General features: G+C 44.6%; 1 protein-coding gene and 1 pseudogene across 4 annotated transcripts; both read right to left on the minus strand.

The window, feature by feature from the left end:
• Positions 1–24,823: 24,823 nt before the first annotated feature.
• FGF1 (fibroblast growth factor 1) lies at positions 24,824–111,261 on the minus strand. Of its 4 annotated transcripts, none has more exons than XM_038530481.1 (4): positions 110,995–111,261; positions 45,196–45,398; positions 32,388–32,491; positions 24,824–28,178 (listed from the first exon to the last, which is right to left on the minus strand). In XM_038530481.1, exons 2-4 carry the CDS (start codon positions 45,362–45,364, stop codon positions 27,984–27,986), a joined length of 468 nt encoding a protein of 155 aa, XP_038386409.1. In that variant the 5' UTR covers positions 45,365–45,398; positions 110,995–111,261; the 3' UTR covers positions 24,824–27,983. The 4 variants fall into 4 exon arrangements, with proteins under 4 accessions (XP_038386409.1, XP_038386408.1, XP_038386410.1 ...); XM_038530480.1 differs by lacking the exon at positions 110,995–111,261 and adding an exon at positions 110,731–110,872; XM_038530482.1 differs by lacking the exon at positions 110,995–111,261 and adding an exon at positions 72,165–72,620.
• LOC119870561 lies at positions 55,797–55,917 on the minus strand (annotated as a pseudogene).
• Positions 111,262–124,684: the final 13,423 nt, after the last annotated feature.

The raw sequence follows: 124,684 nt of genomic DNA on the forward strand, positions 1-124,684 counted from the left end.
CTTTTGAGTCTGGCTGCTTTTGCTTTTTTGGTGTGAAGCAGAGGCCCACATCTTTCCCTCTGGGATGATCTAGTATAATCTCCCTAAACCAAAAATGCTTACTCTTATTCCCTTTGGCATAAGGAAGAGGGAAGGGGAAATAGGAGATAGGGTAAGAGATGGGATGCTCAGACTTTTATTTATTTATTTTTTTAAGATTTTATTTATTTATTTGAGAGAAAGAGCACAAGCAGAGGGAGTGGCAAAGGGAGAAGCAGTCTCCCTGACCAGCAGGAAGCCCAACTCGGCTCCATCCCAGGACTCTGGGATCATGACCTGAACCGAAGGCAGACGCTTAACCGACTGAGCCACCCAGGCACCTCCAAGATGTTCAGACCTTTAAAAAAACAGTTTCAGGCTTTGCAATGAGAAGGGGAGACACGTTAAGTCCCTTCTAAGTACCAGAAGCAAAAATTCCAGAAAAAAGTTAGTGTTCCCCTTAAACACTCCCTATAGGCCAATCAAGGAAAATTTATTTATTTATTTATTTTTAATTTTTTTTTTTAATTTATTTATGATAGTCACACAGAGAGAAAGAGAGGCAGAGACACAGGCAGAGGGAGAAGCAGGCTCCATGCACCAGGAGCCCGATGTGGGATTCGATCCCGGGTCTCCAGGATCGCGCCCTGGGCCAAAGGCAGGCGCCAAACCGCTGCGCCACCCAGGGATCTCAATCAAGGAAAATTTAGATCTATACATAAACTTCTAGAAAAGGAATGTTGCGCATCATATAATGTTTCTCCTCAATCATTTATCTTTTACTAATATAGAGACTGTCCTTCATCTTCATCCCTCAGAGAGAGCCAATGATATTTGAAAAGTGCTATTTTATGAGGTTTTGAGTCCCCAGGCAAATGAAATTCCTGCTGATTCCACAAATTTTCTGAGTTGGCATGCTGATCAGGCTCTCTTAGAGTTTTGGCTAGCAAAAATCAGGAGAAGGAACACATTATGATGACTTCCAGCCTAAGACTGAGTTTACTATATATATATATATATATATATATATATATATATATGTACACACTATGTAAAATCCCATGATCTTCAAGTGCCTTTTTATTGATATTACAGCAAGAATAATCTTCCTCAATATATGTGTTCTAGTTCTTACTGTGTGAATTTTTGTGGGTATAAGCACACATACATTGTAGTTATAACAGTTACGTGATTAAGGCATTAGTCTATTGAGAGGGTAACATTCACAATTTAGAGTCCGCTTTCCTGTGTTGTTTGGGAGACTCGCTGTAGACTCCTCAAGGGGCTGGAACAAGTTACCTGAAGCATAGCCACTCATGGAGACTCAGGGATTTTAGTTCCCATTACCAGGTAACTGTAGTAAAGCAGGCATGTTGCTTAAATGGAAAGCCAGAACTGAATGGAATGTTTATGAGAAAAAAGAACTGATTTGTTAGAGGAGTTTGACCTTGAATATAGCAAGATATTTGGATCAACCAGTTTTCAGGGGCCAAAGAATCACAATGGTGTTGGAAGGACCATATGGTAGAAAGCCAAGGAGGAGTCAACCTTAGGATGGAGGGAAGGGATCAAGACCTTGCTTTTAAGAGGGGTAGTTTGAAAGAATAAAAAGAACATCAGATACGGAGGTAAATCACCAAGTCTGGGTTCTGCTTCTGCTACTCTATAATTTTGTGGCTTTGGGCCCTTCACCTACAGTCTCTGGGACTTACTTTCCTCATTTATAAAAAAAAAATGTTAAAGAGGTTGGTTGTTAGATTATGCCTAGATTTTAAGTTTTAACACTGTGAGGACTTAAGCATTCTGTGTTTTTTTGTTAGCTTGTTTGTTTTATTATTTTCTTTATAAAATTGTTAGTCTGAGACCTTATAAGTAGAAACAAAGAAAGGGGATTTTTGTCTATACTTTAGCTACAGGCAGAAATTCAGGGGGCAAGAATCAGAGACTGCTCAACATTCTGTCCTTTTAGATTTTTCTGTCATTCTTTAGAAGATTTTGTATTTTTATTTAAGCACATGATGCCTTGGCTAAAGGAAGCTATAAAAGTCCTGATATCCCAAGACATAAACAGACTCCACATAAATCTTGTGATTTTCTTAATTTTATAAGCAACAAGTTAGGTCCTATAAATACTTACACTGAGCATAAATATTGAAAGCTCTTGGAGTTTGCAGTGGATTGTTTGACCAACCTCTCTAAGTTTTGAGGAACCATTTTCCTGGGAGCAGCTCCCTATCCCCCTGCCCTCCACACACATCCTCACACTTACCCACGTAGCCTGAGGGTGAGCAGGCATCTCTGCTCAATGTGCTCACCCTCTGGCCGCCTTGTCTTTGCTGGAAATCTGTTCATTTTGAGAGTGAGAAAGCATCATGGGAATCATTTGGGAGTAATTTTTGCTTCAGAGCTCAGGATTTTCATGAGTGAATAAGGAGGTGGAATACATTTGGAACTGAGAAGGGGAGAGCCAATGACGTTCCAGGCGTTTGCTGATTATCTACTTGGGAATGTCCAGCGGGCAGTTGAACATACTGATCTGCAGCTCCCAAAAGAAGTCGGACATGGGTTGGAAATCGTCAGGAAGCAGGCTGTCCATGAAAGTAAGAGCAGCTGTAGTCACCTGAGGAGAGTGGAAGAGGCCAAGAATAAAACCCCTAGGCAAAAGAAGAGGAGAAAATGCAAACCAAAAGAGATTGTGAAAGACTGTCAGGGCTGTGGGCCAGGCCTGTATCACTGTCCTTCACTCTCTGAGGAGACAGCCTCTGCTCATGAGGGGCCTTCTGTCTCTTCTACAAATCACCAGTCTTCATTATATTGTGTCTAAAGTGTCAGCATTTTCAGGATATGCGAGTGTTCTGGCTTGCCCAGCAGTCTGTCCACGCACGGGGTAATTCATAACTACGTGAGGTAAACTATCTGCCCTTGCTTTGCCTGCCACATTTCACATCCCTTTTGTTCTGCTGAGATTGACAGAAGTACCCATTAGACCTTTTGTACAGGATCAGAGTGGCTGGACAGCAATGCCACAGCCTGGTAACTTCTTCCAGGCCAAAGAAAATAAGTAAATGTGAGAATCCATGTTTTGGCCTCTTGATTTCTTATTTCTTATTGAAAAAAATGGGATCTGTAACTTTCCTTTGTAACCAACGAAGGAAGGGATGGTTCTGGTGGGCAAACGAGAATGTCAGAGTCAGGTAAAACCTAGGTTTGAATCTTGCCTTTGAGCTTCATGAGATCACTCAGGGGACCACTCTCCCTCCTTAGGTCTTACCAGATTCTCACCTGGAGTGAGGGGAAGTTGAATGCCTTGCTCCAGCAGAGTCTGGCATCTTTCTCCCATTTCCATGGTCCCAGAGACAGACTCAAATACAGAAATACTGCTTTGATTGGGTGAATATTTTTATGTTTCAGCTCACCAGTCACAGAAAATAAATGGATATGGTTTCAGTTTGAACTGCATCCCCCAGGTTTATTTATGTATTTAAAACATAAGTTTGGTTTTGCCACTGAGTTAAAAAGAAAAAAGGGGGAGGATAAGCGAGCTCAATTCAAAATTCACAAAATGTGCAGCTCTTGGTATATAGTCTGGGTTAATTCCCTAGCTATTTATTTTTAGCCGTATCCTTCAGAGAGAAATAGGTAACATCTTACTCTTTACTAGAAAGGTCTATGAAAGACAGATTACTTCTTATTCCTACTCTGTTTTCTTCTGCGTGAAGGTGAATGTTCCTAAATTTAGTAAAGTAGAAGTAGATTTTCTTTTCCTCATCATGTTGTTCCTGTTTTGTTCATGATTTGGCACAACTCTTGTGGTCATATGGGGGAGTTATTTTACAGGCAAAGTGTTACTGTTTCTTTTTCTGCTTGAGTGTGAAGGACAGAACCTCAGTAGTAATTCCTGAGACTCCTGCCCTGGACAGAAGAACAATGATGAGGTTAATGAAGTGTCAGAAGATGGCAAAATCCGCTCCATTGTTATGCTCTCCAACTTTTTAATTAGGAGTCCTGATGAATGGCTTGCTTGTAAAATGTTCTTTTCACTGGGTGACACCTCTGCCCAGGCAGGAAAGGTGAGGAAGTACACGATGAGATAAAGCAGGGTAGTCTGTCTCTGTCTGCTTTATTCCATGTTTGTCCAGCTCTCATCCAGGGCCCGTAGCTGTCATAAATCATGTCCCAGGGGCTTCCAGAGGTTTCCAAAGGCCAGAGCTGCCAGGGTAGCATGAATTACCATGGAAACATGAGATAGCTGGGAGCTGTCTGTTACCATGTTCTTCCTGCAGACTGTTGGTTTAGATCCAGAGTTTCCCACAGCTTTTTTTGTGTGTGCCTTCTAGATGGAGCCTTAAGATCTGGGTTCTTGTGGGATTGTCTACTTCCAGGTACTCATAGTCATGAAACCAGGTTTTCTGGAGCTGTCATTATTGAACAACCTAGGGGACTCATGAGAGAACCCAAATTTCACCAAGTTTATACCTCAGAGGAAGTACTCTTAAATGTTTTCCTCATTGTGTTGTGATGTGTGTTCTGATCATTTCCAGGACCCTGTGGACATTATTACTGGGACACAGCCACCTTTCTTTTCCCCAAGTGAAAAGAGTTTTGTTCAGGAAAGTTATCCAGATTAGAAAGACAGTGAGATTATGTGGATGGATGAGGTGCAGGGAAAAGAATCCCTTCTAGGAATAGAAATATGGACCCTTCATTATAATTTTACAAAATATGTTTTCCAGACTATGATCTTTGGACATTTTGAGAGAAGGGGAAATACAGGGGTGCTCAGGAAAGGCTAATTCACTGTTCTCTCCAGTCCCCACTGCTATTTGTCTATTCTAGATACCTCATATAAATAGAATCATACAACATTTGACCTTTTGTGTCTGGCTTATTTCACTTAGCATAATGTTTTCAAGGTTCATCTATTTTGTAGCATGTGTCAGTACTTCCTTTTTTATGGCTGTGCAGTATTCCCTTGTATTTAGGTAGCACATTTTGTTGATGCATTCGTCTGTTGATGGACACTGGGTTGCTTCCACCTTTTGGCCATTGTGAATAATACTGCTGTGAACCTGGGTCACCAGTTTCTGAGTCCTTGCTGCCTGTTCTTTTGCCACTCGCACTTTTTAATGTAAACTGGTGGGATGACATTAATTCTTATCTTTAAGAATCGAGTGTTTGGGGGGATGCCTGGGTGGCTGTGGGAATTCTTGTCTTTAAGAATCGAGTGTTTTTGGGGATGCCTAGGTGGCTTAGTTGTAGAGTGTCTGCCTTTGGCTCAGGTCATGATCTTGGAATCCTAGAATTGAGTCCCACATCAGGCTCCCTGCATGGAGCCCGCTTCTCCCTTTGCCTGTGTCTCTGCCTCTCTCTCTGTGTCTCTCATTAATAAATAAAATCTTAAAAAAAAAAAAAAAAGAATCGAGTGTTTTGTCTGAATCAAGCTGTTTTTGTTCTTTGCATTTAGCATTCTTAAAGTATTTGTGGAATTCCACTCATTTTTTTATTCATTAGTCTCCTTCCTGTTCTGGGAGGAGAAGGAGGAGGAAGGCAGTCACAGTTTGGATGTGGGCAAAGTGGACTCCAGGTAATGGGCAGGGACCCATCACTGGAGCAAGCCTCTGTGCAAAGATTTCTCAAGTTGTGGTGTAATGGCTTATCTGGTTTGAAGTGGTCTTTTTTTTTTTTTCCCCCTTCAGATTGTATTTATTTATTTGAGAGAGAGCACAAGTGGGGGTGGGAAGCAGAGGGAGAGGGAGAAGCAGACTCCCTGCTTAGCAGGGAGCCCATCACAGGGCTCCATCCCAGGACCCCGAGATCATGATGTGAGCCAAAGGCAGATGCTTAATGGACTGTGTCACCCAGGTGCCCCTAAAGTGGTCTTTGATAAGTGTTTCATGTAATGGACTTTATCTGGCCTTCTGCGGCATTTTACTGTGGAGTTTGCCGTGTCATTAGGAGAGGACTGAAGGTTGGGGACAAAAGTACCTAGTGAGAAGTAACTTTCTCACTCTGAAGGATCTGCTTTTATTTGTAAGTCATGTCTGAACCTACGCAGTCTCAGATAGCTCAGCTAATTCCTTACCCATTTACAATAGTTGGCAATAGGACTTGTCTGAACTACAAGTGTGGAAAATAGATTATGATTACCTTCAAGCATGTTCCTTTGGGATCAAAAGCTTAATAGACTTTCCTTAATTAAGAGATAGCTATAACTTATTTTTAAGTAGTTTCACTTGTATAAATAAAGTCTTTTTTTAAAAAAAATTTATTTATTCATGAGAGAGAGAGAGAGAGAGAGAGAGGGAGGGAGGCAGAGACACAGGGAGCCCAACGCGAGACTCAATCCCAGAACTCCAGGATCATGCCCTGAACCAAAGGCAGAAGCCCCACTGCTGAGCCACCCAGGCATCCCAATAAAGTCCTTAAAAAAAAAATCTCGCAACATCCTTGATTTGGGTTTCATTCTCTTCATTTTAGAGAGGAGTGGTAGAGACTTAATAAGTCACTTGAGCAAATTACACAGTGGGCTTTCAATCCAGGCAGCTTGACTCCACATCCACTGCTCTGACTCTGCTTCAGTGAAGGAAAAGACACACAAATTGTGCCCTTAAACACAATTCTAGGGACACCTGGGTGGCTTAGTTGATTAAGCATCTGCCTTCAGCAGGGTCATGATCCCGGCATCCTGGGATTGAGCCCTGTGTCAGGCTCTGGCTTAGTGGGGAGTCTGCTTCTCCCTTTCCTCCTCTGTGCTATCTTTCACTATCTCTCTCTCTAATAAATAAAATCTTTAAAAAAATAAAATAAACACAATTTTAGCCATTTGCCTTAGCAAAATAGCATCATCTGCCACACATATCTAGATTTTACATTTTATTGTCATTATAATTTTGCTTATAATTTCTTTATAAGTAAATCATATATATTTCCTTATAAATTTGTTTTGGTTTAATAGTTATGTAAGAACGATAAGCATAAGAGTTTATACCTTGTTTTATATATTTGTGCATATTTAAGTAATATTATAATAAAAATGGCTTATGTCAACACTGGCAACCCACAGTATTGAGTCATTAACACCCTCAGCACATTAACACTGTTTACTTTAAATAAAATCCCTTAATAGCCCAAGAGACTGGACATATTTGATGGACCGGGAGTGAAGAAGTTATGAGAAAGCTCAAAACAGAAGGTGTGTTCAGAAATAGTTCTGCAGCTGGTTGCAAGTACTGAGGGGGAAGGAGGGGTCGAGATCTATTTTCTCTCTGGACTTTGAAGACCAGACTATACTCTCTCTTAGCCACTACTGTTGTGTTGAAAAGTCTTCTGCCAGTATAAATGCCACTTTGTAGGCAATCCTTCTTTACTCCAACTGTTTTGAAGATATTCTCCATGGTTTTCTTCACCTTTACAACTGTTCGTCTAGATGTGGCTATAGTTTTGTTTCTACTGTGTAGCACATCCATGTGCTTCCTGAAACTTAGGATTCATGTCTTTCATCAACTTTGGAAAATTCTCAGTAAAAATCCCTTCAAATACTATCTGTCCATATTTTCACTTGTCTCTCATGCTATAATTCCTCCTCTCATTCTCTTCTCCCTGACCTCTTGTTGATTTCACCATGTTACATTCTGGTTAGTTTCTTCAGATTTATTTTTCTTTACGCATATTCTCTCCCATATGTCCAATAAAATATTTAGCTCATTTATTAGGATTTTTTTTTGAGAGAGAGAGAGAGAGGGTGGACATGCGTGTATATGCAAGCCAGGGACGGGGTGGTGGGGAGGGGCAGAGGAAGAAGGAGAGACAGAATCTTAAACTCCATGCCCAGCACAGAGCCTGATGTGGGGGCTTCATCTCAAGACTCTGAGATCATGACCTGAGCCAGAATCAGGAGTTGGTTGCTTAATTGACTGAGCCACCCAGGTGCCCCTCATTAGGATTTATTTTAATGGAAGAGAGGGTTACAATTCATCATTTATATTTTAAAATAATTTTATTGAGATATCTGCACCCCATTGTTTATAGCAGCAATGTCCACAATAGCTAAACCTGTGGGAGGAGTCTCAGTGTCCATCAAAAGATGAATGGATAAAGAAGATGTGGTCTACATATACAATGGAATATTCCTCAGCCATTAGAAATGATGAATACCCACCATTTGCTTCAACATGGATGGGACTGGAGGGTATTATGCAGAGTGAAGTCAGTCAATTGGAGAAGGACAAACATTATATAGTTTCATTCATTCGAGGAATATAAAAAATAGTGAAAGGGAATAAAGGGGAAAGGAGAGAAAATGAATGGGAAATATCAGTGAGGGTGACAGCACATGAGAGACTCCTAACTCTGGGAAATGAACAAGGGGAGTAATGGAAAGGGAGGTGGGCAGGAGGTTGGGGTGACTGGGTGATGGCCACTGAGGGGGACACTTGGCAGGATGAGCACTGGGTATTACACTATATGTTGGCAAATCAAACTCCAATAAAAAATATACAAAAAAAGAGGTATCATTTATGTACAATAAAGCACACCCATTTGGGGCACCTGGGTGGCTCAGTGGTTGAGTGTCTGCCTTCTGCTCAGATCGAGATCCTAGGGTCTTGGGATTGAGTTTTACATCAGACTCCAAGTGGGGAGCCTACTTCTCCCTCTGCCTATGTCTCTGTCTCTCTCTGTGTGTCTCTTATGAATTAATAATAAAATAGAAAAAATAAAGCACACCTATTTAAACTATATAATTGGATGGGTTCTGATGAATGTATATGCCTGTGAAACCCCCAACACAATAAAAATACAGAATATTTCCATCACCCCTAAGAGTTTCTTTATGCCCCTTTGGGAACTTTTCAGCAATTACTTCTTCAAGTATTTTTTCTGGCTTTTCTCCCTTCCCTTTCCTTTGGAATTCCAGTTATATGTGTACTGAACATTTGGATATTGTTCCCTCATGTATCTGAGATTCTCCTCAATTTTCTTAATCTTTATTCTTTCTGTTTCTTGGCACTTCTGTTGCTCTATCTTCAAGTTCACTGATTCTTTCTTCTGCCATCCTCAATAGATAATTGAACCCATTTAATGAACTTAAAATTTTAGTTTTTGTGCTTTTCAGATCTAGAATTTCCTTTTTTTTTAGTTTGTTTTTCTTTTGAGAATTCCTAGCTGTCCATTCAATGATACTGTATTTTCCTTTACTTCTTTGAACATATTTATAATAATTGCTTTAAAGTCTGCTAAATTCAACATCTGGAGGCATTCAGAGTCAATTTCTACTGGCTGCCTTTTCCCCTGAATACAGAGCACACTTTAACATTTCTTTGTATGTCTAGTAATTTCTGGTTGAAAATTGAGCCTTGTGGATGATACGTTATGGCAACTCTAGATTCTCTTGTATTCTTCCAAGGTGCATTTTTTTTTCCTAATAGGCAATTAACTTGTCTGGACTCCAGTATAACTTTTGTCACCCTTGGGGTATGCAGCATTGAATATCTCTGTTCTTATGGCTTCTCATTGCTACTTTTTTCACCTGGTCCTTTGGGAGTTTCCACTTCTTGTAATGTAGTGGCTAGTCAAGGATTTCAACAGAGATGGAGGTCACTCTCTTTTGATTTTCTTGCTTTTAGGGATTCCCATCTCTAATTTCTAGCTTTTTGGCTGGTTTGGAGCTCTGTCTCTGACCTTTCAAGTCCGTAAGATTCAACTTTCTGGCACCTGACTTGTGCATGTTCGGGAAGTTAACTCGGTTTCTTAAAAAAATAAAAGGCATCAAACTCACAAATAGGTCCACACACAGCTTTCTTATTCAAGAGCAGATTGCTTTTTGATTTCTGCCCACTTTTTCCTTAGGCCCCTGTGCACCTCTTCCCATGCATGCGTAGTTTAGCTCTTGGCTCGGGGTTTGGGCAGAGTTTTTACTCAGAGTTTTATACTCCTTCTGTGGTTTTTCTGCTGCCAGTACTTTTCCTGTAGATTTCTAGCTATGTTTGCAGCCTTGAACTCTGATCTTTGGCACCTTAGCTGGTAAGGCTGTGGTTTTCCACTGCTGGTTTTTTTTTTTTCTTTTCTTTTCTTTTCTTTCTTTTTTTTCTTTTTTCTTTTCTTTTTCTTTTTTCTTTTCTTTCTTTTTTTTTTTTTTTTTTTTTTTTTTACAACTAGAGCTGTAAGGGTTGGGCATCACCCTCAGAAAGAGGGTGTCCAGAAAGACACAAACTCTCAATCCTGATCCCTTCCTATGGTGATTTTTTTGAGATTAAACTCTCTTGCTTCTGCCTGTTTTTGGACTCTCTCCAGTTCAAAATATTTTTTACATAGTTTTCCTCTAAAAAATATATCTTTAATCTTATTTCTATTTTTGTTATCTATGGGAGGGCTTCATGTCTACTTCACTACTTTGACATTTCTGGAAGCAGTCCACCCACTAGGTTTTAATTTCTGTTGTTTGTTTGAAATTTTATTTCATTCTTGAGTTATACCCACCTGATGTTCATGGTGATCTTTTTATTTCTCACGCTGCAAGTCCCTTTTGTTTTTTTTTAATTTTTAATTTTTAATTTTTAATTTTTAATTTTTAATTTATGATAGTCACACAGAGAGAGATTGAGAGGCAGAGACACAGGCAGAGGGAGAAGCAGGCTCCATGCACCGGGAGCCCGACGTAGGATTCGATCCCGGGTCTCCAGGATTGCGCCCTGGGCCAAAGGCTGGCGCCAAACTGCTGCGCCATCCAGGGATCCCCTGCAAGTCCCTTTTGAAAAAAAAATGTATTTGATCACTTTGAATGTACTTCTTGATGGTCTGTATGCAGTTAGTATCCAATGAGTCCAGTGTCTGGAGTGCTTGAGTGTTTCACAGAACCATTTTTGTCTATTGACTCCCTCTTGTTCAACTTTTTATAAGTTGTTTTGTTTTGTTTTAGAGAGAGAGAGAGCATGTGTGGGGAGGGAAGGGGCAGAGTGAGAGGGAGAGGGAGAGAGAGAATCTTAAGCAGGCTGCATGCTCAGTGCAGAGCCTGATGCAGGGCTTGACATCATTGTCTTGAGATCACGACTTGAACCAAAACCAAGAGTCAGATTCTTAACCAACTGAGCCACCCAGTCACCCAGTAATTCTTGCATTGTTTGCTTATACTTGATGTCTAAAGAATATCATGGACCACTGTCTAAAATTAATTTCTAAGGCTATGGGTTCCTAGATGAGGCAGGTAGTATAAGTTTCTACCTGAGGACAGGCTCATGATTATAGATTTTTAGAGAGAGATCTACCTGAGGACAGGCTCATGATTATAGATTTTTAGAGAGAGATCTTCCTTTCTCATGATATAGACCTGGGGACAGCCATATTCCCTAGGCCAGTGGATAGACTTTTCCCTGATTCATCCCATTGCTGACAGCACAATTCTTTGAAACTTCTGGTTAGCAGTAGTCTCAGTTATAGCTTCTGCTTACTTCCAGCTCAAGACTTCTCCTTTGTCACCCCACCCCACCAGGAGCTTTTAAAACTTCATCTACTTGATTGCCATGAGAAATGAGACAAACTTCCAATACTGCCAGTTCTCACTTGCTGCTCTTTTTATTTTCTAATTGATTTCACTTATTACTCTATAAAGTTTTGAATAGAAAAATTTTTTAAAGAATGCAATTAACTCCCATACACCCACCTCCTATATTTACTCATTGTTAACATTTTGCCTTTTTGCTTTTTTGTGCGTATGTTTGTTGAACCATTGTAAATTATATATATCATGATATTTTACCCTTGAATCTCCAAAAATGAGTTTTTTTTTTACAAGATTGTAGTATTATTATAATACCTAACAAATTGTATTAATCAGGGTTCTCCAGAGAAATAGAATATATATGTTTGTGGGTTTTTTGGGTTTTTTTTTTTTTTTTTTTTTTTTGTTTTTGCCTGTTTTTGTTTTTACTGGAGGTTCAGGTGGCACATGATAGTTCATAAAATGGCTTCAGAAGTAGGGACTAGTGGAGAGACAAAAAAAAAAACTGGGGTGGGAAAGAAAAACAACCAGGAGGAGGTAAGAGCAGGCTGGTTCCTTCTCAGCCCGATTTAGGGGAGGGAGGTAGTGCCTCTGAACAATAGGATGGATCCCTTCCTTCAACCCTTGGTAAAGGAAAGAGAAAAAGGCAAAAAGATGTTGCTTTGGCCCTCCTAAGTCTCAAGGGAAAGGGGAAAGCCGGTGTTCTGATGTCATGAATTATGGTAAGGGAGAGGAGGTGCTGGGTTGGGTACAGGGCAGTTGGAAAAACTGGCAGATAACCAGATGGTAACTCTGGGGGTCCTTTATGTTAGAATCACTCCAGTATGGTGGTGGTGGTGGGTATATGTGTGTATATCACACACACACACACACGAATTATCAAAGAAATTTTGCCAGGAAATTCTCTAGAACCAAAAGTCATGTATTTCTAGACTGAAAGGACTCACCACTAACCTACCACAATGTATAAAAAGATCCACATTGCTGTGTGAAAAACACATTATTCTAATACTTCAAATACTGAAACCAAAGAAGATAATGAAAACTGCAGAGAGGAAAAGAGGTAACATTCGATGATCAGGAATCAAAATGGCATTACACTTCCTCACATCAGCATTGTGAACTTAGAGGATAACACAGAATGCCTTTTGTGTTTCTGAGGGAGGATAATTTACAACTGAGACTTCCATATCCAGCTAGACTGTCAAATGAAGACACAGAAACACCTTCTAAAAAGTAACTTTCCATTTACCATTTGTGGAAAAAGCTACTAGAGGAAATATTAAATAGCCAGGGGTTAAATCAAGAAGATTGCATGGGATCCTGGAATTGCAAATCTAAAACAGAAGAGAGGCATGAGGAATCCTAGGGAAATAGTGGTGGGAAGCCACATGTTCATGGTACTGCCAAAGGCCTTCATAGATCTGAGGGCTTCAGGAGGGATTTCTCAATGAAAATAAAAATAATTAAAAATGTGGTTGATTGTATTGAGAGGATTTTTAGAGTTTGTCTGAAAGTTCAAGGCTAAATTAGTGATGAGTAAGCTGAAAATGGAGAAATGAAAGTCAGATACTTGTATGAAAAATGACATGAAATCATCCCCTGGTTATATGTAACTAATAGTTACAACATTTTACTAATGTCAACATTGAATGTTGAGCTAACCAGTATATGACTCTTTAGGGAGGATAAGAAGGGTCCTAGGGTGGGATAGAGGGTAGGTAGATAGCTGGCTGGTGTATAATGTAAAAAGCCAAATCTTATCTTCCATAGAACGAAACTAATAGGTACTGTTTAATAGGTACTGTTTAGGAAAACAAAGTCAAGTATCAGGAGAAATATCTGGAAGAGATAAAAGTCATTGCTTCTAAAGAGCAGGAACCAGGAGTGCAATGGAAAAGAGTACTACTATTGTAAACTTGGTAATACTGTATTTTTTAAACTGTGTATTGGCGTTAGTTTGATTTTAAAATTTTAAATTAAATATAAAAATTTATTAATTTCAGAATTTTCAATACTCTTTGTAGTTAGGTAATTGTGACACCTGTAAAGATAGATCATAACATCACTGTATTGGTAAAGATCTAAGTATTCCTCACCTTCTTCAAGGGCAGAGTATTACACCTTCTAAATTTGCACCATCTCATATGGTAGCCGTTAGGCATATATAACTATTTTAATTAAAATTAAATAAAATTCAAACTTCACTATTTTAGTTGTACTAGTCACATTTCCAAATACTTAGTAGCCACATGTGGCTAGTGACTGTTGTTTTGGACAGCACTGTCCTAAAGCATTCTCAGATTCATCTCTTCTTCCCAGCTCATTGCCAGTCCTTTTGAGGCAGTACGCAGTAGTGATTAAAGGGATGGGCTCTGGAGTCACAATACATGTGAGCTCCAGCTTGGGCTTCATCACCTCCTAGCTATGTACCTTTGGGCACATCACATAACTTCTCAGCACTGTGGTTTCCCCTCTGTATAATGAGGGTAGTAATAGGACTGACACCTCCCGAGAGTTGTAAGGATAGACTGTGATAATGCATCTACATGAGATGCTTAACATCATGTCTGGCCCATGGTAAGCACTCAGAAAAGGTTACCTATAGCTAGTGTCATCATCATCATCATCATCATCATGCCCTGTCACATTCCTCTTTAGCTACTTCTATACTTGCATGCAGCCTTGTTGGACAGTTTCCATACAAACCGGCAGCTTCCCTTCAGGAACATGCCTCTCATTTTTTCTCTGCCCGAGGACTTCCTTGGGTGTTAAAGAAATTTGCTCAGTCTGGAGGCACAGCAGCTCTAAAGTTCTGGGATTTACACCTCTGAGAGAAGTGCTGGAGAAGGGTGGCATCATTGGAAAAGTATCTCACTTCCATGATTGGGGCAGTTCTGAGCTGTCTTCTTCATAGCCTCGCAGAGACCCCAGTGGGACTGAGCCTCACTTGTCCACAGCAGTGACCTATTCACTGATGCATCATTAACCCTTCTTCTATCCCTGTCCTATTTTCCCCTCCCTCACTTGTGCTTTTTGGGATCTCCTTCCAGCCTGTGCCCAAGTCATGGTCTCAGGGTCTGTTTTGGGGGAACCAACATTAAAAGAATCATCACCATCACCACTGTCATCAGTTCAGGTTCTCATCCCAAAACCATACTCTTTTATTTTCAAAGATTTATTTATTTATTAGAGAAAGAGAGAGAGCACAAGCACATGCATGGTGGGGAGGGGCAGCGGGAGAGGGAGAGTGAGAATCTCAAGCAGATCAGTGCAGGGCTCTATTCCACAACCCTGAGATCATGACCTGAGCTGAAACCAGGAGTCGGACGCATAACCGACTCAGCCACCCAGCAGCCTTCAAGACCACACACTCTTACAGTAGCTTTCTGATGGGTTTTCCCCCAACAGCCAGAACTATATCAGTTTAATATAAATGTGGAGTTATGGCCTACCTATAGAATGTCTCCATTGGTTTCTTCTTGCCCAAAGATAGAGTTTAAGCTTAGTCCTGAGATAAGGAACCTTCACAAATTCCCCAAAGCTCATCTTACCAGCTTCACCTCTGGCTGGTTATGCTGCTTACCATCCTCTAAACACAACATTCTCCTCTTTCTGTGTCCTAATGTGTGCTGTCTCCTCCGACGGGAATAGTTATAGTAGCAGTCATAATTAAACACTTACCCTGTACCAAGCAGTGTTCTCTGCAGTCTGCAACCGATTAGCTCATTTCGTCCTCACCATAACCTTATTAGGGAGGTTTTAACATTCTCCCTGTGTTAGAGATGCAGAAACCACATACTGAATGGAGTTGGGTCGTTCCCAGCTTGTGCCCTCTACCTATACCTGGAAGGAAAATGACATCACACACATACACACACACACAGAGTTAACTTAGAAGAAATCATCTTTACCAATTCAGGAGAGAGAGAGAGTGTGGGAGAGGGAAGGAGGAGAAAGATAACAGTAAACAGTGTGAATGATCTCTGTGCTTCCAGAGTGAGGGGAGGCAGGGGTCTGTTGTTATCCTGCTTTTCCTGGCCTCTTGTACTGGGAGCACTTGGCTGGCTGAGTGTGATTACAAGGTTTAATTATTCTCAATGTTCATATGATATAGGCCCCCCCAAATGCATGCCATTTACTCACCGAGATATGGTATGTCCATCTCTCTGAGGGCTTTTCAGGGTTGACTTTGACCATGGGTGACTGACTATTCTTTATAAGTGGGCCCTCTCATTCCTAATCCATGAGTGAGGTGAGACTCCATGGTCCTGCTTTCCACACCCCTCTCCCCTCCCCCTCTATTTCCCCATAGTCCTGATCCCCCCCCCCCCCCCCCCCCCCCCCCCGCCCCACTTCCCTACCTGGTAGGCACTTGCTCATCTGTGACACAGGTCAGACATCACCTCCTCTGGCAAGCTTTCCCTGGGAAGAATTTTTCCTCCCATGTGTGCTCCTGTGGCACCCTGAACAGATTTCTTTCAGTGCTCTCTTAGGTTGCATTCTGATGGTTTGTTTATAAGCCATAACCCCAGCTAAGTGTTGGAGTCTTCCATAGAGCCCTTTTTTCTCCTCTTCCCCCGTGTCTGTTTCAATAACCTCCTCTACAGCAGAGACTCAGGAACTGTCTTCTTTGTTCGGTTGTCAGGAAGGCAGGTCTCCATGTCTTCCAGGAAAAGGAATGAAGTCAATTCAGAATTCTTATTATAAAGAATCAGGCATGTTTCTTACAGAATCGGGAGCCCCCAGAATAACCTGTTCTATTCACTTTCTGTCCTTTGGTTTCTTTGTTTTTCCCACAAGGTCACTGTTTGGCTTCAGGGCTTTAAGAAGCCACTTTATACAGGGCACTGTGGTCTGTTGAGTATTCCTCATTAGAACTGTGTAAATATGTTTGTCTTCTCTATTTTCATCCCCAGATTAAGACATCTCCACCAGCCGGCCAAATCTTCCCCCAAACCCTGAAACTGGCACCATCTCTGAAGAGTTTCCAAGTTGCCTTTCTGTTTTTTTTTTGTTGTTGTTGTTGTTTTTTGTTTTAATTTTATTTTTTTATCTTATGATAGATGTGGTTTTTGGTTATGTGATTCTTTTTAAACCACTTCATTTGTTTTTGGACTGATTAATAGCATAGCTCCCCAAACTTGGACAGAAATGTCAAATTCAGAGCCTCTGGAAGCACAGCAGTAAGAAGCTAATTAGTTCATGTTTTCCATATGAATGAGACTCAAATACACAATCACTGCTTCCTTGTTCTATCTCTCACCCTTGACTGTGCTGGCAAACCTTGCTCTTCCTTTTTGATATAAGGAGATTGGTTGGAACTAAAAGCATTTCCCTATACTCCACCTGCTGGATAGAATGAATAAAAGCCTGGGGGAAAGATCTAAATATTTAGCAAATGTAACCTCAGCCCCCAGAGTTTCAAGTCTGGAATATATTTCACAGTCCCAAGCCAGAAACATGCATGTTGATGCTGCTTATTTGTGTCCTTTGGCAGAGGGTCCAGGGAAGTGTTACAATTCAGTTGTGTGGGGGGAGGGGAGGGGAGAGAAAGAGGGAGAGAGAATGATGATGTATATATAGCTTCAGCTTGGTTATCTACAGATGTTGGAGAACGGAATCCAGCTCACTTCCCTTTTCCATCACTGGCCTCCACTTTGCCAGCTAGCCTCAGTTCATGACCTGCTCCCTATCCCTTGGTCACCACATTTGAGCCTCATTGACATTGTGTTCCTCCTGCCACAGGGCCTTAGCATATGCTGCTGCCTCTATCTGGAATATTTTCCACAGCACACACACCACTCCTTTACTTTGTTAGCTCTTACTTTTCCTTCAGATATTAGCTCACTTCCTTGGGGAAGCCCTTAAGGAAGTTAAATCCCCTTGTTATATATTCTGAGGACCTTGGATACTTCTCATTGTAAACACTTGTCACCCTTGCAGTTTTACATTTCTCTGTGTTATCCTTTGTATAAATTGCTTCCTAGAGTATGGTACACATATGGCACAAATGTTATGTGGTGTTTTTTTTTTTTAATTTTAAAGTTATATGTTTATTTTAATGCATATTAGAAAAACATGTATATACTAATAGCTTATCCTTTTGTGAACATTTTAGCCTACATTGGGCCTTAAGTAAATAAAGCTGTAAATCCACCATCTATAAGCCAGAGGAAGTAGAAGTACCAAGATCAGTCAATGGGCATATAGGTAAAAATTTTGGCAGCAATATGCAAATCCCTGAAATTTGTGAAATATGTTGATATCTTTCTCCTCACTAGAATGTAAGCTCCAGAAGAGAGCTCTTCTTTGCACCATTGTCCCTATCAGGCTTGGTGCATATCTGGGCCTTGATAAATAGTTGTTGAAAGACTTGACAAGTGATTAAATGAATAATATAATGACTCAACAGGTGCTCCTCCTAAGTGACATCAGGCTAGCTGTAGGTTAGATAATACGAAAGAAGGTTGAGATAAATAAAATAAGATTTTATTTATTTATGAGAGAGAGAAAGAGAGAGAGAGAATGAGATATGGGGAGGAAGAGGGAGAAGCAGGGAGTTTCTGAGCAGAGAGCTTGACATGGAGCTTTCCCAGGACCCCAGGATCATGACCTGAGCCCAAGGCGGACACTTAACCAACTGAGCCACCTAGGTGCCCTAAAGGTTGAGATTTTTCTTGAGGATCCTCCATATGGATTGCGCACAATGGACATAGATTGGAACTTTGTAGACTTAGAACGTTCAGCTTCAGATGCCCAAGGACTTTGTCAAGTCACAGGGCTATAGGGGACCTTGGCAGGTATTCTACTTAGAATAGTGCCTCTAATATCCTGGGCAAATGTTACAGGCTAGGTTCCCGAAGAAGCAGACTGTGAGGTGAAGATTAGCCTACTGGAAGTTTATTAGGGATTTGGGGATCAACACCTGTGGGAGGAAAGGGAGCAGGATAGAGCAGAAGAAGTGAGGCAGTCTCAGTAGAGGCCTCAGCCAATGTTATATGAAGTTCTGAAGCTGAAATGATCCTTTAGAGCTATCTGGAGCTGAAGCAAAGGAGCAGGGAAGTTATGCCCCTATGCAGACTGCCTCAGAGGGACATGCCCTTTGGCAAGGCAGCTCTCTTCATCTAGGCCATCCCAGAAGGGTGCTGATGGCTTCATCTCTGGAGGGGGGCATGGGTGATGTTCAGAGTCTACACAGGTGTCCATCCAGTTTCTGTATGAACATCTCCAGGAGTGGCAGGTATCAGCTGCCAAATGTGGTTGTGCTTCAACCATGGTTGGAATGGCTGTAGTTGTTATAAGGTTGGGTTTTTTTTCTTTCTTTATGCTGAGCCCAAACCCCTTCCTTGCCAAGTTCCAAATACCTATACTCATTTTGGCTACCAGTGCAAGAAAACCAAAATAACTCTTCAACTATCTGAAGAGAACCAAGAGGGGATCCCTGGATGGCTCAGCGGTTTAGGGCCTGCCTTTGGCCCAGGGCGCGTTCCTGGAGTCCTGGGATCGAGTCCGTCAGGCTTCCGGCATGGAGCCTGCTTCTCCCTCTGCCTGTGTCTCTGCCTCTCTCTCTCTCTCTCTCTATGTCTATCATAAATAAATAAATAAATCTTTAAAAAAAATGAAGAGAACCAAGACATCTCATTTTTAGTCTCTTAACCAAAAACACATAGTTTCTTCGGTTCTGTTTTTGTACATGTTTTTCTGGCCCCTTACTATGCCTCTGTTATCTTCTGCATAACTTTTTTTCTTTAATTTGTAAAATTTCATTTAAGATGTGCCATATGAAAGTAAGCTTGGAGTTGATCTAGACTTTTATCTTTTTTAAAGATTTTATTTATTTGAAAGAGAGCGACAGAGACAGAGAGCATAGGGGGAGGAACAGAGGAAGGACAAGCAGACTCCATGCTCCATGTAGAGCCCATCATGGGGCTCAATCTCACCACCCTGAGATCATGACCCGAGCCAAAATCAAAAGAGTCTGATGCTCAACTGACTGAGCTACCCAGGTTCCCCTCTTTTTAAATTTTTAAATTATTTTTTAAAAAATATTTTATTTATTTATTTGAGAGAGAGTGAGGGAGCGAGAGAACCCAAGTGAAGTGAGGAGGCAGAGGGAGAAGCAGACTCCCCATTAAACAGGGAGCCTGATGTGGAGCTCTATCCCAGGACCCTAAGATCATGACCAGAGATGAATAAAGTTAGACATTTAACTGACTGAGCCACCTAGGCACCCCCACTTACATCTTTTTCAAATGAATTGATAGAAAGCAAGATCTTTCTAAATGTGGGCTCATGAAAACAGTTACTGGGAACCTGAATGGAGAATGTAAAAGATCATTTTTAGCCCTATCTTATTATAATATGTATAATTATTATAAAATAATTACAAACATTTATTCAATCCTTTTTGTATACCAATTATTGTGTTAAAAGTACTTGCTTGCCTCCTTCTCATTTGATCCTGTCACCAAGCCTGTGAAGTTGATACTATATGGATCCTGATTTTATGGAGGAAGGCTTGGAGGACAGCTTGCTCTAAATTACAAAGTTAGTAAATGGAGGAGCCAGGATTCCAACTCTGCTGGTTTGACTCCAGAGCTAGCTTCTTCTCTATGTGTATATTACACTGATTAAGGTTGTTTTAAAAAAGCAAATAACTGGGACACCTTAGTGGCTGAGTTGGTTAAGCTCTGCCTTTAGCTTGGGTTGTGATCCCGGGGTCCTGGGTTCAAAGCCCACATCAGGCTCTCTGCTTGGCGGGGAGTCTGCTTCTCCCTCTCACTCTGCCCCTCCCACTCACCTGTGCTCTGTCTTTCAAATAAATAAAGAAAATCTAAAATAAAATAAGATAAAATAGCAAATGACTTTATTTCACTGAAAAAATAAAATAAAATAGCAAATAATACTCTAAAGAAAGTACCTTGAATGTACATGATGGTCTTAGGAGAAGCTCAGAGGGCTTCGAAAGCAGTGGTTTTTAAAGGGAGTAAACCAAAAAAGTTGATGCCTTCATCTAGGGACTGTCTCCATTCACTATGACAATAAGCTTTTTAAAGGCAAGGACCACATTTATTCATCTCTAATGCTTTGTCTAGTAGAGTATCTAAATCATGATATTGTCACTTGTCAATTTATTGCCTATCTGCTCCAAATCCTTTTTCTTTGCCTCCTTTTGCATTCAGCTGAAAACATTTCTCCTTTGCCCGCTGATGCAGCTTAGGATTGTCAGCAGAGGGCACTGGAGGGACACTTCAAGGGGAAGGGGCTTGTCTTTGGGGTTCTTGTACTTTTCTTCTTGCTCCCATGGCACGATGGCGGGTGGGCAGCTTCCTGCGTGAGACTTGCTGGTGCACAACCTCCAGCGAGTCACACTGACTCCAAGGCAGGCTGTTTCCAGAGAGGTTCTCTAGCCCCGAAATGCCAAAGTCCTTGGGCCACGGCCATCTCTTTGCCAGTGAAGTCTCAATCTCATCTGTGAGTGAAGGCCCTCTCTCAAGTTTCTTCCTTCCTTAATTACTTCCCTGAACCTTGGGATAGAAGCTGCTCCCTACATCTGCTATTCCAGTATTGCTTAGAGATCTCTTTACCCTCTTAGTAGTTAATCCCTTTTTATTAGTTAATAATTCTTTCCATTAAAATCTCCCTGTTCAAATTATTGGTGTGGTCTCAGTTTCCTAATCGGACCCTCAAGAACACAAGGCTAAATACTCCAACAATGACCACTGAATGAATGAATGAGGGAGGGAGTTGAAGGGAAATGGCTCATTTTCAGCTTATTCTTACTGTTGATTCTTGAGGACTCAATGGTATGGGGTAGCCCTCTGCCCTGTCAAACTCTTACCAAATGTTCAAGTTGTTTGAGAGTTACCTTAGTTCCAAGCAGTCTATAAAACCCACCTCTCTTCTTCTCTTCAGTTGAATATTCTATGACAGATTCCAGTAGCACCATGAATAAGGAAATAAGTTTCTCTCTCATACTTCCCCTCTGCACACCTGCCCTGGATTTACAATTTTATCCTGTATTATCAGAAATAATCCGGCCAGTCCTAAAATCTGCACCATTTCCCAGGTCAGACTCGGGGCTCCTAATGCAGATGTTGTATTTTGAGAAAGTCATAGATCTCAATGTTCGTATCTCCAGGAAACTACTGAACTCTCTACACAGTTGACACCGCAGACTACAAACAGTCCTGTTTTTACAATCCAAACAAAACAAGTTAGCATATTAAGATATCCCTGTAACTTACTTTGGAGAAGAAAGTTCTGGGCCAGGGCATATTCATAAAATAATCTGTCCTCTTGCTCTTATGTATTTTGGGATAAGACTGAAAAAAATAATTTATCTGAAGGCAGAAAAATATGAAATACAAAAATCACAGTGATGTGCGTCTCTGTGACGACTTGCACAAATTGCCTGTCTACACCTCCATCCCCAAACACTGCCACCAAGTGAACCAAATCCTGAAATTGAACACACTTCCAAACAAGGAGTGCCCAACCCTTCATTAAGGCTGACAGAGGAGCACATCAAGGACATGGTGAGGTTTTGCTTGTTTATGTAATAAAATAGACACCAATATTTAGCTACTAAATGTGTAAATGTAGCCTGTGTGACAGTGGGTAGCTCAGAGGGAAGGAAGCAATTAGGAAATACCTCCTTCCCACATCACACACATTCTCAGACCCATCAGAAGACCCCAAAACTAGGTCCTACAATACATGTGTTTTATAAAGCAAACCCACCCTCCAGCTTCAGGCTGTGCTTGACCTGGTTTCTCTTTTTAATTTTATAACTAGGATGGAAAGCTAACAGTGTAGTATGTCATGGTCAATATGTCAACCACAGAGTGGGTACAGTGTTACAGAAAGATCCCAATAGTCATTTAGTACATTTCCTTGTAACTTGAGAGAATGTCAGATGAATCACTGGGGGGGTCCCAAGTATCCTATGTCAGATCCCCACATCTCAGGCTCTGAATTCTCTGACTGGGTTTTAGAGTAAATTTTATGTATAATAGCAAGGGAGTTTCTTTCTGTGGGTAGAGGGCAGGTTTAAGGAGTGGAGTAGGAAGAAGGGAGTGCGCTAATTTTCATGAGCCATTACTTGAATTTTAACAGTTGCCCAACAAATGCCTAGTGATTTTGAAATGGAGAAGTTACAAGTTCCACTGCTAGGTCAGGCTTGAGTGTTTATATGTTGCACTACTGCTTCTACAGATAATTTTTGTTAATCTGTGCAAGGGCAGTTGAAGACACATCTTTGTTGACATGTCACTATTATCATACTCCTTCATATAATGGTGACCCAAGGGTTCTTAGGGCTAGGATTTCCCTCCCCTCCCCACCCCATGGCAGCTGGGACATCACTCAGATAAATATGGAAGGCAGCAACTTCAGTTAGAATTTTCTGTTTTGCTGTCAAGTTCACCCATAAGAGGCCAATTCTCAGCCAGCCCTCTCAAACATTTAGGTCATTGAGTTACTTTTTTTAGTTGTTCAACAAAGATGAAAATTTTCAAGTCCCTATATAAGATGCATTCTAGTAGCAATGGTGTTTATCTTGTCACTGAGTTATGGATGGTAAACTCTTCTGTTAGGTAGGTAAGAGAATAATTGTAAGAAAGTGATGGGGGCTGGGAAGGATGCTCAGAAATTCTGGGTGTCTAGCCTTTTCTTGGCTCAGTTTCCTTTTCATGTCTTGTTTAGAAATGGTTATGAATTAAGAATGTGGGGACAGAGGAGTAAGAGGAAGGAATGAAGTGAAGACTGTGCAAGTTAGGGAAGGAATGCCCGCAAGCCCCACAGTGATGAGAATTCCAAAGGAGGGGAGGGGGCCCAAGTCCTCAGGGCTCTGCCAGCAGAAATCTGCTAAAAGCATTGGAGGCATTGCAGGCAGCAGTGGGTGCCTGTGGGATCTGCATCGGTACATTCATTTTGTATGATTAGTAGCAAACCAACTAAAAGAATCCACCAAGCCCTCAGAACAGATGGTTCCTGGGTAACAGGATGTCCCCTTGTCTTTGAACAAACAGTGTCTTTGAAAACACTAAAGTCATAATACAGGATCCTAATTGGGTCTCGTCATCTTCGGGAAGAACACCAGTTCTTTGAGCCAGTGTTTTTTAAAAAAACTGTGGTTGTAACCCATTAATGTTGTGACCCAATTTAATGGATCTTTGACCAGCATTTTTTAGTGGAAAGTAATGGAAAAAATGCATCTCATATGTATAGTTTCCTGACATTTGTGTATACAAAAGGGTGTATGTGCTAGGTTGTGATGGGAAATGTTCTTACTGTGAATCAAGCTCTAAAAAGTAGGAAAATATTGAGTTTAGGTGACTTTAAAAGGAAAAGGACCAATGATTGTGGCAGGTAATTGATTGAGTGGACAAACACTGCCTAACCATTATTAATAGGTACATGTGCTTGTGGACTGTATGTGTGTGAGCGCCTGTGTAAGGGTGTGTGTATAAATGTGAGTGTTTGTGTGTGTGATCTGATTCTGCTGTGAGGTCTAGGCAACAGTATGCTTTCTCCTAAGAATAAGAAGCCTAAGATTGAGGGGCACCGGGGTGGCAGTCGGTTAAGCATCTGACTTCAGCTCAGGTCATGATCTTGGGGTCCTAGGATCGAGCCCCCTTGTCGGGCTCCCTGCTCAGCAGGGATTCTGCTTGTTTCGCTCCTTCTCCCTCTGCCCTTCCCCCTGTTCGTGTTCTGTCTCTCTCTCAAAGAAATAAATAAAATAATAAAAAAAGAAGTCCTAAGATTGATAAGTTTATTTAAGGATATATTGCTTAGTATGATAATGATTTCAGAAAATCTTTTTTTTTTTTTATTCCAGAAAATCTGATGGGCAAACCTGTTATCCTTCATTAAAGCACTTGAGATGCAAGAGATGTGCCTTTTGCCATTGACTTAAAGTTGTAAGTCTTTAATTTTTTTTCCCAGTCACAGTATGTTTGCCTAAGCACAAGCTGGTCAACTGTACAATAGTAGCATAAATTTTCATAATTTATACTATGGAGAAAAAGTGTCAATTGAGTTAGTTATGGTACTTGGCTCTATCAGGGGGCAAATCCCCTGAATATAGTTCTCTGATGGATACCTAGAAAAACACTAATATTGCCTTAGGTTTCCAAACAAAATGAAAAATGTTTCTACCTTTGCTCTTCCTGTCAGCCTGTAAGGTCTCTTATCTGGTGACAAGTTATGTCTAGAAGGCAAAGCAAGTCTAGCTGACAGGTACCAGGGGAAGAACTTCTGTAGGAAGATGAGACCTGTGATGTTCTGAAACTCAGAGACACATTATCACCTTTTAGTGGAACATTTATTAATACTTGTCAGGTGCCGAGAGAGAGAGAGAGAGAGAGAGAGAGAGAGAGAGATGTAAAATGACAAATGTCTTCTTCATCAGAGGTCAGCTTCGCAGCCTGTGGGCTCAGTGGGTTTAAGCAGTATGTTCCATGAGGCTGAGGAGTTGGGCTCCGTCACCTCTGACGCAAAGCAAGGACCTTGATCTTCAGTAATGCTTGATGCTCTAGTCAGTTTTTGATAAGTACATACTGTTGGCTAGAGGAGGCTCTGATTGTCATCCCTTCCAAACTCCATCCCTTCCAAACAGATCACCACCACCTCCATCTCCACATTGAAAACAGTCAAAAGCATAAATGCGCCTGGTGCTTTGTACAGAATGTCAGGCAATTCTTAACAGTTGGCCCAAAAATGAATCCAAATGAGAGGCGTGTGACAAGCAGATGGCTACATGGCTTACTCAGGGAAGAGAGAACGCAACAGGAATGCTCTATGTTTAGGGAACTAGAGCATGTTCAGAATGGAGGGGCATCTGCCAACTACTCCCTTCGTATGAGATCCAACAGACTCTTTTCCCAATCTGAAAGTGGTCCCCCTGAAGCTGACATGGTTCCAAGGTAGAAAATATTAGGTTTCCGTTGCCATGTCCTCTGACACTTTGATCGGGGTTTATCTTACACTGGGTATCACTAATTCTTCCAGAACCTGGGTTTCTGGGACTTGCTGTTCATTTAGCAGCAACCTACAGTCTCCGTATTTATTTGACTGAAATAAATGAATCCACAGCTTTTTTCATCATAAATATAATGCCCTGGGAGAGAATACAGCAGCAAACCAGACAGACAAGGTTTCCAGGGGCCCCAGTACCCAGGACAGTGCCCAGCACACAGTAGGCACTGAATAAATATTCACCGAATGAATGAAGGCATGAATAATGACTGGGCAGAGGTTGTGGAGGCCACAATAGCGTTTCTTCTAACTGCGTTGAGTCTCTGAAACCACCGACTTCCGTCTCATCTGTTAGCAACATTTAATTTTTTCTTGGCCAGTGTTATATTTGAATTTGATTCATACACTAAAAATTATGGACCATTATAAATATCTTAGATTTCCTCTCTGGGTACCCTTTTCTGGCCAAATCTTCAGAGTAAAGAGATGTTAAACTGCACGGCACTATCCCCAACTTGCCTGTAAGGATTTACTAAAATAAAATAGAATTATCTTATCCAACCTACAAAAACAAAAAGTTCTGAAATCGTTTTTCTGTACAAATGTAGAATGATATTATTAACCATAGTATTAACTTGGTTCAGTTCCTCAATTATACTGTTGCCTTGAACTTTCACAAATTTTTTCTTCCATCATAAACATGACAATTCAGTTAGTAAGGAATTATTTTTCCATTAGCAATGTCAGTTCCTTATAACATGAGCTAATATTCTCAACAGTTTTTATCCACAGTTATCATATCTTTGCTTAAGAGTCCCTACTTTCAAAGGAAAATCTGTAATAGCACAATGGAAAATGAAGTACAATCTTTGTATAGGTAAATGTAGTGTAAGTAGTGGATAATTGAAGAGCTTATACATCATATCCTATTATTATTCTCAGTGGCTGAATGCTAATCAGTTAACTGCCTTTAAGCTACATATTTTTCAATGCAATTAAAACATACAGTCTCACCATAGATGTAAATGGCTTATTAAAGGCCTTTATATGGCAATAGTATCATAGGTCAGAGATGAATGGTGTTTCTCATTTGCTAGCCACTTGGGTCAAGTTTACTTTAAGCAGGAAGCATATTTATACAAGTAATCGTAACACAAATGGCCTCTTGAGAAAAGCTGTTTGTGAGGGTTTAACATTTTTGAAGTATGCTTTTGTATATCTTCTGAATGGGTATTTTAGAGGCACTGCGCCAAAGTGCCTTAAAACCATGTTCCTTCACCTCAGCGTCATTGCTGCTGATGCTCCCTGGATGCTCATGAAGACGAATGGTGTGTACATTTTTAAGGGTGAGGTGAGAGAGGATCAGGGGCTTGAGCCACCTTCCTTGGAACAGCATTCTTTAGGACTTTGCTACTTAAAGCATGGAGAGGGGAGGGCACCAGCCCCTCAGCCTCCCTCCCCCCAGCATGTAGAAATACACAAATTGCACCCTAGACCCACCAAACTGGCATCTACACTCGAACCCAATCTGCTTGTGATTTGTAAGCACCACTTGGGACTCTAGAGCCTCTGTTTTCTGGGGACCTGCCACAAGTTGTGTCCCTTTCTCTTTCCTCCTCACTTCTGGGATCTACCTCTTTCGAAGAAAGCATCCCCTCAGCCCATGTTTCCTTTCTTTCTCAGCACTCCCACACCCCAGACTCAAATGAATTTACCAGCATCTGATGTTTTTGCTTTTATCAAGAGAACACTTCCCATGCTGTCCATCTGACATCTTCCTGAAGCTTCCTGCTGCCGAATAATTTTGGGAAATTCAAGACATGGTAAGGACTTCCAAAGCTAGGCATTTACTCTGCTTTCCTGAGGCTAGGATTCCCATCCTTTGTTTATTCTGCATGGAAAGCCCATCCTTCTAAGCTGACCACCAGAACCCAATCTCCCCTTGCCATTTTAGTCTCTTCTGTTCTTGGAGAGGGGGTGGATTTCTTCATCCCAGTTTCTACTCATGGAACACAACCTTCCCCTAACCTAGCCGTAAGCTTCTCTGCTAATATACGTGGGGGTATTGAAAGGACGAGAGGGCATCATGCCAGATGTTTGGGGGAAATCAGAGTTTACTCAGTAGAAGGAATTGTATGCAGTTACTAATGACCCACGTGGCAGCCCCCTGAACACATTTCATTTGGCCACACCTTTGCATTGAGAGGCTGAGCCTACAGCAGGTGCCTGTAGGCAACTGGACATCCACACACCCAGACTGACCAGCCAGTTGGCCCCTAGAAGCAACTTGATCCCTCTGTTCCAAACTGTGCTGGGGTAAAGGGCTCTGCAGAAGAGTGAACTGGGCATTTAGAAGCGCGTTGCTTACATATTCAGGCTCTGTGGGCCAGGGGTTAGTGCAGCCATTGGTCAAGGGAATAATCTGGGGTCAACTGGGTGAGGACCGCTCAGCCTCCTCTGGAGTGGTCGGCACCCAGAAGAGATTTCTTTAATCAGAGGACACTGGCAGGGGGAGAAACAAAATTGCTTTTTGACCATAGTGAGTCCGAGGACCGCGTTTGCAGCTTCCATTCTTCTTGAGACCAACAAACCAATTTTTTTCTGCATGCTTCTTGGATGTGTAGGTGTTGTAATGGTTTTCCTCCAGCCTTTCCAGGAACAAACATTCCTCATTCGGTGTCTGCTAAAAAGATAAGACCAAAACAGAGTAGACTTCTTAGTGATTGGTTTTCAATGAGGTTTCTCTGTTTACTAGCCATGCACCCTTGGGTGAGTTTACTGAGGCTCTTTGTGCTTTAGTTTCTTTCTTTTTTTTTTCTTTTTTTTTCAGGAAAATTGAGATGATACTGGAACCTATCTCAGAGAGCAATGGTTAATGGTAATGATTTAGAATAGGATGGGTCTGCACATAATGAGCCTTCAAAATTCATTTGCTGTTTTTGTCAGCATCCCTTCCATGCTGTCTTCAGGATCCTGGAATTTCCCACTGGGGAAATCCTGAATGACCATAAGCATGTTAAGAGCAGGGCTGGGCCTTTTGTCTCTGTAAAGGCCTGGCACAGGGACATGCCCCCGAAAAAAAGCCAAAATAGGTAAAACCAGACTGTGATGTGGTGGGGATTTTTAAGTTTGGACTTGAAGAATAAATGAAAGCCTACTAATGTTATTTTCTGTCCTGGTGATTTTCACTAACAATATCAGGATTTTTACCTGATTTAGCATTGTTGGGATCATAAACACTTGCACAAAACATGTCCTAAGCATGAAACATATCCTGGAATTTAAAGTTTTTGAAAAGTGAAAATAGCTTTATTCTTTACTATGTATAAAAAACTACTTACAGAAAGATTTGTACTTTTTAAAAAATCACAACTTTACTTTATAAAAAAAGAAAGAAAAAATTAAAAAACCACCCCAAATCCACCCACCCAGATATAGGGAACTGTCAACAGTCAATGAACATACTCTCTCACATCTTTATGTATGTACAAATGGAGAGACATAGATATGTCCATATGGATATAGGCTGATGAGGTTATCAAAATGGCATGCTATATCTGCTTTTAAAAAATGGGAAATAAACCTATGAAAACATTCAATATCAAAAGAAAATGCAAATCAAAAACAATTTAACATGTTGGCTGTGATATTTGCAAAGAATAAAAAAATTTGCAATACTTAGTATTGTGAGAACATAGGAAATAGGGACTTTCATGCACTGTTGGTGAGATAAATTGGTGGCAATTTTCTGAGGGTAGTTTGGCAATATGTATTATTTTTGACCCAGCAGTGTCATTTGTAGGAATTGAGCCTTAGGAAGTAGTTGAGCAAGTGTAAAACAGTATTTTCAAAGATGATCTTTGAAGTGCTGGATATAATGGAAACACATTGGAAGCAACCTCAATCTTCATGGAAAGGTGATTGGTTAAGTGGATAGGGTACACCCAGACAGTGGAATCCAGTGCGGTTGCAAATTTATTAAGCTGGAGAGATCACTACAACATCGTAAATAGTGCAGTTACTTTAAAAATATCTACCCACAATTACTGTTTTACCTGGAGTTCATCGATTAGAAAGTGGGAAGAACCCCAGGCATTTGAACTTTCTATGCATCAAGATTTTAGAATACATTTATTATATTTAATTTAATATATTATTACATATAAAACCCTTATGCTGTATATTGACTTTGCTCCAGTTCCAAATCCTGTGATCTCAATATTTCTTCCCCCACAGTGGTAGATGATGCCCTTTCTGGTGGTTTCCAGTCTTATTGCTTGTTATTCTTTATCCATGGGCATGTTTGTGATTTTGACTGTAAGCCTCCCTTAGGGAAGAGGTGGAAACTTGTTGGCCTTGTGTCTACTCTCCCAAACACAGAGTCTTGCACATGACAGGTGCTCTGCAGAGAGATGATGAGTTTAACTTGACTCTTGAGAACATGGAAAGCAGTCAGTAAAGTTCCTTCTGATTAGGAAGAAGCCATGTAACTGGAAGTTTCCTGCTTCTTATTCACCTGTTGTCTAGTGCAATGACCACTCAGTGAGACACTATGGATCTTTTTAGAATAAGATGGGACATCAGTGTACTATTTAATTGGGTGACTCTGCTGTCTCTAAAGGAACTTATCCAGATGTTAGTTTTTGATGCACATTGTTGAGTGTGGGAGGAGGTAGGCAGTGTTGGACCTGTGTGGGTTGCCCACTCCCCTGTAGGGAGGGTACCCCATGACGCCCCTCAGTGGGCGTCAGGCCTGCGTTCTGTGATGAAGCTGAGGACAGCCATGTCCCTCACCTGATGTCTCTGTTACACTAGAGCAGTTGACACACACAGAACAGCTGAGTCACAGGCTGAGTCAGCAGGCTGAATTGGAGGAGTGCCGTCTGTCCCTCAACGAGGATTTGTCAGTAGTTGTTATGCACTTGGTACAGAGCCAGGGGCCTGGAGATCAACTGTTGATTCATGACTCTTTTAAAAATTTTTCTCTTTTTTTATCTTTAGCACACTTTTTCCCCAACTGTATGGGTCACATATGGCTACTATAGGAAATTTGGATCATACAGGCATTCACATATTATAAAATCAGCCCCTTACCATCCCTAGAGATAAATATATTAAATATGTTTTGATATATAGCCTTTCAAACTTATTTTTTAAAATAATATGTCCTTTCCACAGATATAAAATTTGTATCTGGGGAGATTAATCCCTAAAACTGGTTAAGAGTGTGAGCTGAGCTCTGGGATATTTTAGAACTTGTCATTAGTGGAGAAATATATAGATTATTAGGCATAATATATTAAGATTACCCTCTGAATATTTCAGGTGAAGTACGGTGATGGCCAAGACTACAGTGGGAGCCTAGAGGAAATTGGATTTGAGGGTTCTCCCTCAATATTTTTAGGCAAATAAAAGAAGATTGCATTACATATCAAAACTGATTTAAAAGAAGGAAAACCCATAAACCGTAAACATAAAGTAGGAAATAATGAGGATAAAGGATTTATACACTTATTATTTGTCTTATAGCTCTCATTGTTGGAGCATCTCCCATGTGTCAGAAACATTGGTGGATGGGTTCTGTGCATTGTCTCTCTGATCCCTTGTAACTCTTGTATGTGGTAGTCACTATCCATTACTATCCTTATTTTAAACAAGGCTCAGAGGAGGCAAGTAACTTGCCAAAGTTGCAGTGAATTGAGATTCAGTTTTGAGTCAGATTCAGTGATTGATTGGTTGATTGATTTTTATTACCAACTGGAAGAACCACCTTAAAAAAATCTACTTCCTATGTAGCAGTCACTGCCTAGCTCCAACTCCTTTGAAGTTGTCCCATTTGATCCACATTTCAGGGAACAGCCATAGGAGACTGCTCATTACTGACACTCATCTCCTGACCCCTAGCAGGTGACATGAAAAATCAAAATTGTGTTCACATCCTGAGGCCTGACTGAAGTTACAGCTTCAAGAGACAGTCTTCTGTGCTCATTGCCCCTTGGCAATTTGATGTAAGTCAAAGGGAGCTTGAGACCAAAGTCCCCTCCTGGCTGCCTTTTTTGTAGACATCTTCATAAAAGGAAAGAAAGGCATTTGGCCAAGCTTCAATGATCATTTTGATAGGATATAAAGAAAGGATCATTGAAATTCAGAAATAATTTCAGAACTTGGGTCCATTGGCTTTAGTTCTCTTTCCATTTTAATCTTTTACTAGAGATACAACGAGGGGCAAAATCACATTGTCGGTCTCTCTTTTCTCAGGAAGATCAATATATGCTGAGTCAAACCTGTGTAAAGCATTAACCAGGGGAGGGATGGAGCAGAATATGTGGAGGGTTTTTAGCTACTGAATAAACTCACACTGTGCTTCTCAAGGACAGGGATGTAGCTCGTTCATCTTCACCTTCCCTACAGCACTTAGACACAGGAGGCCCATGATAATGGTCATTGGATGACATGGGACATGCTAGACCTAGGCTCTATAATTTTTGCCAAAAGCATAGAGAACACAATAATGTCATGTGGTGGTGCTCATGGTGCTCATGAGCTCATGGTGCTCATGGTGGTGCTCTTTTCATTTCAAAAGAAATATTTTTGGAATGAATGAATGAAGTGGGAATAGGTATCCTGCAATGATTGACTGATGAGTTACTAAAATCTCAATCAATGTCTCCTCTGTGTCTAGGTGATAGTTCGAGTATTTTGAGAGACTATCACAAGAAACTCTTTCATGCCTGAACCTAAAATAAGGCAAGGTGGAGGGTGGGAATCCTGCTGGAAAAAATAACAAACAGAGACTAATTGTTGCTTTATAGTTTGCATTACTCAACGTAACACGATTTCTGGAAACCTCAAACTTTGGCCATGTCTGGAAGCATGTTGGCCTCATACTTACTGAGCCGTACAGAAGCCCATCGGTGTCCATGGCCAAGTACTGGCCAGTCTCGGTGCTCTTTATATACACCTCCCCCACGCTTTCCGCGCTGAGCTGCAGCTGAACTGAAACAAAAATAACACGGGCAAAAGTAAATAAACACTGAACGTTTGTCGATAGGGCCTGGCGGCCAGGACAGTCAGCCATGGAAAATTCTGCTCATTCGTTTGTCCGTGCCCTCAAGGATGAGCCTCAAATTAATCAAAACATAGAAATACAGTTCCTTTTTCTTTGCCCTCCAAAGAAAGCTGTCCTTTGGGAATTAGGTTCCTGAGAGGAGGAGAGATGCTGGTGGGTGTGCTCACCATCCCCCTGCGTGTTGCAGGATGACCCCTTGTGCTCTTCCTCTGTCTCTGTCCCCTCCTGGCCGATGGAGGTCACCACATTTGCCTTCCTTGGGGCTGGAGCATGGGCAGCTGGCCAGCCTGGGTGTGTTTGATTTAATTATCAACCTGCTTGGGCCAGGGTATGGGGGGGTGGAGTATTCAGGGCCCCTGCCTGTGAGGCGTGGGAGCTTCTCAAGGGGCAGATGGTTATTTTTAAAAATCTGATAGCTTTCTTTTTCCCAGACAGAGAGGTTCCCAGGAAGTTGGGTTGGTTGGTGCCTCTGTAACTCAGGGAACTCTCCCACAATGAAGTTCGGTCAGCTGCCAGCCTCCGCGGCAGCCCAGCTGGCATAGAGGCAGTGGGGAACCCCAGCTTCTAATTGGGAAGACAAAGCAGTTGCCCGGAGATGCAGGGATGGGAACACTGGTTCTCACCCTGGGGTGATTCCGTTCACCGGGAGACATCGGACCGTGTCTGGAGGCATTTTGGGTTGTGCTGGCTGCAGCAAGGGTAGTGGTCCTGGCATTTGGTACGCAGAGGCCAGGGATGCTGTGCCACATTCTTCAGTGCTCAGGGCGACCCCACAACAAGGAACTATTCAGCTCAGAAGGTCAGTAGTGTTGAAGTTGGGAAATTCTGAGATTGAGAGCAAGGATTTAAGTTCCTCTGAGTTGAACTCCCCCTTTACACTGATTAATACCCCTAAGGAGCCTTGCTCACTGCTGGACCACTAGCTGGATTATGACACCCACTCAATGATTCTGCATTTGTTCATTCTCCCCCTGGTGGCTCTGGAGAGAGGTCCTTTGATGGCTCACAGTTGAGAAGCAAAATTTAACTCTGGACTCTCTGGACAATTTCTTTGCTCACCAGACTGTCACAGCCATTGTTATTACTAGGGGTAGAAACTCTAAGTGAGGACTAGTGAGCACCCCATTCTCTGGGAGGACGAGCTGACCTCCTGAAGGGTTAGCCTAGTCAGAGGCCGAGGGACAGCATGGGCTGGAAGGAACGCCAGGCTTCGGTTGGCAGCTGGAGACCTTTCATCGCCTTTTCCTTGTTTTCATGTTTTATTTCTTTGAATAAGAAATACATTCACAGATTTTGAACTCGGAAACCATAGAAGAGGAGATGTGAAGAGTTTCTCTTCTGTTGCCTCTGTCTCCCAGCCGCCCATGTGTAATAGCAGGGGTACAGTGGTAAACAGGATAGATGAGACCCCTGTCCTTCCTCCCAGGGCACATTCTCCAGGGATCAGGAGAGACCGAGACGAACACATAAACCCCTCCTACATATATTTTGCGTATCTCCTTCTAGAGAGACTTTATGCACATCTGGGCAAATCCATTTTATCCTTCCTGCCTTTTTTTTTTTTTTTTTTTACATAAATGGTATGATACACACACAACTGTGTACCTTGTTTTGTTTTGTTTGCTTACTTAACAACTAACTGGAGATCTTGCCAGTTCAGTACTGAAGGAGTTAACCTCATTCTTTCTGTCAGCTGCACCATGTTCTCCTACGTGGCTATACCATCATCTTAACCGCTTCCTTATTAATATGGACATATTTTCTTATTTCCCTCTGTTTTCCTTATCTTCTGATTCATCCTAAGAGTGATACATCGTTACTCACCCTTACCAAAGATGCACGTCTCTTATTCTTGGGAGTGTTTGCTACAGAGACTCAGGTCTCCTCTAGCTCCCTGTGGTCACAGGCGTTTATCTAATTCACAGGAAGGAAAGCAGAAGCCACTGACCTCCTTTCCCACGGGTCTTCTTGACTTGGGTTAGTCCGAGAGGGGAGTCATGAGACAACAAGCCAGGAGGCCTCCCTCATGATCTGGGCCTCCCCGCTAGCCTCACACCACACGACTTGCTCGCTCATCACGCACCCTGCCCCACCCATTTAACATCCCCTACACGTCTAGCTCTTTCCCACCTCAGGATTCTTGCATGCGCTTCACGCTTTGTCTGTGCATTCTTCCCCCTGATACGATCAAAGGCATCCTTCTCCTCCTCCAGGCGCCAGCCTAAATGCCCCCTCCTCAGAGAGGCCTTCCCCACCCCAGTCCCCTACTGCTGTCCATACACACCGTGCCCCTGCCAATGCCACCTTAGATCGCATATCGTCATCTTTCTCAGGCCTTGGTTTCCTTTGTGGCAGTTTATACGGCACACAGTTGTTTTTGTCACTTTGGCTTTTGCTTGTTGATTTCTGCCTCCTTGGGAGAAGGTACACTTGGGAGACACAGCAGGGACCTTCTCTGTCCTGTCGCCCATGGGTCTACAGCACCTCACACAGTGCTTAACCCTCCAGTTCAGCCAAGATATATTTGTTGAATGGATGATGCTAGGCTAACATTTGCAGAGAGGATTCCGCTGTCCATCATCAGTAAGCTGTGTACTTTGAATTACCTTTCCGGTAATGCTTTGTGGGGTGAAGTAAGAAGGACCAAGTTGAGAGCTTTACAGGATCTCCCACCAGCCAGTGGGGTGACCTCGGAGAGGCTCCTTAACCTCGAGCCCACAGACTCTTTCTCAGTAACATGGGAAGGCTTTGGATTCAGTCTCTATTGTTTTCCCCAGCTCTGACAGTCTATGAAGCAAGTCAATACCTTCCATAGCAATGCTGCACAACAGAATCTTGTTTGGCTGTAAAAAGGAATGGAGTCCTATTATGTGCTACAGCATGGATGAGCCTTGAAAACATGTTAAGCGAAAGAAACCAGTCACAAAGGACCACATATTTTATGGTTCTATTGAAATGAAATGTCCAGAATGGACAGACCCAGAGAGGCAGGACATGGATTTGTGGTAGCCAGGGGCTGAGGAGGACGGTGGGGAGAGCAAAGGGGAATTATGGTTGAGAGGTACAGGGTTTCTTTAGCAGTTGATGAATGTTCTTAAATTGATTGTGGAGATAGTCACAACTCTGTGAATATAAAAACCGTTGACTTGTACACCATAAGTGGGTCAATTCTATGGTACGTGAATAAAATCTCAATAATTTTTTTTCTTTTTTTAGTGCTCTGTATTTTCATTGGATTTGATGGTTTTCAGAGAAGCTTTACATATATTTTTCTGCCAGCTTCTCAGCATAATCCTGCATGTTTAAGAGAGACCGAGGGAAGGGGCTGTGTATCGATCACCTCAATGTGGCAGGCATTGTGCTAGATTCTATCATGGGATAAACAGTATCAATTTCATGTGTGGGTTCCAGAATCAAACTGCATGAATTCAAATTCTGGTTTGGCTATGCATTAGCTGTGTGATCACTGGGCAAGGTACGTAGCTCTGTTGGCTTCTGTGTGATGATAGTATCTGCTTCATGCATTTGTTTTGAGGATTAAATGATCTAGTGCATGGAGAGGGCCCAGGACCATTTCTGTCATTTCCACTGAGCTGCAGTGACTTCACTGCTTTTCCCAGCATTCCCTGGGGGAAGGTGACAGAGGCTTTGTCCTATAGGTGAGAAGACTGAAGCTTGCCAACAGCCTGTTTTACCCAAGATCATACTTAGGATCAGGAGTAACATCTTGAGGGATCCCTGGGTGGCTCAACAGTTTAGAGCCTGCCTTTGGCCCAGGGCATGATCCTGGAGTCCTGGGATTGAGTCCTGCATTGGGCTCCCTGCATGGAGCCTGCTTCTCTCTCTGCCTCTCTCTCTGTGTCTCTCATGAATAAATAAATAAACCTAAAAAAAAGAAGAAAGAAAGAAAGAAAGAAAGAAAGAAAGAAAGAAAGAAAGAAAGAAAGAAAGAAAGAAAGAAAACATCTTGACGAGAGTCCAGCTCTGAGTATTGCAAGTATCCTGTTTTTTCTTCTCTTTCATACAACACCTTGGGCTCCAGTCATGGGAAAGATGGATCCAAATCCAGCCAGATTCTCTTTTCTTGCACCTTCTTCTGTTCAAGGTCAGATACAAGATGGCGGATGGTCATCCAGGATCCCATTTGTAGCTACAGAATGGAGTGATGTTAGTTGCCTGGGACATTTTTCCAACTACCCACCCATTATGTAGGTATTTATTCAAATATGTTATAGGAACTGCGGAAATCCCAAAGGACAGGTCCTTGTGTGTACTCAAGGAAGATTTTTTTTAAATAGACTTTATATTTTAGAGCAGTTTAAGGTTCACAGCAAAAATGAAGGGAAGGTGCAGTGATTTCCCATATATTCCCTGCTGCCATACGTGTGCAATCCCTCCCTATCAACACCCTGTCACAGTGGTACATTTGTCACAGCTGATGAACCTACACTGACACATCATTATCGGCAAGGAGGGTTTTTTAGAGAGCTTTTCATTTCCTAGTTCTCTTCTGTGTCTTACACAGTCTCCATTCGTCTTTCTGGGGGGAGGGGGTGTAGGTAGAGTCCCCTTTGCAGTCTGCGGCCTCCCATCTTGGCCGGGGAGGGCCTCACCGAGGTAAACACAAGCCAGAGCGGCTGGGCCGGACTCGGCCCTGGGCCGTGGGGCCCAGCACCAGGGCTGTCGCACTGGTGAGAGTTCGTCTCAAGAGTTTCCTCTGTAAATATTATTTCTCCAGGATGTCCAAGTTTCATAGCTCATTTTCACTGGATTTCTTTCTGGCTGGGTTTCCTAAACATATATCCTCTGCGAGCGGGCCTGGCAGGAAGGAGTAACACCCAGCCGGGGCGCTCGTGGAACCGCCGAGGTGTCCCGCTCCCCGGAGTCACTTCACCCCCCACCCCGGTCCCCGAAGCTGCAGGCTCGGCAGCTGCTGCCCAGGAGGGGCGAGGAGGGGCGGGGGGGGGGGGGGGGGGGCTCGACCGGGGGGGGGGGGGGGGGGGGGGGGGGGGGGAGGCGCGGAGGTCTAGACCCACGCTACTGAAACCCAGCGCTGTCAAGCTAAAGGCCAACACAAGGGCAACAGCTACAACAGAAACTCTCTTTCTCTCTCCTATGTCTGCATTAGGTATTAGGACATAGAGTGGCTACACGTATTTATTAGAGAGATAGAAGATATATATATATTCTTTTTCAAAGAAAAGCAGAAAATAATGTATCATTAAAAAAAAAGCAAATTGCAAAGAATACTGATAGCAAATCTTTGATGAAATTCTGTAAAAAACACAGAACTGCATAGGTCATGCATATAGAGGGAGTAAAATGAGAAACTGTGCAGTAGAGTCAGACCAAACTCATACCAGTTGCTGCTCTGGGGAGGATGAGGAGGAGGGCAGTGGGAGGAACTTGCCCTTTGTCCCAGCTCTTCATTTCTTTAAAAACACAATTCTGAGGCAAGCCCGGCCACCAGTTGACTCTGGGTCCGTCTAGGTGATGGGGCTGCTGGTGACTGTGACCTCTCCTTTTCGGGGCAATAGTTGATGTATAAGGCTCTGCTCTTAGTCAACAGGCAATCAGAGCCGGCCAAGGCTCCTGTTTCTTGCTCCTGACCGCTCCTGTGATGCTCCACAACCCAGGTCAGGCTTGATCCAGGCACTGTGTAGACCCGAACACGGGTATCCAGGAAGGTGTTCTTCTTGACAGATGACAGGGAGCCAGGAAAGCTGATGAGGCAGGACAGGGCTGAGAGGGCCCTAGGGCCACAGATTCTCTGCTCAGTTCCTTCCAGCACCTTCTACCAGGTTAACTAACACCTGAGCAAAAGGGAAGGAACAGCATTTCTTTATCTCATGCAGGGAATTTAGGACTTGCTATCTGTGACAGGAAGGTCCTGAAGATGAAAGGGCAAGTGCTTTTTGAAAAATGAGACAAGTCATTTAGTCCATGGAGTACTTACTGTTCCACAGTTCTGAAATGGGAATAGGCACTTTTGACTTAGCAGAAGAAATGGAAGCAATTTTTCTTTAAAAAATTTTTTAAGGGACGCCTGGGTGGCTCAGCCATTTGGCTCATGCCTTCAGTCCAGGGCATGATCCTGGAGTCCTGGGATCGAGTCCCACATCAGCCTCCCTGCATGGAGCCTGCTTCTCCCTCTGCCTATGTCTCTGCCTCTCTCTCTCTCTCTCTCTTTCTCTGTGTGTGTCTCTTAGGAATAAATAAATAAAATCTTTAAATAAAAAAGTTCTTTTTAATTGCTATTTTATTTCTTTATTTTTAAATTTCTTTGTTTGGTCACCAGATTTTGGTTTGTTTGTTTGTTTTATTAATTTTTATTTATGATAGTCACACAGAGAGAGAGAGAGAGAGAGGCAGAGACATAGGCAGAGGCAGAAGCAGGCTCCATGCACCGGGAGCCCGATGTGGGACTCTATCCCGGGTCTCCAGGATCACGCCCTGGGCCAAAGGCAGGCGCCAAACCGCTGCGCCACCCAGGGATCCCAGGTCACCAGTTCTTATAGCCTCCACGGCCTGCATAGGCACAGAGGCTCTGCTTCTGCCTGGGGCTCCTGCCTTCTCTCCCCTCAGTCACCCTCTTCTCCTCCCCTCACCAGCAGATTTTTAAAAGCTCCTCTAGATACACCTATGTTTCCGAGAGAAATTCAGATTTATAAAGCCTTATCAAAAAAAGGTGCTATAAGAAGATTGTAAGTGTTTGCTTGGTGGGTTTGTGACCATCATGTCCCCAGTAGAATCCAGAGTCCTGCTTCTTGACTAGGAAATGCGTAAGGGTGTGCTGGTTTAGGAGTGGCCCATTGATCAAAAATAAATGTCAAAATAATGAAACGTAATTTCCACCTTTGTGGGTCGTGCTTTTCCCTGCCCTGTGCTTCTAGTTTGGATCCCTTCACGGATCTTTTTACTTGGAGGAACCTGCATAAAGGTGAACCCAGAGCTTTTGGGTGGATATAGCAGCCCCTACCTAGGCAGTCTACCTTTTTTTCCTGGAGAATTCTGTCTGTATCTTTGGTTTTCTCTTCTCCACAGTGCCTTCATTAGCTCTTAGCAGCACCTTATTCACAGTAAGATACATGATTCTTACTTTCCAAGGATAGAAAGAAGGAAAAGGTCTTATGAGCCTGCCACTGCCAAGCTGAAGGGAGCTTTGGAGCGCCGCACCGTGGTTCCAAGCCCCCAGCCATCATAGCATCGTCCTCTCCTGCCCTAGAAATTTTTAAAGATAAGATTACAACTGGTGCATTCAGGGGACAGATGAGTGCAGAGGGAGGTTCTGCTTCTGTAGCACGTCCATGGCCTTTAAACCTGCTTCCCACCTCTGCTCTCCAAAGAGAGGCCAAAAGAGATTACGTGCCTAGTTTATTCTGGGTTGGAGACTTCCTGTCCTTTGCCGTGTTTACCCAAAGTGAGGTCAGCCTCATTCAGAACTCGGTGAGGTTGTTTTATGTCAGTGGCATTTATAATTAAAACGTAGCCACAAGTTGGGCTCCATAAAACATTAGAGAAAGATGGAGAAGAAAAAAAATGAGTTTATGGAAAAAAATTCCAGTGGTTTGGAATACATATATATATGAAAAAGACTTTTCTTAGAATGTGTAAAGGTGTCTGCTTCTGCTTTAGGGTCTGAAAAAAAGATGCCTGGAAAATTTTAATGTAGTCCATGGCCTGTGTGATATTATGAAAAAGAAGTCTATCTAGAAGAATCTCTTCTGTATAACCAGATAAGGAGTGAGGGGAGAAAGGGCAGAGAGTCCTCTGGCATCACAACCCACCGATGTGGGAGCACCCTGCAGAAGGGAGCAGTCTGCTGCCGACCTGCCTGGCTCTCTGGCTTCTGCCAACAGGGCCCAGTTCTGCCCACCTTGGTGATCTGGAAAGCCGTCTTGACTTTCAGCCCATGCTGGTGGGGAGCAAAGCGCCTTTACCATGAGATGCCGAGCCATAGCACACTAGACACTGGAAGTCTGGACTGCCCCAAAACAAGGAGGCGGGAGGGATTTCACTGAAGAGGAGTCTGCTCCTTATAAAGAGTGCAAAGTACCATTCCTTTGACCAGTGAACTCCCTTTAGTGCCTTTAGGATGTGGTTTGATTTATAAATATTTGATTGGCACACACTTTGCTCAGGAACATTTCCATTTGTGCGGTGAGCAGTGCCAGGAATCCTGCTCCCCACATAGCCTCTTGTGTGCTTGGGCAGGCAAGGGGGTGTGGCCACCGAGGAGGCTGCAGATTTGGGATGCTGTGAACTTGTTCTTCTCCAGTTACTATTCAGGTATTCATCCTATTGAGGAACAAATCATGTCCCCTTTTGCCTGAGAGGAAATTCCAGCAGGAAGAGCAGAATCAAACGTGGAGCCCCTCCTTATTTTGCCCACAACAGCTCTCTCCAGCAGAGAAGTTAGACAGGCCAGGGCTGGCTGGGCCAGGGCCTGGGCACATTTCTCCTACATTCCAGGACTTGAGAGCTTCAAACCTAGACAGTCCCGGCGACACCGAGATGAAGAGTAACACTAAATCCAGTGAGCAAGGCTAACATTCATTTAACTTATCAGACCGCAGAGATCACGTGGTTATAGGAAGAAAGTCAAGTCAGTCTAGGAGTGATGGTGATGATAAATAACATTATTTGAGCACCCACTATGTGCCTGGTAGTGTATATGACATTTTTAAGGTCCCTATTTTTCTTTGGCATGGGAACTGTTTTTAAAATGAAGAAACTGAGGCCTGTGAAGTCACTTCCCCAGGTGTTCGATAGGTATCTACAATATATTGTTGACTTTGAATTTATCTGCCACCAATATAATTCATTCACTCATCAAATTAATATTTATTGGGCATTATACCAAGTACCAGTCAATGTACTAGACACAAAATTGCATTGTTGAGCTATAAGAGTCAAAGTCCCCATCCTCAGGGAGCCTAGTGGGGGAGAAAACCATTAAGTAACCACATGGATAAGTTTAATTATAACTGCAAGGAGATATGGATGGTACAAGAGGAACTCCTCAAATCTGTATCCAAAATGGAACGGGTCATCTTTCCCTTTGCCTGTTCCTCTTCCAGGAGCCTCCCTCTCAAGGTGATGCCACCATCTACCCATGCCCCAAAGGGAAGCCACAGGAGTCACCATGAATATTCTTGCAACTTAACATCCATTGCCTTGGCTCGTGGTCTGCAGCTCTTACCCTGATGTTGCCTGGCTTTCCTAGAATGGCGTTGTAACAGATGGCCACAGTCTGTATCGATGATTGCCTACAGCCATGATTTGGGGAGTTATGAAGAGCAAACCAAAAACATCTTCCCTACTGGTGAGAGATTCTTACCAGTGGGGCCGTTTTACACAGGTCTACGTTGCAATCCATACAAGCTGCATACAAGCACCTGTCATAGATTCATACCACTCCAAAAAAGGCCTTGTGTTAAGTACTTAGAAACTTACTCTCCTGGAATTAGGAAGACGATAAGTTTTGAAAACATCCTAGTTTTGCCCATGGCAGATCCGCAGGTTGTAGACAAAGAGAAGCTGTGAAGAGTTATTTTTTGCCTTGTAGAGCTGGAAGGCATGCAGTTCTATTTTGTATAATTTATGTAGATTTATTTCAATATTTGATTGGGTTTTAGAAATATTCTTCCTGGCATTAGTCTTAAGAGTATGGCTCTGTACCTGTGACTACAATCTCAAGTCATGCTCAAACTAATGATCTAGGAATAGAAACCGTCCTCTCACCAGACTGTGCTAATCAGCCAGGGTCATCCACTCTCCACCCTGTGCGCCTTCCAGATGGACTCGGATTCAGAATAACCCTTGAAATGAAGAGTGTATGTGGCAGTACCGCTACTGGGCAGCAGAGGGCGACAGAACTACACTCAGTGGGTCCATCCATGCCCGGGAGTCCTCCTGCCTGCAGGATCTTTTAAGACTTTTCAGCCTGTCAGACACACAGGACAGTGTTATTATTCCCATTCTCCAGGTGAGAAAGCTGAATATCAATATTTTCCCCAAGATTAGACTGTTGGGAACACTGGAGACATCTAGAGTGCTAGACAGGAGGGGTGACTGGAAGGGTCCTTAGGCTGAGGAACTTGACACTTATTTTGCAGAACATTTTATGCAAAATGGGGAGAATGGTCATTGTTCAGTGCTGTTCCAGTTAGAAAGTGACAGTGCAGGAATATGAACTCAAGCTTTCTGACTCTAAATCTAGGGCCTCCCTTAGTCTGCAGAGAGTATGTGGATTATCCTGTTTTTCTGGTATTGACAAATACAGAGATGGATTTCTGCTCACTCATCCCACCTTACTCTGATTTCTGTCCTCCTTGGGCCTTGTTCTTAGTTCTAGAGTAAATAAATAAGCCAACACAACTCTGAATGTTGCCAGAGAGGCCCTGAATCAAAATGTGAATCTAGACCCTTGACCTTCCTGGGAGATAATGTTATAGAAAAGATGAAGTGAAGGTCCTCAAATACTATACTGTATTTCAACAGGCTGGGTTGAATATATGGAAGTCCGGATATGATGATGATGAAGATATGATGACAACAGCAATATTGTACTGATCTGTTGTTACCCTGAGCCAGGCACTGTGCTGGGGACTTTCTTCTTCAATTATCTCGTTTAATCCTCCTAAGAAACCAGTGAGGCAAATGAGTATTAGTCTTATCTTACAAGTGAGAAAAGTGAGGCCAGGAAGATTACATAATTAGCCCAGGTTCACTTGGCAAATAGTCGATCCAGCATTACTTGGATGTAGACCTCCTCACACCCACTCTAATGGCCTTCTTGTGCTGAGTTCCAAGGGTTCTTGACATCTTAGGTCAGGCGGCTGAATTCACAGCACTTGCAGAAGTTGTCCCAATGTTACATACCCAGAATGCAATCGATAATGTTAATGATGGGATGACAACAATGAAATCACATGCCATTTGTACAGAAATTCCAGTACTTGGAAGTCCTAATTGTAGTGTCTTGTTTTCCCAGAATTCAAGATTTCTCAGAAAAGCCAGTCTAACCCTGAGGAACGCATCATCATGGTTCTTTCCCTTGAGATTCTGAGCATCAGAGAGCATTCCCATTGGTTCAGAAAATGGGTGAGACTTATAAGAAACATTTAAAATTCCAAAGGAATTAAAGCTTCTTTGCCTTGTGGTGTGGGGGCAGATTACATGAATTGTGTAGCTTGCCTCACACAATGGACTACAATCTAAGTCCATTTATTTGCAGTAAATGTTACTTAGATATATTTGTTTAATGTACTAAATGGAGTCTTTTTTGCCTCACTCTGGTACCTAGTTTTCATCATCAAGTATAAGGCATTCTCTAGGCCGATTGGAAGATAAGCCATCAAAACAAAACCCCCTGAAAACGTAACCCTGCAGCTGCAAGCCCCAACATCAGCCTTCCTCCTCCGTTTCTCAAGGGTATGCCTGGTGAGTGGGAAGGAAGAGACAATGCCTTCTAATCCATAAATGGTGGCTTCTCCACCCCATGGCCTTTGCATCTAAGAGTAGAATGAGCACCACTGAGGTGGTCATTTGTGCTTCCAGTCTGCAACCTTTGGTGCATATTACATGAATAATTAAGACTGTTTGGTATATAAACCATCAAGGTCAGTAGTTTGCATTCCATTTAAAGCCTGTTCTATAGAACCTCACTTACTATCTCTGCTATTATTATCTATCTCCTGGTTTCCCGTATGCATTTCTTCTTTTGATTCACAGTGTGCTTTACCCTTAGATCACTAACCCTTTAAGCAAGAACCAGTTCTGACTTTTGGCTTCTCTATAACAGCTAATGCTTCAGTGGTGCTCAGGGAATCCCTGATAATGTCACGATAGGACCCAGACCCCTAATATCAAATGTACACACCACTGTGAGAAGTACTAAAGCAGAAGGAAGAGATTTTTGTTCCTAGATAGTCAAGAAGATTCTTTTCTCTAAAGTCATACCTCCATTTATCAACACCATCTGAGAGCTGAGCTGGCAGGAAAGCCTGGAAGAGATAGTCAGCATTTGGCTCTCATTGCTCCCGCCCTCCCGCTTCTATAAGGTCTGGAGAATGACTTTACCCCTCCCAGTCACCACAACCACATCTGCATGATAGGCCAAGCGAAAGCTGCATAATTTATGATGTGTAAGACTATGATTATGAACTAGGATTTCACAAATCAAGCCCAGTGGAAACATAACCTGGAGAGTCCGTTAACATGAAACTGAGCCCATGTCTTTGTGTAGGGTTCACTGCCCCTGCCCCATGTGGCTCTTCCTGTCAGAGAGCAGGCGGGGCCCTCACCAGCCTTGGGAGCCAGGACTTTCTTCACTAGTTACAGAAACCCAGAACAGTTGAACGCTGGCGGCCATATCAGATCTCAAAGCAGTTGTGTTAGGTCAACAGATAGTCCTTTTAAAACCTTGAAATAGGACCCCTTTAGGTAGACTGTAGCTCTCACAGTGTGTTATTATCCAAACCTAGACCCTGTGCACATTTATATCACCCTGCCTCTGAGTGTGTCATGCAGAAAAAGGGTACCCATAGGTACACATCCTCCCTTCTTGCATCCTTGACTAAGGAAGACAGCAGGAAGGCAGGAGGCCACAAGAGAGATGGGTGCTTACTGTGCTGGTCGCTCCTGTCCCTTGTCCCATCCACTGTGCCATCTGGAAGGATCCTCAGGAAGTGGCCCCCGTTGCTACAGTAGAGGAGTTTGGGCTTCATGTAATTCCCCGGAGGCAGATTAAACTTCTCCGTCAGGGCAGTGAAGGTTGTGATTTCCCCTTCAGCCATGGCTCTGCAGCTGCTGGTTATGGTGCTTTCAAGGCTGGAAGAAATTAAACAACCTTGTAGAATGTCCCACTGGCAAAGGTGCCGCGTACCCTTTCAAGAAGGGAAGGAGAGCCTCAGCGCTCAGGGTTCTGAGTCGGGGAGTAACCACAGACTGCCCAGGTGATGGCCACAGGAAACAGGCCTGGGTGGTGGGCAGCGGTTAAGGAAGAAAGGTCTCTGGCATGGGAGGGATTTTCAGGACGTTTCTCACTTCCCAATTGGACACAGCTTTGGTCCAGGCTGTGCATTTTTTAGAATTTCAAATTTAATCACTTGGGCAAGGGAAAAAAAAATAATGTCTTGGTCCCTCCTTCTGATCCACACATATCCTCAAATTAAACACTGAAGTTGCACTAAAATAACACCTGGGCACTGGCTGAAACCCACAAAAGCCGAGAGGCCGGCACTGAGGTTTTGCTCTCCATCCTCCCACAGTTTTGGCTGGGGGACTGCCGGCCCCATGTACGCAGATAGCTCCGAGAACCTGAGTGTTTGGGACCCCTAGGAAAAGGGATGGAGGTCTTTCAGACCACCCACAATAGGGACAGCCTCGGGTTAATGTGTAAAGGCTTTGCTGGTGGGAGCAGAACCAGAGTGGGGAACAAGCACTTGGCCCATGTTATGTGGGGATCTAAAGGGCAGACACTCTACCAAAGGAGGTTTTATGAGACCAATCGTTATGAAGCATCTACCAGTTATGCTTCCCCAGCTCCCCCTACGTCCTCATATCACACAGAGAATGTGGGTCTGTCCCTTGTACAGAGGCCATCTTCATCCTACGTATCTTCTAGAGAGACATAGTTATTCTGACACAGATGCCACCAGATTATACATTATGATCCTCTAATATTGTATATACACACTCTGTAGAAATTTATATTATCAGTGTAAAAATGCATCAGTGACACAAGGCTCAGTTTTAAAATGCTAAACTAATGAATGTTAGACTTCTAAAACATCTTCTTGTCTCACCACTTAGGAGAACAAAGCACTGGTGACTACAGGGCTACGCAAGGAAGAGGAGAAGAGGAGCTAGGAAACTGCTGTGGGAGCTTCCTTACCAGAGTGAGTAAGTGCTGACTGTACATAATGATCATCAAGTGGCCTTACAATAATCATGATCATCATCACTGACATATTCTGGGTACAGGTTAGCTCATGTAACCTTCTTTATTACTCTTTGAGGCAGACATTCATAGTATCTCCATTTTTTCTAAAATGACACAGAAGCTTATAGATGTTTGATGGCCTCTCCAAGGTCAACAGCTTCTACTTGGTGGTGCTGAGCCTCAAAAGGAGTGTGTTGAAACAGAGCCATCACTTGCCCTCAGTGAAGTGACTTCAATGAAACTGCAGTATCATTGCTGCAATTGGGATTTTTACCTCTTGTCTGGCACATACATCTGCCCCCATGAGCTTTTTATTCATTAAGTTATTAATCTGTGACCCAGATGTTGGCTGTCACCACCAACTTTTGTCCTCATGTCAACCTTGAAGCAGGACTCCAGGTAAGTCCTCATTCCCCAGGAGACCCCCACATCACCAGACTTTAGGGAGCACTGTGAACTTCAGAGCAGGCCCACCAGCCTCCTGCATGCCCTGTACTAACCATCCATCTCTGCCTCACTCCATTCATCTATCCATCCTTCCATTGATTCATACATCTGTCCATACATCCCTCCATCTGTCCATCCATCCATCCATCCATCCATCCATCCATCAATTCATCCACCTAACTGTCCCCAGGGCAGCCTCATAAAGCTGCTTTCATGGAAAACACTTCCATCATAAATCAAGGCAACAATCTGAATAATTTGTCCTAGTGACTTTGGCAGTAGGGTTCATGCTGGAAGCCTCTATTTGTTTCTTTTGCTCCAGGCATTTTAATGTCTGTGTCCATGTCTTCAGTCTACAGTCCCAGGGACAAATCACAGTCCCTTGTTTCAGCTTTGCTTTGCAGTCTCTCCAACGACCCCCAAGGAGAATTTTGCATATGGTACATAAATTATATTTAGAGTCAGGCCATCCCAAATATCCCCTTCACATATGTTGAAACTCTGTCCAGCTCTTTTCAGATAATAGAGTAACAGATTGAAAATGTTTTTTACATCCACACTTTAACTTGTGGGGCACATTTTCCAAATCCACACTCTTCCAAACCCTTCTCATTAATCCACAAGTCTCTATATCTGTGGGCCCACCTCTCCCTCTCACGGTTTCTCTTTCTACCTTTTTGCTCAGCCCTTTTTCACCCACCCTCTCAATCTTTCTCTCATTCTACTTCCTCACTCCACTCACTTCTGGATCCCCTTCTGATATAAAGCAGTTTAATTCTTCCAAACTTGGACATCTTCACCCATCACCTCTCCATTAACATGCAACAGTGATCAGATTCCCGTGCCTTGAAGTACAGCTAAGAGATAATAAATATTTTTTGTTTTTCTTCCCCCCAAGGAAAAAAAAAACCTTTGCTAAGTTGTATACTTAATTTGGTACAGGAGATAATAACTAGAGACTGGTGGTTGCCATTTAACTGTACAGATAGTCATTTGTATTGTCAGCCTTTGGTGGACAGGATTCTGTTTGTTGTTGTCCGTGGATTTCCTCAAGGGGAAGTCTCTGTGTGCCCCTGACCATGTGGGTGGCAAAGATGGCTTCCCTTCTAGATCCAGCACCAGTGAGGGTTCTCCGTTGTGTTGTTTTCTAAGTGTTGGGTATGGATTTGGCACTATGCATTTGCACCGTTGCTTCTGTCCCCTTAATACGAAGAGGAAACAGATACTCCTGAGGCTCCTGGGGTTGGAGGCAGCAGCTCTGGCTAAGGATGTCCTAATGCTCACATTCTCATGTATGTATAAGTCAATGTATAAGCCACGCAGCCTGGGCTTCATCATTACGGAGATCTCCCCAGCTGAACAACCTTGGCCAGAGGCCAGCAGGTCCTCAGGTATCCCTCTCCTCCCCATCACATACACCCTGCAGTTATAAAGCTACGACTCTGTTCTCTGCCTGTTCCCCCCAGTAAGAGGGACAATGATGGGGGGCACACTGACTTCAATTGCTCCCATCATCCTGCAGTTCACAGGGTGAAAAGCTGGAAAGTTAAGGGAGAACATAGTGACTCCTGAAAATCAGCCTGAGTCAACATGAAGCTGATAGGCTGTGGCAGTGGGATTTATGAATCAGCTGAAACATACAGAAAATGAAATCCCTTTTTGTTGCTGAAGGAAACCCCAGAGGCACAAAAAGCCCTTATGTTTTTGGCTTTATTTACACTTACCTATATTCTAAGCAGTAGATAGTGCTAAGTTCCTTGCCTATTCAGTATTTGTTTAAAGATGAGAGTAAGGAACCATTAAGCAACAGCTTTCATGGGCCCTTGGGGATTTTCACAAATTGCTCTAATAAATGAATCCATTAACTACATGAAATCAGGCATTAAGTGTAATAGAAATTTATAATTCTGCTTCTTGTTATGATTTTTTTGTTGGCTGTCAGGGGTGGAGGTTATCTGTGTATATTTGTTGGGAGCTGGAAAATATCAAGCCCAGTAGACTTCATGTCATCACTGTGTGCTAAGCCCAGCCTTTTGAGATTTGGGGCACTGGTGAGATTTAGGGAAAGGCAGAAGATTTTTTGACTTCTCAGTGACACCAAAGTGAGGGCAACATGAAGCTTTTTGGAATATCTGTGCTAAGGCTGGCATATTTTGTCATCTGTAGCTGCTCAAAGAGAACTTGAACTCTGACACATGAACAGGATGATAAATATACAGTCTTGCCCTGCAACACAACAGTCACTTTTCAATCTGAGATAGTGAGGAACACCATGCAGCCCCAGCTATGCACAAGTTGACTTTGGGAACCTAGGCAAGTCATTCACTCCTTCTGAGATGTTTCCTCCAATCATCCCCATCCTGTCTACCCTCACAGAGTTGTCTGAAGGGTTAATGGGCACAGTATTTGTAACACTTGGAAAGTACAAAAATGTGACCCGACCTATAAGAGATATGAATAACTGGTTATCTTGAGCTAGTTGAAGCCTGGTGTGGTCTAGGTCAATGGCCATTGAATGCTAGATTTGAAATAATTTTCCAGTTGATATGCAGATAGAGTTTTTCATTCCCTCTCATGTTTGGGAGAAATTAGTTTAGCTCCTTCCCCATCACTTAGGCCACAAACATAGCAGGGAGGGTGAAGGAGGTAAAGGTAAGGTATGGTTATGTAAGAGAGAAGCCGGGTTACCATTTCAGACTCAGTTCTCAGCTTATGGACAGTTGTTGAAGTGACATTTATGAAGTCCACTATTTAGGAGACGTTTGTGCTCAGTTTGGTCCTGGTAGTCAAGCGAGCAGGAAAAATGTTAGGTTCTAAGAATCAAGGAAAAGCAAACACTGATGTATTTTTTTAAACTCCTGTCACTGCTTTAGTAATGCAGGATACCCATGAAAGAGAATATTTTACAAAATGTATAATGCCACCAAAAGTAGATGTATAGGCATCTGATAAAGCTGATTATTGGGTATATGTCCTCCAACTAAGTGTATGTATAATAGCTCTCACCTTTGGTTCCAAATAGGCTGTAAGTTTCTATCAATGGCATCATCCAAAAGCATTAACTCTTAGAGATAGTAATTAACCTTAGATTCTGTTGAGTTAAATATTAAATGCATATAAATGTTAAGAGTAACTACTGAAAGAAAGGAAATAGAATGCAGTGATTTCAACCAGCAACTGTTAGGGATAAGGGAAACAAGGTTAAAACAAAACAAAACAAAACAAAAAACTACTTATCCAAAGGAATCCAGAAAAAGAATAGAAAATTTAAAACAGTGCTCAAAATTAGGTGGCAGAAATAAATCCAAATATATTTATAATCATGATAAAATGTAAATGGGCTAAATGTACTAGCTACTGGATTTTTAAAAATTCTACCTACACTCTGATTACAAGAGACATATTTAAAACATAAGGACACAGAAAGGTTAAAAGCAAAAAGATGAAAAATAGATACCAGTGTTAATAAGAAGTAAAAATTGATGTGGCTATGTAATATCAGAGAAATTAGGTCTAGGGCAAAAAGAATGATCAACAGTAAAAGAGATCACTGCATAATGATAAGTGGAATAATTCAACAGAAAGATATAAAAACTTTAAACTTATGTATACTTAATGACATAGCCTCAGAACATATGAAACAAAAATTAACAAAAATGTGAAGAAAGCTTGGCAAATCCACCATGGTTTGGTGGGAGACTTGAGTACCTTTCTGTCACAAATGTTAAAGCAAACACACAGAAAATATTAATAAGGGTGTAGATTGAAATGCACAATTCACAAGCTTATTTGGGTGAGCAACCAAGGGAACCCTGCCCCCTTTAAGTAGAAGAATCCATTCTGTTCAGAATGTTCTGTGGGTAGAGCAGAAGTCACTCCTACTCATCCCCTGGTGACAAAGCCTACTCAACTGTACCTTTTTAATGTCTCTTAAAATCATCCTCTCTTCTCCATCTACACTGTGGTTGCTCCCTACAGATGCAACACCTTGTCTCACCTGGGCTGCTAAGGCAGGCAGACGGGGTCTGCCTTCTACAGCATTGCAACCTTCCAACCCACTTTGGACTCTGCTGCTAGGGGCATGTGTCTGATCATCATTCTCCTGCTGAGAATCTTTGTCTGTGTCAGTGGGTTTTCTGCTGCCATGAGGATAAAACCCAGACTCCACCATGACCCGTGAGGCATTCATCATTGGGTCCCTGCCTAACTCTGTTGCCTTGTCTCTTATTGGCTTGTTCTTCTTGCAATCACCCCCACACCCTCACACTCACTCAGAAGTTTTTCTTGCTCTCTCTCTCCCTCCACCTTCCACCGTGGCCTGGCTAGGTCATACTCATCCTTCAAAAATTCATCTAATATATTTCCTCCTCCAGAAAGCCGATAAAAGTGCACCCCCCAGCCCTAGCCTCCCTCCTCTTCCTCCACACCACATACACCAATGTTAGCTCCCTGTATGTTCTTACAGTAGCTCTTCATTTACCCTATGAAAGCCCTGGCTGTAATTGCCACAAATATTTCCCACTGACCATTCAGTGTCTTCCAGTGCTTGGGTGCAGACTAAGGCCTTATCTCTACCATTTCATAATATGTATAAGTGTATCGCACCCCTAGAACTAATATAATGTTGTACGTCATCTATATTTCAGTGACAAAAAAGAAATAAAACTAACCATTTGCTTTAAAGTAAAAGTTCTTAAAAAAAAAAAAAGATTTTATTTATTTATTCATGAGAGACACAGACAGACAGAGGACATAGTCAGAGGGAAAAGCAGGCTCCCTGTAAGGAGCCCAATGTGGGACTTGATCCCAGGACCCCAGGATCATGACCTGAGCCAAAGGCAGACGCTCAACCACTGAGCCACCCAGACATCCCTAAAATAAAAGTTCTAAGTCCTTAATAGGGCCTATAGTGCTCTGAGGACCAGCCTTGGCTTCCTCCCCTGCCTTACCACCCACCATGCTTTTTCCCCAAACTGGCCTTCCATTCCCCTGAAACCACCGCACTCCTGTTCACCGTAGGATCTTTGCCTGCACTGTTCCCTCTCTCTAGAGCACTGTTCCTCCCTTTCCCTCTCCCCCACTTGTCTGGTTAACTCCGACGTTTTAGTTCAAGTCTTAGTTCAAAGCCTTCATGGAAGGCTTTGCTGACTTTCTTTAACTGTGTCAGTTGCCTCCAGTTCTCGTAGGACCATTTAACATTTCCTCAGAGCTCTCACTTCATTTTTTAATCACACATTCATTCTTGTGATTATTTAATTAACGTCTCCTTTTATGACTGGACCGCCAGCTCCACAAGAGTACAAACCAATCTGTCTTGCTCACCATGGTATCCCCAGTACCTGGCAAAATGCCGGTATCTAATGGGCCCTTGATAAATATTTGTCGAACAAGGGAAGGAATATAATTTAACTAAGGTTACCTGATTGTCTCTTTCACTAGTCTCTGAAGCTCTGGAATAAAAGCTATGCCTTTTTTTCTAGGCCCTGCATTTAGCACATGCCTGCATGTAATTTCGTTCTCCTCGTATTTGTTGATTGAATGCCAGGCCAATCCCTCCTTTAGGAGCCTCTAGTGGAAACATGTTATCAGAAGGCCTAATTAGAAGGTGGGATCCTGCCGGTATTAACAGAGAGGCTAAACCAAGAGCCTAAATGTATTTTTATGAGTGCAAATTAGGCTGGAATATCCTACCCTTGGTTGAAAGCAGACCCAGACATTTTCCCCAACTTGTAGAAGACACTTTCTTACTTCTTCAAAGGCCATATTTGAGGATTTAAGGATCTCAAAAAAGGGTCAGATCTTTTAGTCTCAAGTTTGACCTATTTATCTCTCTGAGACAAAAGTTTGTGGGGTTTAAAAAAGAATCCAAGGTTTTATTATTTCTGCCAAGAAGTGCCAGTTTGGCAGGAACCCAAGTCATACCCTCCAGTGAAGGAAGGTTTGCTTGAAGAAAAGGAGACAGAGTGTTCTTCTGTCTTTTCTCCCTTTCTCCACCCTCAGTGATCTGTACCAGGTCTGGGGTAGGAATGCAAGCTGGGCTGACTGGTGGGGCTAGCATGTTGGTGTGCTGCTCTCAGGCCTGTTTTGTTCCATGAGCTGAAATCTCATCTTCCAAAGTTGGCAGCAAATTGTGGATGTGGCCGTGGGGTGGACTCGACCGTGTGTGCAGGAGATGGTTCCTACAGATTTGTAAAAGCCAATTTTTAAATACTCAGGAATTTTGGAAGCTGGTTAGTAAAGCTTGAAATCAACCCTTGTATGAGAGTGTTTACACCACAGAACTTAGAAAATAGTATAAATCTGGGCTGTTTTCTCTCATTTCTTTTTTCTTTTGTTTTCTCTCTTCTTCCTCCCTCCCTCCCTTCCTTCCTTCCTTCCTTCCTTCCTTCCTTCCTTCCTTCCTTCCTTCCTTCCTTCCTTCCTTCCTTCCTTCTCTCTGACAGCTGATTTACCAACATACTACTAGAGTCCAATTTAGTCCTGGCTGGATACTCACAAGCAAAGTACTCACTCAGTCTCACAGAGCCTCAGTTTCCCCATCTGCAGGATGGGGCCCCCTTAGCTACTGCACAGAATTGCTGTGTTCAGTGATCACTCATATAAACTGCTAAGCCCGGGATCCCTGGGTGGCGCAGCAGTTTAGCGCCTGCCTTTGGCCCAGGGCGCGATCCTGGAGACCCGGGATTGAGTCCCACGTCGGGCTCCCAGTGCATGGAGCCTGCTTCTCCCTCTGCCTATGTCTCTACCTCTCTCTCTCTTTCTCTCTCTCTGTGTGTGACTATCATAAATAAATAAATAAATAAATAAATTAATTAATTAATTAAAAAAAGTAAAATAAACTGCTAAGCCCAACGTTTGAAAACTTGTGTTTTAAAGAGTGTTCACAGATGTTAGCTTGATTATTGTTCTCTGTGTATCTTGTTTCATTTTGCCAACCACTTGTGCTATTGATTTAGGATTGAACAAACTTATTTTAACATTTACTAATACTTTAGCAATATTTGAAAAAATATAATTTTCTAAGTGATTGGTTAAGGCTTGCCCTTGCCACTGATGTGCTGTGATGCCCTCCTCTCATTTCCTTGAGCATGGAATATCATGTACTCGTGACCATTCTCAGTGTATTCCATGGGTTTGTGTGTGACTTTCCAGGATGACAGAGAGCCTGTGGGTTCAATGTCTTTCTCTCCTGTTCTTTCATTTAGAATCCTTCTAATCCTCAAGAATCCGCAGGTCACTGAAAATAAACCATCCCTTGGCTTCCAGGATCAAATATTATTTGAGGGAGATGAAGGTATCATCCTCAAGACTCCAATCACTTCTACTCAGCACCTGCCACAGGCAGACTGTTCTGGAAATTTAAAAAAGAAAATAAAGAGAAAGAAACAGAAATGGAAAAAAAAAAAAAGACCTGAAATCCCTACTCCACATTCTGAAATGCAAAAAAACTCTGAGAAATAGACATTCTTTCATAACTCAAGTTGTGGCAAAACCTGACCCAAACCATCCTGAGACAATTTAAAGTCCTTATTTGTCACCCTTTGTGTATATTTGTGTAATCTGGTACAGAATCACCAGTGTGTTTGATTATGGGGGACTGCCCAGACCCCAGTGAAGTTGCCCCATAATATACAACACATGTACCAAACAACCTTTCTAAAATCCCTCAGAGAGATCTAGCCCTCAACCTTTTCAGATAAGGGCTTCCGGGCCTGCAGTAGAAATCATAGCATCTGTCTTTAAGGAGGTTATAATCTAGCTATACTAGATCAATACAGCTGAGCTTCCAGTAAGAGGGGCATAGATGCCTGGACCACATGTAGCTGGCAAGAAGTGGGGGCCTGGGAATCCAGTCCAGCTGTATCACCCAGCAGCTCTGTCCCAGTCTTAGACCCCACACTCCTTCATGAGGAGTAGGACACAGAAGCAGAGACACATACATTCCCAGGGACCTCCTGCAGTATCCATTACTTGTTCCCTGCATTCTGGAGATTTAATTCTCTGCAGTGGGGCTTATCCATCCCCCAAAGGCTGACCCCCCTAGAGCGTTATTCAGTTGGACGTCAGGAATTATTCTAATGCTTAGAGAAAACATCCTCCAAGAGGAAAAGCAGAGCCCTCCATGGCGCAGCGTCATGGAGAGCAAGCCCCAGTTCTGCTTGAATATTAATGGTGTACCCCAGTACAGAGCATCCTGCAGGCTCTCGGCCATGCTGAGGACCCACACACATCTTACGTGGAAGTATCTTTTCTACAGACTGATGCTTTAGAGCCCTGGGCTTCCAGCCAAATGCAAAGTGATTCTGCAGGGGCTTTGGCAGCCCTCGGCCCATCCTCTAGCCTTCCCTTGTGGATGTGCCTCCAAAACTCTTCTGAAAATGTTGTGCAAGTTACAATCTCCAGAACCAGCCCTCAAGGACATTCTTTTCTCAGAGACAGCAGACCTCCCAACTCATAGGAAGATGGTCGGCTTGCTAGGTGTTTCTTGTTCTTCCCTCATGACCTACAAAATTTGGCTTTCCAAGCTCAGTCTTTTGAAATATGTGTTATCTCTTTGGAAATGCTGAGGGCTTGCCCTACCGTATGTTTCCCAATAGGCTGTTCTGGACATACTCATAAATAATCAGATAAGTCCATCAATAATAAAATATTGCAAGACCTTTTCTTAAACATTTACTATGTACCAGGTACTGTCCTAAGTGCTTTACATACAGTATTTTAAGTAATCCTCAGAGAAGTTCTTTAAGGTTGGCATTGCTTTTCCTTTTCCTCCCTCCCTCTGTCCCTCCCTCGTTTTCTCCTTCCTTCTTTCTGTCTTTCTTTTTTTCTTTCTCTCTTTTTGTAGGCTGGGAGATAAATGAATAGAGTAATATTCCCCATGTAATCATCTACCCTAGCCTGGTCATGTCCCAGAGTTTAATACTAAGCAGGGGGGCTGCCCTGAACTGAACTCAAGGCATTGCCTTTTAATCCCCAGTCTGCAGCTAAGGACACCAAGGCTTGGAGAGTTTAAATAGTTTTAATAGTTTGTCTAAGGTCACACAGATAAATCAATGTTAGAGCCGAGATCTGAACGTAGGGTTTTCTGACTGCAGAGTCCATAATTTTAACTGCCATGGAAATACGGGAAAAAGACAAAAGGCCCTTTGGATGAATGATCCTTAGCTTCTCTCTTCTGTTTACTCCCCCCCCCCACCCTCCCTGCCCCTATAACTCATGTAGCTCCATCGACAGATACTTGTGTCTGTTGAATGAAGTCTTTTGCAAGTTCCTCCCTTGACACAGAACAGTCCCCCTTTCTCAGCTATAAATACTCCCACCAGCACTTTTCTGATTGTCACTGTGATGCTTCCCCAAGATGACCCAGGGACAGTCAAATCCCTCCTGACCCTTTGTCACAGTAGAATCAATTGCCATTCCTTTCAAAGGGCTAGGGTGAGGCCAGAGTCCACTGGGGGAACTCAGTGGATGGTCCTACTTCAGACTGGGCTGGGAAAGGCCAGGAAAAAGGGAAATTCTCATAGACCTGGGTTTGGGTTTCTGCTATGTCATTCACTGATTGCATGACTGGGCAAGTCATTAACCTTTCTGATCCTCAGCTGCCTCATCTGTAAAACAACGCTGTTAAGCATACTGCTCTCATCCTGGTGCCATGAAGAAGGAATAGAGCAAGGGAAGCCTCACATGTAATTAGTGCCTAGGAAATAGAAGGTGTTGTTATGTTTGTTAATAAGAGCCGATGGTTTAATGCATTGGTTATTCACATTTCACAAAGCATTTTATACGAATAAGCAACATCTCTGGATGCCTGTTGTGTAGATGCTACACAAAGTACTTTATAATCATTTTGTATTTTTTGTTCATCCTGTTATGTGGGATAGATGAACCCTTTCTCTTTTGCTCTGGCCAAGAGAGGTGTGACACAGAGAGGCTGAACAGCTTATCAAAGCAAATCTGTGGCTTAGCCAAGAGCAAAACCCTGAGCCCCAAGACGTCAGTGTATTATGTCAGCCCCTCTGTCCAGCAGCCTTACTGCCAAGGGTCCCATGCTCATTCAAAGCACTGAAGAGGAAAAAGGACAAAACTCACATTTCTGCCAGACAGATGATATCCAGGCATCTCTGGAAGAATGGTTAGCAATCCTGGCATAAGATTTTGTGTTTAAGGTGCTTGGATACAAAGGAGGAATGTAAACCCCATGGAACTCGTTTAATATGTCAGAGTCTATTCTGGATCTTGAAAGTGGGCCATGGAGGCCCTGGCTGTGCCCCAGGAGAGCTACATTCCTGCAGAGGCTTCTAGCACTATGCAGAGGAAGCAGGTAGGGGAGCAGGGCCCAGGATTTGCAGAGGGACCCAGTGGGTATCTCAGACAAAGGGCAGGAAGAAAAATATTAGGCCGTCCTAGCACCAGCCTGCCAGGGCTTAGTTTTCACAGGGTCTACAGTGGGACAGTATAAACCTTGTTTCTTTTTGCATGATTTCTTTTTAAGGACTTGGCTATTTTTAGAGGTCCCTTTCACTTGCCAGTTCTCTTTGATCCCACACAAAAAGTCCAAAAGGGACCATTCTCTCCCCTTTGCACACTTTGCCCTGTTTCAGCATGCCCAGTGGCTCTCGTGGTCCTGTGACCGTATCGTTGGCATTCCACACACAGGCCTATACACAACCCAGCTGTTGACAGGAACCTGGGCCGGGGCGGGGGGGGGGGCGGTTATGGGAAGAGATGAAGGAAGGAGAATATCTCCGAAGGCCCCAGGCAAGGCCTGGTGTTTGATAAAGGATGAAAGAGCTTGGAAGTGTGTTGAAATCTTATATGCAAGAAGGTAAACTGTGAGATAAATCTGCCCCTGGTGTCTGGCATCTCCAGGAAGGCGCACAGTGTGCATTGCAAGCATTGGTGGGTACCAGTCACCTTGACAGTTTGCTAATTTGGCAACTGTGGCCTCTCAGGGGGAGTTTGCATTCAAGTTGGCAGGTAGTTCAAAGCATGGTTTGCTTTCATTCCTTCAGCTCCTCATGGTTTCTCTCCTTATTTATTTCTTTTTTCTGACTGACCTTTCAAAGCCATTTATATACCCTGTACTGTCCACGACTCCTCTCTCATGCTTTAGAGATTAAAGTGATACTACGTCGGGTGGGTTGTTTGAGAAATGGAGAATTTCTACATTACTGGCCTTTGAAAGTAGATTAGGCAACAGGAGGTAAGAAGTAACATCAGAGGGACTTCTCCTTACTTCGCTGGGCTGCCATCTTTCGCATATAATTTCTGCTGGCTTTCAAAGGTTCTGCATTCCTTGGCTCCTTCTTGGTGTTGTCGGGTTCAAGGGGCTCCCCCGGAATTCCATAAATCTAGACATTGAGATGGGCCTATGAAGGTGGAGCAGACAGAAGGTGTAGCATTTTCCAGTGTTTTCTAGTATCGTATTCTTGACCCTCTAGTGGTGGGAAGACCTTTTCGATGAATGTGTTTGTGCAGAAAAGAATAAATGGTGTTGCTTTTCCAAACTGTCATTGACAGGAGTAAGTCATTAGGTTGTAAAGTTTCACACTCCGTAGTGAGAGTTTGATTGATTTGATGTGCAAATATTCTTCACATGGCATTTTTAGCAGTGTAAGTATTATGTGAAGCAGAACATCTGCCTCCCTGAGTCTAATTGTGTTGGGCCCACTCTAGCTAGGAGAGCTCTCCTCACTTCTCTGTCTATACTTCTATAATGCCTATGATAATTTATGATTTTTTAAAAGTTTATTTATTTATGTATTTATTTATTTATTCGTGACAGAGAGAGAGACAGACATAGGCAGAGGGAGAAGCAGGCTCCCCACAGGGAGCCCGATGTGGGACTCGATCCCAGGACCCCAGGATCACAACCTGAGCCAAAGGCAGACACTCAACCACTGAATCACTCATGCATCCTGATAAATTATGATCTTATGTATGTGTTTGCTTACTAGTTATTGACTGTCTTATCCAACACACCTTCCAATACACACATGCGCGCATGCACACACACACACACACACACACAGTGGATTATACGCCTCATGAGGACCCATATTTGGGTTTAATTTGCTCACATAGGACAGCACCGAGATGTGTGCCTGATGCACAGTGATTGCTCGGTAAATACTTGGGAATGAGTGAGTTCAAGAAATATGATCTTAGGAAAGCTGTTCGGTTTAAAACACCTAACTTACCAAAAATAATCCCTATGGAAAAAGGTAATATTTATGTATAGTTTCCTTTTCATACAGGTCCATTTAAGTGGGGCAATTAATGCTTGTCAGAGAATAGTGTTTGCTAAGGGAGTTGAAATCACTGGTTACCCAGATAGGACTTCTAAGGAATAGTAGGAGGCCTGTTCACTTTCTTTTCTCTCATTTACCCTTCAATCTCTACATCCTTTCTTTCTTCCTGTGTTCACTAAGTGCTAGTCAAGTATATGCCAGTCATCGTAAGACAGGGATAATACTAAACCTACCTCACAGGATTACTGTGAGGGTAAAATGAGATCATTGTATTTACCAGTTTCTGGCAAAGTTCCTGACATATGAAGAGCCTGATAGATGTTAGCCATTAACATTTTCAGAAATATTAATGGAGCAACTATGATGCACTTTCTGTCTAAACAGTCTCCAGAATCAGGAAAAAGAAAAGCATCTGTACCACCAGGGAGCTTGTGATGATTTTTGTCGTTAGTTTTCTTTGCATAGTATCTATTTTAAGAGCAGAAAGTGATGACATAGTGGCCTCTTGGTTTACAGGTGGGGAAGGTCAGCTAGCCAGAACAAGAGTGAGGAAGTGAACAAAATATGAAAATTTTAAATACAGACAGGATCAATATTACAGGCATTTTCCTTTGGCCTTGGACTCCATATGTGGCTTGGCACAGCACTGTTGCTGATCCTGTCTTTTTTTTTTTTTTTTTAAGACTTTATTTATTCATGAGAGACACCTAGAAAGAGGCAGAGACATAGGCAGAGGGAGAAGCAGTCTCCCTGTCAGGAAACTGATGTGGGACTCGATTCCTGACCGGGGCTCACGACCTGAGCTGAAGGCAGACGCTCAACCAATGAGCCACCCAGTTGTCCAAAGGGTATCAAATTTGTGTACTTAGTACCTACTGTCAACCCCCAGCCCAGTCTACTGTCTTAACTTCTGAAATAGCCTCCTCTTTAGTCGATGGCTCCTTCCAAACACTTCTGTGTTTTTATACACAGAAGGATCTTTGAAAACCTACATCAACTTCATTGCTTATAGCCTTCTGTGGCTTTTCATTTCCATAAAATAAAGTCTGAATCCTTACCACGGTCTGCAAGATCCTGGGTGACCTGGCCCCTGACCTCTTACCACTCTCTCCCTTTGCCCACTATGTTCCAGTCACTCCTCCATTCCCGTATTCTCTTGGATTCTTGAGTCAGTGTGGTCTCTTCCACGTGGCAGCCTTCATGCAAATTGTTCACTTTCTAGCACCTTCCCCTGGCTGGCTCCTACTCACTCTGCAGATGGCAGCTGAAGCCACCTCCTCAAAGGTCTTCCCTGACCTCCCAACCTAGGTTCTGCCCCCATCCCCATCCCCACTAGTCTCTTTTGTGCCTCCTGTTCTTTCCTTCCCAATGCTTCCCATTATTTGTAATTAAGTATATATCTATCCATGTGTTCATGGGCCTGATGTCTTCCTCCCCTAGTAGACCGTAAGCTCCCGGAGGGCAGAAGCCATGTCTATTTACCATCCTCTCCCCAGCCCATAAACAGTGCCTGGCAAGGAGGGGTTGCTCAATTATTTGTTGAATAAAAGGGACTGAATGAATAAATCAATCTTCAGCTTGCAAAATCCTGACCTCAGGACACTGCTGCAGACAAAAGGACTTTCCTATCCCATTCTGCTATTTGTTTGAACTTTGCTCAAACAAAGTTTGTTGTGAATTTTGCTCTTCTAGAGCAAGTGTTTTCCCCTTAGATTATTTTTATTGGAAAAAGTGAAGCAAATATAGAGATAATTATTGATTGTCACTCATCAAGTCTCTGCTCCCTATCACCAACATCCCTCCTGGGAGCCTGCTGCAGGATTCCTGGGAACCACAGGAAATAAAGTTCACTAAACCACTTGAAATGTTTTTATAAAAATAGATCGGACTTGACTTTCTTCCTGTGGAAAGGCCTCTTTCCTTTGGGCAAACATTGCAAAGAAATGTTATCTGCTCTTAGAAACCTCCCACTTCAATCATCCTCCTAGCAGGATTTATCTGGACTTAGAATCCTGTTCTGAAATGGTCTCCCTACTGCCTGGGTCATCACCTGAGCAAATTGCACATTTATTATTTCCATGCTGCAGCTTTATAGTACCCTGACAGGCTAGATAGGAATCGAGGCCTGCAAGATCTATGGGGACATTCCAGTGCTTGGTTGATCTGCCCTCAGGGGCAGTTTCATCCTCACCGGAGCTTAACCCCACTTTCCTGGGACTGCAGTACAGGTGTGCCACCTTCATCATTTTGATCATTATCCCCTTCCCAAATTCCTTATTTGTGAATTTTATTTAAATTACTGACCTATGGTTTTACTTAAATTTAATTTCCTATTTAAAGGAAGCTTTAGAGACACCTGGGTGGCTCAGTGGTTGAGTGTCTGCCTTCGGGTCAGGTGGTGATCCCAGGGTCCTGGGATCAAGTCCTACATAGGGCTCCCTGTGGGGAACCTGCTTCTCCCTCTGCCTGTGTCTCTGCCTCTCTCTCTGTATCTCATGAATAAATAAATAAGTCTTTAAAAAAAATAAAGGAAGCTTTATCTCTCGAGTGTTAAATGCAAAAGCATCCCATGAACAGAAGGCAGTCCTCAAATACAGTGAAAGGGCAGCTGTGATTGACTTCCGCTTAGGGGCTGTTCCCTGCCCCTGCAGATTTTTCACTTGCAAAGAGAGAAAAGCAATGGAAAACATAATTGTACCAAACCAAGGCTGTCTCCTTGAATACAATCAAAATGATTGAAGGAAACATCAAGGGGGTCTCCCTTTCTTTTTGCAGTGTGATTGAAAGATATCTTTGCACCACTCAGAATTCTGTATCAACAGGGACACATGCCCCTGCTTTGGGAAACAGAGGGTTAATAGGGTCTGTTGCTTTTCAGCAAATGAGCCTTGGATGTCAGTCCCCTTAGGAACCATTAAATGCAAAAGAGAGATAGAAAACAAAATATAGATAACCAGCAATAAGAAGTCTTTAAAAATTATCCCTGATCCTATCAGCCAAGATAACTTCTGTTAACATGTCTATTCGTAGAGATTGAAGCCTTTAGCAAAGGGCCTTATATATAGGAATATCTGAGGTGTTTTTGAAAACAACTTTCTGTTTTCTTAGATTTCTTCATTGTTTGCCTGATTTCTATTTTGTCACTACCTTTATTCGGCATTTTTCTGATTTGGGCTTACTTTTACTTTACTTTGCCCTTTTATTTATTTATTTTCCTGCAGAATCTTGGGCCATTAATATCAGACCTTAAAAATTTTTTCTTAGATATGAGCAGCTAGAGGTAAAAGTTTCCCTTTAATAATTGTTTTAGGTGCCTCCCCAAAATTTCATATGCTATATTTTGTATACTGTTCAGTTTAAATCCTTCTATAAATTCTCCTTGGATTTTTTTTTCTTTTGATGGGTTATTTCAAAGTATGTTGTTTAACTGAAAATATTTGCAGTTTTCCTAGTTATGTTATGGTTTTTGATATCTAATTACACTGTGATCAGAGAATTTATGCCGTATGACTTCAGTTCTGTTAAATTGATTCAGGCTTGGTCTGAAGAAAGTAGAATCATGATTCCACTCTGTAAAATTATATACATATATAGTTTTATAATCTGCTTATTTATAACCACACTTTACTAAATACATTAGGATTTTTTTCCTCGTTTATAAACATAAATCTACACCTCCATTTGTAATGGCTGCATAGGATGATAGGATTCCGTTATGTGGACCTACAAAACTCTGTCAGCTAATCTCTCGTTGGACGCTTGAGTTGTGTACTGTCACAAAACTACTGTAGTCATCTTTGCACCCCACACTCTTACTTCCCCGGGGAGGATTTATGGAAGTGGAATTGCTGGGGAAAGCACATGAATTTTGCTAGGTTTTTTACTCAAAATATTCAGAAAGTTTCCACCCATTAATAGGTTTAAGTTACATTTTTATTCCTTGGCTTATGCGTGCTTCTTTTTTGATGTATACATCTGCTCTTGAAGGTAGAGAAAAAATCTATTTGAAAGTTTCAGACCTGCTGATTTTGGTTTCAAAGTCACCTCATAAAATGGGAACCTTGTTCCTTTTGCCTAACATTGGTCCTAGGATTCACAGCACCCATCATGGGATTTCACTCCAGGCGTTTCTGGACACAAGACCCAACCCAAGTGTGGCTCTTCCAACATGGGCTTGGGTGCTTGCCAGAGTCCATTGGGCTAGGTCTGAGGCAGGTAGAAGTCCCCAGGGTAGCAAGGGCAACAGGCAGCTTGGAGTTGACTGATGCTTCAGCTGCTTTTCTCCTCTGTTGCACCACCCTTACCTCTCAGCTCTCACTCACCAGCCCTGACCATTGTTCAAAGCTCACCTCCTCCATAAATCTCCAGGCACCCATGACTGTTTAATCCAGCAATTCCCAGACCTCTAGTAAAATTACCTGTAGGTATTTTATGTCTGTCTCTTTAATCCACTATAAATTTGTAAATGTACAGTAAATTCCTTTTTTAAAAAATATTTTATTTATTTATTTGAAAGAGAGAGAGCGAGAGAGCACACAAGAGCACACACAAACAGGGGGAGCAGCAGAGGGAGAGGGAGATGCAGGCTCCCCACTGAGCAGGGAGCCCAACCTGGGGCTCGATCCCAGGACCCCGGGATTATGATCTGAGCTGAAGGCTGATGCCTAACCAACTAAGCCATCCAGGCGCCCCTTTAGAGTAAATTCTTGCAAGGGGGACCTCCCCTCCCACTCACTAAATCTGGGGCTTTTGTGCCTGCCACAGAGTGCAGTATTGAAGGCTGTGAATAAGCACTGAGCTAAGAACCTGAGGTGAGGCTTGGTCCGGCCAAATACACGCGGCAGGCAGCTGCGAGTTCTTGCTCCTGGAGCGTTCCAGGTGGCGTCTGTCCTTGTATTTAAAATAAGAGACAGCCAGTTAAGAAACCACCGGGATTCAGAATGATGGAGATGATCTCTGAGTCACCTCTTTATAGATAGACTGTGACTGCGGGCAAGTTGCTGCTGTTCCCTGAGTGCGTGTCCTCACGTGAACAGCCCTGCTCACAGGGCAGTTGTGGAGATCAGACTGATAAAAGCGTGGGGAGTGACTAGCGCGGCACGCAGCCTGCGAACGCTGCGGGCGTGTCTGGGGGCTCAGCCCGGCCGCCGCCTCCTGCTCGCGCGCAGCCTCCTGCGGGCCCTGCCCTCGGTCGGTCCGGGTCGCGGGGACCCGCTGCAAGGGCCGCTCGGCTCCGCCCTTCCCTAGAGGAGGGAGGCGGCAGCTTTGGTTCCAGGACTTTGGGTCCCCCTCGCGACTCGTGAGGTCCACAGGTGGGTTGCTCGGTGTTGCATAAAGCTGTATATTTTGCCCAAATTCTTTAGATTTTTCTTAGGCCTTTCCCATTTACCTTGAGCAAGCTTTTCAGTACCTGACCCAGGGGAGCCCAGGAGCACCTCTGAGGTTCTTCCCTGAGCTGTCCCGATGTCGGTAGGCACAGGGCCTAACTGCCTTTACCTCCTGAGCCTTGGTCCTCAGAGAGGGCCCTTCCTGCCAGGGGACAACGTCAGGGCCCCTCCCCCAGGGGTTTGTTTGCTTGCTTGCTTGCTGGCTGGCTTTCATTCAGATTTTCTTTATTTATCCATGACAGTCACACAGAGAGAGAGAGAAGCAGAGACACAGGCAGAGGGAAAAGCAGGCTCCCTGGGGGGAGGCCCATGTAGGACTTGATCCCAGGCCCCGGGATCACGGGGATCACAACATGAGCCAAAGGCAAACGTTCAACCTAAGCCACCCAGGGGTTTTCATTCACTGGGCCAGACTCGCTGAGCCTGAGTCTGGGCTGGCATCTGCAAGCTCAACACATCTCCCTAAGGGATTCTGATGCATGCCAGAGTGACAGCCCCTGGTCTGGGAAATCCGTTCTACGTGGAGAGAGAGAGAGAGAGAGAGAGAAAGAGAGAGAGAGAGAGAGAAGGAATTCAGCCTTGAAAGGGAAAGGCCAGCTTGATTATTTTTCTCCTTTTTAGCAAAGTCACTGAAATATCTCCAAATCTACTCCTTGTTTTCTTTAAAAGCAGTGGCCCGAGGGACACTGCCCATTTTGATATGTTTATTTTTTTCTCTTTCTTTCCATTACTCATATTTCCTTTACTCAAGTATTGTTTGTCCTTGCTGGGGAGGAAGAGAATAAAACAGAAGGTAAGACAAAATGGGTGAAGGCTCCTGGTCCATCTAGGCCTGTTCTGCTGTGTGAGACTGGGATGGGAGGGCTTCTAGTCTGTGCAGCAAGAGGCCCAGGCCACCGGCAGACACTCCAATGCATCTTGACTTGATTTGGATTGTTGCAGAGCTCTGGTTTACTGACCATGGTGACACAGGCCCTATTTCTCCAAACCGAACCAGTTCTAAAGAATTAACTGAGGCCTGGTCACAATATATAAGCCAAAGCCCATGATGAGACCAAATCAGGCCTCCAGAGTGAGGAACGTCATTTAGCTTAGGATTGTTATGAGGTTCTGTTACGTTTCAGTTTCTCTCTGCCTCCTACTTTAATCGGTCAGGTCGTTCCCAAGAGTTCAAAGATTAGAGTCCTCCTTTACTCATTTGATGAGCTTCCACTATGTGCCAGACAGGGGGAATATAGTGGGGAACAAGGCAGATGCAGTGAGGACCTCGTGAAGTTCACATTCTAGTAGGGGAAGACCCACTATAAAAAGGGATTCCCAGTGAACTGGATATTGCAGTGACATCCAGGGACCCATGAGGGTTAGATACTGGGTACAGAGCCTGAGAGATGGGAAGACTTTCTAGAAGAAGTGGAGTTTATATTCCTAGTGAATAGGAAAAAGAAGGTAGCAGGAAGAGCATGTGCTAAGGTCCTGAGTCCAGGAAGAACACATTTCATTTGGGGAGAAAATAGTCCACTGTGGATGAGGAGAGATGGCTGTGACTAGAGATGGCAGGGTCAGGCTATGCAGAGCCCTGGAAACTTTTCTCTGGAGGACTGTGGGAAACCACTGAGCGGTGCAGGCTGGGGTATGACATAATCAAATTAGCTTTTTAAAAATGTCACTCTGGCTGCATAGTAAAGAAGTAGGGGAGGAGAGGCAGAAGTAGGGAACAGGTGCAGTAGCCCGAGTGAGAGGCAGTGGGACCTCAGATAGGTGATAGATGTGGGCAGAGGCCACCTGTGGTGTCCATTCTTCCCAGCTTCCCAGCCACGATACGCTGGATCACAGACGCAGGAGCCTCCTTTGAGAGAGACAGCAGCATTCAGCCAGTGCATGGTACTGAGAGAGGAGATTAACTTGGATTTTAAATTCCTCACTGCCAACTATACCACAAAATATAATTTCTGCATGAAATGGCTGCTTTGAGACAGAGGGTCTCATTGATCTTCAATAGCAGATTTAGAAATGAGGCATCGTGACATCTTAACAGATGACAAATAATGCTGGGGAGCCAGAGTGCCCTTGCTGCCTGACCTGCCTGTCTGAGCATTGAGGGCTGTTGTCCCTGCTCCTCTCCATCCTGCTGTGACTCACCAAATGACTGGACAGATCGTCTGTCCCTCGGTGGCATGTGTATGACCTCAAAGAACTGAATTTCCGAGTCATGCTACTATGCTTTATAAAATGTACAAGATAGTGTCACTCTGGGAGTTTTAAGGGCAAGTGAGACAGCCTGGAAGAGAAGGAGCAGACCAGCCAGCTCTCAAGATGCCTGCTGGTCTTAGGATGCCCTGGGCCCTGGTGACACCACAGGGGATGGCTGAGGTCATCTTAGGGCGCTTCATTCATTCACATAGCAAATGGTTGTTAAGAATCGACTGTTCCCAACCCTGTTCTCAGATGGCGAACAAAGCTTGGCAGTGTCCTTACCCCATGGAGCTTACATTCCAGTCATTTCCTGAGGCAAAACCAGTGACCCGCACTGCCTCCACTCTCTCTTGGTCTTGGTGTTGAATAAAAAGGCCCATGTTCCCTGGCATCGGCCCCTTCAGTCGCCTCTAACCAAAGTGAACGTCCATCTTATAAATGTGCCAAGCTTGCTCTCACCTCCGGGCCTTTGAACTTGCTTTTCCCTCGGCTTGGAACTCCCTTTGCCAACATTGCCTCCCACCCCAAACGCATTCCTACTTCTCCTTCAGATGTTACTCAAATAAGCCTTCTTTTACCACCAGCCCCAGGACCAAGCCCAGCCCTCCAGGGGTTGTCCCTTATCCCTCTGTCCTTCACTGGCGCTGTTTCGCAGACTCTTTCTCTCTTTCGACTTTGCTCCATTAGGAGATAGTCATTGCCTGTGGTGCTCAGCTTTTTTATCTGCAATGCTGCAATGTCTTGCACAGTCATGGTATGTAATATGTGCTTAATGAATATTTGCTGAAAGGAATGAGGGCAGGAGGGGGATGACGAGATATATTGTATGGCACAGCATATTGTTTTTGCTAAAAAGACCTGTGCTGTGCAGAAAAACCCCTCATGAACCAAAGCGTGAGAAACTGTGCTAATTGCCAGTTGCCATACTGAATCCCAAGATGAATGTATTTTTTTAAAGATTTTATTTTATTTATTTATTTTTAAAGCACCGGACTTCTTCTTCTTTTTTTTTTTTTAAAGATTTTTTTATTTATTCATTTATGACAGACATAGAGAGAGAGAGAGACACAGGCAGAGGGAGAAACAGGCTCCATGCCAGGAGCCCGATGTGGGACTCGATCCCGGGACTCCAGGATCGCACCCTGGGCCAAAGGCAGATGCCAAACCGCTGAGCCACCCAGGGATCCCCTAAAGATTTTATTTTTAAGTAATCTCTGCACCCAACGTAGTGCTCAAACTCATGACCCCGAGATCAAGAGTTGCATGCTATACAGATGGAGCCAGTCAGGCGGCCCCAAGTATGAGTATCTTTGATTGATTACATCAATATGACGTTAATGCTACATATTTTCTAAAACCATTGCTCTCTCCCCACAAAAACTGACAGCTCAGAGAGAGATGAAAAAAACCAGGGAAGAGATGAGTCAATCTGTTATTATTCATTAATTCGTTCAACAAATACTTATTAAATTCTATGATTTATCAGGCATCGAGGACACAGAGGCAACAGAAAAGCCAAGTCCTTGCTTTCATTGTCTCTTTTTATTCCTGTAGGGGGAGATACTTGCATTTTTAAAGAGTGAACAGCTGACTAAGACAATCTGAAACAATGCCAATTCCTCTATCCCTCCAGTGAAATCAGATACCTGTGGCCGGAGAGGGGGAGTGCACCAGCAGGTGGAGGGTGGTAGGGGTGTCTCTGAGGGTCACACTGAGCTGTGACCTTTGAGGATGAGCAGGAGTTCAGTGGGTGGGGTCAGGGCTGTGTGCAGAGCCCCGTGTGCCCAAGTGTGCCTCACTGGCTAGAGGAGACTGTGTGATCCTCAGGAGCAGGGAGCTGGCACATTTCAGGGAAGAAAAGTCAGGATCTAAACTTCGTTCCAATTGTTAGCCCAGAATAGGCAAAGGACTCAAAATAACTCACCAATTGGTGGGCCACAAGAGTTAATATAATCTCTTCCAAGGACAGATGCTTCTCTGAGGGCCAGTGCTGCCTCCGTCCTGCACCTGTCCTGATCCTTACCAAACTCATTGTTTCCTCCTGCAGCGTGTTGGCTGGAGCGGTTTGTGGCAGTCGCTATATTCCACCCAGCAATTATAGTTATTTGCATCCTCTGGTTGGCCTCCTGAGTGGCTTTTCAGCTCCTTGGGGACAGGGATTGGATCTTAGGTACTCCCTTCCCCCATGGACACACTCTTGTCTTGTGCTTAGTAAGTGCTCAGTGAATATGTGCTGACATTTACTAAATTGGGTAACTAAGATTTCTGGCTAGTATTTTGAACATATGCCTGTTTTAAAAAGAGCCTTGATTTAGGGGAAAGGAATGGTAATTTGGAACATAGAACTCTTGAGGGAGACCCACACCCAGATGGTTCTAGTCGAGAGGTTTTCCGGTGAGGATGGCAGGATAAGAAAAGCGAGTTGTGGGGGCCACAGAAAGAAGGAGGGCCCTGAGGACTAAGTGGCTAATATGGCTGTTTCAGTCCTGGTGCTGGTCGAAATCCATTGAAAACAGTCTTGTATGCTACTTCCAGCACGATGCCACAGATTTCCACATTCGCTCTGAGATTTCTGCTGCCCCCCTTGGTTGGTGGGTTGGTTAAGAAGTTGGTTGGGGTTTCTTATTTCCTTGGTCACTTCTTCCTTCCAGTGGGAAGAAAGAAATATATATTTTCCAAATATATAGAGTGTTTTGTCCTGATTAATCTAGATAAATGCAACTAGAATGTGTCTTTAATGATCATTTAATTAGTATTTTTAAAAGTGAATGAATTAGTGTTCAAACTGGAATTTATCTCATGGAAATTTGGTATCACTACTAGAAATACATAACCGGCACCAGTTGCTGCAAGAGGTAGTTGTAAAAGAGTGATCAGAATAATAGCATGTTAGGAAATTTAAAAAAAATAAGAAGTGTATAACTATAAAGTCGAATTTGTTTATGCTGTCTTATGAAGTGCTTCCTAGATGTTGTCTCATTATTTCATAGAGCGGCACCTTAGTATATACTGCTACTCTCTTTTTCATAGATGAAAAAACTGAGCTCTTAAGAAATTAACTCCCAGAGTGAGGAGGTCTTTCGATCTGAATTATCATTTAGCTTTTTGTTGGCAAATGACATGTGTGAAGAGGACCGCATTAATTTCATGGAGGTAGAAAGTAGAAAGTAGAAAGATGGTGGGGCCAGAGCTTATTAACTGCTAAAACATAAATTTATGTATGAATTGTTTGCTTTTGTAAGTAAAGATCAAATCTAATGAAGCTTGGAAACACAAAGCAAAACAGCAAGGGTAGAAGGGAGCTCTGAACTGGGGGCGGGGAGTGAAGGGAAGCATCCGCTGTTAGCGGAGGGGTCGCTGCCCCTGGGCTCCCCAGGGCACCACGGGGGTTGCTGGGCAGTGATGTGGCCTTAGGACAGGATGAGGAATGGCCTGGTGAGAGAACAGGGCTACACGGAGACAGGGAAGGAAAGAGAGGGCCCCAGTGCTTTGCTTCTCTCTTGGCTGTAGCTCATTAAGTAAACTCAAGTTCATTTTCCTTGTCCCCTCAGACGAGGTTAAAATCCTGATGGAGGCCTGAGGGGCTAGTCCTGTGGGGCCTTCTCAGGGTCAGAAAACTCACATGCAAGCTCCTTTGTTTACATCAGCAAATCCAGCTGTGTCGTGCAAGTGCTTGACCGGCCACTGACTCTCAACTCAAAACAGATGTCCCGGCTGCACAGGGGGAGCACGCAGGGCTCCTGCACGGGTGGAACTCTGTCTTGATGAGTCGGGGAAAGGACAAGAGACAGATGGCACTAGGTATGCCAGGAATTGACTACAGCAGCAACCTACTAGACCTGGCTGCGTGCTGGCTCGAGCCCCTTGGGCTCCCAGAGGAGATACTCAGAGAGGACTGGAGAGGCCAAGCTGCAGTTCTGCCCCAGCAAGTGAAATTTCTGTGTGTGTTGGACGGTGGTGTTTCAAACTGCCTTTGGCGGGGATGTGGAAGGAGATGAGGTCCCCTAGGCTCGAGGAGGGGGAAGTGGGATCAGAACCAGGATTCCGCTTGGATCTCAGTCCTAGAAACTTCTCTTCTAGTTTCTGTCTATGTAACATTTTTGAATGTTATCCATATGGTAGATTGTGAAATAAATCTCTGCTGATAAATAAATGATTATCTAATAAATGATGAGGTTAATCATTATGTTAGCTTTTTTCAGGTAACACTTACTGGTTAGAAATGTCAGGGAATGATGAACAACAAAGTCCTCCCTAAAGAACCAGGCATTTTCACATACACTAGATGCAGGAAGCCCCGTGTCATCTACACACTTATTTGAACAAACCGGCTTGCATTACATACTACCCTGTACTCTGTGAACTGATATTCACATAGATTTGCAAAATTGAACATTCTGATACAATTCTTCCTTGAGGGAAAGGATGAAATCAGGGCAATAACAATTATTTCAGATATGAAGAACTGATTTTAAAAGACAGTACTATATAGGTATATATAGTATATATATATACTGGAAAGTGAGAATACAAATCAGGCACACACACATAAATGTGACAACAGCCACCACTGAATGGTATGGTTATAGATGACTTTTGTTTTCTTCTTTGTATTTTTCCATATTTCCCTCCCTTTTTTCCACAAATAGCATGTATTATTTGTACAGAGAAGTTTTCATTTTGAAAATCCATTAAAAATGTTCTGTACCCTCTCACTATAGTCTAGGGGTCCATGCCTTGACTTACTGCTACAAATTCTTCACTCACGGCTCCCTCTAGAACAACAGGCCTTCTCTTCTTCAGATAAAATCTGAAAATTTCTCGATTGGGAGCAATTGCTATCCTTAAGATTCAACATGGTACCCATATAAGAGGTAATACGTGAGAGACTAGGCTTCCAATCCCTTATGATGCACTTAGCACACACACAAAAAAAGACTCTTTCTAATATGATTGTTTTTCTTCCTCTGACCTTTCCGTTCTATGGCTCCCGTCAGCAGACTCTAGTTACAGTAAAGCAGATCTGCATTTGCATCCCGCGCCACCATCTGCTAACCACGGGACCTTGGCCAAGTCATCTATAATCTTTGCGTCTCCGTCTGTTTGTCTGTAAACTAATAGGCTTATTATGAGGAGTAAATGAAATAATGCATGCAAGTTCATGTTTGCACAAGCAGTAAACGTTGGCTATTATCATTAGTATCTCCTTGGCTTGTCCCTGCTATCTTTTACAACCGTTATATGGAAGACATTTTTCTGATTTAACTGGTTTTTATAAGTTCAAGGCATCCTTTGAGAACTGGGGCCTTCCATAATGGCCTCAGGATCCCTTAAAAAAAAAAAGAGAAAGGCTTAGAATGTAATTCCTCCTTACCTGCTGGCACAGGGCACGTTTCCCCACAGAAGCTTCAAAGTCTGGTTGAGCAGCAAACTTCACTCCCTCCAGAAACCCCTGGGAGCCTGGCTGCTTGGCCCCATTGCCTGCTTCCCTCAATAAGCCAGCGCTCTCTTTAAACTGTTCCTTTTGGTTTCTGTGACTCAGACTATCTTAGGTCATTCTGAGACAGGCTTCTCCTCCCTACCTTCCCTACTTCTACCTGTTGTCCTGGACATTTGTCATCCTTTTGACTGCCCACTATGTGAAGCCACATCTCCTCTGTGAGGGATTGCCTACCCCCCAGGGTCTTGGTCTGGCTACACCCTTCCTGTGATATTGGACCACCACACCTTGCAGTGACTTCTTTGGGCAACCCCAGGTTCTCTAGATTCTTTTTCTATTTATTAGTAGTCAGAATCAATTTTGGTTGCTCACAATTAAGAAACCTAGCCAGCTTCTGCTCCAGCATAAATCCTTCAGCTGTTAGTGCTTCAAACTCTCTGTGCTTCTTATGTCCTATCATTTCTTACACTCTCCTGGTTATGACATCATATTAGAACTGTCTTCTCATCTTCCCCAGACTGTTAGCTCCGTGAGGACCGGGACTAAAGCCATCTATATCGCTGCAGTATCTCTATCAGGTAACAGAGTGCCTGGTACGTAGTAGGCCCTCGGCACATGCCACATGGATGAACAGGCAAGCAAACCTTGCCACACAAGTGGGGACCAGAGCAACCACAGTAGTTTCACATGGAGAATCAGTTAACTTGCCAGCTTTCTGATAACCTGGCACCATGCCCAGTCTGATTCTAGGGGAAGCCAGATTTCCTTTAGGCTTTGGCAAGGAAGGGGATATTCCAGCAGCATCTTGAGTGGGAGGGTGTGATGTTGGCCGCGTCTTGAAGTGGGTGAGTAATCCCCCAGGCAGCACTTAGCTTTAAACTCTGGCTTATAACTCGGTCATCTCCTGAAGCTCCCAGCTTAAAATGGAAAGTGGCATTACTCATGGTGGAGAGCAGACAATAAAAAAAACATTTAGGTGGGGCCCGACACAATGGAGTGAGTATTCCCTGATGATGGATGAGAGCATCTCCGCCCTGAGCACCCTCAGCCCCGGCAGACAGCTCAGTCATAGCAGGGCTTTTGAACAACACCTCTAACTTAGCTCATCACTCAGTACCTTGCTCTTTGGGGTATTGGAAGACACTGTGTTTCTCAGCCTACAGCAAGCTCAGTGGGAAGAAATGCCCCTCGATCCATATGAACAGGTGGTATAAAGCAGTGGTTGCAAATGTAAACTCTGGCATCCAACAAACCTGGGTCTGAATCCCAGCTTGTTTGTTCTAGCTCTGTGACCTTGAGTAAGTTATTTAACTCCTCTGATCCTCAAGTTCCTAATTTGTAAAATGGGTTAAATATCTACTTGTATCTACAAGTAGATAGGTCATGGGAAAAGTAAATCAGACAATCTGTATAAAGCTTTTATCACAATGCCTGGCACATAATCAACACTCACTAGATGATTGCTGCTGGAGCTGATAATGTTCTTTGATCACTTTCCTCCCACAGCCTCCATTACTTGTCCATACTTTCTGGTGTTGTTTCTCTGTTAATCTCACTCAGCCTCCATGGCCTTCTTCCAGGAATGATCCCTTACTTCTGGCACCCAGGGAGCTCTGGCCACACCCCAGCCTCCCTTCATAGCCACTATTCTCCATTTCCTTCTTCTTTTTCTCTCACTTTCTCGGTGTCTTCCAGCTTGCACACCAAGAGCCCACTGCCTAATATCTGACCTGCCATTGTCTTACCCAGTGCAGAATCCATGGCTTGCATGCCACAAGGCAAAATGTGCTATAATAAATCAATCTGATTATAATGAACAAATTTGGCATGAGGTTATAAAGTAACCTGGGCTAAACATCAGTCACCAGTGCTCCAGCATAATAGACATGCACCCACAGAAAGCAAAAGACACCACAGTCCAGTCTTAACCAACTTGGGCCATATGGGGGCAGCAATGGTGATAATTACAAAGGGAGTTTTTCTCTTGGGAAAGAACATACCACCAGCTTTTCTAATAATAGACTTCTTTAGTGAGTTCATACAGTAGATTCAGATTTTTAAAAATTTTTATTTATTCATGAGAGACACACAGAGAGAGGCAGAGACTTAGGCAGAGGGAGAAGCAGGCCCCCCAAGGGGACCCTGATGTGGAACTTGATCCCAGGACCCCGGGATCATGACCTGAGCTGAAGGCAGATGCTCAACCACTGGCCACTCAGGTGTCCATATTCAGTTTTTTTTTTTTTTTTAAGGATATACTCTTGTCCTAAAGCATGCATTACTATTTAGAGGTAAACAACAACATACGCATGTCAAGACTTTCAGCATTGTATGAGGTAGTTCTATACCAATGACCCAGATACTCAGCAGTCATCACTTCCTCCAGGGTTAAGGAAACCTGTCACCTTTGATCACTGATGACTAGATTAACCTCAGGTGATCGATCATCTCAGGATGTGTCCTCATCCTCATTTATTCCACACATTTAATGAGTAGCCTTCTGTGTGCTGGGCACATTTCTGGATATCATGGAGGATATGATAAAAGAATGGGAGGCAAGCTTTGCCCTCCAGGAACTAGCAGCCCAGCAGAGGAGGTAAACACACAGAAATAACTCATGGGGGAAAATGTGACCCTGATGCCTTGTTTTTTATAGGAGTCCCCAGGAAGCACAGCTCACTGATGACAGAGATATTAGGAAGCAGTGGTTACTTGAGATGGTTTGTATGTGGGACTAGGGCCTCAAAAGGCAAAAATTGAAGGTACATTGGACAGAGACTACAGCATGGGAAGAACAGGGTTAGAAAAATGCATGGTGAGAATGGGAATCAAGACACTTTGAAAAAAAAAAAGACACTTTGAATTAGGAGGAGCTCATATATATAATGGGTTCTTGGGGGAAAGGGAGTAAAGCTGGAAAGATAATCTAGGTAGATATTATATCCCACTTCCTGTTCAGCTTCTCCACTTGGATGTCTAATACTTATCTTAAGATTACGTAGATGTTGTTGATTTCCCCCATTGCAGTCCCCAGCCTTTCTTTCTCAAGTATTTCAAATCTTAGTAAATGTCCCTGATGTCTCAACTGAAAAACGGGGAGAAGTCTTTCTGTCTCGATTTTGCCAAGGCCCATTCTGTTCATCAGCAAGTTCTATTATTTCTTGCTTCAGCCTCTATCCTCTGTCTGTCCTCTTCTGACTTCTCCATTACTACCATGTGTTCCAAGCCACCTTTTCACACCTGCCTCCTATTTTAACCCTTGGCCTCCTCCTAGAGCAGCTTGCTTAAGTCAGATTACATGGCCTTGCTCCAGTAGAACCCTCTAGTGGCTTACTATTACTCTCTCCTTGGGAAGATGATGCCCTGTAGCCTCATCCCTCACAGTTCCCCCTTTACTCATTGTACTCTACCTACACCACTGGCTTTCCTTCTCTTCCTTGCCAAAGCGTGGACCTACCACACCACGTTTGCATTTGTTGTTCCATCTCCCGGAAACACTGTTCCCTCAGCCTGAAATGCTTCTCTGTCCTTAGACCTTCACATGTCCATTTGTCAGCTCAGATGTCCTCCCTGCACAAGGACCTTCCCTGACCACCCTAATTAAAGCAGCCCCTTCTCAGATTTTCTCTACTCAAAACTACTTTTTCCTTTGTAGCCCTTATCTGAAATGCTCTCCAATATTGATGTTTATTTTTCCATTTCATCACCACCACTTCCACTAACAGGTAAGCTCCACAAGGGCTTTATCTTACCACCATCTTTTCAGTACTTAGCACAATCCTAGCCTGCACAGGTACTTATTCATGACACACAGGTGGCTTGGGCCACACACCCAGAAATCCTAATTCATTTGTCTGGGCTGGGGTCAGGCAAAAGAAGTGTTAATTAATTTGAATCTTCTAACTATATGCATATTTTTAAACCATGTTATACCTGGCATGAGCCCCAAGTAGTTCTAAGTTTAAGAGAGAGTTAGGAATACTGACCTAGGGAATGGAAATCTCTCTAGCATCTTACTATTTGTGGTGGGATCCTTGGATCAGCAGCACAGGAATCACCCAGGTACTTGTTAGAAATGCAGAATCTCAGGCGCCATCCCAGACTTAGAGAACCAGAATATGCAGTTCAACAAGATACCCTAGGTGACTTGTGTGCATATTCAATTTAAGAACAACTGACCTAGCAGAAATACGGAATTCCCAAGGACTAAGTACTTTGAACTTGGCAGGACAAGTTTGTTCTAATGGTAGGACTTTGAGGTGGGCATGTCCCTCAGACAATTGGAAAGGTGATTCTGAAACCACAGAAAGAGAATTCAAGAGGAAGTGGGCATCTTCCCCAAAATGCACATTGAGGGTTGGCATCTAGGGGCTTGGTAAGGTGAAAAGAAAAACAAGAGAGAAGAGAGAAGACAGAGTTGGTGGGCCATGGGAGAGCCCCAGGATGACATGAGAGGAGATGAGCTGAGGTGCTGACATGAGAAAAGGGATTGATAAGGAATGTTTCCAAAAGTACGGGCAGGGGACAAGGTCAAGAAACAGACCACCAAACATAATCAGATTTGCAGAAGTCTTGAGGTCTGTCTCTGGCGGTGCCTGGATGGGGGAGCCAGGAGAAGGGACAAGAGGCTTGAGTCCACATGAGGACGTGGGAGCGGTGAGCCCCATCACCCTCCCAGGAATGACTGGATTCAACCAAAAAAAAATTCATGTCTTGAGGGAGTAAGAAGGGAGAGCAGCTTCTCTCGAATGAGAGACTTGAGAATGTTTATCAAGAAAAAAATCTGTAGGGCGCCTGGGTGGCTCAGTCAGTTAAGTGTCTCCTGCAGCTCAAGTCATGATCCCAGGGTTCTGGGATGGAGCCCCATGTAGGGCCGCTTGCTCAGTGAGGGGTCTGCCTCTCCCTCCTTCTCTCCTCCCCCTTCGTGTTCTCTCTCTCTCAAATAAATAAAATCTAAAAGAAGAAGAAGAAGAAGAAGAAGAAGAAGAAGAAGAAGAAGAAGAAGAAGAAGAAGAAGAAGAAGCCGCCTGCAGGGAAAAGAGATTGAGTCTATTCTTTTGAACTGTCTTTTTTTTTTTTTTTTAAGGGTTTTATTTATTTGAGAGAGAGAGGGAGAGAACATGCACATGCAGAAGTGGTGGAGAGGGGCCAGGAGAGAGGGAGAAGCAGACTCCCTGCTGAGCTGAGCAGGGAGCAGGGAGCCTGATGCAGGGCTCAATCCCAGAACCCCGAGATCACAAGCTGAGCCTAAGGGCAGATCCTTAACCAACTGAGCCACTCAGGTACTCCGTTTTTTGAACTTTCTGAATTGTTCACCATTTGTATTTTTAATAGGTGTCTTATTTTTAAAATTTATTTAAATTCAATTTAATTAACATACAGTGTATTATTAGTTTTAGTAGTAGAATTTAGTGATTCATCATTTGCGTATAACTTAACTCTTATAGTTAAGAGCTTGTCTCCCTCTGTTTTTGTCTTATTTTATTTTTCCTTCCCTTCCCCTATGTTCATCTGCTTTGTTTCTTAAATTCCACATGAGTGAAATTATATGGTACTTGCCTTTCTCTATTTCGCTTAGCATATACCCTCTAGTTCCATCCACATTGTCCCAAATGGCAGGATTTCATTATTTTTGATAGCTGAGTAGTATTCCATTGTATGTATACACCACATCACATCTTCTTTATCCATTCATCAGTTGATGGACATTTAGGTTCTTTCCATATTTGTGCTATTGGATGTTGCTGCTATAAACATTGGGGTGCAAGTGCCCCTTTGAATCACCTTAGCAGATGTTTTAAATAAGAAAAATTAATTTTCCCTAGAAATCTGCCAATTAGTGTTTCTCAAAGTACAATCCAAGAAACATCAAAATTAGAATTATGTGGGACATTTGTTATAAATACAGATTCTTGGGCCCTGCCTCAGACTTTCTGAGTCTCTATTATAATAATCCTTTCCACGGGGTTCTTTGGCATCCTCAGGTTTAGGAAGTACCAGAGAGAGAGAGGAGAGAGAGAAGAGAGAGAGATGGTTCTTCTGAGAGGGGATAGGGTGGAGGGGGGTGTTAGGAGGGAGATATGGAGAGGAGCCTTGATTGGAAGCAACCTGGGCCAGGCGCTATGCTAGGTTATAACATTTGGAGTAGAAGGCAAAGAGAAATCCATGGAGCTGTATCAAGGTAATATGTGCAGGAAGTTCACAAGTCCAGCACAGGTGACCATGGCAGTGAAAAATACTCTGTGGAGTCCAACACTTAGCATCTGTGTGCCCTCGGAAAGTTACACAACCTCTCTGAGCTTTAATTTCCTCATCTACAATATATAATAGTACCTAACTGAAAGGAATTGCGTGAGGATCAGATGATTTCAGACACATCACCTTCTTAACCCATAACTTAAAACTTCCTAGATGGCCACCAAATGAGGATAGTGGTGGTGAGCATCAATGTTTATCCCCCACTGTAATCCATACATACACATTTTATAATTTGGGTCATAGCCCATTATTGAAACTACAACTGAGGTTTAGAGTAACCAGATGTTGCTTTCATATCACATGGATGGAGATCTGCAACATGTAGCCCTCAGTCACCCCATTCTTCTCATGGGAAAACATGATTAGCACATAAAATCAGCTGTAAGATGCAGGTTCTAGAAATGTATTAAAGGGGATAATGGGAAGTCCTCATAGTGTTGGAGGTGCAGGGCTGAGTCTGAAGGGTAAACATTTTAAACTCTAAGTGTAAATATATAGCTTAACACACACAAGCTCCCTCATAGCACGTGCACCGCCCGAGTTATCCCTGTGGAGGAGGTGAGTGTGTTAACATACAAACAGCATGGCCGTATCCACACCTCTTCCCCATGAGTGCCTTCTTGGCAGGGCCAGTGGTGTGAGGCGAGGAGGCCAGAGGCAGAGGGGAAACTGCTGCAGGGGTGGGGAGGGGGTCCCATCTACAGACAAGGAAGAGGGAAAATCGACCCAAGACTGCCCACCATCTTTCTTCCCTGCATCTCAATCCACCTTTCTCCTGTGACTTGCATCAGCCTGGAGGAGCCTAAATCGCCACCACAGCTGGGTGGCTTAGAGGTCAGATTATAGGAGCCTGAGTCCCAGCTCTGCCTCTTAGGAGCTATGTCACTGAACTTTTTTTGATTGTTTTTAATTAACACTTTGTGTTTTTAAAGGAGTTTTTAGGTTCACAGCAATATTGAGAGTAAGGCACAGATGGGTCTGCCCTTCCCCACATGTTTGGCGCCTCCCTCGTTAGCAGCATCCCCGCCAGGTCCATTTGTTACCACGGTCAGCCTACACTGATGCATCATAATGTCCCGAAGTGCACAGTTTGTATCAGGCTCACTCCTGGTGCTGGGCATTCTGAGGCTTGGCACAAACATATAATGACATGGGCTCACTGCTGTAGTATCATACATATCATACAGAAGAGTTTCACTCCCCTAAAAGTCCTCCATGCTTTGCCTATTCATTCCCCCCCACCCTAACCTCCTGGCAACCACTGATCTTTTTTCCTACTTCCTTAGTTTTGCCTTTTCCGGAATGTCCCATAGTTGGAATCATACAATGTGTAGCCTTTTCAGATTGGCTCCTTTCATTCGAAAGCATACACATAAGTTTCCTTCCTGTGTTTTCCTGGCTTGATAGCTCTCTCTCTTTTTTTTTTTAGTGCTAAAGGATATTGCACCGTGTGGACAGGTTATTTTTCTTAGCCTCACTCCCCTGGGCTGTGATATAGGGCTCTGGATCGCAGAGACCGAGAATTCGTAGTAATGATAAGCGTGGATGTTTTCAGTGCTCGGTACCAGCCGCTCTGCTAAATGCCTCTCTTCACTACCTCATCTAGTCCTTTCTGAAACCTGTAACATAGGAATCATGAGCAACCCCCACCCCTTCCCTTACAGATGTGGAAACTAAAGCCCAGGGATGCTAAATAATCGGTCAAGGCCACAGATCCAGGAAGGGAACTGTCTGGAATTCGAACCTAGACGTTCTCACTCCAGGCCTTAGAACTGAGGCTGTAACCGGGAAGCTTCTTACCTGTGTTTGGCATATAGAGAAAACATGTCAGAGTCACCAAATGTCACCTCTTACTGTTATTAATATTTCTGAAGTAGAGCCACTTAAATTGGAGGGTCATGATTCTCTTTTAAGGAGAAACACGGGGCACTGAGATGTTCAGAAATTTCCTTGTGCCATGCAGCAAATGGTGTGGAGATGCAGAACTAAAAGCCATCATTAATGGAGGCTCAAAGTTGCTCTAAAGCGAGGCTGGTTGGTTATTTATTTATTTATTTATTTATTTATTTATTTATTTATTTATTTTAGAGAGACAGAGACAGAGCATGAGCAGGGGGGAAAGGGAGAGGGAGGAGCAGACTCCCCGCTGAGCAGGGAGCCTGACAATGTGGGACTCGATCCCAGAACCCTGAGATCATGACCTGAGCCGACGAAGGCAGACGCTCAACTAGTGAGCCACCCAGGCGCCTCATACTGGTTGGTTTTTTTGAGATGACATCTACTGTGCACGTACCAGGTACTTATCCCATGCAATGTTACAACAACCCATTTTAGGAAACAGAAGTGCCCAGGAGACTCAGCTCTGCTCTTTGTGCACCCCTGAAGCTTCTCCTGTGTTTCCTTCCCCCCTCCCCATCTCCCTGCTCCCCACCGCAGCCTGGGCCAACATTTGCAGCCTGGGTGTGCGTCACAGCCCAGGAGCAGCCCAGGAGCGTCTGGGTCTGTCCAGTGTCTGGCCTGAGGTGTGGGTGCCTTGGCAGCCAGCTGTAGCCCTTTCTCATCATCCTGGTCACAGTACCCACTGGTCCCCAGCAGGCAGCCTCAGCCTGGGCACACCTGCTCACTCCCTGTCCCTTCCACTTCCTTCTGCCCTGGATTTCCAGACAGAGTCAAAAATGGGTTCACATCAAATAAGATTTGTTTGCTTTCAGTGTAATTTTCCATTTATAGACAGCTTTCTCTCAGGAGGCACCATCCTCCTTCCTCTGTCTCGGTTTTTTTCTGGGTATTTGAGAATAAACTCTTGGTGGTTGTTTATAAGCCCTGTGGTCAGCAGCCCAGCCGGTCATTCATTCAGAATGTCTCCAGAAAGCCAGCGGTTACCCTTATAGGATTTATGCTAATTTCTGTGGTCTCTGAGACCTCTGTGGAACTGTGCCCGCATAGTCAGTGTGTAGTATTAAAAAGAAATATCTGAGCTAGGCCAGCAGGGTCCTTATCCATAAGCTCATCCTGGTGAAATGATGAGGATGATGAGTACAATAGTAAGAGCAGCTGGTGTTAAAGCATACTCCTCGAGGTGCTAAATGGAATGCACTTATTCCTATGAGGCAGGTGCTGCTCTGATCCCTTGATACCGATGAGGAAATGAGCCAAGGCCACGGCTGACCACAGTATGTGGGATCCTGCTGACTTCTCTGGCCCAGCCACCCCATATGCCCCTCCCAACCCTGGGCTCTAGCCCTACCAGCTTCAGTTTGGTGCCTTGGATCACTGTGCTCTCCTGCCACAGTTCCTTTGCACAAGCTCTTCCCCTTGCCTGGGCTACTGTTTACTCCACTCTTCACCTAATCTCCCCTGACCCATCTTTCATATTTTAATTGTGATTTCTTCAAGAATGCCCTAGTGGACCTCCCAGGCAAGATGTCCCATTAAAGCTCAGTTGACTCTGCTTACCTCTCCTCAAGGGTACTAGTCAGAACTGAAATCCTATTTTTATTTGTGCAATTTTCTGATTAATGTCTGGCTTTCCCTCCAGATCTTAACTCTGTGAGAGCAGTGGCTTGAAAGTGCTGCCTTGTAGATAATTCTGTCATTGCCCTTACCACACTGGACTGAAATGATTTGTTTATTTATCTTTCTCATCCCTTGGTCTGTGAATTTCCCAAGGGCAGCATCCAGGTGTTTCTAACACAGTGCTCATCTCAGTAAATATTTGGTGAGTTGAATTGAATGTACTGGATTTACTGAGATAGAGTAACCTCGGAAAGGGCACCTGAAAACTCAGAACTTAGGATGGAGTGAGCCCACAAAACACAGTTATTCTACTCCCATCCTTGGAGATCTGGGGGGATTTTAGACAAGAGGTTAGCTTTTTTGAAAAGCCAAGTTTTGGATATAATTTGGATCACAGAATAGAGGGATCCATTACTTTCCCAAAGAAGCATCGTATTACAGTTACAAATCCAAGAGAAGGGAGGAAGGGACATCTGCCGCTCAGAGGTTCATCTGAAGGTTAGTAAAAGAGCAGAAATAACTGATGGAATCTCACTGGAAGTTGTGTTGAGATTTGGCTCCTTTACAGCCCGCGGCCTTGCGTCATTTCCTTATCTCTCTTGGATGACCTTGCCTGGCTCATTCCCCACTGCTGTCAGTGCTGACTTTGACTCTGTAAGTGTTGTGGTCTGGTTACATGGAAGCGCCCCCTTCTTTGGGGCTGGCCCTGTCCAGGATCTGGAGTCCCTCAGTCTGGCAAATGGGTTGTAGGGCTTCCATACCTGAGAGGGAGAAAAGAGTAGGGTGCGTGGGGAGGGGGGAGGGGGAGAGAGAACATGAATGGGGCTTCTCTTCTGTCTGGAGGATGAAGATGAGGGGCATGTTGTGGGTTATAGGCCTGGTGCTCACCCAGGAGAGTTTGATGAAGATATTGCCAGGTAACCGCAGACTCTCACATCCAAGCAGGGCTGGGCCTCAGCTCTACCCACCCTGGCTCCAAGGAAAACAGGCAGCTGTTGGGAAAAGTTGTTTGCTTTCATCCTGGCTCCTCCTTCCTCTCATAACAGACCATGAGCATGTTCCTTGGAGGTTTGAATAGTCCCTTTTAAGAGGTTAGAGAGAAACCATTTCTGAGTAAGAGGATTAGCCTAGTTAAATTTAATAGTAGTAGCACATGATAGATTAACAGTAATGTAAAAGAACTTTGAAGCTCTGGTGACCCGTTATGGTGCTCAGAGATTGCCAAGCATTTTGCAATAAAAACACCACCTCATTTATCACACGTTTGATTAAAGTGACACTACCCTTGTCCCCCACTGTCCCCCACTGTCCCCCACTGTCAATCTGCTCTTAGCATATTCCCTGGCATGTACATAAAATTTGCTTTACAAATATTTGTTTAATTAATGCAGGAAATATGAGGCTAACTGTAAGTTCTGACAGCTTTCTAGAAAGCCTTCATCATAAGCATATATTGCTCCAGTGCATTAGGTAACGACACATAGAACTGTTTGCCATTCTCTTTGGCTTCTAGATCTAGTTCCCACTTGTCCAAAACTATGAATGTATTTCTGAAAGTTATGTAGCACAAATATTGAAAAAGAACTTCTTGGAGTTTCAGTGGCTGAAGTAGAAGAAAGACAACCTGCTGACGTTGGAATTGGAGATTAGAGCAGCTTTCTGAACTTGAAAATCAGACTGGTCTGACTGCCCTTGGTGGGCTGGGTCCCAGATGGTGCCGTGGAGCTGGGGGCCAGAAGAGGGCGCTCCGAGCTAAGTGTGCCAAGGGCCGGGCTGAACCAGCAGGTGTCTAGAAGAGGCTGTTTCTGTTACGTCTTTATTTCTTCTACATGTTTTCACATCCTCTGTAAGAATGAGAGAGGGTTTCTCTCTCTGTACCAAAGAATCCTCTTTTTAAAAAAATTTTTACTTATTTATTCATGAGAGACACAGAGAGGGAGGCAGACACATAGGCAGAGGGGAGAAGCAGGCTCCTCGCAGGGAGCCGGATGTGGGACTCAATCCCAGCACCCCAGGATCACGCCCTGAACCAAAGGCAGATGCTCAACCACTGAGCCACTCAGGCATCCCCCAAAGAATGCTCTTCTGAAACTATAACTAAACTGATGATTTCACAGATTAAGCACCAAACCCCAGAGTAGAATCGTGTTTAAAAAAAATTTTTTTTTAATGGCCTTCAACCTTTGGTCTCCCTGAAATCTGTGAACAAATTTCCCACACCATGAACTGTTTTAATATGTTTAAATGGGCCCTCGAGAATCAGTATCTTCAAATATCGATCCCACACCTAGATAGTGGGTGATCAAATCAAGAAGGGTTGACTTACTTTATCCTTCTGAGAGTTATGTGTATGTGTTCTGTATTTAATCAAGTTAATGAATAAGAGGTACATGGCCAGGTGAGTTGTGGTCCTTACCTACAACATCTTGATGAAAAAGAAAGCTGTATATTTGCCAGCTTTACAGCTTAAAGGATACTTTAAATCCTTGTTTCAATTTACAAGCTTCTTTGGAAATACATCTTCCCTACCTTTTTTTATTCGTAAGCCCTCAGGGAAGAGCAGATAGAGTCAACAAATGTGCGGAAAAGACAGCGTGCTCTGTGCAGACTCTGTGGCTGGCAAATTTGATATTAAGAATTTGTCCTGGGCTGCATGCGTGGCTCAGTGGTTCAGCATCTGCCTTTGGCTCAGGGAGTGATCCTGGAGTCCCAGGATCGAGCCCCAGCATTGGGCTCTCTGTGGGGAGCCTGCTTCTCTCTCTGCCTGTGTCTCTGCCTCTCTCTCTCTCTCTCTCTCATGAATAAATAAATAAAATCTTAAAAAAAAAAAAAAGAATTTGTCCTATGGCAGGACTCACACCCATGCCCACAGGTCCCTGTGTGAGGTTCACAGCAGCACTGTTAGTAATAACAGAAGGGATACCTGGGTGGCTGAGTTGGTTGAGTGTCCCACTCTTGATTTTGGATCGTGGTCTCAGGGTCATGGGATGAGGCCCCGCATCAGGCTCATCCTCTGTGCAGAGTCGGCTTGTCCTCTCCCTTTGCTCCATCACCTCTTCCCTGCCTGCCCCCACCCCCTGCGCCCATCCTGCGGCTCATACTCTCTCTCAAATAAATAAATAAATAAATAAATAAATAAATAAATAACATCCTTAAAAAAAAAACACAAATAATAGCAGGAATTTGAAAACCATGTGCACCAGTAATGGAATGATAAAGTATACAGCCAAGCAAATACCAGGCAGCCATAAAAAAAGAGCTAGATGTATAATGGGTCACTGGAGCTTCTAGGTCTTCTCCTTTCTCTTTACATTGGCCTTGTTCAGGGCCCTGTGCTGGCTTCTTTTCCTTAGCAATCCTTTGGAGTCCAGCATCTATCCTTGTCTTCCTGAGTGCCCTTCTCTGCCTCAGGTTTCACTTATGTCTCCAAAATCCCAAACTGCTTTTGCAGTAATTAATGACAGTACAGTGGTTACAAAGTCACCCAAACCACAGACCTTAGTCATACCCCCCTTCCCTCAGTACCCACAGGCTTCTCCTAATGATTTGACCTAAATATTCCTTACATTTTCATTCCTTTCCTTCCCCACCGTCCCTGTCTTGAGTCAGGCCAGCAAAAATCTCGACCTCTATCAAAGGCAGTTGCTTCTAATTTTTTCTATGTAGCTTGTTCCTCTTACCTCATCCACAACATCTCCAGCCTTGTCCCCCCCCCAAACCACAAACCTGATCAGGCTTCATCCTTGCTCAGATGACCTCCGTTATTCTTCACTGCCTACAGGCAAAGTCCAGATTTCTTAATCTGGCATTCAAGGCTCTTTGTGATCCAGTTTTGGACTTTATTCATTCAGGCAACAAACTGAGCATCCACTATTTGTCAAACCTTAAAGACATTTTTGTGAAAACAAGTCATGGTCCTTGCCTTTATGGGACCCATAGAACCTGGGACCTTACAGACTCCCCACCCCCAATACACACACACACACACACACTTTAAAGGACAAACTAAAATTCAGTATCAAGGAACTAAGAGAATAAAGAGTTTAGAATAAGAGAATAAAGAACTTTAGAATAAATGGTCAGGCTGTGGACTCCTTGAGGAGATGACGCTTAGGCTGAGACCTGAAGGAAGAGAAGATGCAATGCCTAGTTCATTCCAGATGAAGTCCCTCCTTCTCATGGTGGCCTCTCTTCACTCCTTTTCTCTGTCTACTCTGCACTCCACACAGGCTGAACCACCATCTAGCACTTGTATACATTGTACTTGGGGAAGGTTCTGCTCCAGCTGTAGTGTTCTCAAAGGAAAGGACTGCTTTGTTCATTTGGCTCCCCGGGAGCTGGCACATAGTAGTGATTGTGAGGTGAAAAACTGCATGGATGGATGGATGGATGGATGGATGGATAGATGAATGGATGATGGATGGATGGGTAGATGGGTGAGTGGATGGGTGGATGAATAGATAGGTGGTTGGGGGAGTAAATAGATGGATGATGGATAGGCGAATGGGTGGATGAATTGGGTAGACAGGGAGTGGGTAGATGGATGGGTAGTTGGGTGGATGGGTGGGTAGATGGATAGATGATGCATGGATGGATGAATGGATAGGTGGTTGGGGGAGTAAATAGATGGATGATGGATAGGCGAATGGGTGGATGAATTGGGTAGACAGGGAGTGGGTAGATGGATGGGTAGTTGGGTGGATGGGTGGGTAGATGGATAGATGATGCATGGATGGATGAATGGATAGGTGGTTGGGTGGATGAATGGGTAGATGGGTGGGTGGATGGATGAATAAGATGGATGGGTGGGTAATGGATAGATAGGTGGGTGGATGGGTGTGTAAATGGGTGGATGGGTAGGTGGATAGATGGGTGGGTAAAAGCACACATGCTTTAAGCTGAGTGGGATATATTATCTTTTGGGGATAATTTTATAATCAACAAAGCTGAGGCTTTGAGTTGGCTGGAATTGGCTTGTGCTAGGAGAAAAGTGACTGAAAATAATTCTCACTCAGGTTCTCTACCACTTTAGTTACACATCATTTTGTACTTAATCATCCTTATTATTGTGAAATGGGCAGGTATTATTTTTATTAAACTATAATTGACATACAATATTATATTAGTTTTAGGCACACAACATAGCAATTCAACAATTCTATGCATTGCAAAATGCTCACCGCAGTAAGCATAATTACCATCTGTGACCATACATTACTATAATATTATTGACTATATTCCAGGCAAGCATTTTTTTCTTACAGATAAAAAACAGTAACATTAAAAAAAAATTTTTTTTTCAGTAAAAAGCTGTTAACCAGATCTTGCTTTAATTCTAGGGGAATTTTTTAAGTCAGAAAAACAAGAGGCAGTATACACAGCGCTCAAGTGTCCAGTCTCTGCAGCTAGATCATTGTGTTCAAATACTGGTCCAGCCACTACCCACAGAACGTCCTGGGAAACCTCACCAAGGCCTTCAGTTTCTTTATCTGTAAAATGAGTAAGAACAGCACCTACTTTGAGAGGGTGACTGAAAGGATTCCATGACCCATATAAGAACAGAGCGCCTGCAACAAAGTTAAGGACTCAAAATCTGGGAGCTGCCACTCTTACCGGACCATTGATTCTTTAGCCTGGCCCATCCAAATGCTTCCTGAAGTTTCTAAAAGAACCCTAGCCAAAGATGACAGAGGGCATGCACTTTGAGCTATTTTTCTGGTGGAAGAAGAGAAAATCTCTTGCTCCTCCGCTGACTCCAGAGCAGGCATGGAAGTGGCCACAAGCACCACAGCACGCGTCAGGCTTCCATCAGATCCTGACCATATCCCTGACCCCAACACCCTAGATTAGGCTAGCTCCAGGCTACACTCACCAGCCTTCAACAGACCTCAGTGGCAGGGACACAGGGTCCCCACACAGCATGACTATAGTTTCTCTTTGTTTGTCTATAATCTGGGCTTCCTCACAAGACCTCAGCTATTAGGTGGCTGAAAACCAGCTCGGTCTTGTCCAGCATAAGAATTTAAACAGTCCTGTGAAGTAATATTCTGCCCCTGGATTCCCCCATCTTTGGCTGCCCTCCTATTCCTTTTGAAAGTATCTTCTAGTGGTAAGGGGAGTGAGGGTCACTTGGGCCCTTACCAGAAAAGCTGAGACCCTCATTCACAGGCCTCTGGGGCCCAAGGTCTCAGGTGGAGCACTTCGCCTGCCCTGTCACTGCCCACTCAGGGCCTTCACATCTCAAGTTGAGATCCTGTTCTCTCTCGGCTCAGTCAGCGCTCAGGGCGGCTACTTGGCTCACCAGCCCCTGCTGGCTGTGGGCTCCTCGCCTCCCCGCCCAGGAGGTCTCCCCATGGCCCCACAGCAGGGTCACTCCACAGTGGCCTCTGGCTCTCATCTCAGCATCTGCATCATGCAGGGATAGCAGGAGATCCAGAGGACGAATGACGCCTACTTGCTACTGGATCACACCCATCCATACTCTCAACCCTCCGGGCCTCTTCATGTCTCAGGGCCAGCTATCCTGCCCTCAGCTCATTGGGATGTTTCCACAGCCAAGCCACCTCCACTCCTTACACACACACACACACACACACACACACACACACACCTTCCTTTCCACTTCCATCTTCGGATGCTCCAGCGGCAGATGGGCATCCCCCTACACAGTGATAGAAGTGCCACAGTCAGGCCTAGACTTGCTGTATTACATGGGTGCTGGAGCAATTCTGCAAGTCTTCTCTGCACAAATCTTGGCAGGCAGTTGAACTTACAGTCCTGTTTATTCTGTGTTCCCTTTTCCTTCACTGGCTCTGTGTGACAGGCTCCCTGACCCAGCCTCTGGGAAAGGAGGTTCCAAATGGAACATGGTTTAAAGGCAGCAGGATGGGGTGAGAGGGATCAAAATACATGGCTTCATATTTGCCAATATTCTCCCTCTTGCCACCATGCCTCTTCCAGGCCTACCAAAGCTAAAGGCACCAATGTCTCCCTTCTATACCTGTATTCATTCAGCAGCAGTTATTGAGCACCTGACATGTAGGCACTGTGCTGAGAACCAAGTCAGTAGAACTGCCTCACAGGTGTGATAGGAATACAGTGGAACTCCTTGAACAACATGGGCTTGACCTGCGTGGGTCCACTTATATGCGGTTTTTTCCACATATGTTTTCTCTTCCTTATGATTTCCTTCCATTTTCTTTTCTCCTCTTCGTTAATTGTAAGAATACAGTATGTAATGTACAAAATATGTGTTGATTATCATTCATGCTTCTAGTCAACAGTATGCTGTTAGTACTTAAGTTTTGGGGGATCAAAAAGTTATACATGTATTTTTGACTTGCATGAGAGGTCAACTCCCCCATCGCTCCCATGTTGTTCAAGTGTCAACTGTGTTCTCATCATGTGAAAAGATGCTCAACTTAATTAGCCATGAGGAAAATGCAGATCAAAACCACAGTAAGCTACTATTTCATATCCACTAGGACAGCTATAATCAAAAGATGGATAATTACAAGTGTTGTCAAGGATACGGGTGAACTGGAGCCCTCATACATTGCTGATGGAAATGTAAAATTGGTATGGCCACTTTGGAAAACAATTTGGCAGTCCCTCAGATGGTTATCTATAGAGTTCCCAGATGAGCCTACAATCCCACTGCTGGGGTATACCTGAGAGAAATGAAGACATATGTTCATACAAAAACATGTACATGACTGTTCCTAGCAGCATATTTATAAAGCCAAAAAATGGAAACAACCCAAATGCCCATCAAATGATGAATAAACAAAATGTGGTATATCCACACAGTGGAATATTACTATATTCCACTATAAAAAGCTATAAAAAGCAATGAAATATTGATAACATGCTACAGCGTAGATGAACCTTGAAACATTATGTAATGTGAAAGAAGGTGGTCACAATATATTGTATTTTGTATGATTCATTTGTATGATATGTTCGGAGTAGGCAAATTCATAGAAGCTGAAAGTTGTATGGTGGCTGCCAGGGGCTGAGAGAGGATTGAATGGGGAGTGACTGCTTAATAGGTGTGGGTTATTTTTAGTGTGATGAAAATGTCCTAAAGGAATACAGTGGCAAGAGTTGCACAACCTTGTAAATATAGTGAAAGTTGTTGCGCCATACACTTTTCATGAGTGAATTGTGTGGTATATAAATTATATCTCAAGAAGAGATATATCTCATGTGAGAAGATGTGTTCATCTCATTCTCTAACTGAAATCTCTCTTTCCCAGTTCCTCAGCTCTCCTAAGACAAATATGAGTTCAACTTCCAGTCATTTCAGGACTTTCTCTAACACATTTATTAGAGTCTAATATTAAGTAGCTAGACACCTATTTTATGATTTTTTAAACAATTATTTTCCATTTGAAGGTAAACCCCAGGAGAGCAGGGACTTTTGTTTTGTTCATTGTTATATCCACCGTGCTTAACATAAGGCCTGGCACACTAGGGTCTCAGTAAGTATTTGTTGAATGAGCCTTCACGGAGCTCACATATCCAATGGACACAAAAATCCAGCGATGACTGCTACTCATCATTCACTTAGCGCATATTTACTGCAGCCTCATGGTGTGTGGGGCAAATGAATGAAGCAGACGTGTCTCTGCCTTGGGGGATCTTACAACAAAGGAAACCTATACCGAGAAGGTTTAGCACTTTGATCAAACACTGAAGACAAATAATATCTAACATCCATTAAAGGTCTGCATATATTGAAAGTGGAAATTTTGTTAAAGTTCCCCTTACTGGAGCTTTGTGGGAAGTTGGGCTGAGTTGAGACAGTCGAGCAAAGAAAAACATTCTGAAAGGTAGAGGATGAGTGAGTAGAAGGTCAATCCTGAAAAAAAGAAAACGAGTGTTTTCCAATGATTTTTCTGGTTCCAAGGAGGTAGTTCCGAGTTGTGATTTTAAGTTCTTGTTGAGCCGGGGAGTAATATTGGGAAAGGGTAAGTGCCAAGTACCATCCTTCATGTCCAGTGTCAGGAAGTCTTCGAGAAGAGATAAGGAAGGGAAAGACTGACTCAGTGGCTGGGAGGAGAGGGAACGAGGGTGTTTTAAAGAGATGGGGAAGATTTCATTACAGTACAATGGCCTACTTCACAATGGAAAATTATGGGAAGGATAGCCAAAAGGTCAAGAGAGAGGGACAACAAGATACACGATGATGACACGGTTGGGAAACCAAGAGGCTGGCTTGTAGATATACAGCCCATGGTGGGTAATGGAGGTCTTAGAGTCAAAAATGAAAGCAAAAAAACTTGTCCAGTTGACTTTTCTCACACATACAACCTCCTTGTGCCACCTCTCTTTTGCCCCACATTTTCATTTTCATATGCAGGGTTTCTAGAAAACCTATAACGGGAAGGAGATGTGAAACACGGCTGGGAACTGATTAAGACATGGACCATGGCTCTTGCACAAGGCAGGGCAGGGTTAGAGACTTAAGACACTTGGAGCAATGGGAGTAGACAAGGAAGATGTGGGCAGAATAAGGTTCAGAGTCAAAGATGACGCTACAGAATCTAGCGCTAATTGCTCACTAGAATTTGGGGGAAAGGGAAAGATGGTTCAGAGAAAGGCCCAAGACCGAAGAGGCTTATGAGCTAGAAAATGAATGGGTAAATCTTGCAGGACCTTTCTAAAGGGCTCAGCTAACTTTGCAACTAGAGGACACCCTCCCAGAGTTCAGGGGAGCTTGAGGGTTAGAGCGAGCCCAGACGCAGATCACCCTGTGAAGAGGAACAAGGCCAAGTTTTCTTTTTTCTTGAGGCCAGGCACCTCCATCGTGTTTTTGGTTTGCCCAGCTGTCCACCCACCAGCAGGAACAGATGACAAAGATGTCCCATCTCCTTTAGAGGCAGTCTTACCTCCTGCTTAAGGGCAGACATTTTAGCCCAGAAGCCTGCCAAGGCTCTCCGGCTCCCTGGCTCTGTGTCACTGACCATGCACACCGGACACATCGTACTAAGCCCTTCAGCCTCGCCTGGAAGAGCAGGAGTGATAAGGAAAGGCTGTTGTTGGGATCAAATGGGCTAGTGGGGGCAAAGCTCCCAGCACAGGATGGCACACCTCCCAAGCCTTGGGGCAGTTTGCTTTGGGTATTTTCTCATCTCTAAAATCAGGAAGTATGGCATTTTTTTCATGGTGGTATGTATAAATTATAGTGTTTCTTTCAATTTATGGTGTCTTAAATTTAATGAAACATGGAAGTAGGTAGGTGTCTCGTAAGGGGCAGTTGGGGTGTTTTGTGGTCCTTCTACCTGTGCTGGGTTGTGGCTCCGTCAATGTCTAGGGGTTGCTTTCTTGACTCTAGGTGGGTTGCGCCTTTTCCCAGGACAGGAGCCTGGGTCCTGGCCTCAGTCCCACTGAGGGCAAAGCTTGACTTGGCTGTTCCTCACCGTGAGCCTGGGGCTGGGCGACCTCACCTCTCTGAACCTCAGTTCCCTCTCCTCTGTAAGGAGGCTAACAGTACTGCTTACCTTCCTAGGGTCATGGGAGGATAAAATGGTGTCGAATTCTGTAAAGTACTTAACATATTGCTGCGTGGCACACATACTGAATAATGATACGGAAGAGACATAAACAATAGCATTACTTATATAACAAGATTACATTTTCTCAAAAGTGTTATTATTATTATTCCTGAAATACCTGGGGAGACCCACCACAAAACATCCCATTGGGACCCTCAGTGGGAAGGGATCTCAGAACCCAGATCAGCACTCCTGTTCTGAGTTCGTGTGTTTCTGGGACTGCGGCCTCACCTTGCACCCTCTCCCATCCCTGCTGTTCTCCTCCCTGAGCCAGACTTCCAGCTCCCTAGCATTCCCCTCCTCAGGACTTTGACCCCTCTGGACACATTACTTTAGGAACAACTTGCCTTGGGAAGAGGGCTGGCTCATGTCCCTTGGAAAAGACCACTGCAGACCCTGGCTGGGGTTTCTCAAGCCATGAGTGACCCAAGAGCTCCCCCAATGAGGCTCTTCTCTGTCCCATCATCTTCCTGTCTCCTCCTGCGCCCTTGCTCCCTTCACCCCACTGTCTGCCTCTGTCCTGGCTAGAATTCCCTCAGTAGGCCTACATATACATGCATGATTTTCTCAAAGCCTCTTACCTCTACCTGCTGAGTCTAGCTTATCCAAATCAATCAAGGTCTACATTTATCATGTACATAACTCGCACACCAAAGTCACCTCGTATCTTCAGACCTCCCTGGTGTTTCCCATCCCGAGTTCTCGACGGTCCTGAGGGCATGGCATGGATACCCTCTCCACGTGGTATAAACAGGCTTTCCTCTGGGGAGGCTACAGAGGCTCCTGGCAGATAGTCTCTTCTAAGTCCTTTCTTTATTCCTGATATTTCTCTTCACTTCATGAGGACCCAGGATGGAACTGACTCTCCTCCAGGCTGGCTCTCTGGCACACCTCTCTGTATTGAGGTGAGACCTCATCCTGCAGTCTACTTGTTCCACCTTTAATAGCTCACTGGCCTCGTTGTATCAACCCCAGGGTCAGGAAAACCCAAGTTTTTCTGTACCACTGGCCAACAGGATTCCACTGTTACATGAGCCACTCCAGCATGGCATTTGATGAGAGTTCTTTAACAGCCACTGGTTTCCTCCTCAAGGTCCGGTTACCATAGAGTTGGCTCTGGAGCAGCATCATGAGCCCTACAGATACCCCTTGGGGAAGCTGTGGAATTAAGACTTTTCACTGGGTTTGCAACAAAACAGAATGACTCTCAGGGTCTAAGGAGCATGCTGAAGAAGTCTTAGCTTCTCAGAACTTGTTTCTGCTCATTTAAAAATCTTAAGGCATAGTGCAGTATGCTGGCTGAGCTGGGCTGTAGGGTTTCACACAATGCAGCAGTAGTGTGGCATCGTTGAATCAGAGACCAGAAAGCACAGCATGTTGGACAAGATTCCCAAGATTTACCTATTTATCCATCTGGCTGTCCTATCTGAACATGTCTCAGACATGATCCCCCCAAAAATGTAGCATTGAAGCCAGGATATGGAAGACAACGTGGCATTATAAAGATGTCTAGACTATAGAAAAATAAGCCAAACTCAAGCCAGGGGAAGAAATAAAGCAAAGAAAGTAGTTCCTCCCGGGCAATAGAAAGGAGTGGGCTTTCTCCCACTGCCAAATGTCCACACTCCAGAGTTCTTCTTTTAGGGCGATTTGAAGATTGAAGTGCCTCCTGCGGTCAGGCTTTGGAACCTGGAGCCACGTTCATCCAGGCTATCTATGGCTAGCTGCTGCCCATTCCTACACTCCTTGTTCATGCCCACAAAGGATGGGGGAAGCCCGCTGGCTGACCTACTGGTGCCTGCCTGTGTACAGCACCCTGGGCAACCAGCTTTTCCCTTTTCCTACCCTTCTCATCCTGGCTCCCCCTCTGGCCCTGCGCCCATAGATGAGGATGCCACAAAAGTCCTGCCTGCCCACCCTTATTCACAAAGGCAGGTTTGTGTGGAGCTGAGCAGGGCAAGCCGTCAGGGGAGGGCCTGGGCTCCACACCTCTCCCCTTAAGGAAGTAGACAGGTCCAGTCCAGTGAGTTGGGGAGAGGGTGTCGCCCTTGTAAATATCTCCTCACAGGCTCAGGCAGAGAGGCATGGTGATTATGTGAGAGGAAAGAGCTCTGCTCTGGGCACCTAGTGCGACAGGGCTGTGTAAGAGGGACGTGTCATCACCCAAATCAAATCAGATTAAGCCAGTTGGGTTGTAATTAACTGCTATCCAATCCTTTGCCCCTGCATCAGTCCAAAAAGCTTTCCTTTGAAAATCTCCTCTATTTCCTAGTTAATATGTGTAAGAGAAGATGTGGCCACTAACCATTCTGCGTTTGTCATCTCTCAGAGATTATGATTTACAATGTGACCTTGAGCTTCACTGCTCTGGTGGTCACTGTCCCCATTCACTTAATCGAACCACCCTTGTTAAGTATAAGGGACCTGACAAAACACAGTAAAAGAATAAAGGTGGGCGGCTCCCGTGGCGCAGTGGTTTAGCGCCGCCTGCAGCCTGGGGTGTGATCCTGGAGACCCGGGATCAAGTCCCATGTCAGGCTCCCTGCATGGAGCCTGCTTCTCCCTCTGCCTGTGTCTCTGCCTCTCTCTCTCTCTCTCTCTCTCTCTCTGTGTGTGTGTGTCTCTATGAATAAAAAAAAAAGAAAAAAAAAAGAATAAAGGTGAGGTTGTGGTCAAAGGCATGGGCTCTGCAGTCAGGATTCCTGGATTTCAATCCAGAAAGCCAATGTACCTATACGATGAGACCAGGGATAGTGGCCACCCCAACATGCTCGTTATAAGGATGCAACAAGGTATCATGAGTGAAGCACACAGCTCCTGGCACATGGAAAGCATCTCATAATTTTAGCTATTGTCTTTGTTGTTGTGATCATTCAGAATGAGTAAGACAAACTCCCTGCACTTGATGGAGGGTAAGAAGTGAAACTGTCCACGAGACAGACTGTGGTAAGTGGCATGATGGAAGTGTGAGAGCCTGGGGAAGAAGGGATCCAGGAGAATGTAGTGGAAGCTGCAGCCCCTCAGCCATAAGGACAGGTAGGCTTCACGTATATGGACACAGGATGGAGTGATGGCTTGAATAGGGGCCCAGGTGTGGGAAGTAGAGGTGGTCTTCTTCCCGCAGGAGGATGGGTGTTGCTGGGCAGGGGATCTACAGGACGCACGGGTCACCTCACCCTTGTTTGGAGTCAAATCATAGAGAACCTCAATGCCATTCTGAGGAGTTTGGACTTTCATCTGCAAGCACTGAGAAGCCAGTGGAAATCTTTGAGAAGAGAATTTGGAAGATGCTTCTGGTAACATTTTATAGGAAAATGGTGGTGGGAGAGGGCAGGGCAGAGGCAGAGCAGAGACCAAGGAGCACAGTGCTCTATGTTTCCATCCCTGAAAAATTCATCAGTCTTCAAGTCCTTGCTTACTGCTGCTCATCTTCTTTGCTAGACTGCAAGGTGGTCAAGGGCAGGGGCCGGGTGCTTCCTCTGCATTATCATATCCTCAACATAGTCCCTGGTGTTCCATAAATAGTTGTTGACTTGAAAGAGGGGGGCCTAAACTAGAGCCATGAGAGCAGAAAGGAAGTGATGGGTCCAGAATCACTGGCAAGTGACAGGAACTCAACATAGGAATCATCAGATAACTCCCGGTGTGGGTGTGCAGGATGGAGATAGGAACGGAGAGGCTGCTTACCGACAGAATGGAGGTAACCAGGAGAATCCCACTCTGCAGAGCAGACATGAGCTCCTCGTGGCCTGTGCTACACCTGAAATGAGTCACCCATCTGTATGAAGCTGAGGGTGGGGCAGACAGTGAAAGCAGGAGAGGTCTGAGGAGAGGTCAGAGTTGGAGGCAGGTGGAGGAGAGTCAGAACAGAGGGGAAAGGTGGGATCTTCAAGGGAGAACAACCTGGAGCCTCAAGAGAGAAGTGAACAGAGGCAGCTACCCTGGGGGATGCCCCACATTCTCAGAGATCTGCAATAGAAGACAGTTGTTCCAGAGAAGCCACAGGAGACAGGCCCAAGGCACAGGATCACAGCATTCAAGGGGCAAGCTGACACTGGTCCACACTGTGGAAACTACAGAGGTTAAACAGATGGCAAATGGAAGACAGAGCCTCAAGTCTCCTGCCTCCAAGCTTTGTTATTCCAACCACTTCTAGCGCTGCCACTAAGGTCCTTCTTCTGAAGGGAGGGTCTGCATATGCCAGTGCTTCCGTTATCAGAAACCTCCCGGTGCTTCCCACTTCCTAGACAGGAAGGCCCAAAGGCCATGGCAGAGCATTCCAGTGACCCCAAACTAGTCTGAAAAGCCCCACTTTCTACCTTATCCTTCCCCATCTTATCATTCTGGGGCACCTCCCTCTCCTTGTCGCGCACCAGCTACTCTCAAGCCTTCATGGTTGGTTTAGGAACCATAAACCAAGGGCAGTCTGGAAGGCCCTTCCCCTCCGATTGCTGCTAATTACAACTCTTCTTATCCTTCTGGGCCTCTATCGAGTGCTACCTCTGTTGCAAAGCCTTCCGTGGTATCTCTAGTAAGTAGGGTCCTTCCTTCCTTCAGGGGCCTTGGAGCGCCTCGCCTAGCAATCAGGTCATTCTTTCTAGGATTCCATCGAGTTGTTGGCTTGTCTCTCCCCTCCAGTAGCTTAGCTTATGTATGAGAGCAAAGAATGCACGCTATCTTTGACTCGCCTATCACATGGGCTCTTATACCCAGAGGGAAGTCAACCAATACCAGCAAAGCCTCTGAAGAAAGAAATCCTCGGGAGCAGTGGTTGCTAGCACTTTTACCGCTTCCAGTTATTTACTCAGAAATTATGGGGTGCTTCCTAGTACTTGGCTTTAGGAGTTGGTTCTGTAATTAATATCTTGGCTCAGTGATGCGTTGCCCTACAATCACATGTGTTGCCTATGTTCTCTAGAGCCATTTGATACTGAGGTTACGCTATTATACCTACACTAAGATTTTGCTGAGCATTTCCCGGAGTTACACAAAAATGGAAAAATGTGGCCTGGCCATCAGTAGTGCTTTATCATATGTGCGTGCTCTCCCTGAAGGCATTTTAGAGAAAGCCCTGCACAATTCCACCAGGATCATAAACATCTTTTAAGAGCCATGAATTAGGAGGATAAAGTTTCCCAAACACTCAATTTACAAACTCAGAAAGCATCTGTTCATTCAATCATCTATCATCTTCTGCCCCTCCACACAGGCTCTGACAGTGTTTAGATGTAATGAATATCCTGATTTATTTCTCAACAGCTTGCTGTCTGTAAGGAAAACACATATTCAAGAAATATGTTCAGCAAGGTTCGGTGAGCACCTACTATGTGCCAACAGCGTGTCTGTGTTAACAACATACAAGTCAGGGTAGTTCTTTCTGTAGTCTGTGTTTTAGGGGTTAGGTATTTTCTGTTTTGTTATATAAAACTGAGAGCAGTTTAGGATTGATGTAGACAATCCTACTTTTTTTCTCTCTTTTTGCCTGCTTTGTTTTTATTTTAGGATAGACATTTATAAAACACAGCTGGCTAAATGCTAAATGCAGCTGTGAACAACAGAATTTAAATATATCTCTAATCCAGCAAACCTGGTTCTTGGCAAGGAAGGGGAAGAAGTTAATTGTTTTTTAATTTAATCTTACACACAGACACAGACACACACAAAGAGTAAAAGGGTAATGCAGCCAGAGGGTATGCTGAGTGATTTTTTTTTTTTTTTAAGTTCATTTTACTTGGATCCTGCAGGATAGGCAAAGCACTGAACTTGTGAGAACACTCTTCCTCTCTCTTCATCATGAGAGAAACCACCATTTTCTGAGCATTCGTTCTAGGCTGGGCAAGTGCTTAAGAGAGCCTTATCTGATTTACCTCATTGTACCCTCTGGGGTCGATGCCATTTACACCTGAAGAAACTAAGACTCAAAAAATGAACTTGCCTGGAGTCGCCCTGCTGGCTAGGGGTAGGATTGGAATTTACAGCCAGCTCCCTAACACCAGGGCCCATATTTGTAGCCACAGCTGGGATTTTTCTTCACCCACCTGCATTTTGAAACAATGGCACTAGAAACATACTTGTGAGGTGAGTAATGACAAGACTAGGAAAATGAAGAGTACTGTAAATGACTCTAAATTATGACTGTAAATGACAGTCATAATTACAGCCTAATTATGACTGTAAATGACATCTCGCTAAAGGACACATGCCAGAAATATGCTAGTTGGCCTACCCAAAAGAGCCCCCTGGATAAGTGTCTTTCTCTCTTTCGTATTTCAATAGTCTTCTTTTTCATAGTAATGTAGATATGCATGAATTTATTTTAGAAGATGGTTCAATACAGCATTATTAATATTAGTACCACAAACTGAATATCCAGTAATAGAGGGCTCATTAAACAAATTCTAGGGAAATGTACAGTCACAGTGAAGAATACTCTTTTAAAAGAATATAAAATGGAATGGAGAATGCCCATGATGTATCCCTCAGTGAAAAAGTAAAAGTCTATAAATACTGTATGATCCCATTGTTTTACGCATCCATGCCATCTATATGCACAGATAGACAGGTAGGTGGAAAGAGATGGACAGACACAAACACAGGAAAAGGACTAGAAAGATATCAATATTACCAGTCTTTTAATAGTGACTATCTCTGGATAATAGGTAAATCTTTTTTTCTGGTATTGCCTACATTTCCTATGATGAAGTACATGAATGATGTAAAGATAATTTTTAAATTACACATACTCATTAACCCAACAATTTCAGGAAGCAAATAGTTTTAAGTAGTATCCACTATGTACCAGGTGCTATGTGTTTCAAACATTTGAAAATAAAATAAAAACAAAAAAGGAATCTACTCATATCCCTGCTCCACTCAGAATTTGGATCATCTCCTTCTGGTCTTTTTCAGCGCAGTTTTTAAGATAGAGGAGTCACAAAGCAGGCAACCCTGAGCCCTGGTTATTAGGCATTTGTTCAGCCAGTAGGGGCCAACCGGCCCCAGAGCCCTGACTCTGCCACTTATAGCACCAGACATCACTGCCCCCTCAGCCTTAGCTCCATTATCATTAAATAGGATTAAGACTGATACCTGCCTTGTCAGTCTCTTGGAGGATTCAGTGAGTTTCTACAAGTAAAGTGCCTTAAAGTAGGCTACAAGTAATGCTGTTATTCTTACTATTATATGTAGAATAGCTACATTGCTATTCAATTTTGTTTTCTATCTCATTTCTTCCAAAGAGCATAAATAGTTGCATTTCTCTTGGACAGCAGAGACCACTATTCAGGTCCTTCAGGGATATAAAGTCAACTTTGAATTTTGTATGTAGGTGAGATCACTCAATCAAAGCCATTTGGCCTCATATCTAAGCCAAAGCTGTAAAGGACAGAGAGAGCCGCCAAGGTGGAAAGGAGCCTTTATATGCCTTTCAGAAGATCATGGGAGCCAATGTTGGACAAATCTTACTTAATTGGGTTTGGAAACCCAATAAATACGGCTAGTTATAGGCAATAGGACATCTAAACTTTTACTGCTTTATTTTGACTACCTCTTGACTTTGGGGCTTGGTGTCTACTTTGTCTTACAAAAGTGGGATACTGTCTTGTGATTCTTTGGAAGGAGAACATGCAGTGACAGGCTGATTCTTGCAAGAGCCTGCCTATTTCTAGCTGTGGCACTGCCTTGCTCCAGCCTAGCCACCACCGTCTCCTTTCTGCATGATTCTTAGCCCTGCTAAGACACGTCCTTCCTACCCTCCTGACCCTCTTAGAGACCCGTCTGTTCTCCACTCAGGACCTGATAAGCATCTTAAAATGTCAATCATTGTGTGTCACCTCCTCATTCTGATCCCCAGTGGCTTTCCACTGCCCTCAGACAAAACCCCCAACTTTTAACATGACTCCACATCTCTGCATGATCTGTTCTTTGCACACGTCTCCAGCTTGAGCACGTTTCCCCTTTGTCCATGATGCCGAAGTATCCTGGCTTTCTCTTGGAGTTCTAGAACACACCAAGTACTTGCTCACCTCAGAGACTTACCCCATATTCTTCCTTCCACAAAGAATATTCTTGGCCTTATTCTTTGCATGACACCCCTCATTCTTCTGGCCTTCACTTCTGTGCCACCACCTTATAGAGGCTTTCCCTGTCTACCTAATTTGTAATGGCTTCTCTTATTCCAGTGCCTTCTGTGTCCTTTTTACAGAAGTGATCTTAACACAGTTCTACTTATTGCATTTACTTATTTGTTGGCTTACTTGGCGTGTGTGTATGTGCTCAGTGTTGCCTACCTTGTTAGAATGTAAGCTCCTGGGGTGCCTGGGTGGCTGAGTTAGTTAAGCATCTGCCTTCAGCTCAGGTCATGATCCCAGAATCCTGGAATCGAGCCCCACGTTGAGCCCCACGTTGAGCCCCACATTGAGCCCCACATCGGGCTCCCTGCTCGGGTGGGGGGGGGGGGCTGCATCTCCCTCTCCCTCTGCCCCTCCCCCTGCTCCTTCTCTCTCTCTCTTTCTCTCACACACACACACACACTCTCTCTCTCTCTCTCAAATGAATGAATAAAATCTTTAAAAAAAAAAAAAAAAAAAGAATGTAAGCTCCCCCAGGGCAGGGACTGTATCCTTCCCTGTTGTTGTGTACTCTGGCAAACCCCCTCAAAGAGAAGGTGCCCAATAAATATGAAAGAAAGGGAGGGGGGAGGAAGGAAGTCTCCGAAAAGGGGGCTGCTTTTCTAGGCAGCCCAGTTTCCAGTGAATGTGGGCAGTGTGTCCTGCTTAGCCCTAGCATTACGGTGCAAGTTTAAAAATAAAACCCCTGGGTGGAGTGAGAAGCCCTTAGAGAGGATGGGGGAGAGATAATGAGAAACATGAGCGGCCAACGCAGGCCCAGCAGGATGTGGGACCAGCCAGAAAGAGAGAGGGCCCTTGACTCCGGGGAAACAGACTTTGGGGCTGTAATGGTCTGACGAATGTAGGACTACTAATTAGTCACCAGAGGTCTTTCTCTTGATCTGCAGCATAAAGAGACTCCAAAGTAGTCAATTCAGGCTGTGATTCCATCCTACAACAAGACATGTTGCGAGCTTTTTTGAAGAGACGTTCTCTATAATTGCTAAGACAGGGGCCCCCACACCCTGCAACTGACAGCCGTTCCATCAGGAGAAGGGAAGGCCGGGAGGTAACTGAGACGATGAAGCCTGCTTTGGCTCACCCTCCCCCTGACCCTCCCCAGGGCCCATCCCAGCGTGGGATCTGAACCTCCCACCACAGTAGAGCCTCGGCCAGACATCCTAAGGTATATCCGCCCTCCAAAGGCTTGGCTCAGTGCTGGGGCAGCGTAAGTCAGGGAGGGTCAGGTCAATGGGTCACTAGAGACAACTCGGACATCGCCTTGGAAATGCTCTGCCCCCATGTGCACTGCCTGCGTTTGGATCCACCCTGAAGCAGCTGTGTGTTAAATCCTTGGGCCTTGGTGGGAGGTGGAGAGGCATCTGGGGAAGGTCAGAGTGGGTCACGAAGGGGTCCACCTCCTTTAAGGAAGACCATCAGTCTTCAGGCCTTCATGAGAAGTCTGACGTCCCAGGGGAGCAGCAGGCTGAAAATACATAATCTGGGCCCAGCCTCTGTGGTGCAAGGATGGGCTGAGAGGAGTGGGGGTGCTGCCAGCATTCCCCTTCCCACAATGCATCTCTCTGTGCTGCTCCAGAAGCCAGGCGATGCGCTCACGGTCACCTGGTGCAAGCGAATATTTGCACGCCTTTAAAACATTGATCACCACTGGGTGTTTTTTCCATCTCCACAGCTCTGTGATGGTCAAGAAGGCCACAAAGGAAGGAGCACAGAGAGAGACAGCTGGAGCTTTACACACCACGCTTAGCCTCCAACCTCCAACTCTCTAGAGGCCTCTCTTGTAGAGAAACATAAAACATAAAGCTTAAAAGAGGATCAGTTCCCTACCCAAGGCCACTCAGGAGGGAGGGGCAGAGCACTGGACCGGCCGAAAGCAAAATCCAGGCCAGGCCAGCCTACAGCGGTCTGTGGCTTTCATCCTTGCAGTTGGATTCTCAAATGATTTAAGCTCAAAGTCCCGGACCAGGGCCCTAGGGCAGAATCTGCGAGGAGTCTATGCCCTGAGGAACCCCATGCCCCTGGACCGTGGGAATCCCAGAGCCACTGTGTGAATTGAGCTGAAGGAGCCTGCGGAAGATGACTCCTTCTTTAATTGTTTGTTGGAAACGCCCTCAGCCTGAAACTGCTGAACGAGTAGCTTGTGTCTGTTTCATGCTTCAGCTCTTCAAAGGGTCTCCTGCTTTCTTGGCTAGTTCTAGGTTCCTGACACGAGGGCTGTAAGTGCTGAGAAAGCACAGGGTGATAATTGTCCCTTGGAACAAAAATAAAAGCTGATGGCAGAACAGCAGGACGGCAGGTGACCTTCATGTCCTAGGCACATTTTTTTAGACGAAATGAATTCTTGCAAAAGCTTCTAAAAAAGCCTTAGCCAGACTGCAGACTTGTCAGTAGCAATAATTAATGTTTTATTGGGCAAATACCATGCTGTGTGTTGCATACTAAAACATTTTTGGTCCTTTACCTGTACTGTTTCACTAGTCTTAACCCAATGCTAGGAGAGAGCAACGTCTAGCATCGATAATGTAATGCGGAATGGACTTCACCTCTATTAACTCACATACTCCTGGCCACAACCCCAGGAAATAGGTGCCCTTATTCCATTTTACAGAAATGGAAGTGTCTAACTCAGCCAGGGCCATACATCTATTGGGAGTCAGAGCCAGAATTCAAACGCAGCCTCACCCCAGAGTCCATGCTCTTGACCATCTTGCTACCCTACCGTTAGGCACCACAGACTGTCATTCTGGACTAATGAAAGGGTAATGAGAGCAGTGGGTCAGAATTGGAACTATGAGATGAATCTTGGGCTTCTTTGTTTACTCTCTTTCCAAGGAGCTTAGAACTCTGCTTACAGAGCCCTCAGCAAAAGTCATCCAGGATCAGCTGGGGAGAATGGCAGCAAGTTTTTTGTGGCCACCTGAGCGAAGATTTTATCCTTGCTCCTGTAACTTAAATTCCATATCACTAAAGCCCAACCCACCCATGACTCTGAACCAGGGGAATGTTCTCTGGGCTGGAGACTTGCTCTGTGCGGGCTCCAGGGAGGGACTGGAGCCTTCATCTCAGCTCTCCTCACATTGCCATTTCTAAACTCTGACAGAGATCTTGAGAAAGGACAAGAAGAATCTCATTTTCTAGACGCTCTTTTAGGTCCCCAGAAGTACTAGTGTAGCACTTTGCACACATTGATTAATTGATGCAAATTGCTTCTATTCCCATCAGACCAATGGTGAAGGCAAAGATGCATTGTTCCATCTGCCTCCTTGGGTGCGAGGGCTGGAACACACCAGATCAGCGTCTCCCTTCTAGGTGTCTGACATCACTTGTTTGCCTTCGATGCACAGTAGCCAAAAGAAGTTATTCGTCTCTAAGCATGAATAATACAACAAAGCTGGATTTTTCCAGGCAACCAAAATGAGTCCTCTGAAGAGATGAGACTAAGCTGGCTAAGCCAGAGTAGATGGCACAGAGCATGGGGACCGGGGCGGGGGGGGGGGGGGGGGGTGTTCTCCTAAGTCAGGGTCAGAGGCACTTGGTGCAAACTTGTCAGCTTTGCTTCAGATGTGATGCACCGCTTTCTAGAGCTATGAGGAGCAACAGAGTGCAAGATCCCACTGCTGCCCTTGGCCTTGGCTTTCCCACACCAAGACTGAGTGATGCACTCACTCATTCATTGGGCCAGTATTTACTGAGCACTTGCTCTGTAGCTAGGATCTGTCCTAGGGATACAGCACAAAACAAAATAGATAAGATCCTGCTCTCACGAGGCTCATGCTATGTTCCAGAGGGGAGGATGGGTAATAGTAAGTTTTAAAAAATTGACAGGAAAAATATAGACTGACTAGTGCCATGATAGGAAGAGACAGGAAAGAAAGCCTCTTTGGGGAATTGCCGAGAGAGGTGAGGCCCGAGGGTGAAAAGATCTGCTATGTGAAGAATAGGGTAGAGCATTCCAGGCAGATGCAATGGCAGTCATAAAGTCGGAGAGGCAGGTAAGGACATGGAACTGTAGAGGAACAGAGTAGAGGCCAGCAGGGCTTGAGTGGGTCAGGGGGTCTTGCTCCCCAAAAGGCCTCAGGCTGCTTACTCACCTTCTTGAAAATCACTTCTCTTCTCCAAAGTGTGCTAAGAACCTGCTCCAAGAACTCATCCTTGCTTAGCCAAATGCTGTCCCTCTTTAGAAAGAAACAGGAAGAGAGTTCTTCTTGTGGCAGGCGGGACACATGGCAAAGGCGTGGAATTGGTTTTACATTGGGACCACCCGGGCGGATGATGCCAGCAACCACTGGCACTGGGAGAGCTTTGCCAGTGGTGGGAGCGGTGTGCGGTGGTGGGGCACTCGGCCCCCGCGAGGGCTGCAGGCCCAAGCCGCGACTTGCCTGCTCCAGGCCCGTCTCACTGCTGCTCCCATGAGCTCAGGAATAAGGCAACATTTGGCTTTGCTCTGCTCCTTTCAGACGCCTCTCTGCCCACTTTCAGCCCTGATACCCTCGGGGGTCTTTCTGGGCTTCCTGCCCTTACCTCCTTCCCAGTCACAACCTGAATCTCTGCCATCTTCCAGGGCCCCACTGAATAATTAGCCTCTGGAATGCATGCCTGCCCCTGTAGCTGCAGGCGAAGTGCAGCAAGCAGAGAGGTTCTGTTCCAAGGCCTCTCTTTGTCCTCCAACTGATGCTAAACATGGGGCTGCCTGGTCAACCCATCTGAGGTGCCAAGCTTGCTAATTAACCTCGCTGACAGGAGAGAACTATACCTATTTGACCCTTAGCAACAGGACCCTGACAAACACCTAGAAAGTGCTCTGTTGAGGGTCGACCATGGCTAGAACATGTTTTTAGGAAGCGTCCTGGAATTCAGTCCCTAGAGGCAATGTAGCCAACCTCAGGTTTGTGAGCTCCAGAAGCCTGATGTCTTGCTCTAGGGGGGAACCACTGCTAAACCATACCATTGGCATCTCTATTCCAGCTTTCCTTTTCTTGAAAGGAATTGGCCCTATATAGGATCGCTTTCTTCTCTGGCCTTCTATGGTTCTCTTTTGAAGCACCTAAATCATTATCACAACGGCCATGGTCCGGCCCCCTCCTGGGCCTTGAGTTCTGACTGGCTCCTCTTCTTCCCTGCATTTCAGCCACACTGGCCTTTCCTCCACTCCTTGGCAATGCCACACTTCCTCATCCCATGTGACCTTGGCCATACTCTTTCCTCCATCTGAAACACTCATCTCTCACCCAGGCGCCCCACATCTGAATCCAGGCATCACGAGCTCACCAAAGCTTTTCCAGACCCCTCTGACTGAGTCTGGTATTGTTTTTGCTTTCCTGAGACACTCAGGAGAAGTACTACGTGATTGAAGTCTGTGTCCCTACCTGGTCTCTAGCTTCCATGAAGGTAGGGACCCATCCATTCCAGGCTCTGTAGCCGTAGTGTTGCACATGCTCCCTGCACACAGGTGGTATCCCACAGGATGAGTGAAATGGACCCGAAGTGAGCATTAATGACCCTCTAGGATCCCTCGTCCCAGTCCCCAGTCTCTCTCCTTTTTCTCTTCCTGCCTCTTTGTTTCTTTACATTTCCTTACCTCCTCCCTCCTCATTCTTGCTATTCATTCCTCCTTCTTTTCTGGGACTTGGACCTACCTGTGACTCCCGTGAACACTGTTTAAGCCAACAGAAGAACAGTCACAAGTTAAAGACAAGAGATCATTGTCATAGCTTGGTATGATGCGTTTACCTAAGCTAGATTACCCCAAACTCAGGGCCTGCAGGGGGAATGTTGGACTCTGGTTCCCACTATCATAGTTTGCTAGGGCTCCCATAACCAAGTACCATGGACTGCGTGGCTCAAACAACAGAAGTATATAGTATATATACTTCTGGAGGCCAGAAGTCCAAAACTGAGGTATCGGTAGGGCTGGCTCCTCCTGAGAGCAGTGAGGGAAAGAGCTGTTCCAGGCCTCTCTCCATCTTGTAGATGGCCACTAGCTCTTTCTGAGCCTGTGAGGGAGGGATCCAGGCCTCTGTCCATGACTTGTAGATGGCCCTCTTTTCCCTGTGTCTTCATGTCATCCCACTAGATGTGTCTCTGTGTCACAATTTCCCCATTTTATAAGGATGCCAGTCATAGAGGATTAGGTCCCACCCTAACGACATCATTTAAACTTGAATTTCTTTGTAAAGACTTCTCCAAGCCAGGTCACATTCTGATATTCGGGAGCAGAGGGGAAGTTAGGACTTCAGTGTGTAAATTTAAGCAGAGGACCTAGTTCACCTCATAACATCTCCTTCCACCCATCCATTGCCCCAACCCTTTTTGAGTTACTGAAGGAGAAAAAAATAGGGAAGCACAGGGACACCTTCTCTTCTGAGGAAGTTTTTTTTTTTTCTTTATTTTTATTTATTTTGTTTTTTAAAGATTTTATTTATTTATTCATGATAGTCACACAGAGAGAGACAGAGAGGCAGAGACACAGGCAGAGGGAGAAGCAGGCTCCATGCACCGGGAGCCCGACGTGGGATTCGATCCCGGGTCTCCAGGATCGCACCCTGAGCCAAAGGCAGGCGCCAAACCGCTGCGCCACCCAAGGGATCCCTCTTCTGAGGAAGTTATATGGGAGCCTAGCACTGGAAGTGGACAGGAGAGGAGTATGAACCCAAGAGCAAGAAGAGAAAGACCAAATTGATGAACAGCTAAAACTTTGCTTGTTGCCTGGCTTAGAGGTCACAAGCCACTGCCATGGTAATTGGCTCATCCTGAGTTCATACCCCAGATCAGCCACTTACTAGCAGTGGGGCTGTTGCCCTCCCTTGTAAAAGGTGGGTAAGGACTGCACCTAACTGCTGGGATGGCCGTGAAGACCGAGTGAGGGTAGAGATGGAGGGTTTGCTGTGTGCCAGGCACGTAGTAAGTCAGTGTGCAGCAGGTGTGCTGTCGTCCATCTTACTATCAGGGGAGGGCTTGTCCCAGGAAGATGGTCATTCCAGAAGAAGGTGATGACAAGGAAGAGACTTATTGTCACTGATAGAAGCCAAATGGCTCTGTGTTCTTGTTCACAGTAACGAAGAGAAAAGAACCAGAGCAGTGATCGGACTTTAGCTGTGGCCCTTGGACCAAAGACGGAATCCCCTGGACCACCCCTATCCCAAGAAAATGCAGAATCCTGGGTCCCTCGGGAACCAGGCTAAACCTAGGTACCTGATTTTTTTTTTTTTAAATAAGCTCCATTGTGATTGTTATGCATGTGAAAGTTTGAAAACCACAGGCCCTGGAGAGACTGAGATGAGTCTTCTCCAAAGGAGCCCCCACATCTACACTTCCCTGGCACAAGGTGGGAATGCCTCTCACACCTGCCCCCATCACTAGCATTCCTTGGACAAAGAGAGGTGGTCTTGAGCAATTGTGCGTTAAGCCAAGCACGAGTACCTGGCACAGAGTAAGGGCTCAGGAAATGCTGGCAACCAGCACAGAAGCCCTTCGAATTCGGAATGCTCAGAGATACAAGCAAAACGCCATGCCAGTGCCAAAAGGTGTCCCTAGTGGCCACTCATAGAGGGTCACTTCAGACTTTGGAATAAATGGACTTGTGGACACCCTTTTAAGACCCACCTTTCAGTAATAATAGCAAATACATAGTCTTTGCTATAAGCCAGGCACGGTGCTCAGAGCATTACTCATTTGATCCTTTCACCGACAAGAATGGTACTTTATTATCCCACTTTACAGATGATGAAACTGAGGCATAAGGCCACAGGACTAATAAATGGCACAGTCTGGGTTCAAGCCCCAGGGAGTTCAGCTGCAGAATCTATGCCCTTGGCCACCCTGTTAGGCTGCCTCTCTTAAGTAGTGATATTTAGGAATCAGACCATGACTATTCCCTTCCCACAGGTCCAGATGCTTATCCTTATTCCCATACCTTGGACTCTGCCTCCCAGCTGAGTTAGACATCCTGTCAGTCCAGGCCAGAGAATGCTCTGTTACCTGCCCACCCAGGTAGGTGCCCTCCCTTCTCTGCCATTGCATGGGCTTGATCCAGTTGTAACTTTTGATGGGACACCTTGTCTCTACTCGATGAACATTTGTTGATTAGCAGATCCTTTTTTTAAAAGGATTTTATTTATTTATTTATTTACTTACTTACTTATTTATGAGACACACACACACACACACACACACACACAGAGGCAGAGACACAGGCAGAGGGAGAAGCAGGCTCCATGCAGGGAGCCTGACGTGGGACTCAGTCCCGGGTCTCCAGGATCATGCCCTGGGCCAAAGGCGGCGCTAAATCGCTGAGCCACCGGGGCTGCCCAGCAGATCCTTTTTCAAGGGAAAGAAACTCATTCGCCTATAATTTGTGTTATGTGTAGGTGTAGACTTACCTAAAACAGGGTATGCCTGTGACACAAATGACTACAGATGATTTATCCAGTAGCTCAAATCAAGGAGTATTACATTAGCCAAGCAACACCTATTTGATGAAGTGGAAGGGGTATGCCTCCACTCTGCAGCATCACTAATTCCTAGATGCCAACACAGCAGGCCTGGTAGCCTCATGATCCTCCAGAGTTCACGCAGGATCCACAGAATGTATGTCAGCAGATTAAGCAAGCACACTGTCTGTCCCGGGGTCAGGCATCCCTTCCCTAAGTGTAAATGAGCATATGATGTCCATCTACCATCGCCACTGCAAGTATAATCACCATGGTTGATGCTACTGGCCTGTGAGGTCAAACCACTTAATGAAGCAGATAGTGTCTCCTTAAACCCTTTATAGAACCAAGCCATATATACATATGTCTGCACCAGATTTGGGAGGCAGTTTACAAGAAACTCAGTGTTTTCTCTTCTTAATTCTTTGTGTATTAACTTTGATTTGGACTAAGTACCTCATTTGCAAATCCATTTACTCATACTAAAAAAGGCAGGGTCAACACAAGAAGGTGTCCAGTGTTCACCAGCTGCCCCTCAGCAGCAATTTGATGATCTTGCCTTCAGATATACAATCTCAAAAGGGGAATTTCCTCAGAAGCCCTCAATGACCAACACAAAGAAAACAAAGGAAAAGGGAATTTGTGACTGTGAATCACAGTCTCCACCAAAATCCACACTCATTCACCCGCACAGCCCCAGTAAACAGCTGGCCAGCACTTCACCAGACACCACTTTGCAAAGCCAGGCTCATTTCTTTTCAACCCTTTGCCCCCATCAGGCTGGCTCAGCCTCCCACAGAGCCTGGCTCGTCCTTTGCTGGATGCTTGTGTCCCCGTCGCCCATTGGTGTGCACAGAGCTAAATCATAAACAATCACATCCCTGTAGGGAATGAAAGGGAAAGTGCCCAAGCAGAAAAGAATGCAGAAAAGTGGGAGTGGATTAAAACAGCTGGAGAAAGCACAGAGTGTTTACATTCTGCAGAGTCACAGAGGGAACCCAGATAAGCTGGGTTCCTCTTGGGTCTCTGAAAAATGGGTACTTGATTGGATACCTGGATTCTACCCCAGGCCTGGAGGTTAGACTTGTCAAGTGCTCTGCTCTAGAAGCTGTACACTTGGGGCATGTAATCGGGACATGGGTGTGGCTAGCCATTCTCTGCTGGTGCCTGTCTGCAGGGGTACTGAGAGGAGGATGTGATTTTCAAAGGAGATCACAAGGAAGGTAAGGAATAACCCAGGGGGCTGCTGGGGCCACAGAATGCCAGCCTGTCGAATCACCATCAGCTAATCCTATATTTCAGCCTGACATTTCTCCCCAAATGTTGATAAAGTCTGAGGTGCCCACCCGGAGAACAGACTTCCCGAGGCAGCTGAATGTCCAGGCTCCGCCAGGGTGAGCATGACACAGCAGGCTAACACCAGCCGGACTCACCAAAGCCACAGATTTTGGCTTCTGCCGAACCCAAGGGGCCACATCCAGCCCGTTAGTAAATGAGAACTTTCTGCCCTTTGCAGTCCTCACCAGCCTGGCAGTGGAGGAACAGAGGTGCCGGGCAGCGCTGGGCATGATTATTTTTACCATCTCTAAACTCCGGGTGCTATTTTTACCTGCCTGGGCCGTTAGCAAGCCCTTCCCCCAGAGCAGTCTGCGTCATCCATCGTCTAAGCCGCCGAGCCAGAGGTGAGCTGCTCGGTGTCCCCCAGTGGTATCTGCTTAAAGCATCCTACTGCCTCAACTTTCCCCGATTATCTTCCCTCTCGTGTTGTTGTTGTCCTTGCACTTGGACACACCCCCACACACCCCCACACACCCCCTCAGCTCTGCATGTAACAGAGTCCTTTGTTCCCCAGAACAGAGACTCAGATTCTTACCTGAAAAACTTGCAGGCTGAGGACTGTGCCTCTTGGTCCAAGGGGAGAGGGAATCCGTCTGCTCCCAGTCACTGTCGCAGTGCTGCAGCTGCTTCCCGAGCAGCCCCACGCCGGCTCGGAGCTTCTGGGTTACTGCAGCTCTGTGTGGGGAGAGGGGACGGGCCGTGGCACGCGCATCAGGTCGCCGGTCCGCCTCCAGACCGTGCCACAGAGTCGCCACCGTCCAGCAGGGCTGTGTGGGAAGCGGGGAGGCCGGTGGGGGGGGGGGGGGGTGGGCAGCGTCAGGCTCTCCGTCTCCCCCTGGCCTTGGTTGTCAGCAGAGGGGACCTGCCTTCAGACAGCAGCCCACGCTGCCCCCCCGGGACACACACGAGCTCTCGGTGCCCAGGTCTGACGGCCAGCAGCGGCGGGGCCGTGTGAGCGGGGCTTGTCTCGGGCACCGCTGAGCCGAGTGGCCTGCCGGCCTGTCTGAGCAGAATCCTGTTTATTTGGAAGGCTCAGTCGCCGGGGAAACAGCAGGTCGCGGCTCAGAGACGCTCCTCTGGAATCCGAAGGCTGCTGGGTGAAAGAGTCCTTCTCTGACATCTGGCACCCCGCACGGGTGTCGGTGTCTGTGTGTGGCGGGGCGTGCGTGTGAGTCTGTGCCCTTCCCAGAGCCAAGCCTCGCAGGGGGCACGGCGAAGCCACTCAGGGCCGGGCCGCCCAGGCCGGGGCTGCGGAGTGAGCCCGTCTCCCTTCCCCGCAGCAGAGCCTCTCCCTGCTGGGCCAGGCTAACGAGTCCTCAGGTGAGCCCGGCGCCCGGGGGCGGGGATTGCATCAAAGGACAATGGGCATCATCTTTCTGCCGAAGGCCAGGACTGGGTGAGGGAGGGAGGGAGGAAGCTGCCTGTGCAAATAACTCTTCGGCTAGAAAGGGGATGAAGCTGGAAATTGGATTGAAAGGATGCAGATCAGGGTGTATCTTGGAAGAGACTAAATGGAAACATGATTAACAGTTTCCTATAACTGATGAAGAGTCCCTCCTCCTCGGGTAGGCAGCTGGGCCTTGGAGGGCTGTGTGTAAGTCTAAGCCCCCCCCCCCCACCTGATGATTCAGACAGGCAGGTACAGACTGACCTGTGAGAACTGGAAATAGGCTCTGTTCTCCACTTCCCCTTGGAAGGTGGAGGTGGGAGCCTCCAAAGCCTCCTGTAGCATCCGGAGAGCCATTTTGTGCCTCCTGAGGGGATGAGTGTCAGAGAAGCTCATCCTCTGGAACAGAAGCGCAAACATCCCCTAGCTCCAATAATGGGCAAGCTGCAGCTCTCCTAAAAGGGACTTGAAAAGTACCAAAAGAGTTGATTTCACCAAATTTTATTAATTTGGAACGTCCATGAACTCCCATGTCCATAGATTCAAAGGTGCTCATGATTTACTTTAAAAAAATCATAATCTGGGGCACCTGGGTGACTCGAGCATCTGTCAAGTGTCTGTCTTTGGCTCAGGTCATGATCCCGAGGTCCAGGGATCGAGTCCTGCATTGAGCTCCCCACAGGGAACCTGCTTCTCCCTCTGCCAGTGTCCCTGACTCTCTCTTTGTGTCTCTCATGAATAAATAAAATCTTGTTTTAAAAAGTAAAAAGTAAAAAATAATAATAATCTTCCTGAGGATCTGCACATTTCCAGAGGGCCTTCTGAAGCACAAAAACATAAAAATATTTCAGACAGTCATCTTCTCAGTATTGGAGAATTATTAGACCGCATCCAGCGTGCATCTTAACTTCCCAGCACATGGAGTGATAGATTTTCAAGTTAGGGAACACTGAGTTGGGAAACTAGGCCCATTGAAAAGCAAACTAAAAATTCTGAGGACAGAGAAGCAGCTCAGGGTCTCACCAAGGCTGTTCCCCCTAATTAAAGCCTTGGCTGTGACTTAAAAGCAGGTGTCCCTGATTCAGGGTCACACCCTTGAGCTTGCCCACACAATGCAGTTGGCCCTTCCAGGGCAGCTCAGTTCTTCAGGACTCCCTGGTCCCTCCTCCCTCCTAATGGAGATGAAAGGGACCCTGCTAACATCTTCCCTGTAGGCCAACAGCAGGGTTGTGACGATCCCGTGTGCCCAAGTGTGTGAAAGCACCGTTAAAAACACTTTTTAAGGGTAACGCAAGTCTAAGTAATTATTTTAGTTTTGTTTTTCCGTTAAATCCAGTTGTGAAATGCTGTTTTAAAAAACACACACACCTACACAGCTTTTAGGCAAATATAATCCCTAGCTACTGATATAAACTTACTTTCCTTACTGTGTATCTGGTATTCGGCAATCTTACTGTACAAATACTGGGTAATAGTGACTCCTCGGTTCCTTCAGGTATTCACTGTAATATAATCCCTCTCAATATTGAAATTTTTAAAATGTCACTTTAACATCCCCCAAGTTTCACATTTACTTCAACTTTCACGTCAAGCATCTCGATTTATCTTTTAAATAATATACGTTTAGATGTTTTGACTCATGAGACATGATAATACTTTCTGGCCTGTTATTTAGCATGGGAAGAGACCTGGGGGTTGCCTCATCTGAGAAGTCTGGCCTCAGAATAGCCCTCCAGCTCTGGGCCAGGAAACAGTCTGTGGAAATAATAGCTGTGGGGGCTGCTCATTAAGCATCCACGGTATGCCAGATCCTATACAGATCCCGTAACAGAAACCGCCTCTTCCCTCAAAGCTCTTAGACCATTTTTCTGCAATGGCCACAACCTGTATGCAGCGCCAGCAGAACCCTAGTAGAGGCCTGGTAGGTTTACCCACAGAGGTGTGGCCGTGGCCGAGTCATCCACACCGAAAATGTTGTGGCTGGTTCCAGAGGTGAGATTTTTTCCTTCCACATCCTAAGAGATTGACTCAATGGAGCACTTGAGTGGTTGCTCTTATAGAAAGTGGCTCTGATCCTCTTAGAAGAGCCTTAGCAGGGTGATAGAGGTAGAATGGGGCATTTCTGTGGTTTTACTTATCCTGTCCTCAGTGCCTCTGAAAATCAGACATCACTTTTTTGACTACTTTACCAACGTGAAAGCAGAACCAGAGCAGAACCAACAGAATTAAAAATGTCCCCAATATTCTTTCTCTCCAGGCATAACCTATAAGCCACGGATGGCTTCCTGTCCCTTGAATCTTGAGGCTGAGAGTCAACATTGGCTTTAAGATTCCTCTTTGTTCGTCCTGTTTACATAAATGATGCCGTTATTTGAGACACACACCAGACACACTGCATTTTCTTTCTAATTTCATTTGACCTTGTTGGGACAAACAAATCCTAATCAGCTGACAGGAGAAATCAGATGCTGCATTATCCTCTGTCCCCTAGCAAAGTATTTCCTTCTGTTTATGCCAAATCATGCAATTAAATGAAGGGCATGCTGGCCTCATGGTGAACCAAGTGCCAGAATGACCGGGGAGCGATTTGACAAACAGGGCAGAGAGAAACGCAACAGGCATTCACAGGAAATTGTATTAGTTGCCCGAGGAGACCCGAAAGCCACAAACATCACCAGAATGGCAGGGGACAGAAAGAGGGCCTAGCGGTTCTTGAGCGGGCAGTAGCCTGATCCCATCACAATCCAAGAACAGGAGCTCACCCCACAGTGAGCCTGCCTTTCCAGCGACTTCAGGGGCCAGTGCTTGGAAAGGACTATAACACATGTGGGGTGGGCTTCTTCTCTCTGATACCGATCACCCATCGCCTATTCTATTTCATATTTTCTGCAACATCAATTTTTCATTCTAAAATATTTTATCTTTAAATAAAAGTAATGCGGGATCCCTGGGTGGCGCAGCGGTTTGGCGCCTGCCTTTGGCCCAGGGCGCGATCCTGGAGACCCTGGATCGAATCCCGCATCAGGCTCCCGGTGCATGGAGCCTGCTTCTCGCTCTGCCTGTTGTGTCTCTGCCTCTGTCTCTCTCTCTGTATGACTATCATAAATAAATAAAAAAAAAAATGTTAAAAAAATAAATAAATAAATAAATAAATAAAAGTAATGCTTCACACACGTGACAAAAATGCATGACATACAGAAGGCTATAATGACCCTCCCTAATCCCCTTTCCCCAGAGATAACCACTATTAACTCTTTTTTTTGGATCCTTCTGGGGGGAAAATGGCTTCATATACCTGAATACAGTGTATAGGCTCAAGAACAATTTACTAGGCACAGTGTCCTGCATTGTTGTTTATTTTTCCCTTAATAACACATCTTTGCACGTTGGTCTAGTCCATCCAAGCACCAGTATTTCTGGGTTATTGCAATATCCTCCTAGCTGATTTTCCTGCTTCTACCCTAACCCTCTATAGTTCATTCAAGAGGGTTCCTGCTGGAAGAAAAATCGGATCATGTCTCTGTTCAGGACTGTCTGGTGTCTCTGACTTGTTCTAAGAACAAAAACTAAGCTTGCTACCACCACCTGCTTCCCTAAGTCCACCCACTATAAACTCCTTGCCTCACTATGTTCTAGTGATGCTACTCATCTAGCCCTTAGTCCTACCTCAGGACCTTTGCATCTGCTATTCCCTCTACTAAAGTATACACATTTATTTTTCTGCCCCTCTTTGCATGATCTCCTCTTGCTTATCATTTTTTTTTATTTCAGATTTAAAAAAGCATAAAAGCGGTGGGGGATCCCTGCTTTTTTTCCTTCATACACTTTCGTACCATCAGAACATTATCACATTCAATTATTTGTTTACTTGTCTCCTGTCTCCCCTGCCACACACACACTAGAATGGCAACTCCATGAGGAAAGCAGGCATTTTGTCTGTCTTTTCACCACTACATCCCCAATAGCTAGACCGGTGGTTCTCAAACTTGGACATGCATCAGAATCACCTGGTAGGTTTATTAAGAAGCGTATTGGTGGGTTCCAACTCCAAAGCTTCTAATTCAGGAGGTCTAGGGTGGGCCTGGAAATATGCACATCTAACAAGTACCCGGGTGATGGTGAAACGGCTGGTCCAGGGACCACACTTTTAGAACCCCCAGTCTAGACCACGCCTGGCACACAGTGGGTGTTGCATATTTATTTAGTACATGAATGTCTGAGTCTGTACACAGGGGTCTGCCACCTTCTTTGTCCTGCCAGTTTCCTTTCCACTTCATCATTTATTCATAGTTATGACCATAAGCCTCCTCAAATTCTTTGACAAGAGGGCCCCACGTTTTGTTAGCTAAAATGATTTATCTCCACTGATTTGTCAGCAGATGAGTAAAAACATAAAGTTTTATAGGGTCCAAGCAGAGCCCGTGAGAGTCACCTCTTATTCCCTGACTCAATAAACCGTCAGACCAAAGGTAGTCAACTCTCACTTGACATGTGACAGAGGAATTCCCCCAGAAGCAATGGCTCAGGCCTCCCTTGTAATTGTTTAATAACTGTCCTCTTGGCTTGGATTCAGTTTCATGCACTGGAACATACATGCATAGTCTACCTGGACGCCAGATTATAAAAGGTAGAGAGCTCGTGGTTTTCCTGTGAGTCACAAAACCCCTGAGAATCTGACAAGATCTGTAACCCTTTTTCCCCAGAAAAATCACCACACACACACACACACACACACACACACACACACAAACACACTTTTTTTTAATATTTAATTCCTGGAAGTTACAAGATACCCCAAGATCATTGTGGCCCTAAATTAAAACCTCCTGATTTAATAATTGGCTATCTGCCTGGCAAAACAAACAAAAACAACCTGGATCCTCAGTAGAGTATTTAAATTCCTGGTGATGCAGAGATTTGAATGTAAGAAGACCCACCTTAGAGGAAAACATTAGTTAATACGATTTATGATCTTAAGAACGGAGAATGCTTTTTGAAGCATGACTTGAAACCCGAAAATGAAAAAACAGAATAGTGAGATCGATTCCATAAAATTTTAAATGATCTACCCAGGAAAGAGGTGCGGGGGTCAGAACTCCTCGTCATGTGGTCTCTGTGGAGAAATCTAAGGATTCCGTCTTTTCCATCCATGTTCCTGCACCTTGGATTCTCAGGTGGCCTGTGGCTAAGTTCTGTGGGAGAAGACCTGAGCTTCTCTGAGCACACAGGGTGAGACCATATCCCTCAGTGAAGCTCTGTCACTAGCTTCATTGTATCATTAGCCATGGTTTGTGTTTTTAAACAAGTTAGAGATAAAATTCACATACCATAGAGTTCACCCATTTAAAGTAAACAGTTAAATGGTTTCAGTGTACTCACATGGTTGTGCAACCATCAGCACTAATTTTAGAACATTTTTGTCATCCTTTAAAAGAAACCCCATACACAGTAGCAATCCCTTCCCATTCCTCTTTCCTGCCAGGCGTAGACAACCACTCCCCTGCTTTCTGTCTCCATAGAATGGCCTGTTCTGGCCATTTCATAGAAATGGAATCATATGGGGATGCCTGGGTGGCTCAGTTGTTGAGCATCTGCCTTTGGCTCAGGTTATGATCCTGGGGTCCTGGGGTTGAGTCCACATCGGGCTCCCTGCAGGGAGCCTGCTTCTCCCTCTGCCTATGTCTCTGCCTCTCTCTCTGTGTCTCTCATGAATAAATAATAAAAATCGGAAGGAAGGAAGGAAGGAAGGAAGGAAGGAAGGAAGGAAGGAAGGGAAAGGAAAGAAGAAAGAAGAAAGAAAAAGAGAAGAAAAGGCAAATAAGACCACGACATACAGAAATAAAGAAAGGAAATATCACAGAGAGCCACCGAACAGAACGAAAGATCAAGAAATAACATCACGAAGAAAAGAAAAGACATCAGACATAGAAAGACAGCTACATAGACCGACCTCGACACTCCCATTACCCCCGATAACGCTCCTCAACTACAGCCCGCCCTCCACCCACTCCCAGTCCATCATCTAAAAGAAGCAAAAGATAAGAACGAAGAAAGAAAGAAAGAAAGAAAGAAAGAAAGAAAGAAAGAAATGGAATCATACAGTATGGGCTTTTTTCTCTTAAAAAGCATATTGTCTTTGAGGTTCATCAGTTAGGGCATGCATTGAAACTTCATCCCCAGTTCTTTCTGAGTAATAATATTTCATGGTACGGGTATGCCACATTTTATTTATCCATTCATCAGCTATGGATGTGTGGCTTGTTTCCCTGTTTGGGCTGTGACGAATGATGCGGCTATGAACATTTGTGTACAGATCTGGGTAGTTTTTGTGCGGATGTATAGTTTCATTTCTGTTGGGTCTAACGGGCTCTTCTTACTTAGCCTGTACCATTCTTTTGGTTTTGTTTCCCACAATAAACTTGAGAAGTGAGCAGGCTTGACCCCTAAGACCTCAGAGCCCTGCTAGCCCCAGTCTGGGCTCTTCTCTGCCTCTATGTAACCTGAGACCTGACTCAATCTCACCGTGCCTCAGTGTGAGAGCACTCTGACCCTCCCACGAGACATTGTGAGGATTAATGACATCAATCAAGTAGGATCTGCTCTTGAGAAGATGCTAACCTGTATGAGTAGGTCAGTGTGCATCAAGGAAACCACATACCCACCAAAATAAGGGCCTCACTGGCACCAAGGTGACACCATCAGACAAGAGGCCAGTGGCTGGATGTTTGAGACACAGGCGGTACAAAAAATACTCACCGTTTTCTCAAGATTTTGGTTCCCTTTGAGATCAGAATTTGGTTGCTTTCCATATCCTACAAGCTACCCTCTGAAGGTAGGAATGTCAGGGCCATCTGCCTAATGATGGGCAACCAGAAGGGCAAGCTTAAAGTCTAAAACCTGCTTTCCAGCTAACATGTCCTGAAAGACCACTACCTTCATTTAATAGAAAAATACCTCACTCTCTACAGAGCCCTAGATGTTATCTTCCTTCTGGGAAACCCATGTGCCCCGACCTTCTTTATGGCTTTTGGGATAGGTGAGTGTACCCCCTTGGTACAGCCTGATAAGGAACCAGCTATAGTGGTTCTGGGAGCCCCAGTGGTAGATGGGTCCAAATTCCAAGCTGACTCATGCCTGTTGACCAGTCACCAGTGTCCCTTGGTCTTTAAAATCATGCAGCTGGGAGCTCCCCTGATAAACATGTCAATGACAAGTTTAATAGGAAATGAGATGGCAGGCGTGCCTGGGTTCTAACTCCCATGTCACTGCTTACTAGCTGTATGATATGGGACAAGTGGCTTAGTTCTCAGAGACTCAGTTTTCCCATATGTTAAATGGGGATAATGGTAGGACTTGTCCTGAGGGGTCATTGAGGGTTACCTGAGATGATGCCCATGAGGGCAGCACACAGTTCAAGCTCAATCTATGTTTGCTGTAGTTATTATATTACTTTTAAGATTAAAAAAATACAGGACTTCAAGTAGCCTAGCCGTCCTCTCTCAGGTATTTAGGGAGGCTGGATTTCTCCTAGTCACTTATTTGGGCACCTGCTATGTATCAGTCACCACAGAGAGATGCGGGGGTTGAATCGAATTTCCCCCAGGAGTGTAAAATTCAAGTTGAGAGAGAAAGTAAACCATACAGTAAACCACAGTAGTGACAGTCAGTGCCATCCAGATTCAGAGTGGGAGATAGCAGAAAGGCTGGAACAGCGCAGGGAAGGCCTCAGAGGGGCAGCCGCACTGTGGCCGGTCCTTGAAAGGCCAGATGGGTTCACATCAGCAGGGCAGAGGGAGACACAAGTGGGCAAGGCTGGGTGAGGGGCAAAGGGAGATCCGTGTGTGCACAGGCAGGGTGGGGGCTCGGGTGGGTCTCGGTATGCTGAGTTGTCCAGGGACTGAGCCAGACACAAGCCTTCTGGTGTCTTTTCCACTGTCTGGGGTCACTCCTAGTGAGATTCCATGGGGTCTTTATTTTATTTTTTTTCTGAGAGAGGCAGAGACACAGGCAGAGGGAGAAGCAAGTTCCATGTGGGGAACCCAATGTGGGACTCGATCCCAGGACCCCGGGATTAAGACCTAAGCCAAAGACAGACGCTCAACCACTGAGCCCACGCAGGCGTCCCACCATGGGGTCTTTTAGTCACTTCTAATGATTATCCTTATTATGAAACTTTCTGTTATTCATTTTCACGGAGTGAGGAAGAGGAGCGATGTTGGAGGAGCTTTAACTCTTCATCCAGACGAGCACAAAAAGAGCACCCCAGAGCAGCAGGCATTGGCCCTGCTGTCCTGTATCCAGGCCGCTCTCCTAGGACGAGCATCCGGGTTGTCTTTGGGGACCCAGCCTTTCCCTGCTTTTGGTGCCTGTGGTTTTGGGTGGGGATGACTCCACCCCTATGGCAGGGATGGGCAAGGCGCCCACACTGGTTCAGTGAGATGTGACTCTGAGACTCTAGATTCTTGCGAACGGGCAGTGTGCCTGTTCTTCCAGGGTGGCTGTGCTGGGAGGGTGTCAGCCTGGAGCTGCTGGTGGCCATCTCGCCGCTGCTGTTGGTGAGCCCTCCTGGAATGGAATGACCCAGGGATGCAGAGCCAAGAAATGGTCAGAGACAGAGTCAGGACACCATCGTATGGGCACCTGGATGCCACCATACCAAAGCTTTTTCAGTGACATGAAAAGTCAAACTGGGCTTCAGTCTATTGTTACTAAAAGCATCCTGATTCACTGGAGTAGTTATCTTGCTCCTACTTACATTCCATTGACTGCTTCTCAGCATAGATATTTGTGGTCCATCGTCAAGGGGTGGTATGTAACAAGGGTTAGTGTTCTGCGTGTGCAAGTGATGGTGACATCTGCACGCATCCCCAGAAAGGCACCCGTGCGCGTCGTGTGCTTAGGAGGGAAAACCAAGACTGTGAAACTTTGTCTTCTTCATCCCTTGACTCTGCTTCCAGAGCAATTCTCCCCAAACCCTGCATTGTATTCCTCTTGTTCTCAACCAAAGAAATGAGTTATTGGATCCGTTAAGTGTGTTTTGCAGGGTTCTAAGAAGTCAGGAAGAGGTGTGGAAGGGGTGAAGAGAGAGGAAGCTCTGCGTGTCCCCTGTGTGTTTTTTCCCTTTTGCCCAATAGTTAGGAATGAGCTGACATCCTTTTATTTCCTATTACGTGCAGGGCTTTTTAAAACTAAGCATTAACTCTACTATAATGGGTTTGTCTCATGATTTCTTGGAAAACATCTTGGATCTGAGCAAAGATAATTCACTTGGTGGGAATCATTTCCTGCTTCCCCTGCTAGGAACTAGATCTAGCTGTTCCTCCTGGGAGCAAATTGGCCTTAAGTGAGAGAGGAGAGTACAGGTATTTTAAGCTAGCATCCATCGTGGGGATTCAAGCCTGCCGCGACCCGGATCAGGGAGGAGAAGAGCAAGAAGCAGGGCAGGGGAGAGCACTGGTGCCTGACACAAGCAGGACGACAAGCATGGCATCTGGAGTTAGAGCCCCTCGGAGAAGCTGCCGTACTCACCTCTTTGCCTCGGCTCTGGGGTGCCTTCCCTCCAGCCTCGGGTGCCCCCGGGTGCTCACCGGTGCCCACGGGTACCCACGCGGCCCTAGCAGGACCACTGCAGGCGAGCCGCAGGGGGAAGGCAGTTCCCATTCCCCATCAGAAGGGAGTGTCCACCGAAAGGAGGCGATGCCCTTCCTTACTCCCCTGGACTTGAGGCTGCTGGTTCTGCAAGTCCTGTCTTTCCTGCTCCCTGTCTGGTGTGAGTGGACCTCAGGGGAGTCCTAAGAGAAGGGCTGAGTGCAGAGCGCACCCCCCACCCCCCCGCCCTGATACAGGTTGTTTTCCTGGCGGGCCTGGAGAGCCTCAAGAGGGAGGCAGCCGGGATCCCTGGGTAGCTCAGTGGTTTGGCACCTGCCTTCAGCCCAGGTTGTGATCCTGGAGTCCTGGGATTGAGTCCCATGTCGGGCTCCCTGCATGGAGCCTGCTTCTCCCACTGCCTGTGTCTCTGCCTCTCTCTCTCTCTCTGTCTATCATGAATAAAAATAAATAAATAAATCTTTAAAAAATAAAAAAGAGGGAGGAAGCTGAGTGGGAAACCACCCTCTTGGGATCGTCCCCTTCCCCTCCCCCCCGCCCTGCCCCGGTGCGACTGATGCTGGTAGTACCCACAGAAAGCTCAAGGACAGGCACTTGTGTATTTATTTCTCCCCTCTCATGTGATCTTATTTTTGGAATGGACACAAAAGCTATTTGGGGGCTGGACAGCTGCCAGGCGAAAGGACCGGTGTCTCATGCAGGTTGTCTGCCTGCCTCTCCCTGAACGAGACCCTCTTACCTTTCCCTGTCGAAGGCAGAACTCGGGGGGTCTCGCTCTGAACCTGACGTTTCATATAGCACAGCACTTAGCCCAAATTACTAATTTTAGGCCAACTAGTTTACCACCACCCCCTTTGAGGTTTCACAGGGTATAAATGTAATGAACAATGCCATCACTTGTATGTCTGAGGGCTGGTGGACCTGTCACCTACTCAACATAGATGTGTCCGTCACATATACACGATCTCAGACGTCAACAACCAGGTGGGACCTCAGGCCCAGGAGGTGGTCAGGAGCCAAGTCCAAGGACAGAGAGAGCCAGTAGCACTGAAGCGCCCTGATGCCCCCTCCCCCAATCCAGCTGTTTCTGCTTCTGACTCCTAACTTTATAACACTTAAAACATTTCAATGGCTTGGTTTTTCACCTCTGATTTTTCCTCTTCAGACATGAATGGAAAGTTTTGAAACACTCATGCCTGACAAATGCTGTATCATCATCTGCACAATCCTCACTGTTACTTATTAAGTTCTTGCTACGTGCCATTCCTGTGCGGGGCCCTCTTCCTGGGCTGGCTCATTTCTCCTCACAGCAGCCCTCTCTGGAAGATAATCTTGTTCCCACTAGACAGCCCAAGAAGCAGAGGCTGGGCAAGGTGGGCTTGCCCAGGAGATATCTGAGCCTCCATTTGTCATTTGTCTGATTCCAGAACAAGAGTTTTTGGCTACTTTGCTTACTTGTCTGCTGAAGCTATAAATTCCCAAGATTTCACTATTGTTTTCATGTCCTTAGAGGAAAATCTTAAAAAATCTCACGGTTGATTCAGACACATGACTTCACTTCTCATGCTCTTTCCTAAATCCAGTCCTTGAAGCAGAGAGAATGAGGTTTTCATGTGTTTACAGTCTCAGGCCCTGATTCTAGATACAGGATGGAGAGTCTGTGGCCTCCAAACTCCTTGAAGCCGATCTTCTATGAATAATTCATGAAGCAAACACAGGCACAGCAGAGAGGACTGGGCTGGGCTGGCCCCTCAGGGCTCCTCAGTGCATCTAGATGGAATTGCCCCTTTCTCCCCTACCTTCAGGGAGAGGCCTAGAAATGGGGTCCAACGGCTTGTCCAACACTGCCCCCTTCGGGCCACTAGGCTGCATTACTCACAGGATGGTGATCAAAACTTCACAAGGGGGCTTGAAGGATTATTTTTAGAGAATCTGCTTCCGGATCCTCAGTTTCTTTAGAGGCTTTTTCCTAAAACTGATTTGCCTGAGAAAATTCCTGTGTTGATAATAATCCTTCCCTTACTGGAAAGCACACCCCTCACTCCACAAATCTTACTAAAGTGCAGGTGCTCCAAATATAAAAATTTCCAGGTACAGTTGCCCAAACTGAAAACCTCCCTTAATGATTTAATTCAGCTTCTTTTAATGATTAATTAAGGCATTTTTTAGATTTGACTAAATTTGTTTCTTCCTTGATTTTGAAGAAAAGCACTGTGAAAGCAAACCATAGGGAATGATAGAAATAATAACAGATTGGAGTGCCTGGGTAGCTCAGCAGGTTGAGTGGCTGCTTTTGGTTGAGGTCATGATCCCGGGATCCTGGGATTGAGCCCTGCATTGGGCTCCCTGCTCAGTGGGGAGTCGGCTTCTCCCTCTGCACCTCCCCACCACTGTCTCTCTCTCTTTCTTTCTTTCCCCCTCTCAAATAAATAAAATCTTAAAAAAAAAGAAATAATAACAGATTAATTGGTATATTTAAAGAATAATGTCATAACTTAATTTTTTATTCCCAATATTTACATTGTGCTGGAAGTCATTATCTTGAAGCCAAATGAACCTAATGATGAACATGTAACATATCAACTTTAAAATGTAGGTATAGGTAACATGGTTTTTCAGAGTTGTTTCAGAAGGCCCAGGAACAACAATGGTTGAAGATGGTTGGCCACTGCTGACCACAGATTGTTGTCTGTCCATCCAACAAATCGAGCACCTGCTATATGTCAGGCATTGTTTCAGGCACTAGATAGAAACACAATGAGCAATACCCTAACATGTTACATGCCAGATTCTTACTTGTGACTACCTGTAGGGAGCTGAGTGAGGCAAACAGATTAACAATAATTACTCAAAGTAATAAAAAAATTCAACTTTGATAATTACTACTAAGGAGGGGCATTTGGTGAGTAGAGAATGTAGAATGGAGAGTGACAAAAAATAATGATTGACCTGTTTCATAGAGAAGATATCAGGAAAGGTGACCCTAAGGAAATGACGTCTGAACCAAGAATAACATAGGTCCCAAAAAGACTACGAGAACCCAGGAAGAAGGCCCCAGTAGCATAGGAGGATTGGGAGAAGGATCAGCCATTATAGAGTAGGTTGTTTTTAGAAAGGACCTTTGCCTTTACACAAGTACAACCCATGTTATAAATTGGTGGTTCTCAACTGGGAGTGATGTACTTCCCAGGGGACATTTGGCAATTTCTGCAGACATATTTGGCTGCTGCAG

This window comes from Canis lupus, chromosome 2 (genome assembly GCF_011100685.1).
Source record: "Canis lupus familiaris isolate Mischka breed German Shepherd chromosome 2, alternate assembly UU_Cfam_GSD_1.0, whole genome shotgun sequence".
NCBI classification, from domain to species: domain Eukaryota; kingdom Metazoa; phylum Chordata; class Mammalia; order Carnivora; family Canidae; genus Canis; species Canis lupus.

Excerpts from the sequence above, each read along its gene's own strand:
- FGF1 (XM_038530480.1), bottom strand. The coding sequence starts at position 110,777 with ATGACGCAGACTGCTCTGGGGGAAGGGCTTGCTAACGGCCCAGGCAG. Across the intron at positions 32,492-45,195 it reads GGACAGGAGCGACCAGCACA|TTCAGCTGCAGCTCAGCGCG; the intron begins GTAAGCACCCAT and ends TTTTTGTTTCAG. Across the intron at positions 28,179-32,387 it reads ATGGGCTTCTGTACGGCTCA|CAGACACCGAATGAGGAATG; the intron begins GTAAGTATGAGG and ends TTATCTTTTTAG.